At 34.5% G+C, this 144,179-nt stretch overlaps 2 protein-coding genes and 3 long non-coding RNA genes across 8 annotated transcripts; 1 reads left to right on the plus strand and 4 right to left on the minus strand.

The window, feature by feature from the left end:
• Positions 1-369: 369 nt before the first annotated feature.
• On the minus strand, positions 370-4,944 carry LOC111511415 (uncharacterized). 2 transcript variants are annotated; one of them, XM_074180189.1, is made up of 3 exons: positions 4,547-4,944; positions 3,805-4,002; positions 370-1,754 (listed from the first exon to the last, which is right to left on the minus strand). In XM_074180189.1, the coding sequence occupies exons 2-3, from the start codon at positions 3,979-3,981 to the stop codon at positions 549-551; spliced, it is 1,383 nt and encodes a 460-aa protein (XP_074036290.1). In that variant the 5' UTR covers positions 3,982-4,002; positions 4,547-4,944; the 3' UTR covers positions 370-548. The 2 variants fall into 2 exon arrangements, with proteins under 2 accessions (XP_074036290.1, XP_074036291.1); XM_074180190.1 differs by lacking the exon at positions 4,547-4,944 and adding an exon at positions 4,277-4,418.
• Positions 4,945-15,437: 10,493 nt separating this feature from the next.
• Positions 15,438-17,240, plus strand: LOC141484796 (uncharacterized). Its single transcript, XR_012466801.1, has 2 exons — positions 15,438-15,862; positions 15,942-17,240. It is a non-coding gene; the product is annotated as an uncharacterized lncRNA (long non-coding RNA).
• Positions 17,241-36,479: 19,239 nt separating this feature from the next.
• Positions 36,480-96,522, minus strand: LOC141484797 (uncharacterized). The gene is made up of 3 exons (XR_012466802.1): positions 96,174-96,522; positions 95,416-95,569; positions 36,480-36,687 (listed from the first exon to the last, which is right to left on the minus strand). It is a non-coding gene; the product is annotated as an uncharacterized lncRNA (long non-coding RNA).
• Positions 96,523-123,886: 27,364 nt separating this feature from the next.
• Positions 123,887-125,641, minus strand: LOC141484798 (uncharacterized). The gene is made up of 2 exons (XM_074180191.1): positions 124,849-125,641; positions 123,887-124,400 (listed from the first exon to the last, which is right to left on the minus strand). The coding sequence occupies exons 1-2, from the start codon at positions 125,348-125,350 to the stop codon at positions 124,393-124,395; spliced, it is 510 nt and encodes a 169-aa protein (XP_074036292.1). The 5' UTR covers positions 125,351-125,641; the 3' UTR covers positions 123,887-124,392.
• A 10,668-nt stretch (positions 125,642-136,309) lies between these two features.
• LOC141484799 (uncharacterized) lies at positions 136,310-139,760 on the minus strand. 3 transcript variants are annotated; one of them, XR_012466805.1, is made up of 3 exons: positions 138,390-139,760; positions 137,921-138,330; positions 136,310-136,443 (listed from the first exon to the last, which is right to left on the minus strand). It is a non-coding gene; the product is annotated as an uncharacterized lncRNA (long non-coding RNA). The 3 variants fall into 3 exon arrangements; XR_012466804.1 differs by having other exon boundaries at positions 137,921-138,073; positions 138,172-139,760; XR_012466803.1 differs by having other exon boundaries at positions 137,921-139,760.
• Positions 139,761-144,179: the final 4,419 nt, after the last annotated feature.

Consider the following 144,179-nt stretch of genomic DNA (forward strand, 5'->3'; position numbering starts at 1 on the left):
TACTCTTTTCCTTTCCAATCATTTTACTTCAAAAATTTCAAAAAAATTTTCAAAATTTCAACATATTATCCTTGAGTTTCCTTTCTTTCCTTACATTTCAATTAAAATGCAAATATATTATTTGGATGATTTATCTTTTCAATTGTGTTCTAGTTATTCTTTTTTTTCTAGCCCTATAAATGATTCAAATATAATTTTATTCGTTTTGTTCTTGCAGATTGGTTGTAATAGGAAAGCAGTTATTCCCAACTTGGTTATCATGAGATAACAAGTAAAATTTCAAATTCACTTTCGGTGAAACATACATCTTAAATGGAATATTCAACACTATTTTATATGTCATTTTTTACTCAAATGAAAACCAACAAACATTATAAAAATGTATATATTTCGAAAAACTTCATAAAGTTCAGTCAATCTCAACACTACCATTCAGGAACTTAACATTTATTCACCTTTCAAGCACGTTTGTACTATATTACATTAAAGCTTGAACTTGAGCATGTAAACTTAATTCTAAAAACATCACAGTAGTTAATAAACAAATATCACCAAGGCCTCCACATATCATTATTACCATCAAAATTATTGTCTCTTGAGCCACATGGCTTATCAGGATTACTTGACGATTCAGTTCTATGAGAGCTCTCAGCTCTAATATTTGTCTTGAAATCCGATCTGGAATCTGAAGATGAGTCGCTATCATACGTAATGCCTGTAGTTGGAGTAACGAGTTGTGTCTTTATTATTTTTGGTGGAGGTGGAAAACTGAAATCATGTTGAGTAACTGTCAGAAGACCTTGAGTTTCTGAAAACTTTCGTTTGACACCATGCTTCACATTTTCTTCATAATAAGCAGAGTCTTCTTTCATTTGAGCTTGTTTGTATCTTTCTGCTTGATTGGTAATTATACAGAGAGGTTCTACAATTTTTTTAGACGAGTCGACTTTTCTGTCCTTATCACAAAATTTGTTGATGGGAAACTTCACGGTTTTCACTTCTGAAGGTTGAGAAAACTGTTGTTTATCTCCGGATACTGTGGAAGATATTTGCGGCACTTGGTGATCTTCTGAGTAATTCCTAACTTTATTAGCTGGAATAACTGGTCTAAAGCCATGTGGTGAAGGATTTCTGAATCTCAGTTCGTCTTGACTGATCGGACTCACAGGGGGACTGAGAGGTTTAGGAATTTGTTGATCTGCTACAGTAGATTGTGGTATCACTGTTGCAAACGCACTCGAACGTTGTGAACTAGTATTAACAGCTGTCGGAAAATAAGGCATATTGCTAGAGTTCGGAACTAACAGCGCTAACTCGCCACTAGGAAGCCTACTGGGAATGAGCTGGATACCTTGTGGTATTTGAATTCTAGGATTGTTATTCTGATCATCACGGGCGTCCATATTACTTGCTGTTTCTGCTTGATTGGGAGTAGTGGTTATTATAGTATTACCGCCGATGAAGGGAAAGTTATTGAATCCTGGAAAATTGAATTGGGCAACCTGCTCGATTCCTCCTATACATTTTTGAAGGTGGCTGGATACTCTTTGTTTAATTGTGCTGTCAGTCCCGTCTACTTGTCCCATGTACTTGTCTATTTCTGAGGCACATTCGTTGAAACCATTCTTGAATTTTCTCAGCACAGAAGAATCGTTAGCCATGGCAAGAGCTAGGTGTTGACGTTGGACATTCTGGAGAAACTTGACCGCCATTTCCAATATATCAGCTTTCTCTAATTTCGAATGACGGGAAGGCTAGAAAAAAATTACTTCGTCAAATTTTGAGAAAATATTTGGTATAATCTACGAAATATATGTTCAAACTAAAAAAGTCTCTTTGATATAGATACTTATATATCATAGGTAGTAATTGCATACTACCGTATGCCAAATAGATTATAAATTATTTTATCATCTTAAAATACGTTCACGATAAATGACAAAACAAATTGTCGAAGGCCTTAATGGGAAACTGAAAATTCTTTCGTGTTCATATAAAGAGCATAAGGCAAAAGTAGTACATACTATGAGCATCAGGCTACTAATGTACATCTGCGGAAGTAAAATCGGGTATAGCACTCATAAAGTAGAAGAAAGTTCACTGTTCAAGCTTTTGTGGTTTTTATTGTCCTATCACTATGAACTAGAAAGCTAACAATAAATACAAGATGAAAGATTCCCATATCAAACTGTAGGTGAAGAAAAATTATGATGAAGGATAATGTCATAATATATATACTTAAAATGGATCATTAATAGATTATTGAGGATGAAATAGAATTTCAATTGTGTGATATTGTTCGTCAATAGTGTGAAAATATATAATCATTCACAATAATGTACTGTTATGCTGTGACTTGGCACACACACTTGGCAAGCACACTTGAATTTCTACTGTTTCCGATGAACATCAATGCCCTTAATAATCTATATTGTGTGAAATACATCATCTGCATATAATCTTGAAAATAACAAAACGAATGCAATTCACAGGACATCCTAGGTATGAAAATATAAATCTTAAAATGGAAAATACACCTACAGTTCTCGAACAAAATATTGTGATATTAGGCTCAAAAACATTTCATGAAATGGGTAGAAATTATTAAGTGATTATTTCAGATGAAACAAAATAATATCAGTATTCACAACTAACATCAGATCTCGATGATAGAGAGATAATTCTGATGACACCATCCATTTATCTTTGTACTGATAGGTATAAAGTTAATTGAAAAAATACTGAATAAAGGACATACGCAACAACATTGAGCAAGTTCAAGATAAATAAACCACTGAGAATATCTCATGCATTTCATTATAAAAAACTGAAAATAATTGTAGAATTGAAAAATTTGTGAATGTGGATTTTCAATTGATATGAAAATACTTTCAATATATCGTGCATTCACGATAGCCGGTTGGGTTGGCATGAGTGGTTTGTTCTACTCATTCTATCGACCCTTAGGTGAAACGGTGATTTGAGCCTACAAGCTGGACGATCGATTTTCACTGCCTATATCCGTCCCGTGCCGGGAATCGCACATCAAAAGGTTAGGCCTTGTTAATCCTTAGCTCGCACAATTTTAGACTTTTATACAAAGTCAACGAAGATTATTGATATACCGATTTCATAAATTACATTTGCACATGCAGTTCATGAAATAAATTAAAATTGCTGATATTAGTGAAGGAAACTGTTGTTTTGTATTATAAATATAATTGACGAAAAAAATTATTTATATCTTCAATAAATAATAAGGCGAAAATCCATTCGGAGTATTATTATTCCATAAAATATTACGGAAATTCTATAAAATCTTTCAAATTTCAATAACCAACGTAGGTAATTTTTAATGAATTTTCCTGAAATGTTAGTGAAATGTAACTTTCTAGAAAAGTTTTTTTTGTGAACCTTCGAAAGATAGATGGAAAAAAAATTTTTCAATTGCACTTGTTGAATATTGAAACTGTTACTTTGCGATTCAATCGACTATTTAATATAATTCTAGATATATCCAAATAGAAGGAAATATAATGATGACATGATTTTAGCACCTCCTTTAGATCAATTGAAGGGGTATAGACACAACATCTACGTAGGGAAAAATTGTTGATACTATTAAACTTTGATCTAAAAATCTTTTTTATTTTATTTTTTCATTCATGTGATTGCATGCCGATAAAAAGAAGTTACATATCATAATATTTAAATTATCTTCGATTTCCAAATCAGAACGTGAAAAAAAGTATATGATATTCCTAATAATAATAATAATAATGATATTTTCTTAAGTAAACTCACATCTTTATTCATTGCCTCTAGGAGAAGAGTCTTTATCTCGCTGAGACAGTTGTTGATTCTTGCTCTCCTTCTTTTTTCCATTATTGGTTTGTGTGTTTTTCTCAACTCTGCTTTCGACATGGTTGACTGGGGCTCCTGCGATCTATTGTAGTCAAATTCGTCCTCACTAATAGGCATATTCGGGAAGATCTTCCCAAGCTGAAAAAAAAAGATTAAATTACAAAATTATTAAATGAATAAAATATAATTTTCATTTTAATTTTCCTGAGTTCACTTAGAGTGTTCCTGAAGATATTATTAAATAACAAATACCTAATGATACTTCACATAGCCTACCATACAAACCTCAACTACAATTTCAATAATTGAACTTTTAGTGATAAATAATAACAATAATTCATATTTTCTTCCTTCAGAAAAATGGATGTCAATTTCATAGTACTGTTAACTCTTTTATACAAAATGTATTTACCAATGACTAGTTATTTCAAACAATTAATTCGGTAGGTATATGATTATTATTTCTATGTGAGTTTTTTGAACTCATTTTCCATCAAGAATTTTCATGTAAATTATTTGTCAAATTACTCTTGTTAATGAATTGCCAACAAAATATTATGATTTTGTGTGATTGTATGCCGAATAGTGCAGCATAATACAGCAATAAAACCAAAGGTTTATTGATTCTAGGTATTTTTCGGTATTTCAAGAATCTATAAAGATAAAAAAATGATGTCCTTACCTTGTGCTGAAAGAAACGGCTGTATTATTTCAATCCAACACTGTTAAAAAAATCACTTTTTGTCCACTTGTTTCTAATCACAAAGAAATGGTTATTTTTTGTAATTTTTTTCAAAACGTCACTTCACAATTTCATAAATATTTTACAAATTCCACTTCAATATCCTGAAATGTTTGGTTCATTCAAACTTTTCATAGTCTTTGCACTTCACAAACTCAAGACACTGACCTTAGACCCGAAGACCTTCTACTGGATCAATTGACATCCAGCGAATGATTGTTGTTGTTAAAAACCAGGAGAAGACATTCCTTCACATCGTGGGAATACGCATCCCCACCACTACGCTGGTCAGAGGGTGTCCTTTTCTTTTCTGGTCAGTGCATTGTACAGGGTAAACTCAGACATGCGCTGTTGTCAGATATTGCATTTTTCTTGACAATTAAGATTAGATGGTTTGTCATATGAATTTGTATTTCAGGAGTTTTACACTCTATAAAAAAATATTTACTGACATGAATTTTACAAGTATAAATCTATCTTGATTTCGAACAGAAAAAAATTTGACATTTTGCATTTTCTTGACAATAAAGATTGGGTGATTTCCCATGAGAATTTCTATTTCACGAGTTTTACACTCCATAAAAAATTATTTACTAACATATGCACTCTTTAAGTACGGAATAAATCTATCTTGATTTCGAACAGAAAAAATGTTCATGAACTCAGTCCAACATTTTTGAAACGCAGAAATTTTTATTACTGACCAAACAAATATTCTTATAAAAAATAACAAATAATATATATGTCTAATAAATATCAAATTGTTGAATCTTTCACTGGTTCAAGTTATACAAAGCAATACAGTAATAGAAGATCAGAGCTGATACACCTCCTTGAAAAATATTTTGTCAATTATTGTTAAATAGAAAACTAATGATGAATATTTTAATCTATGCATATAAAAGCAAATTTCTTGCAAGGTAATAAATCCTAATGGCACTCACTGGTAATTTAAACATAATAGACTTTCATGGGAGTGAATCTGGCAACATTGCAAAGGGTAAATCGAGCCATGTGAAATATCTGTAGAGGCATGCCAAGTTCCCACGGATCGAGGTGAATATAGTGAGACATGGGAAATAACTGTTAATATGTAAGTTCTTCAGGTTGAAAAGCATGGGCGGTACATACTATGATAGAAGGTGAACTTGATCTAGTTATAATTGCTCCAGTCGCCAGCATTTTCATTATTAAATTTCGATGCGAAATGATTCTTGCTGATAATGGGAATTCATGCAATTTCAAATATGAGTCAACGGAAAGTTTTAATAAATATTTTCTGTACTGATGAAAAATCCATCGTGATTATTTTCGAACTATATTGAAAGTGTAATTTTCGAATAAACAGTATAGTTTATCTAAATCACTCCTCGCTCCTTAAATAAATGACACATTGTCATTATAGTAACTTTCACTCATCGATAATTTAAATTAATTAATCAGTGATTTTTAATTGATTATGTGCCTAAATTATATCTTTATTAGTGGAAAATAGATTCTATGCAAGAATATTTTTTCATTCCAACTGGTTATTGTTGTATTTTATTTATGAACTCATTGAATTATAATCATTCTGAAAAAATATTTATATCTTTCTGTACTCAGTCTAGATTGAGGTCATACCTGTCTGCAAAAAAAATGGGTTGCATTTATTGAATTACTCTTCTTGTTCATATAAGTACAGGAAGTATGACCAGATGTCCAAGTAAACTTGAATATTTCAGATACATCCAACACTATCTTCACTTATACATTTATTGAGTATTTCGCGATCATGGGTAAGTATATTGTTATTTCTTATCATTGTTGACAGTTGTCCGTTTGAGTATTTCTCAACGTGTTGCCAACAGATAAGGTAGCTTCAAATTTTATTGTTTTCAAGAAATTAGCCTGATTAATCTGAATCATTACTTTCTATGGAGCTACAAACCCCTAGCTTATTTGAATCTTCAAGAAACAAGGGAAGCGTTAGGGAATTTTGTTCTACATTGGTAAACTTGCCAAAAAATTATTCAAGAAATAATCAGACTCAGCTTGTACAGTCAATGGTAGTCCAAGTAAATTTTTTAGAAAAAATAAATTACAGAATTTCTATCAAATTAGAAAGACGGGCAAAAATAAGAAACTCTTCTTTTTCTTATATTCTTTCTAGTTTCTTCTTATCTAATCTGTAGCCCATAGATCCACTTTGGTATCTATTGTCGATCCGGTCTATATCAACTTCTCTCTCTTTATGGTTTCAGGTGCTCTCATCTTCTTTCGAAGGTCGGTGATCAATACCTTCTTATAGCTTGGCAATTATGAAATATGTTCATTTCAGAAGCAACTTTCAGGAGCTCTAGCGAAAGTTGCAATCAATACAGCCTGTATCTTTATGAAACTTGAAGCTTGTTGTCCTTTAACTTATCGATGGACTCCAATCTGCTCATTTTGTTGGAATCGGTTCCTGAGTTGGGTCTGGTATACCTGTTCCTAGTATTCGTTGTAAATAACTTCGCAGAGAAATCAGTGCCATGGCCTTTCTATTTTAGTTACATCTGTTGGTGTTGGCTGCTGAATCGAAAATTGGAGAATTCAAGTTATCACCTAGCCACCAATGGTAAATCTGTATGCGTTAATATGTGTGTACTTAGCTCAAAGGGGATGAAATGTGGATTTCTTTGGATTAGTTTTTGAGTTCGCCTAAATCCGTCCCTCCTTTTTTTATGATTCGTCTAATTTCATTTTCATATCTTCGATAATATGTGTGTCCTATCAAAAACACTTTTCTCACATCAGAAAGAAATACCTTATCTTGACGCGCGTTTTGCTAATCAAGTAAGGAGATGACTATACCTCATCTGGTGATGATGCTAACTCACTTAGCGAAAAGCGCAACAAGAGATTGTATTTTGTTCTGGTGTGGGAGGAGTGTCTTTAATAGATTCATTTTACCAGATATTCCAATTCTACTCATCGAGATATGTTTGTTGATTTTATCTCACTCTTTATGTTCCGCTTGTTAGTCAATTTCTATGATATTTTTGGAAGATAATTTCTCTGAGATGTCATTTTACCAAAAAATGGAGCACTCTCAATTCGTGACTTACATTTCTTTTGGTTTCATATCTGGTTCCTCCTTTCAGTTTTTCCTTTTCATTTCCTATTACTCTGTTCCACAAATATTTCTTGGTCTTTTTTCATTTCAAATTTTTTTTTCTATCCTGTTCTTATTTTCCCTTCCTTCTTTCTCTTTGTTTTGTGTTTTATTCTTTGAACTTCTCTCTCATTTTTATTCCTTGCAGTCCTAATTGCTGCATCAACATACCTTGTTTTCAGTGTTACTATCTTCCTTCGGGTTTAAAGGCCGTCGTAGTTTGGAACTGCATCCTAACGTGTCGCCAAAACGAGTGGCTGGCTTCTTCAGAGGTTAACTCATCTTGATGACGGGTGATTTCTTGTTCGTAGATTGTATTTATGTTGACTCAGGTAGTCTCTTGTTGATACTTTGCTATTGATCAAAGTGTTATTATCTGTTAATGACGTACCATTGCATTGCACTATTGCCACTTTAGCATCTTTAAGTGTGGGCTAAGCCTTAGTTTTCCATATGTTTATGAATTTCTATGGCTTCCCATACAACCCGACTGTGGTGGATGATCGGGGGCGAGTAGTTTCATATCTTCAAACAGTATCGTGTGATCTCCTGCACTAAGCGCGTGTTCCGCTATTGGCGATTTATCTATTCGACCTAATCTACAGTTTATCCGATGTTCACTTAGCCTTGTACCCATGGATATTTTGGTGGTACCGATATAAACTTTTTCGCAGGTGCATGGTATTTTATATACCCCCGCAGCTGATAGTGGATATATGTTTTCCTGGTGGGCTTGAACATTGGTTTTATTTTATGCTTCCTCAACCTTAACCAATTTACCATACCTTGTTTTCTTTACTGAAATTGATTTAATGACAGTCATCTCGTCGCAGTTATTTGCTCGTGTATTCACCCTTCACTATCAAACTTCCTTCTTTTCTTCATTTCTTTCGAAGGACTTATGCCGCCGCTATCAGCAATGTGGTCTATGCGGCTTTCCATTGTCAATGTTATGTTTGATCAGATTTGAGAGATTTATTCAATAATTCAAAAATTATTTCATTATCTCACTTTTTACTATTGTTTTCAACCTCGTCGCTTCTCCTACTCTTGGAACTAGTCTTCGAACTAATCTTTGAATGCTGCCATTCGATGCGCTCATATTTGAATTCATAATGAACATTCCAGTACATTCGTCAGTGTTTTTCTACACCTTGGATTATTTTTGTGTGTTTGTTATGCATTACTATGATGACGATGCGAAGACTTTTGAAAATATACTCGTAGACCATCGGTGCGAAGAAATAAAAATCTTTTGAATTCGTCTTCTATCAAAATAAATATTATTTAGTTTTCATTTATTCAGTTCAATAATATTAATCGATGATAATCTTTTAAAATTAATGTCAGCTGCTCCCTTACGATCAACCCGCAGTAGTCGTCAAGAGACTTGTGAGAACTGTAAATATAATATAAATTTCTACAAGGAAAATCCTTTTTATACGCCACTGTTTCTCATCATCGAGTCGTGTGGCCCGTACGGATGTGAAATCCACTATTGCCACCTTTTAAGTATGCCAGACAGAGACAGAACAACAATCTTGAGAACAAGTGGGTGGTGGGTGATGTTTGTCAAAAGATTATAAGTAGATTGTTAACCAATTTCTTTTACCAAGTTTTTCTTTGGGGTTGAATGGGAGAATACGATGGGATGAGATTGCTACAGTTTGCTTTAGAATGAATGAAATAGAGTATTTACATTGTTTGTTTTTGAGAATGAGTTGAAGTGTTTGTGGGAAATTGTGAGCTTTGTTTAGATGTAATTATTTGCTCTTCATATTGAAAGCACGACATGGTGGAGTTGATTCGATAATTTGTTTAAAAAAAAATTAGTCACCGTCATCAAGTTTTTGAGTAATGTTTGAAGTTTCTTTGACGTAGAACGTTGTATTGAAATTTGCTGGAAATATTTAATTCAGCTATTCGGAAACTTTCATTTCGGGATGAATGTTTGATAATTTTAGATTATATAATAATAATAATAATACTGGCGCGCCCTCCTGAATCGAGGCTTCGGGGGATATGGCCTGACCAGCGCAAACTTAGGTTAGGTTAGGTAATAATAATGTTTATTTGTATAAATAAATAAATATTACAAACAATATGACACATACAAGAGAACAAATAAACAGAAAAATCACAGAAGCAGTTCAAAACTGCTTGTACGTGATATAGTGACAGATCAATGTAAGGACATATTTGGGTTTTTCAATAAGGACACATGTAGGTAAATTTTCAAAGAGTCACATGTAGGGTAAATTTCACAATTCTGTAAGAGTACATAATCAGGAGGCAGATTGGTCTCTTTTTTATATTTTTTCTAAACTCATTTGGGAATTTATAATTTTGCTAAACATATCACACCTCATTTTAAGAATTCAGCCAGTTGAACTATTTTTGTTTCATGAGGTACGTACTTATATCCGATCTCGATCGTTTTCTCACATCGGGATAGAAATGTAACACCGTTTTTTCGCGGATTGTGACCATGTTCGTGAACTCGTAATTTTTCCATTTTTATTGAATAATAATATTTTCATACAGAATACCTAGTTGTCTGATATCCATGATTGGGGCTTCTTTATATAAAAGATGGCTACAAGAATCACGCGTCTTGCCAAATATTAGTTTCATGATCGATTTTTGAACTACATTAACATTTTCTACAAAACAATCACTAACACCCTCCATCCCAAAATTCCGTATGGAAGTTGTGACTGTATTAGCGAGAAATGAATTATTTTTAATTGTGTGATGTCCATAAAGTCTTCAACACCTTAATTTTCTGAGAAGCCCTTCAATGTGTAGGTCCTATCTCATATTTCGATGTATCGTTACACCAAGTTATTTCATCGATATTGCTGAAATGATTTCTTCGTTCGAACATACCTTGTAGGGGCCGAGACTTGGTAATCGGCTAACATAATGAAGGTAAGTACCAGTCAATTTACTGAATTGAGACTATTCTGAAATTTCAGGAAAATCATGTTCAACGGTTTATTTCATGTTTTGCCAAGTTGAAGAAGTATATAAAATGAGAATATCATCAGCGATACTGATTGTTTGCCAGATGTATTTAGGAAAAACAAACTATTCATGTAGATAGTAAAGAGATGTGGACCCAGTATAGTACCTACATTGAGGAACAACATTGGTCACAGTTCTGGGCATGAACTGTAACCAAAATGTCTCATAACTTGTTGTGGAATTGGCCGCGATTCCCGCCTCGACCAGATATTTTTCTCGAGAGAATTTATCTGGTTGCAGCTGGAATGATTTTGCAACCGTGTTAGGAATCACACGTTAAACGGTAAGACCTCGTTAGTCCTTAGCTCGCACAAGTTTCCCAACTTCTGAGAGTTGTCGTTCGTATGGAACGGACAGCTGATTAACGGAAAAACAGATTTTTTTTTACTCACATCTTCGAAGCAATCACAATTGACCATATGAGCATATTCATAACTTTACAGTAGTGTTTTAATTGTTTCCAACGATAAATAATTCCTGAAACTTTTCTACTTCGAAATAATATGTTCTCAAATCACAAACTTGTTAATTGAACAGACATTTCATTTGGTACTCGGCAAGTGAAAACAAGTGTATCCCACCAAAAATATATAATGTGATGAAAAAAATTGATAATTGTCAAAAAAAAGCCTTACCTATTTAACAACAAAATGAGAGTAATTGAAAACTTTGTCACAGTTATATGTTAGTTTTTTCTTGGAGTAGTTGTGGTTTTTTTTCAATCTCGGGGACCCAACTAAAATTATTATTTTTATTTTTCAACACAATGTTCCGTAGATTAATTCATGTTATAAAATTCAATGGTTTTACTCCGATTCAGGATATCCTTTACTAATAAATCTCATTTCTGAATATTCTTGTTATAAGTTATAGAAAAAGTATAGTTTTCTTCTCGCTGAAGGCGAGATTCGACAAACCTAATTTTCATGAATGATGGACACATTTCCGGCTCGTTGAATACTATATTATTAATCGTGTCTTTGATATCATTAATATAAATCTTAAACTGTGTGATTTGAAGGCCGACCATTTGAGAAGTGAATTTTGGTTTGGTTTCATGAGTATAACATTTCTCCGGGAATTTTTGTTACTTTCGGCCAGTTGTATAATTCACTTGTAATCGAACCTCTCAAATAAATTTCAGATAAACAAATAGATATACACAACAATTATTTCATTGAAAATTGTTATTTACATAAATAACTGACCTTTTTCTGTGCAACTAGATGAAGTATCAAAATCTTATCTCAAACTAACCAATTACAACACTCCAATAACTGTCGGAGATAAAAAACTCTCATTCTTTGATAATATATCAAGTCGAGTGCAAAACGATAAAGGAAAAGTTTATAAACAGTTTTTGTGTATAAATAAAAAAGCGATAAAAGTACAAGCCTGATAAAAGCGTGGGAACAGTTTTGTAGTTAAAAAGGCATGACGATGATCAGACAAAGAAGGAACTGAAAACTGAAAAGTATTGTGCAGGTAGTGAGTAGATACCGCATAGGACGCGTTGCCATATTGTATTAAAATTGGATAAATTCGATACACGTTGCAACTTTTCGTGATTGATTTCGAATTTGAATTTACTTCATAACGTAATGACATTAATGTAATGACAATGTTAGGAATGATATATCTATAATTTTATACTTAGGATGGAAAATGACACAATACCTTTTAGTGAGAGTGCAAAGAATTTGAGTTTGATACTACATAAAAAACTGAGATTCAAGTAACAGGTTAATATTATGTTGAAAAGAAGTTACACTAGCTCGCAGATGATTTACCCATATAGCACTATTTAGGCCAAGATGTAAAAAAATGTTGTGTGATTCATTAGTGCTTTCCCAATTCAACTATTGCGATATTGTTCATGGGCTATGTTTAGATGGCATGGAAATTTAGCGTATTCAGAAAATCCAGAACTGCTGTTTGAGACTTATTTTTGGCAGGCAGAGAATTTTCCATGAAATTAAAGAAATGAATGGCTCAATATGTCCAACAGGCGTAAAATACACATCCTTTGCTACTTCTACAAACTTTTGAAATACAAGCAACCCAACTATCTCCATGATAAAGTAATATATAGAAAAGACATACATGATAGAAATACTCGACAAACTTTTTTATCACCATTTCTCGACATAGAAAGGACATTTACAATCGTAGTTTTTCATGTAATACTGCTAGTAACATGAATACTTACAAGATAACCGACTACAGTAGGTCGTGTTTCTCTTTCATCTTTTTTTTCTCTTGCTTTTCTCTCGTCTTCTCGTTCACTATTACTAGTCAGTAAGTATATTTTAGTTTTAAGTTTAGTTTGTAGTAAGTTTCTCTCTTCCTGGTGTTGAAAGAAAACTGAACTCTCACCTTTTTTTTACCAAGCTTTTTTTTTAATTGAAACTTGATATTGTGGTAAGTAATAAAGGTAATTTTTTAACCGTAGTTTGCGGTGGTCAGGCCCTATCCCCCGAAGCCCCGATACATTCGCGAGGGCGCTCCAGTATTATCAACCAACGACCACTCCCCACACTGTGGGGTAAGACATCATTGGGTCCGAGAATCATGTGCCCAGAGCAAGCACAGCGAGCCAAGAATAACAGCCTTCTGCATCTGTCCGGCTAAGATTTCTGGCAAGAACTCCAATAATCAGAACAACCATCTTGACAGAGTGGTCTGGATATGGTCTGCGGAGTTCAAAGAGAAAATCTCGATATTTTATCTGTTTTTCCTCCTCTTTTTTGATGATATTCGTCTCGCCAGGAGCTGAAAACTCCACGACAAATATCGTTTTGGTCTTGTGGTCGAGAAGGACTACATCAGGCTTATTAGCTTGCATGAGTCTGATGGTGGGGAACGAATAGTTTCAATGAATTCGGCACTTCTCGTTCCCCACAACGGATTCAATATCCCCCGGAGCGTAGGGCGACACCGGTGTCTCGTCAATACCGTAAGAGTGCCGTAGATGGTAATATAGCACTCTTAGGGCCGCGTTAGGTCGATGGACGTAGGCCAAGACCCATATGCTGGACATGCTGATAGCAAGAGCATTAGGGTTTCGGGCGCCTCGCGGCAGGCCCTGCACCTTGTGTCAGGAACCTCTATAACCATCACGCGACTGCGGTAGACTGAGTTGTTGAAGACACCATTCTGGCAAGCCAGTTTACGACTTCAGCCCACTCGACTTGAGAAAATCGAACGTCAGGCGTTTTGATAAGCCAAGGTCTCCAATGTTATTGAAGAAGACCCCATGCATTGGCTTATCCTTGAGTCTCCGCAGAAGTAAAGTGATCTCTGCGGCTTTTATCTGAGCTTTTTGCTGAACGGATTCCAACTCGTTGACGGAGTTGTGGTCATCTCGTTCAGAGTCGAAAACTATACCGAGTTCATCAGCTGCTGGGGGAGCTGCCCTAAGGAGAAATGCTCCAATTCCTGCTCTTTCATGGTCACGGACCATGCAGAGAAGAGGATCCGAATTCCTGACGACTTTACAGGCTGCATCCAGTACCATTCTGTCATGTAGACACTCCAAACTCAAAAGTCCACGGCCTCCCTGTTGTCGGGGGAAGTACAACCGTGGAACGGACGATTTGAGATGCAAACTCCTATAGAGATGCATCATTTTTCGGGTTTTCACGTCGAGTTGATGCAGCTTCTCCCGAGTCCACTTCACTACTCCAAACGAGTAGAGTAAGATTGGAACGGCCATCATATTTGTTGCAGCAACTTTGTTCTTCCCCGACAGTTTCGATGACCAGATCTGTCGAAGTTTGTGCTGATACTTGCCGCGGAGAGAGTTTTTCACTACTGTTGCCTCTTGTTAGTGGCGTTGTTCCACCCCGAGGTAAGTATACGTCTCTCTGGCATATTATTATTATTATAATCATTATTATTATTGATTGTTCAGATTTTTCAGTTGTTTGTCCAAATATGGATATATTTTATCATTCATATGTCCTGCGTTGAATATGTTATCACTTTCCCAACAGGTTATCATAGCAAAACCAATATTTAAGTAATTGTCTCAAACTCCATTCCACACTCTTCAAGGTTTACTGGTTGTGATGGTGCAATAGAAAATTATTTTGCAATCAGCAACAATCTCGAATGTAAAAACCTTTCAAAGTGTGTATGATTAATAATAATAATTTATTTAGTAATTATGAATCCCAATAATTGAAAAAAATTTACTGACATAAGTATTTCAAACAAAATTCCCTACACCAGCAAAGTTAGGGATGAATTGGAAGGAGAATCATATACTGAAAGTGGAGAAGTGAAGAATAATAACCCCAGTACTGTTAAGTGCCAAACATTTTATGAAACCGATCAATAACGCCATGTAATTTTATTGTCTATGATCAAACATGTACTTTTTCTGTGAAGATATTACTGATATTTCTACTATACCTACCAATCATATTTCCCCTAATTTTTTTGGTATCAAAATTACCGGATGAAAATAACTGAGTAAACGCAAGTGAGACATAATTCGAACCACCTATTGGTGTGACACCCAAGTCAACTTGCCAAGTGTTTTTGTCAGTGTTGGTGATTTAACCAATCAACCGACAACTGCGGCAGCAGAAATTTGGGAAGCTATCCTGGAATGCCATCAGAAAACGAATTCAAATCTTTCTAGAAATGATATAAAATCTGTAACGTGTTTTAATGAATTATAAAAGGTTTTAAAATACTAGGGTACCGCCGCGAAACAACACTCGGTATGTATAGTGAATTTCCTCACACATGCGAATTCATTTATTTCGTTCGCCGGTCAAAATGAGCGATTTCAATTGGGAATGCGAATTTTATGGGAAAAAAAAGTAGGTACGGAAAAAAAAAACCGTATCGGATGTTTCGGTCGACCGAACAGTGACTGTGTGTATTTTGGATAGATTGGATGAATAGTGCATATTATGTATCGTTATTAACGGATTTTTCACTATTGCATTCCAAATTGGCGAAGTTCGTTTTGGATTATAGTATTTTCTGGATATCGCCGAATTTTCTTTAGTAATAGAGGATAAGTCTATAGAATATTAATATTCAACGTCTCAGGGTTGCGTCGGGTTTTTGCACATGAGGTGAGTTGTGGAAAATTATATTCCTTTTTATACCGCGTTCTGTTTAGATCAGACCGTAACACTTTCCATGACTTTTTAGGCGTTTTATGATACTGTTTCAACTTGTATTTCCAATTCTCCCGAGGAATAGGATTTTGTGGTAGTCTTCGAGGTGATAAAAGGATTGGATAATTTTTCCTTTGTCTGGGATCAAACATCAGACAGCTGATACGGGAACGGAGGAAGTCTCACCCTATCTCGTGGAACGTCCCGATAGAATTCGCTTAAGGATCCATTGATAAGTACCACCCAGTGGATGTTTCTTTATTTTTTGTCTATTCGCGCACATAAGGAAAACACTTGCTGTGTGGGAACAAGCCGAGTATTTTTTTCTTAAAGCCTCCTAGAATTTATATATATATGTATATATACCTATATTTGGTTACCTTGATTTAGTTTTACGAATAAGTAGTTGCGTTCTGAAATAAAGGTTGATTTTTATCGACTTTATTCTGGAACCTTTCTCTCGAGAGTTTTTTTTGGCCTTTAACCTCTAAATTTTGTATAATTTGTGTTACAAAATATTTACTGTGCTATTATAGAGACATATTTATACCATTCACATATTTTTATTTCAACTAACATATAGGTTGGCAAGTAAGCCAATTGGATTTAGTGATTTCAACTCTAAGAGAGGTGTATGTTATATTTTTTCAAATCACTTGGCGCCCTCTCATACCATTTTTTGTGTCTAATACTAATAATAAGACCCACACCCGACTCCACTGAGATATTAGTCGGTGCATACACCTAAACTGTTTTATCGCTTACTAAGAAAAGCCAAAAATCACGTAACAGTTTTATTGGCGCCCAACGTGGGGCCCGATTTTTGAGTTCTGTATTGAATTAATTTCTAGTGAATTTTATGTTAGTTGAATTTTTGGAATATTTCATGAATTGTATTTGAAATCATTTTTTATTTTTTTCGAAACTGTATATGATATATCGACTGTATTTTGTAGGTTGGGAAAAAAAAACTTGGCACATTTTCAATTTTTTTCCGAGTTTCTATCAGCCTTCAGCTTGTTTTTGTCCACAAAGCATTTTTATTTATCGAGAATCGGGATAATAGTAATAATATTTAGTAAAATTTAAGGACACTCACATTTTATATTGTTTTACGGTTATAGTTATAGTCATTTTGTTCAATATTTAGTTCACATAATGGATCCTTATCGTTTGGCTAGGGATGAGTTGATTTACGAACTCAAGGTTAGGGGTTTGGTGAATACTCAGGCTCTCACGGTTGAGGTTATGAGGAAAAAACTAAAAGAGAACCTGAACAATGAAACTTGGGGAGACTTGGTCACTGATGAGAATTTGACTTTAGATCCTGTTTCTGAAGTAGATTGTTGTAATAGAAAGGTTGTCAATTTATTGGAATATTTTGAGGAAAAAAATATTTCAGTTGGGAGCACAGAACAGAAATATGTCAATACTAAGTTACTTCACTTGTACGGCAGGTTAACGAGATTAACAAATGTAGGAGGAACCAATGATACAATTAGAAGTTCTATTACTAATTTGTTCGAACAATTAAATGAGTTGGAAACAAAATTAGATGATAAAATTTTTATTAGCAAACCTCAGGGTGATAGTACTAGTAGACAGAATAATGATAATAACTTAGTGATTACGCCATCTTCATCCACTAGTTTAAGTAATAATCAAACTACTCACAGAGCATATGTTCCGGTACACAAATGGGGGATTCAGTTTAGTGGAAATTCAAAAGATAAATTAGGTTTGGGAGTGAATGCTTTTCTTGAGAGGGTGGAAGAATACAAGATATCACGAGGAGTGTCGGAGGAGGAACTGAAATACTCTATTACAGATTTACTCTTTGGGGATGCATTAATTTGGTATCGTTTAGTGAAAGATAATGTTAATTCTTGGTCTGATTTTGTTAAACTTTTGAAAGAAGAATTTTTGCCATTTTCATTCGAAAGAGATCTCAAAGAGGAGATTCGTACTAGTGTACAGGGAGCTATCGAAGGGGTTGGTACTTATTTTGCTCGAATGATGAATTTATTCAAGAGACTGCCACATTCTCCAACTGAATCGGAAAAATTGGAAATTTTGCGTCAAAATATAGATTTTTATTATATTCACGGTTTAGGTTCACGTCTACACGATATCAATTCGGTTGATTCTTTATTACAAGAATGTAAAAAATTAGAGAAAACTAAACACTTAGCCGAAAGTCGTCCTGTACCCAATCGAAGGTTATGTGTCCTTGAAACCGATTTGGCCGGTCCTAGTTCAAGACCATTGCTTTCAATAAATAATATTTCCAGTACTAATGTTGCCAACTTGACGTGTTGGAATTGCAAAGAGGTAGGACATAGTTTTTCTAAATGTTCAAAATCTCGTTCGCGAAAATTTTGCTTTCGCTGCGGAAAACCGAATGTAACTAAGTTTCAATGTACTTGTAATCCTCGGGGAAACGGCTCAGGAGGTCATTAAGTATCCGGTCTTCTAGGACCTCCTCATTGAATAAACCGGAAAACGATTCTTGGGGGGCATGGTTAAATTTTATAAGTGTTCAATATCGGAAAAGTAAAATAGATGCAATATTTTGTACATCTAAAGATGATCCCCGTCCATATATTAATGTGAAGATCCATGGAATCAATTTTTATGGACTTTTAGATACAGGGGCAGCGCAAACGATTATAGGTAATAAAGGCTGGCCTAAATTATTGAAGTTAGGCAATCTTGTTAGGTTAGAAAAAAATAATTTTAAAGTCAGGGTTGCGAATGGAGACGAATGTAAAGTTTTGGGGTCTATCCTACTTCCAATAGACTTAGAAGGTAAAGTAAGAATTATTAGAGCTTTAGTCGTAGAAGATATTGAGGTTGATATCATTTTAGGAATAGATTTTTGTAAACAGATGGACATTGTCGGTTCTTTTTCAAATAATTCGTGGGAATTTGGGGATAATGGAAATCTGTTAGGTTTATGTCTGGTTGGAGTGGAGGACAGGTCTAAGTTAAATGAGCTAGTTACCGATTTTTTCAGTAAAATGAAAAGCGATTTAGGTTGTGCCAAGGGAGTTTGTCATGTGATCGATACAGGGGATGCTCTACCTATAAAGCAGCGATATTATCCAGTTTCTCCGTATATTCAGGAATTGATAAATAAGGAGGTTGATAAATTGTTACAGCTTGGGGTTATTGAGCCTTCAAAGTCTGCTTGGTCCAGTCCAGTGGTGATGGTGAAAAAACCGAACAATGAATATCGTTTTTGTATAGATTTCAGGAAGGTCAATCAGGTATCAAAAAAAGATGCTTATCCACTTCCGTACATCAATAGTATACTCGATAAATTACGAGATGCTAGGGTTTTGAGTTCAATTGATCTGAACAGTGCATATCATCAAATTTTGTTGGATCCTTCCAGTAAAGAAAAAACCGCGTTCACAGTTCCAGGAAAGGGTTTATTTCATTTCAATAGAATGCCTTTCGGGCTTCATAATGCTCCTGCAACTATGCAACGTTTTGTAGATACTATTTTTGGGGCCGAATTGGAAAACTCAGTTTTTGTTTATATGGATGATATCATTGTAGCTACCAAGGATTTCTCTTCACATCTTGAAGTTTTACGAAAAGTTTTTGATAAACTTTTACAAGCGGGGTTGACAGTTAACAGAAACAAATGTGAGTTTGTGAAGAGTCAGTTGAGATTTTTGGGATATCTTGTCGACGAACATGGTCTCCGAACAGATCCGCAGAAAGTTGAGTCGATGCTGAACTATCCAACTCCGAAGACAGTCAAAGAGGTTCGTCGTTTTATTGGAATGGTCAGTTGGTACAGGCGGTTTATTCCAAATTTCGCTTCTCTAGTTTCGCCCATCAGTCAACTAACTCGCAAACACCAAAAATTTGTCTGGTCTGAGGAAGCCGATTCTGCTTTCTTGAGAATTAAGGAGTTGCTGATTTCTACGCCCATACTCAGTTGTCCGGATTTTTCGAAGGAATTCATTTTGCAGTGTGACGCTTCACAGGTGGGAATAGGTTGCGTGTTGACACAGAATTTGGAGGACGGTGAACACGTGATTGCTTATGCCAGCAGAGCCTTGACTTCTCAGGAATCCAAATTTTCAACCACGGAACTGGAATGTTTAGCAGTCTTATGGGGAATTCAGAAGCACCGTTGTTACGTTGAAGGAGTTAAATTCAAGGTCATTACGGATCACTTTTCACTTCTATGGCTTCATAAACTCAAAATCCCTCAGGTCGCTTAGCTAGGTGGTCTCTCCAATTACAGAATTTTGATTTTGAAATAATTCATCGTAAGGGTAAATTGAACGTGGTACCCGATGCCTTATCAAGAGCGGTAGCGTATATTGACGTTACTCAAGATGATTATGATCCATGGTATGAAAAACTTCTATACAAAATCCGTTCCGTGCCAGAAAAATATGTTAAGTGGTGTGAACGGGAGGGAAAACTTTACAAGCTGGTGAAGTCGACTTCATCTTCTGATCCTGACCATGATTGGAAATTACTGGTACCCAAATCTCTTCGGAAGAAAGTTTTCATGGAATGTCATGATGCTCCAACTTCAGGACACCTAGGGTATTTCAAAACAAAAAATCGAGTTGCATCATTATATTACTGGCCTAAACTGAACGTTGATATAGCAAAATATATAAAGAATTGTCAAGTCTGCAAGTCTCAGAAGCCTGATCAAAAACTACCATTTGGTCAAATGAGTGCCCGAGTAGTATCTCGTCCATGGGAAGTAATCTGCTCTGATCTTATAGGTCCACTTCCACTCAGTAAGAAGAAAAATCGTTTCATTTTTGTTGTGGCAGATTTATTTACCAAATATGTTTTACTTTTTCCTATCAAGTCCGCTACTAGTCAAGCCATAGTAAATCATATGGAAAAAGATATTTTCATGATATATGGTGTACCTGAGCGAATAATTTGCGATAACGGTCGCCAATACGTAAGTAATCATTTTAAAAAGCTAGTTTCCTCTTACGACTCTCACATACAGTTCAATGCTCATTACCATCCGCAAGCAAATCCAACTGAAAGAGTTAACCGTGTTGTGAAAACCATGATCAGGTCATTTATAAAGGATAATCATCGCACTTGGGATGAAGATCTTCACAAATTCGGATTTGCTTTACGAACCGCAGTGCACGAAGTCACGAAATATAGTCCTGCTTACTTAAATTTTGGACGTGAGTTATATCTTTCGGGAAAAGTTCATAATAAATTGGGTCCAAATATCGAAAATACCGAATTTGAATTTGCAGATAGGCAATGTTTAGCTGACCATGTCAAAGGTTTAAGGGAAATTAATGATTTAGTCAAGTCCCGGTTAACTAGTGCCTACGAAAAGAGTGCGAATCGTTATAATTTCAGGAGACGACCACTCAATTTGGAAATTGGTCAAATAGTTTGGAAGAAAAACTATCAATTGTCCGATAAGGCGGCTTATTTTGCGTCAAAATTAGCGCCTAAGTTTATAAAGTGCAAGGTAGCCCGGAAAGTTTCTCCTAATGTATATTCACTGACTGATTTTGTATCGGGTGCTTTTTTAGGTAATTGGCATATTAAAGATATCAAGTTAGATTAAAAAAAAAAAAAAAAAAAAAAAAAAAAAAAAGAGTATATATGTAAATATATTTTTTTTTTTTTGGGGAAGTAAAAGGGGAGTTTGTAACGTGTTTCAATGAATTATAAAAGGTTTTAAAATACTAGGGTACCGCCGCGAAACAACACTCGGTATGTATAGTGAAATTCCTCACACATGCGAATTCATTTATTTCGTTCGCCGGTCAAAATGAGCGATTTCAATTGGGAATGCGAATTTTATGGGAAAAAAAAGTAGGTACGGAAAAAAAAACCGTATCGGATGTTTCGGTCGACCGAACAGTGACTGTGTGTATTTTGGATAGATTGGATGAATAGTGCATATTATGTATCGTTATTAACGGATTTTTCACTATTGCATTCCAAATTGGCGAAGTTCGTTTTGGATTATAGTATTTTCTGGATATCGCCGAATTTTCTTTAGTAATAGAGGATAAGTCTATAGAATATTAATATTCAACGTCTCAGGGTTGCGTCGGGTTTTTGCACATGAGGTGAGTTGTGGAAAATTATATTCCTTTTTATACCGCGTTCTGTTTAGATCAGACCGTAACACTTTCCATGACTTTTTAGGCGTTTTATGATACTGTTTCAACTTGTATTTCCAATTCTCCCGAGGAATAGGATTTTGTGGTAGTCTTCGAGGTGATAAAAGGATTGGATAATTTTTCCTTTGTCTGGGATCAAACATCAGACAGCTGATACGGGAACGGAGGAAGTCTCACCCTATCTCGTGGAGCGTCCCGATAGAATTCGCTTAAGGATCCATTGATAAGTACCACCCAGTGGATGTTTCTTTATTTTTTGTCTATTCGCGCACATAAGGAAAACACTTGCTGTGTGGGAACAAGCCGAGTATTTTTTTCTTAAAGCCTCCTAGAATTTATATATATATGTATATATACCTATATTTGGTTACCTTGATTTAGTTTTACGAATAAGTAGTTGCGTTCTGAAATAAAGGTTGATTTTTATCGACTTTATTCTGGAACCTTTCTCTCGAGAGTTTTTTTTGGCCTTTAACCTCTAAATTTTGTATAATTTGTGTTACAAAATATTTACTGTGCTATTATAGAGACATATTTATACCATTCACATATTTTTATTTCAACTAACATATAGGTTGGCAAGTAAGCCAATTGGATTTAGTGATTTCAACTCTAAGAGAGGTGTATGTTATATTTTTTCAAATCACTTGGCGCCCTCTCATACCATTTTTTGTGTCTAATACTAATAATAAGACCCACACCCGACTCCACTGAGATATTAGTCGGTGCATACACCTAAACTGTTTTATCGCTTACTAAGAAAAGCCAAAAATCACGTAACAAATCGAGAAAGGCCATGAAAATTAAAAGATAAATAGATAAGTACTATTCTGATCATTTCCTAACCACGTGTGGATGAGATCCTCATTAAATAATTTTAAACTGTGACGTATGTGCCCAATATTTTACATAACTTTGCATGAAACATCCTAAACAAAGTTGTAAAGTGGTAAATTTCCGAAACTTGGACAAACTTCAAAGAGTACTATTTTATTTGTTGCAAAGCCCCACTATTTACTATTTAAATTTATCCTTTGCTTTTCGTGTAATATTATATAATGTGGTAGGTCACAACTGAAATCTAAACAAATACCACTCAAGAATCAACCCAACCTGAAACTCTCGACCTATATTCCGAATCCTTTAAAGATTATCTTATTTATTCCACCGCTTCCATTGCCGGGGAAACTAGATATTTTCTAGAAGGCATCTGGATTGAATTTCTAAAAAGTATAATTGATTGAAGCATAAGTTAGTGCGTTTAGTGTTGATTTTAGCCAATTGCCTCTCTTCTACTGAAAAAAAATGTTAATTTATGAACACTCAACGTGTTGCACAGCATAATTTTCATTTTGCACATAATTTCCATTGAAGATTTGTTCAAATGAAAGTTTTTATTCGAATGACAAAATGAAGATGAGGAAGTAAAAAGTCAAAACCTTTCCCAGAAATTATATCCTAAAAATATAACCCTTTCAATTTAAAGCAGATTCCTATGGCTGGGATCAAATCAAATAAGCGAATGAATGTCATTACGTACTGTTATCGATGACGTGAGTTTTTTTTTTCAAGAAAACACAAGCACTACAGGAAAATCCTTAGGGCGCTTAAGAACGGTGCCTATGCGAAAGCAGTCATTCACATTGGACTTGAATCGCAGAAGATTAAATCCATTTGAAAAAACGTTCTCTGGAACAAAAACGCAGTTCTTCAAATAAAAGAGTTCTTGAATAGTGAAGTTGGAGGTGTACTGGATTGAACCTCAAAACATTCCATCGCGTGTTTCTGAAATGTACCGCTCTTGGTGGAATCAAATGTGCCAAGTCATTGAACACTTTCCGTGAAATTATCTATAGAAGAAAGACAAATCTCCAACCTTTCTTCGATGTTCCAGAATATCAAGGTTGCAAGTGATGTTCGCGTCTCCAATCAGACAGATGGCTCTTCTCTGGATGGAATCCAGCAACTTCAGGGTATGCTTCCCATACATGGGAACAATACTCCAAAGAAGGTCTGATTTAAGCTTCATAAAGCATAAAAATTTGCTGAGTGGTCTACAGTTTTCTGGTTTGGAACAGTGTTCCAAGCTTTTGAGAAGCAGCATTTGCAATTCCAGCGACATGATTGTGCCAAGACATATTGGTGTTCATTTATCCCCCAACATACTTATCGAAGCAGAAAGTGGAATTGCCTGACCTAACATTATTACATCCGGTTCGGAGACATTTATCTTTTTGGAGAAACCCGATGCCTGGGTTTTTTCCATGTCGTTGATATACAATAAAAAGAGGGTTGGAGACAATATGGATCCATAGGAATCTCTCTGGGAATCCCCAGGGATCCATATTGTCTCCAACAGATATCCCTCGATGCCTGGGTTTTTGTGGCATTGAAGTGAACCTGGTTACTTTCGCTTCAATTCGAAATTACTTCAAGATCCTCAGTAAGATATGCAAGCTCCTGCTGCCGGTGAAGATGTGCATCCGCAGTCCTGGAATCCAAATGGAATGACGAGACAAGTGTGCTGTCATCAGCAAAGCAATATATTGGATTCTTGGTTTTTTCCATGTCGTTGATATACAATAAAAAGAGGGTTGGAGACAATATGGATCCCTAGGGATCTCCCTGGGGATCCCCAGGTATGGATCCCTAGGGATCTCCCTGGGGATCCATATTGTCTCCAACAGATATCCATCGACGGCCACTTGAAGAGAACGTTTATGATCCGACAATCCATAGCATCGAAGTAACAGCTATTGACTCTACATGTTTCTTTCCATGTTCTGTCCATGTTCTGTCAAAGTTTCCAGATTGGTGCTGAAGAGGCAATGAGGCAAGTGTCTTATTCCGAAACATAAGATGTCCACTATTGAGGATGACAGTATTCCATGTATGTGAAATTTACTTTCTTCATAAACAATATTATGTAGCAATCCTGTGAATAATATCTGATGATGTTTGGAGTAAAAATGAACATGAAAAGGAAAAAGTGTTTTTGTAAAATTAAATTTTCATAAAAAAAGTAGTTGTTTCGAAAGTACTTTTTCTTTCGTGTAATTCAATATGAAAGTAGTTGTTTCGAGACGACTTTTTCTTCCAGCTTGTGTCTGAAAAGTACTTCTTTGCATGATTTACACATTTTTGTAGTTCATTTTGAAATCAATCGCTTTTTTCTGAAAGTTTTCCATATTTTTTTATGAAGACGGAGAAGTAAAAAGCCAAAACCTTTTTTCCCATAAAATAATAGTTAATTGTTGAAGCGTTCTACCAAATTCAGTGAAAATTCTGTACAAAAATTTCAATTCAGTCCTTTTCAGGTCATTGAGAAATTTCCAGGAACTCACTACGAAGCTCATTATCATTTGAAAAAAAATATATGAATCATCATTAAATTTGTACAGTGCATTTCCCTAATGTCCACCCCCCTTTTATTTTTTGAACGGGTCAAATCAAAAAATTGAAATTTCGGATAAGAAACTAATGAATGAATAGGTAATTTTGAAGTGGAATTGACAGATGAAACTTTTGACATGACGACTGGGCACCATCTATGAAAAAAAATTAAAAGGAAAGGGGGTCTTGGGTCCAATATTGAAGCAGGTTCAGCTTTGTACACCTCTTGCTTTAAATAGCCCCATGTCAAATCTGGCGAGCGGGCTGGCCATTCTATAGGACATCAACGGGTGATACAACGATCGGGAAAAGTAGTATTCAAATAGTTTCTTACTTGTCTGGAGTAATATGGTGGTGCTTCATCTTGTTGAAATACAATATCCATATCGAATTCATTAGGATTCGCTTCGACAATTTCAGAGGGTCAACAGTAGTTTTCAGCATATTCAAATACAGTTCCCCTGTTGAATTTTGATTAATAAATAGAGGTCCTACAATATGGTTTCCCAATATTCCTGCCCAAACCTTAATTTTTTCTGGATATTGGGTATGTGTTTTCCGGAAAACGTGAGGGTTGGTGTCACTCTAATAACGGGAATTTTGTCTGTGAACATTGTCGTTTTGAAAAAATGTACATTCATCACTAAAACATATATTGTGGAGGTAGATAGGATGCCTTGCAATGGTTTCCGTCATGATTTCGGAGAATTCCATTTTAATTTTGTATGTATGATACGTATTACTCTTCAACAGTTTCCACACAGTAGAATGTGACACCTCACAAACATTCGCGACGGAATAAGTAGACTGTTCAGGATTTACTACCGTCTCACCAATTATCTGCACTTGCTGTTCTTCCGGAATGGACGGATGACCTGTGGGCTTTTTGTTATGTACAATACCAGTAGTTGTGAATTTGGATACAAGTTCCCTCAAATATTTTCTACAGATAGGACGATTCGGAAAACGTTCATTGAAAATCCTTTCGGTCTCGTGAAAGTTACGCGTCGCACCGTAAATAAAAATCGCTTCTATTTTTTTTCCAATGGACGGGAATGGACCATTTTAAAGATTGTTGACGTTGTGAATTTTTACTAGTAAAATGGAAAACTAAATGAGAATATTTTAACTGAACAATGATGTTCATTGTCGTACTGACATTTTTTGTCGTTTTTATAAATAGAATAAAATAACTAAACAAACCTTGTCGGGTTGTTGGAATTGCCATATGGCAGATAATATCAAAATAATCGATATTTTTGTGTTTGGCTTCAGGAAATTATGAAATGTTCCGCCATTTTGTAGTAGGTGAAGATATTGACTTCATATTCTATGATTGTGAAGTATTCGCCAAGAGCTTCAAAATGATGTATCACAAGACTCCCTTTCCTTTAATTTTTTTTGATAGATGGCGCCTAGTCGCCATGTCGCAGTTTTATCTGTCAATTCCATTTCAAAATAAAGTATTCATGCATTAGTTTCATAGGACATTAAAGAAATACACTGTATGTAAATGAACTTAGCCGACGAATTAGTTATAATCACTGTCTGATACACATAAAAAAATTACATCTCTAATGCGATCATGTATATCAATAATCATCATCAGTCGATGAATGGAAAATTTAAAATAAGTTTACTTGAACTTTTTCATACCTTCTGGAAGGCCGTCGCCGAGGGGGATTTGGGTCAGCATTCCCTCACCAGAAACTTCGATGAAAAAATTATGAAACTTGCTTGTATTCTATTCAAAAATCATAATTAGATTGGTCACTATTAAAATTGGATTTGCGTTGGTATATTTGTTTGAATATATTGGAAGATTTTTGGAAAACCATTTTTCACAACCCCTTGACGTCCAGACACATATTTCAATTTCGTCGTGACTGAAAAAATTCTTCACTTCCAAAGTCAATTTTTGATATATTTCCATATCTATCAAGGAAATATTTTTTGGCATTTGTTTCCGTTGATAACATGACCGAAAGTGATTTGACGAATCTTATATTTTCAACTCTGCAGTCCTTAAGTATTATATGACAGACCAAGACTATGATGGCACTATTGCAATCAAAGGTTCCTTCAAGGAAGTCAAGCATTTGACCTGAAGTTATTTCATCTAGCTTTGCATGTTTACTGAAGCATCCATTCTTTGAATTTAGCCAAAACACATTCATGCGTTGTTCAACAAATCAGAAACTGTTCGTATATTGTTGAGTCTGTGGGCGATTTATTCAACAATTTTGGCCTGAAAAACAATATGAATAAAATTTTCCTGAGAATAGTTGGTGATTCTAGTCCCCACGTGTGACACAAGATGGATGGAAAATAATGATGGGCCATTGGGATTCATCTTTATAGTCAATCACGTCCACCCAAATTTTATGGTTGCCCATCTTTTTTATTGTCGCTCACCATAGCTATATGTAAAACCATCGTTTCGAGGTTCAACTCAATACTCCTCGAACTTCACTGTTTGAGAACTGCGTGTATGTCGAATAAACCACCCGAGAACGTTTTTATGAATGGATTAAATCACCAGCGATTCAAATCCAATGTGAATCGTTACTTTCACACAGGCACCGCTTTGAGAGCGTGTTAAGGATTCTCCTGTAGTGCTTGTGTTTTTTCCTTGAAAAAAATATCAATCTCCTTCATGTGAGCTATTATCAGCAACAGAAAAAAAATTCCTGTATTTTGTAAAATTTTCAAATCTGCGAGAGATTCACTTACATGAATGTGAACTAGAAGAATCCGGAGAAATATTTCCTCATTTCGGTAATTTTATTGAGTGATCGCATTTGAGATTCAAAGATTGGCAGGTCATAGTGTCTACAACAAATTAGGGCTTTTTCCCTAGAAGTCACCATGTTGAAATAATTTATATTTGATTCTTGAATATTCTCTATGGATATCATCAAGAGGTTACAATAAAATGTATGTAAAGTAGAACGTTTTTTCATTTTGTCGTGCCCGACAGGCCTAATCCATATTAGATCGAAAATAAGTTGTTTTTGAGTTGAAGGGAAGAGATACAGCCTACTATTTTTAAATATTTGCACCTATTTCAAGCTAGCGTAGAGATACGCAACAAATGGAAACCTATAATCAAGCGGAACACGATCAACTCCCGCCAAACGGTCAGCACCCGCTAAAACCGATGAAGCAGACAGAGGGACCAGCTGATAGGTGAAAGCACTCGAATGACCTATAAATAGTCTGATTTCGGAGGAATAAGTCCAGTCATCACCCGAAGACGATTGTGGATACTAAAAATCGAAATGTCGTGAAGTAACTTGGCTTGGAATCTTTCAATTTTTAATTTTCTTTTCTCGTTAATAAATTTTATTTTCAATTTCTTGTTATAAGTTCAATTTTTTATTGTTACTTGTATTTTATTTCGTTATAATTTCAATTTTTTTAATAAAATAATTGTTATTTTTAGCTAATCTTTTTAATTTTTATAGATTCTTTCAGGGACTTCAAATCATTTTATTTCATATTAGACAATGGCAGTCCGAACTAATGAAATACAACACTTTCCTATCATGAAGAATTTAATTTCGTGCTAATTGTTCAGTTCATTGCTACGCCTCTGGCTAACTTATACCAAGACATTCACAACCCCCAAGAAGGCAGGTTTCTTTTCGATGTGTGGCTTTTAGAGGGATAGAAGGCGATTCCTTTGAGGGTTTACCGTTACACGCCCTAATGAACCCTTAAACAAGTCCTTGAAACTGAATACTGAAGTGATTAATAATCTTTTTTATAGACGACGAGATTTGGAACAGGTGCCTTTTGAACTAAATTTTACAATGCTTTTTTATGGTTCGTATCAGAATTCTGGGAAAGATGGTCTTAAATTTTCTATGGGATAATAATTGTTAATTTTTTATCATGGTTGAAAAATATTCCCATGGAAATGGTGTACACTCATCTAATTATGGTGAAAGTTAATAAATGAGGTGGCTGGAAATGAGGGGATGTGAATTTAAGAAATACATATTTGAAAGGGTAGAAGAGCTTATATGCGTATCTGTTTAAACAGCTTTCCAATTATCACATTATATGTGACCATTATTTTCAATATTCAAAAGGGTGTAGTAAGCTTTCCTTGAAAGATAGTCGTTTGCTATTGCTATTTGTTATACCTATAAAAGGAATACGATATGATGTGAATTGTGAATTGATGTGAATCAGGAAGTCGCTCCGATGAACATTCCCTTGCGGATAGTACGTCCCGACCAATGACCACAATAAATTAATGAATTATACTCATGAACCTTACTCTGGAATCACTTTGTTCATTGGTGAGATACATATGAGAACCTATTCGAAGTTTTTGAGTTGGCCGCGTTCAGACAGCCAGACAGAGGCGGCGTTGTAGTAAGGAATCAAGTTATATCGCAATATTTCCATACCTTGTTAAATATCTCTCGAATGTATAATAGGGGAATAGGAAAAATATCATTAAAAAGAGGACACTCCTCCCGAAACTCTTATATCCATTATTTACAATTTTAAATGTTAACATGTTAGGAATCACACGTTAAAAGGTTAGACCTCGTTAGTCCTTAGGTCGCACAAGTTTTGACTTCTGAGGAATGTCGTTCGTAGGGGTGCGACAGCTGGTTAACGCAAAAACATATTTTAAATAGATTTTTTTAAACAGAACAGAAATACACGCCGAAAATAGGCATCCGCAGGTGAATTGGGGGATGCATACGTGGCATCTAAAGCGAGTAGGTACCTCAAAAAATATTATTTTTAACTATTTAATATTAATTTATGAATTTAAAAAAATTAAGGTGTATTCTGAATTCAATGAAAAGTTGATTCTCGTTGGGAAAAATTTCGAACTGAATTATTTTTAACAGTATTTTACTTGAGTTGCGTCTTCATTGAAGGCCACAGAAATATTTTCCAAAAAATGTTTCGCTTCGAGGAGCTCTTTCTATCAGTGTATCAATACATCATGAAAGTTTGAAAATGTTTTTTTTTATTTTTTATATCATGATTATCTCATAGTACCTACCTAACAAAAAATGAATATTCCACCTATTGTTATAAATTTTGTAATATCTATTATCATATCAAACATTTTTAGCATCATTTATTCATTAAATTGTTTATAAACTGATAAATCATGTGATTATTATTTAATTTTTTTTAAATTCCTTGCCTTCATAATATAATATAGTTATTAAAATAAAAAAAAAAAATCCCTAACAATAATTTTGAATTCTTTATATTCGTTTTCATATATCTCAAATTTTTAAATAAATAATTGAGAAATATTTTCTATTAACATTAACATGATTGACATTCCTCTACGATTTACCAAAGAAACTATTTTTTATTTTTGATTTTATTGTTTATCAACTAAAAAACTAAACAAATTTCCATCCGCGATATATTTTTTTTCAAACTGCTTAAAATTCCTAAAATTTTTGAAAATATTTCATTTTGATTTTTTAATGTACTTAAAAATTATATGCTAAAAATGTTACACGAACCACTCTCTTTGTAAACTGAAAAATTAATATTATTTATCATGCTACAATTAAAAAAAAATAGCGAAAAACGTCAAACTGCATATTATTTTTATGAACAAATGCAAATTACAATTGATTAATGATAGATCTATCAATTCTCTATAAAAATGTATTCGATGTTTATTTTCATATCTTGAATAGTTTGAAAGTTATATTAATAAAAAAAAAAATACATTCCTTGAAAGTTTGAAATATGATTGTTTTCACAATTTTCAGTAGTTTGAGAAAAGGATTATTGGCGGTTGAGAATTTGTTTATAACAAGTTGTTTAGTTAACAAACAATGCAATTTTTAACCGACTTTTTCTCCGTTAATTTGTTGAAGAATGTTAATCATGATTTTTTAAATAGAAAACATTTCTTTACTTATTATTTGAACGTTTGAAATATAAAAAAATATAAACAATTGAAATTTGTTAGGAAAATATTTTCTTCTAAAAATCATTGTATTATGAGGACAAGCCACAATCAACCCTTGCGAGTTGCGGTGGAGGGTCGAATAGACCCACTCACTCTAGACCTACCATTATGAGGACAAAAAAAAATATGAAAGAAACATTATTGAAAATTCTCACATAATCTGTTTGTTTACAAACAATTTATAAAGAAATGGCGCTGAAAGTATTTTGTTCAACTCACCGAATGTCTTTATTCAATACAGAAACGGGAATATGATGAAAAATATAAGAAAATAAAATTCATAACAATACGTCGATGATTCATTTTTTGTTACTATAAAAAATATAATAAACTCTAAGATTCTTTCCAACGAGAACAATTTTTTATAGTATTCAGAATATATCTTGATTTTTATCAATTTATGAATTAGTATTCAATACTTAAAAATAATGATTTCTTGTGACGTACCTACTTGCTTCATATGCCGCGTCAGCGTCCCCAAATTCACCCGCGGAGGTCTATTTTCAGCGTTAAATTAAAAATTATAAATTATAGAGATAGAGTTTCGGGAGATGGGACATTTTTCCACATCCTATTTTGATTACAACTTTTGCAACTTTGTATGTGCTAAAAACTGTTTAACCACATCGCACTATGGCACGTATTGTTCTGACCACTATCTCTATTTTTCACCATTTTTAACTGGTGAACTAGATGATAAATGAAGAAAAAAATGCATTCAAAAGTTAATGAAAATCAAATGGATTGGTGAAAACATTTAACAAATGGATTGGTGAAAACATTTAATTTTCATTCAAAAACTGAGCAACATCAAGATAACATCTGACAACATCAAGCTGTTTGACAATATTTCCATAGGTGACGTCACAATGGCGTCATTTTGAAAGGAAATAGTCGATTGGAAAGACAATGTTATATTCTATCGACTAAAAAAAATATACGGTGTTTTATTTAGAATTTTTAACTTAGTGCATTTCCGGTTGAGCTGAAATATGTTTTAATTGTTTTTTCATTAGAACTATCAGCTTCAAGGAACTATACGTACGTTCCAAATTTCAGATTTCTCACTTCAAAAACAACTTGAAGGCGTCGTGTCCTATTCAGTAATTTCGTTTTCAAAAAGCCTACCGAAAAACGACCCTCTTATGAACCAATCCACTCCAGATTCACGGTGGATACACTGTTGTTTTGTCTATAATTATTGTGATCTGGTGATCAAAACATTCGTACCCACGATTCATCAGGTCATTTAGAAAACTAGCGAAAGAGAAAGGACGATCGGCGTCAGGCAAGTCAGTTTTATTAGATTTGAAGGGCCACAATTCTATATACCTCCAAAATACTTTCACCCTTCTTCGGCCCAACAGTTATCGTCCCTACAGCACGATATTTTAAGGGATAGTTTCAAGAAATATAATGTCAGGCGTACTGATATGAGTCTCGTGAAATTGTATTTTCGTTGGACCTTGAGTTTTTATTATTTTCGTGCCCTTTCAGGTAAAGTCGGACGAATGGCACACGAATGGGATTATTATGACCCCTATTATGATTTGAAAAATATTTTGGAATTATATTAGTGCCCATTCTTGTGAAATGTTATTTGACTTAGCCGATGTCTTGGCTGGTTTTAGAATTTCGGCCAATAATAGTACTTTATTGGAGCTGTTCTTCTTTTATTATAGGAATTAGTGTTAAACTGTAATAAAAACATAATTTCCGAGAAAGTAAATTGACAGCATAAGTTTGTCAATAGAACGTACTTTGGGATCGAAGGGTAAAATGGTATTTTCACTTCAGAAACATTTTGGAGATGGGTATAAAACACTATAAATAATAAATTGAAAAGAATAAAGTTTTAGGAGAGATTCATTTTTTTGAAATCAATTGCTTTCTTCCTTTTTTTACATATATAGTCCGTTCATAATTTGTTGATAGCTCACTGCAAGTTTGACCCTCATTAGAGAACTGAAATACAGAGAGGACAGCTAATATGATATAATAACAAAAACCAAACTAAAACTGGCAGTTTAAGATGTTTTCGACTAACCCACCTTGTATCTGAAGAAATACAATACAGCTATAAACCTTTTAATCCTATTATGTAGGTATTTTGAGTGGAAATGAGTGACCAGTGTTGTAGAGTATATGATTAAAACATTAGTTACTTTAAATAAATAAATATATTAATATTCTTAAACTGTAGGTACTGTAAACTGTATTTTTATTTTAAAAAAATTTCTTTATTTTATTCAAAAATAATAAGTTACTTGCAATTTGTAAAAGATGCATTTATTTAATTAATACCTATTTTTAAATGATATAAACTACGATTACTTACAAAACTATTCAAATTCAAAATAAACAGGATCATCTTCGGAATCCGAGTCGTCTTGCAGGTTAATAATTAGCGGTTGATTCTCTACAGTCGCATCAATTATATTGTCAAGATCCCACATTTTTTGTTCTTCTTCTATTGCATGTCTTACTGCATCTCGCCAATTTTGTTCTGTAATATGTTGTAAAGACTCATATAACAATTCACGTACAGCTTGTATTTTATATGACGTATTTTTTCTAGCCACATAGCTTTTCATTTGTGCCCAAATGAGTTCAATTGGATTTAATTCGCAGTGGTAGGGTGGAAGTCTAAGGACTGTGATGTTTCGTCTTTCCGCCATTTTGTCAACTACGTATTTCTTGAACTTAGATTTGTGTTGCCGGGCAATTTTTAAAAGTTCTGCTTTAACCATTCCATCTTCGTAAGGCAGGGACTTATTCCGCAGCCAGTCAATGATATCCTGTTTCTTCCACGCAGTCGTTGGAAGTCTTTCAACTAGTCGTGAATGATAAGTTGCATTATCTAATACTATAATTGAGTTTATGGTGGTATATGTTCAATCATCTGCTCAAAATACTCTTCGAAAACATCAGCTGTCATCTCCTCGTGATAGTCTTTTGTGCTTTTGGATTCAAATTCCAACAAACCATGCTTAGCAAATCCTTTTTCACTGCCAATGTGAGGAACTATTAATCTACTGCCTTTACCAGAGGGTGGGGAAATACCAGTAGACCAACCTTCCATAAAGGCTTGCCTGGAGCTTGATATATTTTTATCTGTCCAAATTTTTGTGAGAGTATGACCTGCGTTTACCCACATTTCGTCCTGATAGTAAATTGGCCTTCCTTCAGCCCGAAATTTTCGTATAGATCTTAGATACTTTCTTCTCCAACATATTATCTCTTCCCGGTCAATCAAAAGTGATTTTCGGACTGATTTCTCCCACCGGAAATTTAATTCTTTTAAAACTTGCCACAATTTGGTTCGTCCGACATGAGGCAAATCCGGGTCGTCTCTAACTTCTTGTAAAATTTTGTTTAAGTTGGGTATTTCTTTTTTGTAAAAAAATTCGTGAATTTTCCTTCGAATACCATTTTTGGCAAATTCATCAATTTCAATAGGTTTTCTCCCCCTCTTTAAGTATTCGTTTGTATTTGGGTTAGCTATACCTTTTTTTTTTTCTTTCTGATAGGAACCTATATATTGTTGACTCCCCTACGCCCGTCATGTTGGCACAACTCTTGATTATGTTCTGAACAGTGTTTGTGGGATTCTGAGAAACCAGAGCATCGTGAACGTTCAAAACAATAGTCTTCTCTCTTGGTGAATAGACAGACTTACTGACTGTACGCAACAGTACCGGTGTAAAACTTAAAACTTGATGATGTTGTTGATGATGATGAAGCCATCGCAAGCAATCAAACAAAACAAGCAGGAACGAAAGGTACGTATATGTTTGTAGGAATATGAAAAAAAGTTACTCACGCACTGCACAAAATTCGCAAAATAAATATTAGAGACGTTAATTACTGCCGTAGACGCCGAAACACCAACGAGCCGTAAATTAAATGCGATTAAAAAATGTACTAAACCAAAAATTATTTTCGTTCGTAACAACTTCACATTTCCAAGGCAAGTTTCGAATATAAACTGAAGCTTTATATTTAATGAATAAACACCTCAGGAACCTCCGCCTATGATTTTACGAGTTTTACGACCGTTTTATGACTTGGGCCCTCATTTTGTGCTATCGACAAATTATGAACGGACTATAGATGGAGAATTACTTCCGAAAAACAGTAAATAATGTCTTTTATTGAAATTAATGTTGCAATACAACTGGGTGACTATGTCTATGATAATAATTATAACCACGATTACAACCACGATTTCAATATGAACTACGACATATCACAAGAAAAGTTATTTACTCACCGTTATTAAACTTGTTTTCACAAAATGTCAATAATCAACATACTGATGAATTGCCTGTTTTCCTAAACGTAATATCAATAATAATAATATTTTTCTATCAAAATACATACAATGAGAGGTTTTATATACCGGTTTTCATTTTTCGTTGTGAACATATTTGTTATTTTGTTGAGTTCACTCTTTTCTTTGTATTGTTTGAGTAGCAGAGATCTATAATAAGTTGTCTAGAATATTCGATTGTTTATATAGTGCTTCGGTTGCATATTAGGTTGCATTTTAGGTGAGTTAAAGACTTATTTTTGCAGTTGGTTGTGGATTGTCAAGGAATTGCATTCTGGGAGGGAAGACTGGTAGCCGATATTAAAGGTTACTTTTCTGCAGTCACTCCAATATTTCATCACCTCTAGATCTTTTCCCGCCTTTTCTTTAGCTTCTTGCCAATATTTTCCCGTATAAAATATCGCAGTATCATCTGCGAAACTGATAATTTTGCCTGAGATATTTATCTAGAAAAGTCCATTAACGTATATACAAAACAAAATCGGGCTTAGTATTGCCCCTTGAGGCAGTTTGCACTCCATTGTTTTTTTTCTGCCGGATGTATTTTTTTTAACAGCTTGAGTTCTCTGCTTTAGGTATGTTGTAAAATAACTTTACATCATTCCCTCTTATGCTACTGTTTTCTAAGGTGGATAACAAAATATTGTGACTTACCGTATCAAATGCCTTTGATAGGTCAATGAATACTCCTATAGATGGTGTGCTTTTATCCATTGCATTGTAGATGTATTCAGTTGGTCGATCGGTAGCCGGTCGGTTTGACGTGGATGCTTTTTTCACTCACTCGAATTGACCGCCGTGTTGGTCGGTGGTTCAAGCCCCAGGCTGAACGATCCATTTTCACTTGCTATCGTCCAACCTGTGTAGGAATCACACGTTAAAAGGTAAGACCTCCTTATTCCTTAGCTCGCACAAGTTTTTACTTCTGAGGGTTGTTATGGTTAACGAAAAAACAGATTTTAATACAGATTTTTTTTAAACTGAACTAAAGCATCCAGCGTACATTCCCCATCCTGATATCCAAACTGTGAACCTGATAGCGTATTATTTTTATTGAAGGAGTTTAACCTAATTTTCAGTAATTTTTCAAAAATTTTACTGAAATTAGTAATTAGGGATATTGGTCGGTAGATTACTGGTTCACTCAAATTACCCTTCTTATATATTGGAAAAAGTATAGATGATTTAAGACAAGATGGGGAATGTCCAACTTCTACAATCTTATTAAATATAAATGTAGTGGGTTCAGCAATAAATAATAATAATAATGTTTATTCATAAATAGCGAAAAAATACAGACCTTCTATTGTTACAAAAACAAATGGTTCAAAAAAACTTAGTAATATAAGGCTTAGAATAAACAAAAAATCCACCGAAGCTGATATTATCAGCTTGTGTGTGGTGACATATTATTAAGGTGTGATGTTGATGAATCAAATGTAACACAGTCAAATTAATGGAAAAGAAAACAAGGGTAAAAATGAGATTATAGGTTAACCAGAAGAATGTGTTTTCAAATAGTTCGAGAGTTTCAGATATAGCTTAATTATAAAAAGAGCAGTAGACGAAAGTTGGAACAAAAATATAACAATATAATTTTTTTCCAAGGTTATAATACTAAATAATAATACCAAAAATTTCATAAAAATAAAATTATTATTCACGTCATCTTAACGATAAGATTGAGAGTATTCTGCAGAATATACAAATTGTAACTATAATTTGGTGTGAAGTAAGGATAATTAGTACAAAAGAATCGTTTCAAACCTTATATTTACGTCATAAATTAATCATGAAATATGGGCCAAGCGCGATCATCCTCATTTATTTTATTATGCTTATTTCTTCTAAGTGGGAGGAAGAAATCTTGTTTTTTTTTATATTTTCACTGAATTTTTGTTTCGCTGTTCTTGTTATTTTATTTGATAGTTCTTTACCTTTTCTGATATAATGAAGAAAAGAGAATTGAGATTTTCTATGTTTTTATCACTTTTATTTGTAACTAACGTTGCTGCAGAGTTTAATGTATAAGCTTGAAAATGTCCTCATAAGACGAAACTGCAGTAACGTTAGTTACAAATGAAAGTGGCTGAAAACATTGAAAGTCGCAATTCTTTTTTCTTCGTTACGATTTCCTACCACGTAGTAACGGCTACATCCATAAATTTATTGTTCTGATATAAGTTTTGTTGAATATATCAACTATTATTTTTAAGTCATACACCATTGTTCCATCATCATTTTTTATACGAAGTATTTGTAGTTATCTCGCTATCATCATATAGTTCTTTAATTACTTGCATTATTTGTGCTTTTATTTATTCTATTTTAATAATATTTATTTTTTTTGTTATGATTATACCCAGCATTTTTTTAAAGATTTCGTATTCAGGTTTGAGTTGACAATTGCAAATACATATTATTTTTTTCCTTAACTGACCTACCTATTGAGCTGGTAATCCATTTTGTACGTTTTCTTTTGTCTTTTTTTATCATTATGTAATACGTGCATTTTTCAAGAAGATTTAGGTATGAACTTAAAAAATTTCCATACATGTATCGATATCATTGATTCTATGTATATATTTTGCCAACCAACATTTTTCAGACGTTCAATAAATCCATTTTCTTTTAATTTTTGCATTCTTTTCGTATCCTTATTTTGTTTAATACGATTTTTATCTGTGAATGGTTGAACAAGTACGGTAGAGTGATTAGTTATATCTGTCGGTATTATGATGAGAATCATATTTTCAGTATTGTGACAGGAGGTTTTTATGAATATACGTTCCAAACATGTAACATCCCGTATTGGTTCAATTTCACATTTACTCGCCTTAGCTTGAATTTTACACGTAACGCGATGAAATCATTCTCATAACATGTTCATGTACTTACCTATTCGAGATACCAGCTTAATTTCTATGTAAGTTTCATATTCTTTTTATTGAAATTGCAAGGACACCACTCCATTTATTTTAAAATGTATCCGACATCTGACAGAAATTCTTAGATGATATTGCGTCAATGCAAAAAAGCCGTTATACCTAGCTGTGCACCCATCATTTTAATACCTATAAAGGTGTGCGTATTCTTCTCACCCCTTATAATTCTCCCCACAATCGTAATGATGTATAGGAACGCGTGTGGAAGTGTGTGTGACAGTTCAAATCGGAAATTCCCATACGTCCCCTTTGAATATACCACACTAACAGGTGGATACGACCCCTCTCTATTTCCATTCACCCATTGTATACCCACGTTCCCAATGCTTTTTATTTAAATTTTCAATTGGGCATATAAACCTCAGAAATATTGGTTTTGTCGAACCTAACACAATGTATTGTCATGTTTCAAGATTTATTTCCATTTGTTTTATTTTTCAAGAAAGTGGCTGAACTTCTAATAATTTGTTATACAGAAAAAATATGTACATCTAGGAGAGATGAGAACTGAAATGAATTATTTCAACAATATTCATTAGTTTGTTTATGTTTCAATGAATCAATTTTTAACTATAATATTTCAGTGAATACGTATTCAATTTGATCGAAATAAGCGTCATTTCATTCAATTGATATTTGCCAATGGAACACAAGTTCATTAATTATGTCAGCATAATATTTGTGTGCTCGGGATTCGATGAAGTCTATGAAGGCTTAATCCTGATTGGCGAAGGTTCTACTGATGAGAAAGTTATCAAAGTGATTGGAAAGATGGTAGTCGGTTGGCAAGAGATCTGGGAAGTATGGTGAGTCAGGCAGAACTTCGATACTCAATTCATTCAATTTTTGGACGGTGATTTGTGAAATGTGGCGACCTCTTCTGTGGCGACCAGTGCCGGCTACTGCTGACGCAATTTTCGGTACATATCGTCGATTTCCTCACTATCGGACTCTACTGTGATGGTTTGACCCGATTGCAGAAACTTATAGTGAATCACACTATAGTTCGTTCAGTATTGTCTGATAGTAAAAGAATTTCAAGAATGCAAACATGTCGCTACATCAAAGAAAGCAACATGGTCGTCTCAAACAAATAGCACTGCAATTCACCCACAAAATCATTGAGATATGTTTACCCTCTATATCCCTTGAGGACGTCGCTAACGAGCCATTAAAATAGGGATATGCGACACATAACGCGAAAACACCGACAAAGAATGCGAAAATACCGCCAAAAGATATACTGATATACGTTTAAGAAAATATTAATAGGCGTTGGACTGGGGTATTAATATAAATTTTCCATTGATATATTTTGTATGATGAGAAGATAATTTAAATATGGTGAAAACTAATTTTGTTTAAATATTTTATTTTGAGAAGGACAATTTATATTTGAAATATTTTTTTATTATTTAGAATTGCTACCCTCTACAGATCTATGAAAGAATCAGAATATTAAATTTAAAAATGAATACAAATGTAGAAAGGGCAAAAAGTTACTGCATTTGAGAAAGTAGCGTAAGACTCTGTCCATTATCTTTATCCAACCTATTTAAATCAATACATTACGTCTTTTGATGTAAATAAATTTGATATTATCATTACCATTGACAATGACAATATCAAATTGATCGTCAGTATGATAATGAAGATGGATAAAGTATTCGAAACATCACCAGATAAGTATAAAAATAGAATAAATTTTCGCGGTTAGAAATTTGAACATCTGACTTCGAGTTGAACCGCGTTCAAAATTTTGCATTTTTCGACGTTTCGGCTTCGACTTTGACATTTTCAGGAATTAGAAAAGTGTGGCTGCACTGAGAGATAGGTACACTTTATATATTCTTGTTGGTTTGGAAATGAAGATTCATATTCCTTATTGGATTTTATAGTTGATTCAGAAACAATTTTATAGATTTAATGGGAATACCTACTTCGAATAAGACATTACGATAATTTTAGTCGGAAAAAAGTCTACAGGGATTCGTTGAGTGATTCTTCACACTGGATGATCCAGTTTCATTGGGATTGATGACAACTGAAATGAGTTTTTCTGATGAGTCTATGCAATCATCCAGATCCCACATCTTTGCTTCGATTCTGATTATTTTGTGGATATATTTTTCCCAAGCTTTTTGGTCGATTGTTTCCATTGGTATTTCTTTACTTCACACAGCTTGAAGGTCTTATTATTCCTGGCTTTCTTTATCTCTCTTAAATAGTTTCTTCTCCATTCTACAATCTCTGATTTTTCTATGAAAAGTTCTTCTTATATCAGGAAAAAAACTGTCTTCTCGAATAACTGACAAAACTTTATTTAATGTTTTATATATGTATACATACATAAGCAATTGTTATGAATGTACACTGAAAAAACTCCTATACATATTATCAATAAACCCCATTCATCACTATTTTTTACGTTAATTCAATAAAATATTCTTTAGTATCACGAATAGTTAGTCATCATTCGATATACACGTTCATATCATCAATAAAATCATTTTCATTGAAAAGCTAAGAACAATTTCCATAATTCAATTAACGTATTCACCCTTCAGATGAAAATATTTTATTAATTTGATTATTGTTCCATTGTTTCAAGGAATATTTACTTCAGCTCACGAAAATGCAGTTGAGGAATACTGCACATTATTTCAATGTTCATTAGTATTCAATCAATAAATAAGTACACTAAATCCATGTATGGTTTTTTCGATTGAACGAAAGAATTTATGAATCGTTAACCCAGGTCAATAAATCAATGAACTGATACATACGATAGATAACCATATGTATACTTTGTTTCAACGAAAGGTCTTCGTTATTATTATTATTAATACGTACGAAATTACATCAAAGCATGCCCGAAATCATGAACCCTTACGTTTGTTTAATGTATAATATTCGTAGCATGATGAAACAATACATGGTTTCCACGTACGTATTCAGCAATTCAGTCATAAAACAATGATCATCCCTAGCATCGATGCACAAAGTTCGTTACAGCGCAAATTCCTACGTTGAAATTCCATAATCTCATTGGCTAAAAGGACATTATTGATATCATAAAGATCTCAATAACTAAAACAAGACGCGAAGGTGCTATTGCAGTTCGTGATTTCGTAGGTACTTATTGATACAGTGTGCAGTTATCAGAAATATTCACATAACTTCCTTCAAGAGAAACGAGATCGGCACACAAGTTGAATAAGTACCTAGGTATTTGAATCTACAGTTTATTGAAGGTACGTATTAGATATGCTCATTTTGTTTTATTCATCATTACTTATTTTCATTTTCATTTATGTAAGACCATGAAGTGTTTATCTGCAGTCAAAATATCGGTGCCTTTTCGTTATTAATTAAACATTTCAAACGAAGACACTATTTGGAGACAAATTCCGTCATTAGAGATGTTGTGAGAATTATTGTAGTCAAGTTTTTCAAAATATCAGTAGTTTCAAAAAACACATGAATAGAAAACACATTTTGAATATAGATCTCGAAATGAGCGAAGTTGTAATGCATGCAACTTCTATTATTGATTCTGCAAGCTTATTACCATCGGAGGAAATTTTGCCAACTCAAGACATTTTTAACATCAAGCTGAGCAAGTTCATGAGAACGATACTTCTACCGAGACTGGGATATTTATTCTGCATAAATGTAAAGAAGATTTGAATCAAAGTGCTGCAGAATTTGTTCTTTCTTTGCACAATAATAACAATTTTTTACGAAAAGATGTTTTTAATATCCAGGAGTCTATTGAAAAACTTTTTTTGAAACCTTTACTGAAAACTTTTAAATGCTTCGCTGAATGTTACTTGGAGAAACATACTTTCATAAATAATGAATTCAATAGCTTAATATCGAGTTGTGATGATTATTTATTGAATGTTGACATGTTGAATGCATATATGTTATAATAGAGCCATGAAGATGATAGCAGGGTCTGCTATTGAAAGCGCTCGCATATAATAATAAGTTATTTGAGTTTCATTTTTGTTACCACGTGTTAATGATGAAATATTGAAAACATTTGTTCACAGAAAACTTTCGACAGCATATAGTGCTATTATCTTCAAGGCTGTTAGAGTCGTCCGTCTGAGTAAGCATTCTCAGTCTTCCAAATTCCAGAAAAATAATTGAAAGAATATGAGATTCTGTGAGGAAATAAGGTTGACTGACCCTGCATGGGTCTGTGTCACACGGCATGGCTTATGGATCCATTCATCAAGCACCATACTAACTTTATATTTTGTTAATTGATTTTAGATGGTCGCTATGCTGTAGTATTTTGGGCTCTCCATGGATATTTCTTCCCTACCAATGAAATAGTCACCAAGGATAGTTCTGGAAAATCCAGTGTGACTAAATTCACCATCAAGGATTCCCAAGAATCTTTTTTGTATATTGGAAATTGTCAACAACAAGTAGAAGAGCACATACGGTTTTTGAAATCGAAGAAGAAATCGATTCAACTGTGTATCTCATGTACTGGAGATGACATAAAGTACCCAACAGACATATCTGTTTATTTTGATTATATCAGATACCAATTTTCACATATACTCCAGGCTGTAGATATATGTTATGAAATCATTTATTTATTTGATCTTGATTTTCCTTTAGAATCAGAAATGTTTTGGAATTTTATAGAAATCTTTTTTTTTAAACAAAGGACCGTCATTTTTTTCCAAAAGTTCATATATTATCAGAATATCTAAAGGAAAATCAGGAAATTGATAAAGAGTAATCAGGCTTAAGTATTTTGTATGAACATCAATAATTATCAAAATCATAGTATTGTTACCAACAATAATGAATTATCAATAAATTCGTACTTCTTTGATTTTTACAGTTTCACTTTGAATATCACATTGCCTCACCTTAGTATAATGGTTTATTTATTACGTATTGAGGAGGAAACTGTTTCATTGTCAGCAAGAAAAATGATGATTGATGAGGGCGAAGCGCCGAAGACAACCAAACCCTAAGCCCATTATAGAAAAAAATCAACGAAAAATGTATATTATTTTATTTTCAACTAAAAATATTAAAATTGAGTGGACAACGAACGATCGTCGGTTACGGCGCTTCAATACTGACAGCAACAATTAAATTGATCAGGATCGGAAGAGACAGATCTTATGTCACCTTCCAATTTTTTGCAGAAAGCTTAAGCAATCCTTCTAACAAGTCAGAAATGTCTATATTACATAGTGGTATTGAATAAAGGTTCCAGTGGAACTAATTAAGAAAATAATATGCGAAAGTATATAGATCCACTGAACACAATTCTTGATTTAATGAATACTTTCATCAGTACAATATACTAGGTATAACGTTAAGACATAGTTCAAAGTTCATCCATTCAGTGAACACGTTAATTACTTTATAAACACATTCATCAGTTTTATGAACAAAGTACACTGATATTACGTACGAAATGTTCATTCATTCAATCAATATATTCATCACTACGACGAATCCAGTCCATGGATTTTTCATCAAATCATAATGAATCAACGCATTCATGTTCGTTAAAACGATGTACTGTTCCATTGATGCAATGAAATAGACTAGCAGATTTGTGAAAAATGTTCAGTGCTTCCATGAACAAGATCAATGAGTCAATGTAATCATGTTCGTTGAGCCAAAGATTCTTGTTTGTTAGTATAATAATCGATTATTATTCAATGAACTGAGACATGAAGTAATAAAAAAAGTAACATTATATTAATGAAACCTTTCATCGGATGAAAATCAATGTTCAGCAGTCATGAATACAATGTTTTTTTCATTTTTATTACGTACCTATTTGGTTCAGTGTATATAATTCTTTAAGAATACAATATCTGCCCGCAATGAAAAGTAAAGAGGAAGTAGTGCAAAAATGCGCGAGTATGACCGGTGTCAATAGATCGACAATTTTTAGAATTCTCAAGGAACTCAAGGAAAACAACAACTTTTTTGAGCTGCACTGCACTGAGAGCACTGCTAAAAAGTGTTTGTTTCCCGATGAAGAAGTGAATAATTCTATTAGAAGAACAGTACACCCTTTTTACATAAAAAACGAAATACCTACATTAAATAAAGTTTTATCAGTTATCCGTGAAGACAGTTTTCGACCTGATATAAGAACTAGATTATGGAAGATATTACAAGAGCTGAATTTCACTTTTGGAAGGAAAGATAGAAAAACATGTTAATAGGAAAATCAGAGATTGTAGAATGGAGAAGAAACTATTTAAGAGAAATAGAGAAAGCCATAGCACTAGGTGAATCAATTTTTTATTTGGATGAAACATGGGTCAATGAAGGTCATACCGTCTCGAAGGTTTTGGCAAGATCAGAACATGAAAAGTGGAAGACAAGCCTTTATGGAAGGTTGCTCCACTGGTTTGAAAATTCCAGTTAGAAAACGTCGTCGTCTTATCATCACTCACATAGACAGCAGTGAAGGATTCGTGAAAGATGGATTGATGGTGTTTGAATCGAAAAAAAATGGGGATTATCAACAAGAAATGGATGCCAGAGTATTCGAAGAATGGATTAAAAACATACTTGTAAAACTTCTGCAGGGATCCATTATAGTAATGGATAACGCAAGTTATATACCACAGTAGACGAGTCGAGAAGCTGCCGACGTCGTGTTGGAAGAAAGCAGATATTACTGAGTGGGTAAAAATGAAAGCTATTCCTTTTGAATCGATCATGTTAAAAGCGGAGCTTCAAAACTTGGCTAAACGTCATAAGTCCAAATTCGTCAGGTATGTCACTGATGAGATGGCGAAGACTAAAGGAATGTCGGTTCTTCGGTTGCCGCCTTATCACTGTGAATTGAATCCAATAGAGTTGGTTTGGGCTCAAGTTAAAGGATTCATCGCAAGGAATAATAAGACCTTCAAGCTGTGTGAAGTAAAGAAATACCTATACAGTGCTCTGGAAACAGTCGACCAAAAAGCTTGGGAAAAATGTATCCACAAAACAATCAGAATAGAAGCAGAGTTATGGGATCTGGGTGATCGCATAGACTCATTATCAGCTGTCATCAATCCTAATGAAACTGATTCATCTAGTGAAGAATCACTAAACGAATAAGTGTAGACTTTTTTCAGATTGAAATTATCGCAATGTCTCATTCGAAGTAAGTATTCCCATTAAATCTATAAAATTGTTTCTGAATCAACTATAAAATCCAATAAGGAATATGAATCTTCATTTCCAAACCAACAAGAATATATAAAGTGTATCTCTCAGTGCAGCCACACATTTCTACTTCCTGAAAATGTCAAAGTCGAAGCCGAAACGTCGAACAAAGCAAAATTTTGAACGCGATTCAACTCGAAATCAGATGTTCAAATTTCTAGCCGCAAAAATCTATTCTATTTGTATACTTATCTGGTGATGTTTCGAAAACTTTATCCATCTTCATTATCATACCGACGATCAATTTGATATTATCAGTGTCAATGATAATAATAATATCAAATTCATTTACATCAAAAGACGAATCATAACTACAAATTATAACGTTTTGATTTAAATAGGTTGGATAAAGAAAATGAAGAGAGTCTTTAAAACCAGATGATACATATTTCTTTTAATATGCAATTTTTTTAAAATTTAAGTTGATGACAAATTTGATTTTTATTTCCAAAAAGCTAATATATAAAATGCATTCCCTTTTTTTTCTTGTATTGTATTTATTCGTAAATTTAATATTCTCATTGTTTTATAGATCTGTGGAAGGTAACAATTCTAAATAATAGAAAACTATTTCAAATATAAACTGTCCTTCCCAAAATAAAATAATTGAACAAAATTAGTTTTCACCATATTTTAATTATCTTCTCATCATACCGAATATATCAATGGAAAATTTATATTAATACCCCCAGTCCGACGCCTATTAATATTATCTTAAACGTAATATCAGAAAAAACATCGAGCAGTTCTTTTGGCAGTATTTTCGCATTCTTTGTCGATGTTTTCGCATTCTTTGTCGCATATTCCTATTTTAATGGCTCGTTGGCGGCGTCCTCAAGGGATATAGACATATCTCAGTGATTTTGTGCTATTTGCTTGAGAGGACTATGTTGCTTTCTTTGATGTAGCGACATGTTTGCATTCTTGAAATTCTTTTACTCTCAGACTAAACGAACTATAAGGAGATAAATTAATGTACGGTTGTAATTCATTTGGTCATGTCTTGCAAACTTTTTTACCGCATGACGAAATGAATGACCCATTTTGGTATAAAAAAAACAAATTTTACAAAAGCACTTTTGCAATTTATCGCCTCAGTTACATATAGAGGTCATTTTTCCAAAATTGAAATTACTTAGGTAACACTTTTTCAAGTATTTCTTCCAATTCACTTAATCAAGAATACAAAAAGAGTGTATTGGAGAAATTTCTCAAGTCATTTTTTTCATTTCATTCAATAAAATAACAGTAAATCTCTCACTATGTTTCCGTTCAATCGATCAATGTGTTACCTGTTAAATTCAAATCGTTTTTCTATAGTCTGGTTGTTATTCTTCATATTTAAGCACTCTTCACATCCCATCCTCATAAATATTGACACAGATCAGCAGATGAAATCTACTTCCTCTGTGTCCTTCGCCCAAAAAATTATATTATATACCTGAGCGGCGTTAATATGAAGCTGTGTTGCCAGTTTTTCAAAATTAGCAGTAGATATTTTACTAGACATTGAAAGTCATTAATCTTTGAGAAATTGATTATACGAACATTAAAAACTGAAAAAAATCTGTTGTGAGAAAGGATAATGCAGTCATGCTGCTGAAAAATAATTAAATGAATATCAAAAGATAAATACATAAGCACTATTCTGATCATTCCCAACTTCATTTCATTTTAAGAGCCACCGCCACTAGCAGTCAGCACTGATCAACAGAAGAGGCACGATCCTACTCTACGACGTCGCCCGTCCGCACATTTCACAAGTCACTGTCCGAAAATTGAACGAATCAAGCGTTGAAGTTCTGCCTCACCCACCATATTCTCAAGACCTTTCGCTAATCGACTACCATCTTTTCAAGCACTTCGATAACTTTCCCATCGATAGAACCTTCGCCAATCCAATATAAAAACGGCCAAAACTTTTGAAACAAGCTGATATATTTTCAAATCAATTCAGAAATTGTAGAATCATATCTGATGTGAAACCGAGGTCATAAGTATCAATAAAATATGGATGAAACGAGAGAGCTCTGTGAGCTAATCGAAATTGAATATGTGTGATTAGACCGTTCCCTTAATATTTCTATTATTTAAATCTAGAATCATATATGCCGTGAAACCGATATGCTTCCAGATAATTTGACAAAAACATGTTAGCTCTGACATGTCACTGCCATACCCATTTCTTAATTTATGCTGTACATAGTAGAACAATGAATTTAATAAGACAATATGATTGGGAAAAATCGATATATCAATTTAACCGTCAGTATGAAAATATAAAAATTCATCCCTAAATAATAATCACAACAAAATTTTTTAAAAATTTGGAATTAATAAAATTTCAAAATCTCTTATAGTGACCGAAGCTTAATGAAGACCTAAAATTGGCAACAAGGCATTCTGTTCGTGTGGCGTTTTTGGATCGTGTGTGTATTGGATCCTGGAAGGGGTAAACCTCTCTGTCCTGAGAACAAATATCCTTAAAAGTTCTCACAACAAAACGGACTAACCGATCGGAAGCGCTGGTATCTAGATTAGAAGTGTTGTAGCCGGCATATGTCACAAAACAACATCCGGTCGCCTCCCTTTTATTAGCTTATTAATTATGTTGTGTACCTGTTGCAGTGAAGTTTCCATAGTATATCTGTCCTTCTCGAGGAATGTGAATAAAGTACCGCATAGGGGTCTTCAAACGTTTGTCTTCATTTTTTTAACGGAGGTAATTGAAAGAAGTTTTAATTTTTTTCAAGTTTTCACGAAAATTCATTATTATAGATTACGATTTCTAAAAATGTATATAGAAGAATTTTTCTTAGTGCTATTTTATTCTGAAGGCGATGAGTTTTCCACCTGATTATTTTGGGCGGTTCATTGTTTAACTTTCCTCATAGTCTTAGCAACAAGTTCAATGTCAACGATTTTCCATCCATTTCATCGAAAATAAAGATTGAGGTGTCAATTCAGAATAATAACTACCTACAAACTTTTTTTGAAAAAGTTTGAAGTTCAACACAAAAAAATGCAAAAGTTATGAAAAAATAAGGAAAAATTAAAAAGGGGTTTTGTTTTTTGTGAATATTTCGAGAAGCACTGCAAATGTCCGAAATACAGAAAAAATGTTTAAAGAGGAAGGATGATTGAACAAAATAATTCGTTGTCAGTTATACTGTTGTTAAGTACTGGATTTTACAATTTGAAAATTTATTCAAAACCATGAAATTTTTAAACTACAGATAATCAATTTTCACCTACCTAGTCTATTGCTGGAAGGATTTAGAACAGATCCTGCTGAAAAAATTACAATAGCACTTTGTCCGTTACTTCATCGCCTTTGATAATGTCTATCGCAGTAGTAGAAGAAACGTCAGGCGTCAAAACTGTAGACTATTTTTCATCAGTGATGACTTCCAACATCTGTGCCCACTTTGGAAGTGATGACTTCAGTGGAATCCACCAGTTCCCTTATTGATCAGATCGAGGCAGAAGAATTCAGATGGGAAATCGGAGAACAGCTAGATCGAGAACCAGTTCCAACGTCTAACATCAGCAATGAAGAAAGAAGAGCCCTGAAAGGGCTACGTAGAGGCAACAACATCAAGATCTTACCTGCAGATAAGAGAAACGCTACTGTTGTGATAGATACTGATCTCTACGAACAGAAGATCGAAGAGGTGCTTCAGAAAGGAAAATACACGAAGATCGTTAAGTTCAATTGCAAGGAAGTTGTACCAGTCTTTGAAAAAACACAAAGTCTATTTTTCGGAAAAAGAGAGATAATCGCTAACACCGTGCCACAGTAAGCCCCCTCACTTGTATGAACTACCAAAAATCCACAAAAAGGATGTTCCGCTCAGACCGATCATTAGCTCCAGAGATTCAGCCACTCAGAACTTGTCTAGATTCTTACTACCAATAATTGAACCACTGCCAGGTAAAACATCATCTTTTGTGAAAAATTCAAGGCATTTTGTTGAACTACTAGGGGAAATCGAAGTCAAAGAGCAGGATCAACTGATCAGTTTCGACGTGGAAAGCCTCTACACCAATGTTCCTATCGAAGGGGAACTTCAAATCATACAGAAGAAGCTATCCAAACAAGGGAACCTGAAAGATAGAAAAAAATTACCGATACAAGTAATCATGGAATTACTAGGATGTTGTGTATGAAACTGCTGCTTCCAACTGAATTTTTTACGCAAAATGAGGGACTGCCAATGGAATCGCCACTTCCACCGGTGATAACCAATATATACATGGAGTGGTTTGTAACTATGGCCATTAAAGAAGCTCACAAGAAGCCCCTAGTCTGGTTGAGGTACGTTGACGACACTTACATAATATGGAACCATGGGAATGCAGAACTAGACACTTTCCTGAAGCACATCAACAACGTAAGTCTTTCTATCACTTTCACAATGAAGAAGGAAGTCCACAACGAATTGCCTTTCTTAGACGTATTGGTGAAGAGGACCGACACTATATGGGAAACATCTGTATATCGAAAACATCAAGACTCTACTAAACCGTGCTTTCGGGATCTGTAAGGTAAGGTCTCGAAAAGGAACTAGGCATCATCAAAAATGACCAACGGAATGATTACTTCAGAGTGATGATAGAACAGGCTTTAGTTAGAGGACTGCAAGAGCTCCACAAGGAAGAGAAGCCGCCACAACCAGTACTTGTACTTCCCTACATCAGAGGATTATCGGAAAGGATAAGAAGGAATAGGTCCAAGTATAACATCAGGACCTGTTTCAGATCTGGGAACACTATCCGTAGCAGCCTCATGAAAACCAGGCCACCAAACGCGGACTACGATTCCAAGAATTGCATTTCCCGGATACCCTGCGTGTGCGGAGAATTAAACATCGGTGGAACTAAAAGGCCATTGAAAGTTCGCATTGCTGAGCACAAGAAACACACACAGCGAGGAGAAACCAGCAAATCCGGAATAGCAGAGCATGTTTGGACTCATCAACATAAAATCAAGTGGGTTCAAGCTCATCCACGAAGAGGAACACTGATTTAAGAGAAAATTTAAAGAAGCCTCGTATATGTTGTCCACCAAGGCATTTAGCCAAGCTAGTGTAGAGATACGTAACATATGGAAACCTTCAATTGAGTGGAAAACGACTAACTCCCGCCAAACAGTCATCTCTCGCTAAAACCAATGAAGCGGAGAGAGGGAAGAGGGAATAGGTGAAAGCACTTGAATGACCTATGAAAAATAAGTGAGTGAATAAGTCCAGTCATCACCTGAAGACGATTGTGGATACTAACTATCGAAACGTCGTGACATTACTTGGTTTGGAATCTTTCAATTTTCAACTTTTCATTTGTTTTTGATAATATTTTTGAATTGTTTAATTTCAGCTTGTATTATTATTTCAATTTTTTTATTTTTTTTGTTGTTGCTTGTGTGTTATTTCTTTGTAACTTCAGTTTTTTGTTCAATGAAATTGTTATTTTTCGGTTAATCTTTTTAATTTTTCACAGATTCTTTCAGGGATTTCAAATCAATTTATATCATATTAGACAACGGAAGTCCGAACTGATGAAGTACACCACGAAACATTATCCACCACCTTCAAACAAACACTGTAGACTATGGTCAACAATCCCCGAAAACAGCTTCGACATATTTTCATCCGATTGTGATAATTTACAACTCAATTATTGATAAAAATAATGATTTTAAAGAAAACAATTGTAAAAAAAATTATTGCTCAATTTTTTTTTATTTAATTAATAGTGAGTATTGAGGAATGATGTTTGAAAAATCATAAATGATATTTTTTTTCCTTTATTTCTCATTATTTTCACCAATGACTGAATTCCCAGAAAAAGTAATTTTGTATACCTATCTTGTGAACAATGCAATATTTATTTATATACATTTTTCATATAATGGAATATTTTGTTCAACTAAATTTCAATTGTGAAATTTTTACTGAACAGTTTACCAAACCGCAACACGTGTTTTACATACAATAGCTTCTTCAGGTGTGTTCTTACTCAATAAATTCTACCTCATTAAAGTTAACAATTTGAACCCTATGATCTTCTGGGTACCTTATAACTAATAAGTTCACCTGGGTTCAGGTATAAACAATTTTTAAATAGTTATAGTCAAATTACTGCTACTTCTACTTCAACATGTATTAGACCTGGGTTTAAAAAACAATAACAATAAAGAAGGTATTTTTGAAACAGTATTTACTTCACTTACTTACATAAACTATGCGCTCTGCACTCATATTACATTACTTCAAGAGAAAACATGTTGATATATAATAAGAAATAATAGCCTACAACAGTTTTGATTTAAAATTTAAATTAGTAATCAATCTAATTTTGTTGAATTAAGCAACTATTTTTTATAACTACTAAAATTTCATTTTGCGTGCTTTAATTGTTGTAATTTCATTTATAGTACCCTAAAAGTTAGGTTTTGAAGCTGTTTTGTATTCAATTGATAAGATATAAGTTTGCCAAATTGGTCAGGCGTGTTTGGCCAGTTCTCGAACGTAAATAGTTCTTAATAATTTTAGGTTTAACAAATGAAAGATTTTGATTATGCTTGTAGCCCCAAAAACAGTTTCTTTATTCCATTCATGATTGGTGGTCATCTTCTTCAGAGCAGTGTATAATATCTTAATGTTAGCCTGTCTTTTTGAAGACCATCGTGTGTCACTGTGATCCTTCAGAGTGCTACCCAGATACTTGTTAAAACATTCCCATCCTATCGTTGAATCACTTTCAAAAAAGAATATACTCTGTACAATACCAAAAAAAGTGATCATCATTGGGGATATTTCTGCTGCATGCAGATTTATTATTATTATTATAGCAACCAAATTCATGCTGTGCGCGGCACATGGCATAAATCTAGCTAAGTCATTGATGTTGCCAATGTGAGCTTGTACGCCGTTTGATCTTACGTATTCAATGTGTTGTTTCAGTTGGAGATGGTAATGACTTAAAAGATCCAAAGTGGTCAAAATTACCCGACAGTTTTTATCAGATATTGAATCTGATAACCCCAAGAGGAAAATGTTTTTTGCACAGTGCAAAATCATATCCACAACAACTTTTTTTAACAAAAGTATGAAAATATAGTTTATAAAATTGAAAACTTGGATTTTCAAATAGTTTTTCTTCCCCTAATTTTGCGCCCCCTCAACCTTGCGCCCTTGGCGGGGCCTATTTCGCAAACCCCTAGATACGTCGCTGGTTAAACGGATACGTCATGAATTATTCACCAATTCTCACATCAGAAAACATATTTGTTAAAGGGAAAGTGTTCTATTCTATTTGGTTATTCATTAAATTTTCAGAACTCGTAAATATATTAATTCTTAACAACAATTCTTTTCCTCCATTTCAGACGGGAAATTTACGTAAACTTTGAAAAAAGCCCCAGTATCGTCATTTCTTTGAAAATTATTTGAATTCTTATTAGTTTGCAAACGCGCGAGACATCTTGTGGGGATTCTCAAAAGTTCCACATACGGACTAATAATAAGTTCGGCCTTCGAGTCACAGATGGCAACATTACATAAAATTGGAAAGTTTCGATGAGAATTAATGTCAACTAACTGTATTATATAGCTTATAGTACGATGTATTAGGTCAATGGTATTAGCTTGTTTCGAAAGTTTTGTCAGTTTTTATACGTCTACTTCAAATTGTAATATATCAGTGAATTGAATAACTTTTTTCGAGATCAATTGCCCTTACACCAAACTGATATTTTTGCACTCGACGCGCGTTTCGCCAACAAAGTTAGCATCCTCAGGAAAAGAAAATTGGTTTTCTTCTCCTCTCAGTGGCTGACTTTTTTTTGGTAAAACCTTTACAATCGCCTTTCTCCATGCATTTGGAAATACATTTTCGGTTATACAAAAATTTATTACATGCGTTATGTAGAGAATAATGTGTGAACAACATATTTTTACCATCCATCAAAACCCTTAGCTCTAGTCTTTATACTACAAATTGCTTCGTAGGTGAATAAGTCATTGATTTCATGAAAAGTAAACACAGAGTCAGTAAGCATGTTGAATTTATAAAAATTTATTATTTCATCAGACTCGTTCACTAGATGTCACTGTTTAGTGTTTAGTTCGCTGCGCGTCGTGTGTAAGAGAGTACGGCAAAACATTTGGCGAAAAAAAAAAGAAAAAGTAGGTTAATCCTCTGTAATTATTTCTTGATGTCAATTATTTTTCACATTATGGTGTCAGTTTGTTGAAATAATGGTGATATTTGTATTTATTGCAAAGTATACGAACAATGCTACGTTTGAACCTCAAAATTATTTGTTTCGTGTCATGCCTTGTTTTAGTTTTTGTTGTGGTCGTCTCTCCCGGAAAAAAGGAGAGATGGCCAATTGCAGTCGGTATATGATGCCCATGATGCCATTGTACAGAAATGGTGTTTTATGCAAATAATTGATTACTTTTTGTATTTGTTTAAGATGCCTAGTAAATACAAGAGGAAGGCAGTTGCTGTGAGAGGAAACTGGTTGGAAGAATCACTGAAAACAGCTATCAAAGCTGTAAAAAATGATGGAGTATTCGTACGCGCGACCGGTCTTCAGTACCAAATACCTAGAAAAACATTAGAAAGAAGAATAAAGAAAAATAATGACAAGAAAGGACCTATGGGACCACCTACTTCAGTTGGAGAAGAGAACGAGAAGGAATTGGTTACCTATATTAAAACACTGCAAGTTAGAGGCTTTCCTTTAACGATGAATGACTTTAGAAAAATAGCTTACGAATTAGCCGAACAGTTGAAAAAAAGGTTCAACGAAGAAAATCAGAAAGCAGGATATGACTGGTTGCAGATGTTCTTAAGCAAAAATATTGATATTACACTAAGCGAGTCTGAAGGAGTTTCTCTGACTAGATTCAATGCCATGAATAAATTAGAAGTTAATACATATTTTCAACTGCTTCCCCACTGAACATCTGCTGGAACATCAAAACTAGGAAAACGTAGGAAAATGTATCAAAATGAAGAAGGAAAACGAAGAGACAATAAAAGATACTGTTCGATATGTGAAAAAAAAGCTATTGGAAGACAATCTGATAATATAAGTGACGATACTCCATTGAAAATTTCGTCAGATAAGAGTAAGAAAAAAGGTCAGACGAAGAGGACAACTGGCGTGCGTGTGGTGAAAACTAGTACGAAATACTTCTCATCGAATACTGGCTTCAATGTACAGTGTGCCAGTTTAGGCTTACGAACACTGCCCTGCATTTGAAACGATGGCCAAATTATAGCCATCTTACCTCTAATGCCGTGGCCATCACGCCCGACCAATTGTGATTAAAAAAAACTCAAATAATGAGGTGATCTCATTGGAAATTTTCACTTTTATATTCATAATATCATGGTTAATTCTTCAAAGTTGTATAAAAAAAACTTATAAAATTATTAAAACATAAGTGTTTGATTTGTGAAAGAGCTTAGAAAAAACTATGGCCTCATGACCAGAATGAGTTTCAGGTGATTTTTATTTGCCTATATTATAATTTGCTGCGAGTAATATCTGAAAGAGTTGCGGAGTCTTTCTCTGTGATAAGAAAATTTGTATCATGCTAATATATTACCACGTGGGCTGATGAAAATTGTTGAAAATTATAAAAAAGAGCGGTCCGAGAGTAGATCTTTGAGATACACCTTGCTCTACTTCATGGATCAATAAGTCCCGAGACTAACCCAGAGATGGCGCTCTTAGTAAACCAGTAACCACGTCTTTCTAGAGTACTAACCTTTGCTTGAAATGTGTCGAAATTTTAAGTCGATCGGACCAGAAACAGCTGAGTTATCGAGGTTAGAGTAAAGTCGTTTTGTAGTTTGTTTAAAAAATGGAAAAAACCGAGTTTCGTGTTCTGATAAAACATTGTTTTTTAATGGGTAAAAACACCGTGCAAGCGAAAGAATGGATTGAAAAATGTTACCCGGACTCTTGTCCATCAAAAGCAACGATTTGTCGGTGGTTTGCCGAGTTTAAACGTGGTCGTACCGACACAAATGACGCAGAACGCTCGGGTAGACCTGTGGAAGCTGTTACACCGGAAAATGTGAGTGAAGTGACAAAAATTGTAATGAAAGATCGTAAAGTGAAGCTCCGTGAGATTGCTGAGATGACACAGATTTCATATGGAAGTGTATTTACTATCCTTCATGAAAAATTGAGCATGAAAAAGGTTTTTTCTAAGTGGGTGCCGCGATTGCTTTCGATGGAACAAAAACAGCAACGAGTCGATGATTCAGAAAGCTGTTTATCGCTATTTACTCGCAACAAAAAAGATTTCTTGCGTCGTTACGTGACCATGGACGAAACATGGATACATCACAACACTCTAGAGTCAAAGCGGCAGTCATCTGAGTGGTGCACAGCTGGCGAAAGCCGTCCGAAACGTCCGAAAACGCAGCAGTCAGCTGGCAAAGTGATGGCGTCAGTTTTTTGGGATGCGCATGGCGTGATTTTGATTGACTACCTCGAAAAAGGTAAATCGATCAACAGTGATTATTATATTGACTTACTGGTACGTTTGAAGGAGGAAATCGCAAAAAAACGACCGCACATGCAGAGAAAAAAAATCCTTTTTCACCAAGACAATGCACCTTGCCACAGGTCGATGAAAACAATGGCAAAATTAAACGAATTGGGCTTTGATCTGCTTCCCCACCCCCCATACTCACCAGATTTAGCCCCCAGTGACTACTGGCTCTTTGCTGATCTTAAAAAAATGCTCCAGGGAAAAAGATTTGGCTCAAATGAGGAGGTCATCGCTGAAACTGAAACTTATTTTGAAGCGAAAGATACATTTTTTTATAAACATGGTATTGAAAAATTGGAAAAGCGTTGGAACCATTGTATCACCCTAAAAGGAGATTATGTTGATGAATAAAAAAAAAAATGTAAAAAAAATGTTGTTTTCATTGTTAGTCTCGGGACTTATTGATCCATGTGTTATTTTACGTGATTCACTGACTGTGTCCCCAATAACAACTCATGAGTATTTAGAAAAGTGGTGATGAGGTGATGAGACAAATGTCTTGTCCTGATACTTCTAAGTACATTATCGAAGATGACAGTGTCAAATGTACGGGGCATTTTATAAATATCACATTTCATATAACTCAATAAGAATAATTCAAGTGATTTTGTCTCTCATCTTTCATTTCACATTTTTGACGAATATCAACAGTGCACTTCAATGAAATTTCTCTATTAATTTGTCATACCGTATATCATTTCATTAAATCGAATTCCTTCCTGCAACTCTAATATCTAGTATATATCTAATGAACAAATATCAATTAATACATTTCTAATTCAATATCCGAGCTTCCATTTGTCGACATCACGAAACTTCAAACTCAATCAGTTCCATGTACACAATAAGAACAGAATTGATTCAGAACTACAAGCAGAGTATCTTCAACAGCTTGTAATTGAATACTGGATATCGGCTAAGCCTATAGTACTTGACAACTAATCGGTTTGCATACTTCAAAGTTTGATTTGATCCATTTGTTCATTATGATATTACGAACATCATAAGCTGTATATTCATTAAATCGGGGATTTGCTTTGTTTCATGAAAAACGTTCCACGAAAATGAATATTTCAGAAACTCATGAATAGAAGACACAGAAAGAAAAATCGATTGAGAATCAATAAATTTCACGGAACATTTCAGTGTAACAGAGAAGTTTTGAAGAAAGTAGTTGTTGTTCTAGTTTTTATACAACTAAGTACCGAATGATGATGGTGATGATGGAAATTGATCATACGAAAATCCTTCTAGATTATTCTAAGATCCTTCGCGTTTCTAAATAATCCGACGATCCCTTCTTGAAGGATATTTATGAACATTGATAGCTACTCAACTTAGCCAGTGTTTGTCGCCTCTGTTTGGAAAATTATGCAACAGCAGAGCACATACTTTGTGGCTGCCCCGCTGGGGACCGAATCAGGTTTTTAGAGTTCCGCAGAGCCGTACTCTTACCATCTGACCTGAAAGACCACTCACCATACAAACTAACCGGATTCGTTGAAAAGCTGGGTTTATTTGGTCATTGTGAGCCACAATGAAATTTCGCGGGTTGTGGTGGAGGGTCGAATAGACCCACTCACTTTGAACCTAACTAAGACTCCAGCCCTTGTGCAGTTCGAATCTTTCTGTGGTAGATTCGACAGCTTAAGCTCAATGAGCTGCGCATCCCGATAACCTCGCTGCGTTGTTTAGTATTTGTTTGGCTGCGAACGTGTTTGGCGAATTTGTGAAAATGGAGAAAATTAGTCATCGTTATGTGGTACAACACTTTTATGTTCAAATCAATATCTCTGTACGTACGTGTTGTTTATTTAGACTTTCAAAAAGCCTTCGATCAAATAGACCATTATGTTCTTCTCAGCAAATTGACAAAATTGGGACTCTCTAACCAACTGCCTACTCTAACCTAATCATATCTAGTTAACAGAAAACAATTCGTCGAATATGAATCTTTCAAATCGGCTCAGTACATAGTTACATCTGGGTTACCACAAGGTTCTAATCTTGGACCTCTTTCAATTTTAATTTTTATTAATAATTTGGCAACCTCTTTGAATATTCCTAGCCAACTATTTGCAGACCACCTGAAAACATATTATAAAATCGACGACATTAGTGACTACCAACATGTACAACATGAATTAGATGTAATCAAACTTTGGTGTAATAATAATCATCTACAACTGAACGTATCCAAATGTAAAATAATATCATTTACAACAAAAAAGCGAACTTTAATGTACGAGTATTCAATCAACAATACCTACTACAATCAACCGCGTACATGAGATAAAAGATCTTGGTATAACATACGATAGTAAACTAACATTTACAACACATATAAGGAATATGACTGCTGATGCAAATAGGGTGCTTGGATTCATTTACAGAAATGACAAAAACTTCAAAAGTATTTCCACCTTAAAATTGCTATATTTTGCGTATGCCAGATCTAAGTTACAGTATGGCTATGTATTATGGAATCCAAGTTTACGACTACCAAAAAACATCAATTGAGAGCGTGCAAAGGAAGTGTAAAAGGTGATGGACAATACCCCACGAGAGGCATCGATCATAAAATTCTGTTTACACGATTTGATATGACATCTTTGGAAAATGGGAGAGTTATCCTTGGTATGAAATTCCTGCATGAATTACTAAACAACAATATTGACAGTACGGCTCTTTTACCCGAGATCAATTTCTCAGAACCAAGAAGTGAATGTAGACACAATCTGAAATTCTATTGGGAAGCATCACGCACAAATGTTACAATAAAAAATAAAAAAATAAAAAATAAACGGACACATATATGAATAAATAAAATCTTTCAATTCGTACATATGAATTGGAGGGTCAGTATATATAAAAAACAAACAATCAATATCGTTCACCATTTAAAAACTTAACAGTCATGTAAAATCTGTGTCTATCAAATTATCATTTATAAACTCTTGGTAACTATAATAGCACTTTTTAAGTAAAAAATTTTTAATTTTGTTTTGAAATACCTTATTATTGTCAATTTGTTTCTGCTGATTTGGTAACTTATTGTAAGAACTGATTACATTGTACCGTGGGGAGTTCTCATATAATGAGGTTCTGTACTGTGGAATTCTTAAAGAAGCTCCATGCCGTGTATTATGTTCGTGCTCAGATCCATTTGTCGCAAGAACCGATAAGTTATGTCTTGCGAACAAAACACATTTTAAAATATAAATGGATATGAGGGTTAAAATCTTTTTTTCTATAAAAATGGGCTGACAACTATCCCTGAAATTCAAATTAAATATAAGTCTATGGATTCTTTTCTGAGCTACAAAAACTCTATTTAAGTCTCTTGCTCTTCCCCAAGCCATGATATTTAAACTAAGTTGAGAGTGAACCATTGCGTAGTAGATATTTAGTAAGCCTGCTTTATCTAAACTGGGCTTCATCTGCCGTATAGCATAAAAAGCTTTGTTCAGATTTGCACATACATGATTGATTTGTTGAATTTTTTGTGCAGTAAGTAGCTTCAATAAAATCTGTGAACATTGTGATATTCATTTTGACTCTCTAAACGCCTTGGTATCATGTATTCACAATCACTTTTGATAATACTCTAAATTTGTGTCAGTACTGCTACATTGCATGATTTGTAACTTTTTGTGTTTTATACTCAATTTTTCATTCCTCTTTAAAAATTCTACGTATACGAATATTTTATATATACTTTGTTTCAGCATTTACTTTTATACATTTCTATATTCCATTTTTTTAATATTAATTCATATATACTCTGTAATAATAGCATTTCCTGTAACTGCGTACTCCTATTGGAAATAAATCGCTTTTTTTTATTTGAAAGGCTTGGAGCCTAACCAACATAAAAACTGAATTGGATTCTACTCTGGGTGAGTCTGCTTCGACGTTTATAAAATATTGGGTAGCAGAGTTTAAACGAGGCCATACGAGCTGCCAAGACGAGTATCAAAGTGTTCCACCACATGAGGTGACGACTCCAGAAACGGTGAAGAAAATCCACAAAGCGGTACTGAATGATCGTTGACTGAAAGTGCGCGAGCTAGCAGATTTAGTTGGCATTTCAAAATGTGCGGTACATCGTTTTTTATCTCAAAATTGTAAATAAGAAAGCTGTGTGCAAGATGAGTGCCGCGTTTGCTCACAGTTCAGCAGAAACAATGTCGTGAATACATTCCACTGAGTCATTACATTCGGTGACTCATTACATTGAGTCACCGAAGTTTCATGGCAACAAAAAAGAATTCCTGAGTGGTTTCATGACACTAGATAAAACATGGGCCGTCATTTCACACCCAAAACAAAAAAAAGAACAATCAAAACAGTGGACTCAAAAGGTAGAACCAGCTCCAAAGAAGGCGAAGACCATTTCATCGGCAGGCAAGGTTATGGCATCGGTTTTTTGGGATGCTCGCGGGATAATTTTAATTGACTATTTCAAAAAATGTAAAACTATCAACGGCGAGTATTATGCGGAATTATTACAACGTTTTTGTGAAGAAATCAAGCAGAAACGGTCGCATTTGGCTAAGAAAAACGTGTTGTTTCATCAAGACAATGCACCAGCTCACAAATCCATCATCACAGTGACTAAAATTGAGAAATTAAAGTTTGAATTGCTACCTCATGCACCCTATTCGCCACAATCAGCCCCTGAGATTATTTTCTGTTCGTAAACTTGAAAAAATGGCCCAGTGGTCAAAGATTTTCCAACGATGAAGAAGTGATGTCAGCAATTAATGGTCATTTTGAGGAGAAAGACAGTTCTTATTATAATAACGGTATCGAACTTATTGAACGTCGCTGGGAAAAGTGTATACAACAGTGCTTTTCTTTAATGCCCTCATCCCCTTTTATTTCAACTCAAAAATTTGAAATTTGAGATAATGAAATTAATGCATGAATACTTTCTTTTGAAGTGAAATTGACAGATTAAACTTTCAAGATGGCGACTGGGCGCCATCTGGAAAAATTTGAATGTAAAAGGTGGTCTTGTGATAAGTCTTTTTAAAGCCCCTGATAAATGCTTCATAACCGTAGAAAATAATGGCGAAACTTTAAATGATTGCCTGAATATATTAATATTCAACTACATAATATGAGGTAATAAACTTGAGGTCAATTCACAAAATGCTCGAAATGGTTGGCTTGAATTTCTTGACATATGAACAGCCTATCTGATATTTCACGCCGAACATTTTCGAACACAGTAACGTCAATATCCCTACAATATTCCTACAAACTCTGTCATATATCCAATATTGAAGCAGGTTCAGTTTCGTACACCTTTTGCTTTAAATAGCCTCATAAAAAAAGTCCGAAGGTGTCAAATCTGGCGAGCGGGCTGGCCATTCTGTAGGATCTCGACGGCCAATCCAACGACCGGGAAAATTAGTATACAGATAGTTTCTTACTTGTCTGGAGTAATGTAGTGGTGCTCCATCTTGTTGTAATACAATATAAATATTGAATTCATTAGGATTCGGTTCGACGATTTCAGTGATGAGAGCACCGGGAAAAATGATTGAAATTTACCTCGGAATTTTCATTTCGAACGAAGAAAATTACTTCAGTTTTATTGAAAATATACTTTCTCTATTGAATAATTCACATCCCCGAGCGTAATTTCAGTAGGCAATGTACTTTTCATTGAGAATTAAATATTCGTCTAATATATGTGTGAAATCATAACGTATTATTTCATGTGAAGAGAAGAACTAACTGGACGATGGGTATTCCCCCTTAGTGAAATGTAAATTTTCGCCATCTCTTTATCGAATGTAAAATTACGCTTGTATTTGTGAGTAATTATTGTATTGTTCATTCTTGTCTACAGAAGCGCATCGGTTTGTCTGACGTGTGCATTAGAATATTTTTGTTGTTGGTGAAAATAAGTAAAGAAGGTGAGTACATTTCTTGTAAAATTTCAATAACTAGTCCAATAAACAGATGAATTCATTGAGTTTTCTCGTTATGCATTATAGAGTGTTTTTTATTACAAGTATATCCTAACCTCACATCGCGAATGTATGGAATAGTACAACATATTTTAACTGATTTTCAAATAATAACAGAACATATATTTGAAAATGTTTGTGATAATTACTGAATGGTATTGAGAAAAAGAGATATACTCAATAGCAGTGGCGTAAATCATCAGTGACGCCGTATGCACTATTCATTTTAAAAATGAATTTCGATGAGGAATAAAGTTTCGTATTGGTGGTTGCAAATATCGGACAATGTTAAATCGTAATTTCATTAACCTAAAAAATATCTGAACGTTTTATTCGTATCTCTCATAATTTTGGATAAATTTGAGGATTTGTGATTCTTATTATTGAACTTGAAAACATTTTTGCGATGGAAGGCAGTTGAAATTGAAGGAATCGAGAAACACTTTAGAACCTTTTTGTTTCTGTTGAAGAGGTGAACAAAACACTTCATCACCACTTCATACAATTTCATTATAGCTATATTTCAGAAAATGTTGGAAAACATTTGGAAAAATCAAATTTTTTATTTAAACGGTTGAATATGTATCAAAAATTTTTGAGAAATAATAATATTGAATTCAAACTAGTAGTAGTTTTTCTCTAGAAATGTGTGTTCGTCAACTTACTGTGTTTTTAGATTTCCAAACCTATTCATTTGATGATATTTCATTTCTCTTTTAGGATAATACCACCATGAGCAAGAAAGAAAATGTGTTAATTTGAAGAATGGTTTTTTTATTTTGTACTGTTATTTGACTTTTTTGAAAATGAAAAAAAAAATGTTTTGCAGAATTTCATTTCAAGAATGTATATGAACTTATTTTGTATATACATATTTTTTTTAATATATCAATGTGTAATATGTCTTGTGCATTCAATTATCTAAATTATGAGGAAAAATGGTCACTTAAGAGTCAAGAGTCAACATCCGATTGAGGTATATATAGGTATATATAGTGTATTCAAAACTACTCTGAATACGGACTTTCTTACAACGGAATATCCCAAGGTAATATAACCCGTAAATGAAAAATTACAACGTAAAATTTTATCAGACTATAGAATTCCACTGTGAAATTATATAAAAGTGTAAAATTCTACTGTAAAATTCTGTGAAGAGTGTAATATCTCGATATAAATTTATATCGCAAATTTACCCTATAAAGTTTTATTTCAACACAAAAGTACACTCAAAATGAAAAATTACACTGAAAAATTCCACACTTGTCTTCGGGGTAGAATTACAAAATAATATTCCGCATGGAATGTGAGATCACACACGAAAGTAATTTCTCGCTAATATGGGCGGTAATTAAATTGCCACCGGTACCGGTGGAAATCTTTTTACCAGTGAGGGTCAAAAGTAGTTTCCAGCATATTCAAATACAGTTCCCCTGTTAAATTGTGATCAATAAATAGAGGTCCTACAATATGGTTTACCAATATTCCTGCCCAAACGTTTTTTGTCTGTGTTGTACCATTTTAATTTTGTATGGATGATACCTATTTTTCTTCAAAAGTCTCAACACAGTGGAAGGAGACACGTCACAAATATTCGCGATGGAATAAGTAGACTGTTCAGGATTTACTACCATCTCACCAATTATTTGCACTTGCTGTTCTTCCGGAATGGACGGATGACCTGGGGGCTTTTTGTTATGTACACTACCGGTAGTTGTGAATTTGGATACAAGTTCTATCAAATATTTTCTATAGACAGGACGATACGGAAAACGTTCATTGGAAATTTTTTCGGTGTCGTGAAAGTTACGCGTTGCATCTTAAATGAAAATCGCTTCAATTTTTTCTTCCAATGGACGAGAATTGACCATTTAGAGATTGTTTCTACTAGTAAAACGAAAACCAAATGAAAATATTCTAACTGAACAATGATGTTCATTGTCGTTTTTATAATCAAAAAATAACTTAGCAAACCTTATCGGGTGATTGGAATTGCCATATGGCATATAAAAAGGAATATTTCTGGAAATATCGATATTGATGTGTTTGTCTTCAGAAAATTATTAAATGTTCTGCCATTTTGTAAGAGGTGAAGATATTGACTTCGTATTCTAGGATTGTGAAGTATTCGTAAGGAGCTTCAAAATGATGTATCACAAGACCCCCCTTTCCATATGATTTTTTTTCCAGATGGCGCCCAGTCGTCATATTGAAAGTTTCATTTGTCAATTTCACTTCAAAATAAAGTATTCATGCATAAATTTCATTTTCCCAAATTTCAATTTTTTGAGTTGACCTGTTCAAAAAATAAAAGGGGTGGACGACATTAAAGAAATGTACTGTAGAACTGCAATGAGATTATGTTGAAAAATTAATACATTATTTTTCGAAATTTTTGTGTTTTATCTGTTGAGCCAGGTACTTTTGGGACCACCCGCATATGTATAAAAAATATACTCACTGAATACACTTTTGTCATTACTCTCACCACAATTCGAAGTATGCGAAAAATTAGGTATTCGAACTCGATATATCGGCAGCTAGAGGTTGCATATCTTAATGAGGAGCTAGAAGTTACTTCGAATTGGTGTGGAAGTAACTAGGTTCAATTCCATGCCACTAAAACCCAGGCATCGATTTTTTTCAAAATGATAAATGTCCCGAACGGGATGCAATGATGTCAGGACAGAAAATTCCGCTTTTTGCTTCGATAAGTTTATTGGGGGTTAAAATAGACTCTAATATGTCTTAGCACAATCACTGGAATTGGGTAGGTTGCTTCTCAAAAGCTTGGAACACTGTTCCGAACCAGAAAATTGTACACACCTCAGCAACTTTTGATGCTTTATAAAGCTCAGAAGACCTTCTTTGGAGTTGTTCTCATGTATAGAGCTCCGCACTTGAGTATACCCTGAAGCTGCTGGATTCCCTCCAGAAAAGAGCCATCCGCCTGATTGAAGACACAAACATCACTTGGAACCTTGATAGTCTGGAACATCGAATAAAGGTTGAGGATTTGTCTCTCCTTTATATATTCTTTCACGGAAAGTGTTCAAGTGACTTGGCACATTTGATTCCATCAAGAGCGGTACATATCAGAAATACACGACGGCTGTGGCTGTTCATCGTTTTGAAGTTAAATTCAGTACACCTCGAACTTCACTGTTTGAGAACTCTTTCATTTGGAGAACTGCATTAATGTGAAATAAACTTTTTGGAAAAGTTTTTCCAAATACCTAATGGATCTCCAGAGATTCAAATCTAATGTGAATCGCTATTTTTAGAGAGACACGCTCCTAGAGCGCCTTAAAAATTTTTCCTGAGGTGCTTGTGTTTTGTCCTGAAATTTAAAAGATGATCTATTCGATTTTTTGACAAAAGAAGTTAAAATGAATAAAGAATATCTCTTATATAAAGTTTTCATGGTAATCAAAAATTACCGAGTACATCTATTTGTACACCAACTGCATGTGTTTTATGAAACAGTGGAAATGAATGACTAATTGTTTCACTGATTCCGATAATAATGATGAGATAATAACATTTCCTCTAAAAAAAACGTAAAATATGTGAAGGTATAGTATATCCAATACCAATTGGAACTGCACAGAGAAGGAATTCCCGCCTCGGCATAGGCGTCGGCATATTACTTTTCAGTGGTAGTTTTTCAGTTACTTATTGTTACCCACCATGGGTAATTATGAAAAACTTCGAAATTTAAGGTACTTGATTTCCGAGTCGAAAACTCTAAAATACAATGAAAACACAAATAACAACAACGAATTCTCGTCAAACATATATTTACAAAATAATAGAGGCCAACAAAATTGCTAGAAAAATCAAAATTCTTCTTCGCTATATTCGGATGAGGTGAAATCATCATCGGGTTGAATAACGATCGGATTTATGGAACTTTGCACATAATATTTGTTCTCTTCTTTTATAATGTGGGCCCACACAGTTCTTCCACACATCACCATTACCTACTTCATTCACCACTCGCCTTATATTGTCAAGCACTACAGCATTCAAAGTCGGTGACTGATTACATTTCCGCAAGCTTTCTTTCGTTGTGGCCCAAACCATTTCAGGTGGATTAAACACACAATAGTATGGGGGCAAATAAAAGAGAATATGACCACGTGTTTCACACATCGAATCAATAAAATACTCTTTTGAAATTACGTTGTTTTATGGTCGCCAGTAATACCTTTTTCATTAAAATCTTTTCGGGTATTTCCATGTCATGATTTCGCATGAAATCAACAACAATATTTGGGAGAAGCTGCTCACTCAACCAGGTTTCGAATAAAGCCGCAGTCATATCTTCGTGGTAATCAGCAGACGAATCTTTTATATTTTTGGCCGACAGAAGCAAAGCGTTAGGTACGAAACCACTTTCATTCCCGGCATGCAAAATTATAACACGTTTTCCCCTTGAAGAAGTTGTGTTCACAATACTTGATTTCATCTACCCAGCCATATTTGACATCATGGGTGTCAAACAAAGTTTCGTCGAGGTAGATTATATGTCTGCGGGATTCTCGGTAGCTTTTCATTCGCCTCAAATATTCTTGTCGGAGTTAAACAATGCGCGTCTATTCCATTATGACCATCCGATTGTTCAATCTTTTATATTTGAAACCACAAGACAATAAGACACCTCGTAGAGTTTCTAAAGATTTGTAATTGTAATCGGGATAGTCGAGTAATTTATACCAAATCATTTCCATTTTTTTGGTATATACCATAGATTGTTCGCCGAATCACATCTTTTGTAGCACCATCAACGTTTGCGAATTTTTGATTCCTTTGTTTTCGTTTCATTGCATGGTCAATGACATCCCCTATTTTAATGACTCGAAGAACTGTCGAACGAGATAGTTTCGTCAACTCGCATATTCTATTCACAATATCATTCTGTGAAGTGTGACAGTTTTCCTTCTTCGAACATTCATGAATATTTGAAATTACTCGCTCAACTTGAACATGTAAGTCCTAATTTTCAAATTCCGGATCCCTGTCGATTGACACAGATTCCTCACACGTAATGTTATCATTTATTTCAAAAGGTCTCCAGAAAGCCATATTGATGAAAGTACCCAAAAACACTACGATTTTCACAAAAAATTGGTTTAAACGATGAAATGGGAACCTTTGGTGTGAAAGTTGAAAACTTTTTCCAGAAATCAATTACCCTAACACCAAACTGATATTTTTGCACTTGTCCGCTTTTCAATGTATTGTTGACAAATTAATTTGCAGGTAGTGGTTCCACTAGTTAATTACCGAAAAATCAGTTAGGATAATCATCATTTAATAAACAAAGTCCATATCGGACCAAAAAGCTTTAGGTAAATGAACAGCTAACTCTTGTCTTTAGATTCAGTATCAATTTGCTTCTCCTGAAGATGCTAACCTTGTTAGCGAAAAGCGCGTCGAGTGTAAAAATATCAGTTCAGTGTTAGGGTAATTGATCTCGAGAAAAAGTTTTCAAAATCGATGTGCAAATCCACTCACTACCTCACCTAACCCCACGAACACACGGCACTGATAAAGAAATATTGTGAAACGGACAAAAAAATTAGTATTCAGCCAGTCCAGCTAGCCGAGCCTTTACTCCTCAACTACATTTGATAGCACGTTTACTAACTATATGGGCGACTAGGAGCCACAGGTAAGAAATGTTTATGACTGTACTCTTATTTTTATTGCTGTTCCAATTGGGAATGGATAGACTATAAGTGTGTTATCTTAGTGTGCGATAAAATTAGCGGAACTTCATTCAATTCTTCGCTCAATGGTGTATTTTTTCAAACTATAGTTGTCAGAATTTTTCAAAACTGATGATTTACTTTTTTGTCAGATCCATCAGAGCCAGAGTGAAGAATAAGTAATTCAAAAATCAACTTCGAGGTTGTTCGAATCATTTCCCTGGCATTTTCCTGGCAGGTTTTGTGAATTTTGATCATCACATCAAATGAACATATCAAAATTCTGCTGAAATACAGTCAACAACCAAAATACATGAATGTTCTTTTTATTATTTTTACCACAAATATTTCATTCATGACACTACAGTGTATTTCAAAACGTAAAAAAATGCAGCTGAAGTTATCATAAAACTTCAATAAATGCGAAAATGTTGCGAATATGTTTGTTTCCCTATAATGTTATCGTGATAACTTTTAAACGATTCATCCAAATTACTTAGGGTAGAAGACAGAGTTTATCTATAATAAATGTCTACTTAAAACGACAATTGTATCAATTTTCATAAGAATTAATAGATATTCTAAAATATGCATTGTAAATAAAATATCAAATTTAATTGTAAGTATTTATGGATCAGTATTTTGCATATAGTGGCTATCACATAACATGAAGTTCATCACAATTTTTTTTGTGTGTATACATCAGTATCAGCCATCTTTTTCGTACCGTTTTTTGTAAACAACATTGTTAAAGAGCCCGCAACTCATGTTTTAATAATTATAATATCAATTGAAGTTTATTGATTGTAAAAAAAGTTAAAAAAAATGTAGTAAGTCAAAATAATCAAAAAAAAAATTTTACACCCCGTTATAATTATGTTATCTGTACGAAAAGGAACAACAAAACGGTGTTGCTATGGAGTATGTAAAAATGATACACGATACAAATCATTCAAAACCAACACATACTATTTTATAAATTTTCCAAAGCCTTGTCTTGAATATCGCAAAAAAAATAACTAAATCATCAAGCAAATTATATATTGAAGCATGTGCAGAATGTGCAAAATGTGAATTATGGGTGGAAAAATATGGCAGGAGTGACGATGATGTTACCAAGGATACTTATATTTGCTCACTACATTTCTTTGGAGAAAGTGGTCCAACTGAACAAAACCCTGATCATTTAAGCTATCAGGAATTTCAATATACGTACATTATTCCACTGTAAATTTCATATATATTATGTTGTATTAAATATTTCCCTCTAATAAAAATTACTAAACATATTCAATTCAATATTTACATATTTGTCTAATTGATAATGTCATATGTACAGCTTCAAAATATTAATGGCTTGATTTATTTATTAGTTCCATAAATAATACTCATGTCAACTGAAATATATGTTCAATTACATCAAATTAATTGACATTATTAATAAGAATAAAACTGTAAATACTTTTTTTTATATGTTTTCAGATAGTAAACAAATGCTGATACCTAACCTCTCAATCAGCTCACTTTTTTTCCCTTTTGCGGACGTTCATGACGTTTTAACCACCTTTTTGATTGTTCACAATTATGAGCCCCAATTTTTCACACTTACTCAATATTTAACGTTATATTATGACCACAATTATGTAAAACCTTTTAAAATTTTAGCCTATATGTTATTCGTATGTATAAACTGTATATATGTAAAGTTTTATTTGAATCCGTCCAGTCGTTTAGGAGTGAAAGATACATAAACATACATTCTTACATGGCCGCGGTAGTAGTGCGCCCGACTCACGGTCGGAAGTCTGTGTTCGATTCCTGCCTCGACCAGATATTTTTCTCGAGAAAATTTATCTGGTTGAAGCTTGGATGATTCTGCAACCGTGTTAGGAATCACACGTTAAAAGGTAAGACCTCGTTAGTCCTTAGCTCGCACAAGTTTCTCAACTTTTGAGAGTTGTCGTTCGTATGGGGGCGACAGCTGATTAACGGAAAAACAGATTTGGAAGGCAATTTATCCATTCTCACAAACTTTCTCATTTATAATATTGGTATATATATATATATAGATAGAAATACATTTTTTCAAATATTTGGTGTAAAAATGAATTTTAATATTGTTGTCTCTACTACAAAAATAATACTCGTATCTCCATAATAGTTTTTCTTATCTTTGAGTAATTATACTATATCAATGGAATCGAGATTTACCAAGAAACGGATTTCCGAAAATTATATTTAAATCATTCCGTAATTATCAGTTGTCCTTGAAAATTATAATTAACCAATAATAATTTACTGAGAAACAATTCAGAAATTGTTCTTTCCTCCGCCAATGTTTCAGTATACCGAATTAGCATAGGAAATAGGAAAGGTGATTTACATTCTGGAGGAACAGCATTGCTCCATTCGACTGGTTATTCAATATGTATGGACATGCTTGGAGGTTATGGCTGTTATGCCTTTTAAAGCTATACTTGTACCTTCCAGGCTTGTACATCGCAATCACAATGAAGGAAACCGGGATTCATGCCAACAACCATAAAAAAAGAAAACGCAATAGTGGGTTATTTGTGAAAGAAATTATGAAGAACGAGAATTGGGAATAAGGTGCTTCAGTGAGGTTGATTGAAATCCATTTTTCATGTGACGAAAAGATAATGATTGTACTGCATAGAATAACTGAAACCACTTCTTTTTAAGGAGTCTTAACCTTTTCTCTTTAATCTCGAAAACAATCAATGAAGATGTCTGAATTCACAAAAAGTATGTTGAAAATTTACTATTGATAAAAAAACTTTATCGTCATTCCATTTGATGCAAAAAATTGTACTGAGTTGTAAATCTCTCGTGAGGACATCTTTGAAACATGGTATGACATTTCTAGTACCCTCAGCACTTCATGCTTCATGCTATCTCATGTTGTTTGGCATTCACAGTTTTGAATTTTCGAATATGATGCAGTGCTGATGATAAGTGAAAATTACCAGCAGTAGTTCACCACGGCAGTATTACTTTATTAAAACTAGTGCGTTCTCAAATCATTATTTATCGCATTTGAACATGATTGCTTCTTTGATTATGTTTTCATTTTCTGCATCTACACTCATCGAATAGGTCCTTTTCCTGAATTTTTAATCTTTCGGAACCATTTTTTTTTCATAACTGATGTAACTGATTCATAACTGGTTTCATTGCAAATTGTAAAGAAACTGTCAGATAACTTCAATATTCTTAACAGATTCGCAATAAATATATCTACTTATTATTTGTTTAAACGTTTAGGTTATATATCTGAAAAAGTTTTCTTCCTATTTTTTTCTAGGAACTTTGCCCGTATCGTTTCGCGATATCAAATGTTTGCATGATGTGGGTGGTTGTACGTAAGGGTTATAGGTGAAAAGAAAAAAAAAATTAAGCGTCAGATTTTCTAAGGGGGTGTTAATAATCTGACGATTTCTATCTGACGCAAACTCGCGGCTATTATTATAATGTGCAAAAAAAAATTCACCATTTTGAAATACTCAAGCGCGTCAGATTAAGATATATATGGTTCATATTTATGTTTGAGACGTGCTGTCTCATAATCTGACGATTACCCAGAGGGATTCGCTGAATCTGACAAAAACAATATTTTTTCATTTTTTTTTAATTCATTGAACTTAATTAATTGAAAAAAGCTCAGTGTATGTTTTTTAAGTACAATACTTGTATTTATAATGAAATAATTAAAAAAAATTATAAAAAAAATTAAATTTTTCATAATCAATTGATTAATTGATGAAGAAAAGAGAAATGAAACTTTCTATGTTTCTTACCATTTTTATTTGTAACTAACGTTACTGCAGTTTCGTCCTATAAGGACATATTCAAACTTATATATTGTATAAGTTTGTTATTGCAGTTTCATCCTATGCAAATATGAAAAATAATCACCAAATCACCACATTGACATGAAAATCACCGAATCTGGTGATAAATCACCAACATTGGCAACATTGGTACTAAGTTACTTCTAAATTACATCTATTTTATACTCTAACATACTACCTACTTGTTTGGCTAATTTCTTAATGAATTAATCTACCCGGAAATGTCAGGTATAAATTCATTAACTATACGAATAAATTGAATTTCCGAAAATACCGTGATTATATATAGTTAATTTTTTCTCACCTGGAAATAAACAGATTAACTGAGGGCAAATTATTCAGATCAGTTTGATCGCTCATAAGATATTAGAAGCTTTAATATTTGTCTTCTGGAAATGGAGGAGCTTGAATTCATGATTGAACTCATGTCCTTCTGTAATTAAATGAATGTAATATCTGGAGTTTATTTTTCCATTCTGGAAACTATTTCTGTGTTCCTTTATGTGGGCTTTGAACGGTCTTCCAGTTTGACCAATATATAACATCGGACATTACCCACATCAAACAGTATACACTGCTGATTTTTATGGAACTGAACTTTTCTCTTTGTTATTCTTGATGTGCCTGCCTAAGTTGTTGTTGGTTTTGAAAGTATTATTAACACCATCTTTGTGCAGAAAATTTGAAATATTCGTAGTGGGTTGGCCTAAGTAGGTTGAGGTTCGATAACTTTTATCCTCATCTCTTTGAATTGGATAAACTTCATTCAAAGCTTGGCTGTATAACTTTCTTTATAATAGAGATTGTATAGACTGCTTTCGTAATTATTGTTGACGGCTATTTGTTTTATTAAGTTCAGTTCTTAATTGAAATTTGCATCTGACAAAAAAACATTCATCCGTCTGTGAATAATTCTGTTCAAAGCTTCTACTTTGTGCTGATATGGGTGGGTGGACGAATTATGAATGATGATATCTGTAAATGCTGGTTTACGATAAATTTAAAAATCATGTTTATTGTTGAATTTCGTTATTGTAAATTCCAAAAAAATTATAGAGTTGTCCTTGTTCATTTTTCACAATTGCGAGCAAACTGCATGCGGAAAGAGGTTTTGTCTTCAAGTGATTCTATAGGCGCCTTTCAAGAAATATTAATGAGACTTTTTGAAGAATGTTTTCCTAAACGGAAAATAAAGATTGAAAAGATAAATAAATCGTGGAAAACACAGGGCATCAAAATTTCTGCGACCAACTTGAGATCGCTACTTTCAATACGAAAATATTTTTCCGATAAATTTTCATAACATTTTTCAGCAAATATCGTCAAATTTACAGACGGGTGATTAAACATGAAAAACAAATTCATTACAAAAGTAGAATAAAAAAGCTGATAATAAAATCAAAGAAAACTGGGCCATAGTGAATAGTCTAAGAAATGAATCAAATTCAATTCCAGAACACGTCAATATAGATCCGGAAACACTCAATGATGTTTACTGCACAATTGCTCAATAACTAACTTCGTCGCTTGTTACTACTTCAAATCCTATGGATTATTTGAATAATGTAAATATGCCCAACAACTTTAACTATGAAGACACACATTTATTAGAGCTGAAAGAAATCTTGTAAGAAAATAGAAACAAAAATACAACGAGCATTGATGAAATTTCAGTAAAAATTTTAAATAACCTGCCCGATTCCGATTTGAATACACTAGTGATGGCTATAAATGAATCCTTTCCCTCCTTTCCCTCCGTGTCTAAAAATAGCTCTTGTAATTCCTATTTTCAAAGGTGGTAATGCAGAAGATCCAAATAACTTCAGACCTATCTCCATGCTCTCAACAATCTCAAAATTCATAGAAAAAATGGTGAAAAAAAGGGTATTAGCTTTCCTTTATAAATACAATATATTAACCGGCTGTCAATTTAGCTTTCTGAAGGCAAAAGACACAAATGATGCAATCATTTCCTTTCTTGAATACTTCTACACACATCTCAACAATGGTGAGGTCGTAGCTGCAGTATTCTGCGATTTCGCCAAAGCTTTTGACTGTGTAAATTATGAACTTCTTTTGCAAAAGTTGAACTACTATGGCTTTAGAGGAGTGTGTAATGACTGGTTCAGGTCTTACTTAAGTGATAGAAAATAATTAGTAAGATCAAACGAAAAACTATCACACACTAAGGATATCTTATGGGGCCTTCCATGAGGATCAGTACTGGGCCCGATTCTTTTCCTCATTTATGTAAATGACCTGATGACTCTCTCAATTCTAGGAATTTACACCATCTTTACAGATGAAACCACGCTCCTTTGGCATGGAAAAATACTTTTAATATGATAGAAACTATCGCTAGTGATTTAGAAGTTGTGAAAAAATTATGTAACGCTAACTACTTGTGTTTTAATACTAAAAAAATAAACCAACCTCACTTTCAGCTGTGATATTAACAATTTATACTTGAATGGACAAATTCTTGAGAATAAAAAGCAATTCAAATTCATGGGAATCTTCATGGATAATAAATTAAAATTTGATCAACATATTTCAGCTGTGAATAAACACTTGGCATCAGGATGTTATGTACTTCAAATGAACTGAGTTCATCCACAACAAAAATGGTATATCATTCCCTGATTGAGTCCCACCTGAGATATGGTGTTGCCTTGTGGGGATTTTGCAGTCAACAACTTTTTCATTCAGTGTGTTTTGCAAAAACGAGCGGTTAGATACGTATGCAAGGTGGGAGTGCGTGAGTCATGCAGACCATTATTTTTGAGAGAAAAAATTCTCTTTGTTACTTGTATTTTCATACTTGAAACTGTTTGCCTGATTTACAAAAAACATAATATGCTTGGAACTCCGGAACATACAAATTACATAACCGGCAAGTAACTAAAAATTTATCTTCCTGTTCCGAAAACAAGCCAGACAAAGTATTTTTCAATTTGTGAAAGTAAAAATCTGTATAATCATATACCTTAAAGAAATAGGAAGGAAAAAAGCTATAAAAAGTTCAGAAATCTTGTTAAAAATGCCCTTGCAACTGAAGCGTACTACAATCTTGATGAATATTACAATGGAACTTTGCTGTGATTTAATATAGGTGTTTTTTTGTTGTTTATATTGACACCTATACTTCAGATTATATTTTATACTGGGATGTATGTTATTTTATTGCCATGACATGTGAACTTATGTTCAAATTATGTATATTTGTTATTTACATCTTTTGAAAAAGACTATACAAACTATTCTGTCTACAATTTGTTAAATTTTATTTTCTATTGTTATATTTTATCTATTAGATATGTGAACTTAATTTGGCTCAAATTGTGTTTCTATGTATTTGAGTTTTTGAATTGTTTCTTTTCTTTTATTCTTTGAAGTGCTATATATACCTGATTTTTTAATAAGCTTTGTCAATGAGATTGTATTTTCTTGGATAATAAAGTATATGTCTATCTATCTCCATGTTGAATGTGACGGAAGGGTGGAGAGAATTAAAGAAATTTAAGAACTCAGTCGATTGTCTGTTCGTTTCTGTGGAACATACCAGGATATTTACTACTCATTCTGCAAAAGTCTCAAAACGGGAAACCCTTGTCCACGTGTCCGCGGTTTGCCATCAATTTTTCTTAAGTGCTGTTCCAAATAATCTTCCCCTTTTGAATTTAATCAGAGACACTCAATATATTATACGGTATACCTTAAAAAAAGTCAAATTTTCCTATCAGGTGAGTTATTTATGTGAGCGGTATCATATTCACGTTAACCTCATATCGGCAGTGTGGCCAAAATTCTGTTTCTATGTTTCCCAATTTTTCATGCGCTCGGTTGCCTGACCCACAATCTGACATGCATGTCTCCCTGCCGGCCTTTCCAATCGCTCAGTTCTATATATTGCGAACGCAGGTGGAATAGTTCCCGAGTGTTTAATGCGATACCCGCTTTCACGAAAGTAGACACTTATATAAGGTGTGATAATGAAAACGAAACATGACGCATTGGTAATAGTTTGCATTTAGAAAATGAATCGTTCGGATATGTCTGTTTTTGTAATGAACATTTTTTAAAAAACAACACAAATGCATGCGGAATAGACCAATTATCAAATTGGTTGATTAAATGTTGCTCATCTGAACTGTGTACTGTACTCACCTTTCTAATAAATCTATCTGAGGCATGTACATATGTATTCTGCAATAAAAACAAATTGGCTCCCAACAGACCCTCACATACCCACTTGACACGAAATGGCCACTTACTTCTTCCCAGCCTACATCGAACTGCTCTCTACCAAAAAAGTTTCGACTATCAGGGATGCAAACTGTATAACAAACTTCCCGACGACATTGAAGTTTCAGGAAATGTCCATATTTTCAAGAGAAAGGCGAACTTCGTTCCGCCTTAGAGGCAATAAAAAAGCACATTTTTGATTTTAATAATTTAATTTTTTTAATAATCAAGTATTTCAATTATGCTTCATTAGGCTGTACTCTTCAGTTAAGCACCTTGTGATACACGACATTTTTTATTTTATTATCAGGCTCAAGTATAAACAACGCAGATGGTCTTCCGACCCGTGAACATGCCACATATAATTGACCATGTAAAAAACATTGATTTTCCAGATACAGACCACAAACTTTCAAGGATTGGCCTTGTGATTTGTTAATGGTCATGGCGAATGCAAGACGAATTGGAAATTGAAGTCTTTTAAACTCAAACGGCATATCGGTTGGGATAATCGGGATCCTCGGAATGAGAACTTTGTTCACATTTACATTGTTCATCAATTTATTTACCACCAAACGTGTACCGTTGCAAAGTTTAGGTGGGTTTATATTTCGAAGCATGATTACTACGTAGCCAACCTTCAGGCGTAAACTGTGCGGTGGTAAGCCAGACACATCCAAGGAGTTTAAAAATTCAATTGGATAGTTGGTGGTAAATATAATTCCTCGTGATCGTATTCACGTCCCCGTTCCAATTCTCGATTAAATGCGTCATTCATTTCACGATTTGACGCTGGCATTCCTAACCTGACTAATAAACTACCGCACGTAAGGTAACACATGTCTTCGATCAAGAGTAAAGCCCGACTATGTATCTCCTCATTCATCTCAAGATCTGGATTTCTCGAACTGATACGAATTTGATGTATAATATCTTCTTCTGTATTTATACCACAGGTTAGATGGGTTCGATGGAAAGTATGTCGGAATGATGATAGCAAATAATGTGCGTATCTGACTTGGAGATGCAGAGATAATATCTTCAACGATTGTCGTATCCTAATAGGTATTGTTTTCTAGTAAATTGGGTTCTTCACATGCAGCACAATATGTTGGGAATATTGTACCATTGACAGCCCGTAGTAACTCAAATGACGTTGTCCCACCCACATTCACCACCGACAATCGCAAATAAAAGCATTCATCATTCTCTGGATGAACTGTATACACACGACCAACATCCGGATAACCAGGAACCGTATTGCCTTGCTTCCGTCGTTGAAAATTCTTTGATGAAGCATTCCAAGTGCAATAATGTGGCATTTCCGAGTATAGCAAAGTTCGTGCAAACGGATCTCTTTGGCAGATCGCAAAGAAACTGCTCAGTGTTGTCGCTGGATGTGTTTTACCACGTTGAACAACATTCGAAGTCGTGAAATATACTCGTTGACCATTCTCCAGATGTCGTTTTTATAATTGTCAATTTTTTTACCATACCCAACCATTGACAAAATTACGTTTAGTTGTCATTAACCTTTTTTTGCTATTCCAAGTCAGATGCGTTTTTGCTATACCACGTTTTATAATGACTTCTTGGTGACTTCACGGAAACGCGGTCGAACGGGATAAAAAGTATCCTATGTCCCTCTCCTTGATCTAAGCTACCTCTCCACCAATTTTCAGCCAAATCGGTTCATCCGTTCTTGAGTTATAAATAGTGTAACTAACACCACTTTCTTTTATATATATATATAGATACATCCTGATAATATGTTCTGAAAGTAGCTAGAACTGTGGTTTGGTGTTTCAAAAAGTACCGTTATTCAAATTGACGGGGTGTATTTTTTTGGAGTTATTGATTTTTGGGAAAGAAAGTTTTAGGCTTTCTACTACTCCATATTGATACAAAAAATATGGGAATCTTTCAAAGAAAGGAAGGAAGCAATTAATTGAAAGAAGGTAACTCTATAAATGGATGTCTAGATCATGCAAAGAAATAACACACAAACTGGAAGAAAAAGCCCACGTGAAACAGCTACTACCATATAAACATTTAATTACACGACAGAAAAATACTTTCGAAACAAATACTTTTATATGCACACTCAATTATACAAAAAACACCTTCCTCTAATCAGTTTGTCTTTCAAAAATTCGTTATGGAGTTGAATCAGATATCATTCACAGAATTCCTACACAATAGATTAAATGAAAGAGTAATATTTCACTTACGTGGAAAACTGTCATCCTCACTGGTAGACATACGATGTTTTGCCATAAGACACTTGCCTTAGGGCTCTTCAGTACAAATCTGGATAACATAAGAAAAAACACACAATTTATTCATAAAATTACGATATTATGTCAAGGAATGGGTTTGTCATCGATTACATCGTAATGTCATCGATTACATCGTAATGACATTCATTCGCTCATTTGATTGAATCCCAGCCAAAGGAATCTTGTTAAAATTGAAAGGCTTCTACTTTTAGGAGTGATTAATTTTTGGGAAAGAAAGTTTCTGGCTTTCTACGACTCCATCTTGATACTAAAAATACATAGATGTGTAGATCCTGCAAGAAAAAGCCCTCCTGAAACAATTTTCGAAACAAATACTGTAATTCAATGTTTATATAAAAGTTGCTGTTTCAGGAGGGTTTTTTCTCCAGTTTGTGTCTGAAAGTTACTTCTTCGCATGATCTACACATCTATGTATAGAGTTATTTCTTTCGAAGTTGATCACGGCTATTGTGGTTCTACTGAAAAACAACGGTTTCCTGAAAACTGGTGAACGTCACGTCAAAATACTAACGTTGATTTTGTTGTTGTGAGAGTGTTGTGTGGTTCTACTGATAAACCACGGTTTCCTGAAAAATGGTGAACGTCACGTCAAAATACTAACCGTTGATTTTGTTGTTGTGAGAGTGACAATCGGCAGATGATGAGTTTGGATTTGGAATATTTGAGTGGGTGATTGTCAAAACGTACCTCGGTTACTTTTGTGTTGTTTTGAAAAAACACCCAACCTTCCTGAACCAAATAGTTTTTCTAATTAGACAGTACAAAAATTATGGTATATTCTTCATACCTAGAGAGAATCATATGATTTACAGAGCATGCCATCATTACTGTTTGTTCCCAAAAAAATATCAAAATTCAATTGACTCAGGAACGTTTTAACACTGAACAGTAGTTCCAATTATTAACTAGTGTCTTATTTTTTCAAAGACGAAAGACAAGCATTGTAGGGAAATGCTTAGGACGGTCTCAGAGCGGTGCCTGTGCGAAAGTAGCGATTCACATTGGATTTGAATCGCTGGACATTAAACCTATATGGAAAAAAGTTCTCAGGAAGTTCATTTCACATGAACGTAGATCTCCAGATGGGAGAGTTCTCAAACAGTGAAGTTCGAGGTGTATGGAGTTGAACCTCATTACGATGAGCAGCCACAGTCCGTCGCATATTTCTGATATGTACCGCACTCGTTGGAATCAGATGTGCCAAGTCATTTGAACACCTCCCGTAGAAGTATTTATAGAAGAGAGACAAATCCCTAACCTTTCTTCGATGTTCCAGGCTATCAAGGTTGCACGTAAAGTTCGCCTCTCCAATCAGGCGGATGGCTTTTTTCTGGATGGAATCCAGCAACTTCAGGGTATGTTTGGGGGCAGTGCTCCATACATGAGAACAATACTCCAAAGAAGGTCTGATCTGAGCTTTATAAAGCATCAAAAGTTGCTGAGGTGTGTACAGTTTTCTGCTTCGGAACAGTATTCCAAGTTTTTGAGAAGCAGCCTATGCAATTCCAGCGACATGATTGTTGCAAGACATACTGGTGTCCATTTTAATCTCACAAACTTATCGAAGCAGAAAGCGCAATTGTCTGACTTGACATTATTTTATCCGGTTCGGATACATTTATCTGCTTGGAAAAAACCGATGCCTAGGTTTCTGTGGCATTGAATTGTACCTGGTTACTAACGCCATAATTGGAAATCACTTCTAGATCTTCATTAAGATATGCAACCTCCTGCTGCCTGTGAGATGTGCCAATGTAGCCAATGTCCTGGAATCCAATATATTTTATTCTTGGTTTTATCCAAAAAGTGGTTGATAGCACGTGCACGTGACTAAAAAAAAACACAGTATTGGTACTTCTTGATTTTAGTAGAGCGTTCGATACTATTAACTTCGATTTAATGTTATTAATTCTTAGCTATATGGGACTCTCTAAAAATGCTATATCACTAATCAGATCGTATCTCATCAACCGTCAACAAAAGGTTACCATAGAAGGAAACATCTCACAATATTTAAAGCTGATATGTGGAGTGCCACAGGGCTCTATTTTGGGACCCCTTTTGTTTGCTATCTACACATCTCAACTTGCAAAATATTTAAAATTTCGTACCTAATATACATTTGTATGCAGACGATACCCAGTTGTATTATAGCTTCTCACCTGAAATGATAGATAATGCGTGTGCTCAAATCAATAGTGACTTAAAATTATTTGCGAAAAATGCTTCTGATCACTGCTTAAATATGAATTGTATTAAATCCAATGTTATTGTTTTCGGATCAAAAGGCCCTAGAAATGATATTTGCAAATCTGTGAAAATGGTAGTAAATGATCATGTACTTGGGGTTGTCCCAGAAGTCAAAAGCCCGGGCATCATTTTAGATAAGGACTTGAAATTCGAAAGTTAGGTTAATCACTTCATTAGGCGTGCATATTATTCGCTTAAAATTATATATGGACACCGAAATTTCTTACCTATGGAGGTGAAGGCGAATTTGTGCGAATCATTAGTTTTATCTATATTCAATTATGCTGATGTGTTGAATGGTCCATGTTTAACCAACCAATTCAAGAAAAAGATACAAAAAGTTAAGAATTCCTGCCTACGGTTAATTTTTGGTATTAGAAGAAGAGAAAAAATATCACATAAACTGAAGGATACCGGCTGGTTAAATATGAACAACAGGAGACTGTTACATGCTGCAACTTTGTTTTACAAAATAATTAATAGTACTTTGTAGTAGTGCCGTCTTACTTACACCAGGAAATTACTTTTAGAACTTATGTGCATAATATTGATGTAAGGTATAAAGGCCGACTAACTCCGCCATCCTTTCGCACAGAGTTCTTTAGGAGGAGTTTCAGCTACCACATATGTGCAATTCATAATGACATTCCCGAGCCCATGAAACGAGATGACTTCAATCATTTTAATATCAATTTCAAACGATTCTTATTATCTTCAAACTATTAATGACCCAATAGCTACCTACCTATTACAAATCTATAAATAGTCATAATATTTCAAGATATTTAAAAATTCTTTTTGCTTATTCCTTTGCGTACTAGGCGACATTTTGAGGTTAATTGGAAGAGCGATTGAATGATGACTTGTCATCATGTAAATTGAACTTCGCCTTTTATCTTCTTATGATAAATGAACTGTACATGAGTAATTTGCTTTAAATGTATTAGAAGATAATAAAGACGATATTATTATTATTATTATTATATATAATAAAAGGAGGGTTGAAGAAAATGAAGACAATATTTATATCTGAGAAACACCAGCGTTGATGGTGAAAGTATTCGAGAGATATCCATCGACGGCCACTAGCGGAAACCTTCTTTTAGGAAACTGAAGAGCCATACACAGAAATGATCCAACAAGCCATAGCATCGAAGTGTGGCCAGCAAACCCTCATGCCACACACTGTGAAAGGCCAAAAAAATATCAAGCGCAACAAAATGTTGAATCTTTCCAAATATTCAAGGATATGGTGATTGACGGCTTTCTCCATGATTTTTAATGTCACTGACATTAGCGACTGGTCTATAGTTATTCGGAAGATTTTTCTTGCCCTTTTATATCTGTTCAAAATCTGTTTTTTCGTTAATCAGCTGTCGTCCCCATACGAACGACAACTCTCAGAAGTTGAGAAATTTGTGCGAGCTAAGGACTAACGAGGTCTCACATTTCAACGTGTGATTCCTAACACGGCGGAATCTATGGATAATAGAATATCTTCCGTGACTTCAGAAGCACAAGTTGATGGATGTTTAGAGCTGAAACAAACATCTAGCCAGAGGAAACTTCGGAAATTGTCTTGAAGATCTGTAATGCCAAACTTTGCGTTGCTCAAATTGTTCCCCAACATTCATCTGTAATTCACTCGTCACTGAAATGAATCCGCTGCTTACTGCAAAAGCCTCAGCTTCGCGACATTGTTCGTGGTTGATATTTGAAAATTTGAGTCATTCGCATTGTGGACATTGATGTTACCGAATATGGAAATATGAGAATAGATAAACAAGTGTTTTATTTCGGGGTTATCAAAAAGACATATTGAAGCCTAATGATCCTAGTATTAACCAAGTTAACTTCTGAACTAACAATATTAGGAGACTACTTATTTCTCTTCACTAAATTCAATTATTTCGACATCTTCAACTACAGATTCATCTTTTTGTGACCAGCGGAACCAGAGGTCCCTTTTTCAACTCATTTGAAAACTTTCATTCAAGGACTAAGCCCCCTTTTTACATCAAAATGTGCATCTATCTTCATAGAACACTAAACTGTGTTCAACTCAAACAATCGACTCAAGTCATCATTCACAACCATCCCACAACCAGACAATCATTATTTTCATTGAATGCGAATGATAACAGGAGGTACGAATAGTAAAGTAATTTGGATCGTCAGCTCATGAAGTTTTTCAATGATAGAGGCTCTCTGTGACTTTCATATTCCTCCAACGATCCTTCAGCACATGAAAGTAACTCTTGAAATGAACCGGCTAACTTCAATATTAAGTTTGAATATTGTAGGAACATCAATTCACATGAGATTGACCAAACTTTGTACACATGTTGATAGATGGTGCAAGAATCGATATCTGTCGCTCGTATTCTATTCAGTTCTTTGATATATGGACCATAATTGAAAAAACATTTCCCTAATATCAATTTATTTCCATATGTAAACGACATTGAGAATTGAAGTGCCAACTTGACATTGTGAGCACATTTACTGCTTTCTTGTTCTAGATCAGGGGTCTCCAAACTTTGAAGCCTTCGGACCATAATGATTTTTTCAGTTTGTTCCAAGGGCCAATTTCTGCCCTTAACTATATTTCTAGACTAGGATAGTCGTAAACTTAAGCTTTTTTTGCATTTCAATTATTATTGTGTATTGTGACACTTAACGACATCTAGTGGCGAGTAGTGGTACTATGTACTATCTTTTTCAGCTACCCGCTAGGTGGCATTAGGCGTAATTAAATATTTGGAATTACCGCGTTGGTTCGAGAAAGTTCTGATTCTAGCCAGTATATTCCGATCACCTCGAGATGGCAGTAATAATTGCATATAAAAAGGCTAGCGGCGCAACTGCGAGTTAGTCTGCGCAGGAAAGGCGAAGGAAGCGAAACTGTTTATTGTGAAATAAAGTAACACCCGTAAATAAAAGTATTTTGATTTGACTCATTGTTTTTATGTGTGATTTGTTAGTATGGAAAAGAAGCGAAAAATCGACAGTGAATGCAGAACGTTCCAAGAAAAATGAAACTTTCAGTATTTTGCGATTGAGTCCAGTAATAAGGCCCTATGTTCAATGTGTAATGAAACCATAGCTGTTCTCAAAGACTATAACATTAAACGACACTATGAATCGAAACATCTTCAAAGTTACTCCAAGTATACAGGAAGTTTGCGGAAGGAAAAATTTGAAGCTTTGAAACGCGGACACGAATCGCAGCAATCTTTGTTTACCGAAGCGAATACTGAACAAGAGTCTGCAACTCGCGCCAGCTTTCGTGTGGCTCTTGAAATCGGAAAACGTGGCAAACTATTTCGCGATAGAGAAATGATAAAAGAATGCTTGATTGCAGTAGCCGAAGAAATATATATAATTTATTTAAAAGTGTCAGTTTGTCAGCAAACACCGTGGCTCGGAGGGTGCAAGACATCGCAGAAAATATATCATCTCAACTGTCTGACATCATGAGTGGTTTTCTCTAGCATTGGATGAGTCAACGGATGTGTCAGATACTGCTCAGGTGTTGATTTTTATTCGCGGAGTAGATAAAAGCTATGAAGTGTATGAAGAACTTCTTGATATTGATAATATTCACGGCACGACAACTGGGGCAGATATTTTTAAGGGAGTTGAAAATGCCATTGGTAAAAAGAACCTTCGATGGAGAAATTTGAATTCTATAACAACTGATGGAGGCAAAAATATGTATGGTAGAAATAAAGGAGTGGTTGCACTTGTGTCAAAGGCTGTACAAAATGATTGTGGTTCAAAACCATTAGTCTTACATTGTATCATTCATCAACAGTCCTTGTGCGGAAAATGTTTGGATATGTCTGAAGTTCTAAAACCAGTCATATCAGTTGTTAACTTCATCAGATCCACTGGGTTGAATCACGGACTATTCCGCGAATTTATTCAACAGATTGGAGAAAATGATTTACCATATCATACTGCCGTACGCTGCCTTAGTTGCGGAAAAGTCCTTAAGCGCTTTTTTGAACTTCGAGCAGAGATCGAAATTTTTTTAAATGAGAAACAGCGCCCTTTTGTCGATTTAGAAAATAGTGAATGGATATGAACGAACTGAATTTGAGATTGCAAAGAGAAAATCAGCTTCTCCCTGATTTATACACCAATATCAAATCCTTCAGGCAGAAAATAATACTATTTCAATCGCAATTACGTAAATAATGTTTCACACATTTCGAAACATGTGAAATATTTAGCCACACTACAGAGACTGCATTTCTCGTCAATTTTGCAATGGAAACTTTGTGTGCTTTGAAGATGAATTTTGATACTCGTTTTTCAGATTTGATGTCATTGCGAATGAAATTGAGCTTTTTCAAAATCCTTTTGATTCTGACATTGAAACCCTGGCTCCGGAAGTCCAAACGAAAATTATTGATTTACGGTGCAGTGATCTGTTTAAGAACAAATATCAAAATTCATCTTTGTTGGAATTTTATAAGAGTCTTTCACTGGAACAATTTGATAATTTGCATAAATTTGCTCGTGGGTTGTTTTCTGTTTTTGGTACTACTTACTTGTGTGAAAAAACATTTTCCAAGATGAAGTACACAAAGTATGTTTACAGATCTCAATTGACCGATGAGAATCTTAAATTTCTTTTGTACAAGTAAAATTGATCCACGACTACAAAGTATTGTCGGTGGAAAATCACAATTACATAAATCTCATTAGTGTTTTTGTTTTACTGTGATTCATTTCAATTACTTGTTAGTTATTAATATGCTTAAAGTTAGATATTAAGTTAAGTTTTCTTTGTAATCATTTCTGTCGTTAAGTTTTACCTTGAAAGTAAATAAAACCGAGTAATTATCATTCTGTGTTTTCTTCTTCAACTTATCACAGTCAATAGTAACAACAATTAGGTAATCATTGGCTGTCGCGGGCCGGATTGATGACACTGGCGGGCCGGATTTGGCCCGCGGGCCGTAGTTTGGAGACCCCTGCTCTAGATCAAGAAATTAGTAAGGAAACGGCACACGTTGGGTGCCAAATTCTTGTGACGTTCCCTTAGTCTCTATTTGATTTGAAACATGAAAGTGATATTTGTGCCCAGTTGGAATAAGTAGCTTTCGATAGCCGAAGGCAAGAGTGCAGGTCATTTCTTTATTTTTCATAAAAATTCATTTTATAAGTGCTGAATAGCATTATCAAATTGAAAGCTTTAATTCGGACGCCATCTTCAAAATTTACCAGAAATACTGTACCCCTTTTCAACAGTGTAGACGAATTTAGTTACACCGGGATAGGAAACACTTCAAGAATACTAACAAAGCCAGGAATACGGTTACTTGAGAGTTGTAAGAGTGTTTTGCATTCCTACCCTTGAAATTATTGAATGAAAATATTGAATCATTACTATCGAATATAAATTATCACTGGATGAAGAAATCGGAGCGTCTTTCTTTCCAATGGTTGCTTTAATAGAAAATATATTAGTAGTATAGATTATTACCCTAAAATTTGATTCACCAAACCTTACAATTTCTAATCGAAATTCTATTTCTAGAAACCATCAAAAAAACTTAAGGTTATTGTTTTATACTTCTACAAATAGACTCCTCTGATTCTTGTTTATATGCTAATAATGGTTTTTATACTTTGATATTTTTGTGCTTGTATGCTTTTCAAGCTTATACGCTTTTTATGATTTTGTGCTCTTATGATTTTGCCTGTTGTGAAAAAATCCTGCTTAACAATTTCCAAATATGATTTCATACAATCTACTTTTGTGTCGATATCTATAAAAACCTCAAAATATGGAATTCATTTTTATGGATGACTCTCAGAAATTTTACTTAAATCACCACTACGGGATCTCTTTCTGAAGTCAAGCACAGAAAAGACCCTTTCAAAGTTCCATCCTTCACATATCGTCATCAGTTCAAAGTTCAGGCAATGCTACCACCTGTTCCATCAGTTTCCTCAGCCATACACATCGATTCTGAGTATGACATTACCAAAAGTATATATACCTCTCACTTCTCACTCTATGTTAGTCACCATGAGAAACAACTCTATGACAGAACAAAAGAAGAAGAGCACTTGAGGAGAGCACGGATCTGAGAAAATGAAAAATAGAATTTTTGAATAATTGGTATGTTACAATCTACAATTTAAAATTGCCAAAAAGGGGTTTTCTTTGTGTTCATATTGTTTCGCAAAAAATATAAAATGAAAACTGGACAAATGGAATGTTGCAGGAGGATAATTGGAAAACCTACGGTGAACATTAAACCATTTGAAGTTTCCTGAAAATTCACCATGTATTAGAAATTTCAGTGTTGCGCATAAAACTTCATCTTTGCTGTATATACTCAAGTTTTCCTGATTGTGTTATATAACCAATTCAATATTAACAACACAACCACATTATGCAGATGTTAGCTCTTCTATATGATTTCCTTCATACCCTAAATTTACACTGTCTGACAAATATTCGTAAGATATAAATTGCTGTATTTTGCGAAGACAAATAGTAATTACGATCAGGTTTGAAGTGGGTTATTGTGAATACAGTGTATTACTCTATTTGGATATCTCATTGTTTCCATACAGTCGTCTTATTAAATGTGTCCAGTTCGATGACGGAGGAAATCCAGAACTCACCAACTGGTCTTCGATTTGCGCATTCGCAACATCTATTCGCGAGGAAAATGTGTCTTCACTCATTTGTTAGCTTATTTACAGATGAATGTTCATATGAAGTGAAGTTACCCCTTAGTTATTTTGTACTATTTTATCTTTTTTTTAGAAACATCATCAGTCACCAAATATTTCAAAAATAAACGCGATTAAAGTGTATTTACTGTTTGTTGTTGGTTTGTTGCAACTTATAAGAGTTTTTAACTGAATATAAAATAATTTCATGACTGAATTATATTATTATTGGGTATTGTAGTTAATAAGCGTGTTGGGCTATATAAGATACACTATTTTTTTGTCACCCAGTGAACAAAGAAGCTTTATCTGTTTCGTAGATTGAAATAAACTCCTGTCTTCATACTTGTACACGGGGGGTTTCATGTAGACATTTATAGACAGTATGGACTTTCCGCTGTTTCTCAACTCAAAGAATGGGCATATGAGCAAACATCACCATGGATACTAAAAAACACTTGTATCTCATATAGCCCAACACGCTCATTGACAATAATACCAATAAACGAAGATGATCTATCAGTTAGTGAAAAGCAAAAAAAGTCCATGGACAAAGCATTTGTGCAGATTCTGCAAACAAATGTTTCATAACCTTGCATTTGGCTATACCGTACTGATGATAACTAATGAGCCAGAAACGTGTCTTCGGTTTGAATATTTTCGAATTTCATATCATTTGTAGAAACATGTGGATTCATTGTACAGCAAAATCAAAAATATTACATGCTCATGTATATATTACATGTTCATGAGTACTCATAGAGAAGAATTGTAGTCCTTCTATCACTTGTCAGTAGTCACTTTGTCATATTTCAAAGTTCTAACCTCAAACTCGATCTTTTTATTCTTGCACAAACGAGGTCTACGACGGTCTGACAGAAAAATATATTTAAAAAAAAAATCAATTATTCAGAATTGTATATCTATTTTCATCTTCACCAATGTCTCATTATTTCTTCTTCAACATCAATGTAACCTTCCTCACATAAGATGTAAGTCATGAGCATGTTATATTTTTGATTTTACTGTACAACTTATATTATTGTAGTTTTCCTGATGATGGAAATAAAATTTTCCGACAGCTTGGACTAACTTAAAAGAGAACTCAATTACTTGTAGTAATACCCCACTATCCAACAGTTTTTATTCTTAACTAGTCAGCAACGACTAACCTTCTTTTATATAGTACTTTTCATTATGTAGAAAAGTGACACACATTAAATTTTTATGGTTTTAAGAAAAAATATATATAAAACTTATTCAGAAGTAACATTTAAAGGATTTGAAATTTTAAATTTATATATATATATATATATATATATATATATATATATATATATATATATATATATATATATATATATATTGATTGAAGACAAAATGGGAAAAACCAAGAAAGTTGTATATATATATATATATATATATATATATATATATATATATATATATATATATATATATATATGTATATATATGTATAACACGCCTAATTTTTCCCGGGGTCATAACGTTGCAAGCATCTGGAGGCGTCATATCAGGTGATCTAGTAGGCTCTTCTGAAGGATTACGTTTGCCTGTCTATCAGTTTGGAAAATTGTCAAACTCGAATGAGTTTTCATCATTCAGCAAGATGAGGTACCTCCTCATCATGACGAGCTGGTTTGGAAGTGGTTAGATTGCAAACATCCAAACCAGTGGATAGGTAAACTTGGTCACTTAGAATGATTTGCTGCATCAGCTAATGGTATAGCATTCTTAGATTTTCGTGAGGCATGGTAAAATCTAAAGCTTACTTCACACAACCGCAGTCTACTTTGGAGCTGATGGTTGGAATAAGAGCTGCTACTAAGGAAATCACCGCAGAAATATTCCATGATGAATTTTGGAGCAAACTTTATTATCGTCGGGAACTTAATGGTGGCTAACTTGAACATTTACTAGAATGAACTCAGGAACAGCTGACTCCATTGATAAAAAATTGAACCCTCTTTCTGTATATTTAAGAAAAAAAGTTGAAAGCATTTTCTTGGCGACGAGTGAGACAACACAATTGTTTATTCAATCGAAAAGTACTAAAAATTATACTTTCACAACTAAATTTTATCCGATTTTGATATCCTGTTCAGTTCAAAAGTTTTTGCAATGTAGTGATTTTTTTTTACTTTCTGCTTTTAAGATTGAAGGGAAGATTCTAAGTGGCAAGGTTCGTAACTCACAACGAAGGAATCACAAAAATGTAATTCGAAAAATTCAAAATATAATGAGTTCAAATCATTTTTTTTTTCATTAGCAAAAATTGTTTTGAGGGGCATCAAGATTCTTCTGGATGATGTTTTAGAAAGTTATTCCAGTATGAATTATAATAATGAGCGTCACTGAAAGAAAGCTATAATCTCGATGGATCTAGTTATATCTTTCAGAACCAGAGCAGTTTACGTGTGACCAACGGCAATCTAAAGGTATCCGAAGGGACGCGAAAGCTGTAGAGAAGGGCACGTCAAAAGGGAAATCCAGGCGCGATTATGGACTTTATATGTGATATGGTATATTAGATAAGTGTCAGCGCATATCAGGCAAGGAAGGAGAGAACTTATACGTGAGAAGAAAATGAATCCAATGAATTTGTACGAAACCGAGCAGGATCTGGATACCAATGTGAAATGAAGAAATGAAAAAGCAACCGTTATTTATTCCACATACAGTGGTCTGTTAAAAAAATAAGGTAAATTCGATTAGCGACTATTTTATGTTGGTACACTCATTTCGTACGTATGTTCACAATTTCAACGGTTCAGCATATTCAGTTTGTTGGCGAGAGGCATGAAATTTTGAATTTTTTCTGCTATCGAAAAAAAATGGATCAATGAATATCTATCAAATTTGGTGTGAAAAATGGAATGAAGTGCTCAGAAGCACTTGAAATATCGACAGTGGTATGTTTACAAGTGGTTCAAGCTTTTCACAAAAAGTCGAGAAGATGTGAATGAAGACGCTCGGCCTGGATGCCTTAGCACATCAACAAACGATTAACATGTTGAGATAGTGAAAAAAATTGTGGAAAAGAAAGTTTTTGGCTTTCTACTTCTCCATCTTGATACAAAAAAAGAGATGTGGGAATCTATCAAAAAAAGGGATGAAGTAATCAATTTGAAAATAAGTAACTCTATACATGGATGTGTAGAATATGCAAAGAAGTAACTTTCAGACACAAACTGGAAGAAAGTCCTCCTGAAACAGCTACTTTCATATAAACATTAAATTACACGAACGAAAAAATTCTTTCGAAACAAATACTCTTATATGAACACTGAATTATACAGAAGATACTTTTCTCTACTCAGTTTGTATGTCAAATGTCAAATATGTCAAACGTTCTTCACCCCTGATATCGATCCATTCGCAACAGAACTCAACACAAAAGTGAATGTTTTGTATCTTGAAAACCTGATCCATCTTCTTGGGATGTGGACAGCTTAACAATATCTTGAAAAAACATTAACTTATATGCTTTTCCGCCATTCTCTCTTATAACCAGAGTTCTACGGAAAATAAAATCTGAAAAATCAGAGGGCATTGTGATCGTGCCTTTTTGGGTAACGCAACCATGGTACCCTCTTTTCCAACGAATGCTTACCTGTACCCTTGATATTACCACCAAACAAAAACATGCTTTCATCTCCTTTCAGGAAACCACATATCCTATGGAGAGACCTTACCCTGGTTGCAGTAGTTTTATCAGGGAAGCATTCTCAAAAAGAAACTTCCCTAGTAAAGCAGTACACGAAATAATGGCCTCTGTCACTCCCAGTACTTTGAAACAATATGATATCTGGTTCAGAAAATGGTGTTATTATTGTGCAGAACATCTACAAAACCCTATCACTAGTTCGCTAGAAAAAATCATAAATTTTCTCGACCTCCAATTCCAACAGAATAAGTCATTTTTTTCGATTAATATCTGCAAATCAGTTTTTTTTTGCCCATAAAACAAGAAGATGAAACTATCATCAGAAGATACATTACGGGAATTTATAATCACAACCCTCCTAAACCCAAGTATGAGGACACTTGGGATCCCCATAGTGTACTTAGCAAACTAAATCTCTGGCATCCTCCAAAAGATCAATCACTAGAAAAATTGACTCTCAAAATAGTTACTCTGTTAGCCTTAGTTACCACACATCGTGTTCAAACCCTAACAAAAATAAAATTGCAAAATATTAATGTAATAACGCAACTCATAAAATTTATTTCCAATGTAAATTTTTGTCTTATTATTTGTTTACCATTTGAAAATTTGTTTTCGAAAGCCTGTTTCATTTAAACAAAAAATGTATTTTTTGCCCAAAATAAACCAGTTCGCAGCAAAAAATTATTGTACGAACAACTACCGAGATACATCGTCATAAATGCGAACTGGATTTATTGTTATTTTGTAGTAAGTACCTGCATTGAACGATTGAAGGGTAATAAACAAAACTAATTTATCAATAACAAAACACACAACATGTAGAAATCATAGTAAATGTTCAATATGTCCACCTTCAGATATTACGCATGCGTCTAGACGTCGGCACGTTGAGCCACGTATCCGCTCAAATATTCCTGGAGTCTCTCTGATTACCCTGCACGCATCGATGATGCGGTTTCTTCAGTCCTCTACATCGCGAACAGGAGTACGATAAACCAAATGCTGTAAATGGCCCCAAATAGAGATATCGAGAGGATTGAGGTCCGGGGATCGAGCGGGCCTGTTCTGTGGTCCTCCTTGACCTATCCATTGATTTGCATATGTTTCAGTTGAATGCTGACGTGCTACTTGACTAAAATGGGCGGGATCCCCATCATGCATTCTGACGCCCAAAGGAACTTCCTCCAGCAGTACTGGATGCACTTCTCTTAAAACTTGAACGTATGCCTTACCATTCATTCGAAGATGTAGTAAATGAGGCACAATTAAATCATCCCCAATAACTCCGAGCCGCACGTTAAGAGAAAACTGTTTTTGATGGTTAGTTTCGACAATAGCATGAGGGTTTTCATCAGCCGATATGTGGTAATTATGAAAATCAATAATCTTGTCCCGAGAAAAACTACATTCCTCTGTGAATTCTATCGTCTTCAGAAAGTCACAATTTCTTCTAATCATTTCCAGCATCCAATTGCAAAATTCAAAACGGTTCGGAAAGTCTCGCGGTAACAGTGCCTGTACTCGTTGCAGATAGTAAGGGTATAAAAGTTGTTCCTTTGAAATTCGAAATACCGTCATATGATCAACATTTAGCTGGAAAGCAATCTTTCTAGTACTGGTACTAGGTTGTTCTTCAATCTAATCAAGTACTGCTTCATCAAGCTCTGGTGTTCGTACTTTTCGATGGCGACCACAAACCTGCGTTATTTTGTCGAGTGAACCGTATTCTCGTAATCGTTGATGAAGTCGAGCAAGTATTTTATGTGAAGAATGCTGCCGTTGAGGATACATTTCAGCATATCTTCTAGAAGCTTCTAATTCATTCCCCTGCGACAGACCATAAACGAAATGCATATCAGCCATTTAAGAACAGAACAACAACACACAATTGGTAATAATTCAATTTCGAAAATTCACAAACTGACAGCGTCATACCAATTTAATTGTCACTATCGCTAATAGCGACCTACTACATAGATTAGTTTCGTATTTTCGCATTTATGACGATGTATCTCTGTAGTTTTTCGTAAAATAATTTTTTGCTGGGAACTGGTTCATTTTGGACAAAAAACCCAGGAGACATTATTTGTTTAGAATGAAACAGGCTATCGGAAATAAATTGTTAAATGGTAAACAAATATTAGACAAAAAGTTGCATTGGAAATAAATTTTAGAGGTTGCGTTTTCCACCCCTCACAACCATGGGGTAAACCAAATACATTTCTAGCTAAGTGTCTTTTTGGTAGTACAAAACGTCAGGTTAATTTCAATATTGTAACTTTCTTAGTGCTTGTAAAAAAATTGTTATACAAATTTTATGTGCTACCTTTAAGGGGATTTACCTTAACAAGGGATGCTCCAATGAAATTTCTTTATACGAAAGATCCTATCTTTTTTTTCGATGAGGAATCACCTCCTTGAATGTTTTACACTTATTTAGTTACACCCTGTATATTACTGTCTACCTTAGTAGGTTTCAAACCTCAGTTGGAGAATTATGGCTAGAGGGAGGTAATAAGAAGAGAGAGAGGTAGAGAGAGAGAGAGAGAGAGAGAGAGAGAGAGAGAGAGAGAGAGAGAGAGAGAGAGAGAGAGAGAGATAGAGAGAGAGAGAGAGAGAGAAAATAATTCAGCTCAAACATTCTCAAAGATATCCTGCAATAGACCATAATGATTTCTTATGAACACTTTCAGTTCCTTCTTTAATTTACAGTAATTAGTAAAATTGATTAAAAATCGTAATTCATGAATGAATTGTGTGTATTTTCTATAATGTTATCCAATTTAGTACTGAAGAGCCTTGGGGCAAGTGTCTTAAGGCGAAACATCGGTGTATACCAGTGAGGGTGACAGTGTTCCATGTAAGTGCAATTTATTACCATTCATTCAAAGTAGAACTAATGTGAATGAGATCTGATTTTTATTTCACAACGAATGTTTGAAATACAAACTGAGTAGAGGAAAGTATCTTCTGTATAATTCAGTGTCCCTATAGAAGTATTTGTTTCGTGTAATTCAATGTTTATATGAAAGTAGCTGTTTCAGGAGGACTTTATTTCAGTTTGTGTCTGAAAGTTACTTCTTTGCATGATTTACACATCCATGTATAGAGGTACTTATTTTCAAATTGATTACTTTCATCCTTTCTTTGGAAGATTCCCTCATCCCTTTTTTTTGTATCAAGATGGAGTGGTAGAAATCCAAAAACTTTCTTTCCAAAAAAGTAATTAGTAATATTCTTTATATGGAGTGGCAGCTTATTGTATAATTTCGGGCCCAAATAAGCAACAAATTTCTGGTTATGACTCAATCTACAGCGTGGTATTGTAATTGGTTGGAGGTCATTCGCGTATTATAGTGAAAGTAAACTATTTTTTTTAAATGATCAAATGTCAGTACTGTAAAAGCAAATTATCTTGATTCATTCCAGGTGGTTTAGTGATAATTGCATTAATGATTTCCATTATTCAAAACATTTTCCTACTAAATATCCCCATATAAAGACCATTTTCAGTTCATATGGAATAAAATTGTAGTCATTTTTCTTCAACAAGGAGTTATTTGTTTGAATTTCTTTTCGTGACAAACAGTTCTTACCATGAAGTACATTAAGTTCTGCTCTTAAATAATATAGCAGTCCCCAGAAGTTTCATAAACAAGACAGAGTCAAAATTGTTTTACCGACCAGAAGTTTTCTGCTCACAATGGAAACTTCGAATTACGGATATTTGTTACGGTCACTTGGAGACAATGCAACATTCAAAGAGAAGAAGGCCATGTGCAAAATTGCGTTTTCCTTGGCGGACAAATATAACTCTTGCGGTATCTCTTTCAATTCAGAGTAATGCTGCTTTTTATGTCTTCTCATTCCGAGTCTGCCAGCAGCGGGGAACAGTAGAAAGTTGGTACATCAGATTGGAATACGTGAAACGAAAACTAGAAAGAAAAATAATAACAATTGTAAAGTTGTGTTATTAGTTGTAGCAGTAGTTGAATAATCACCAAATTACATGTATTTATAAAAGCATACAATAGAAAATATGGGCGCTTAATATAGTGTTATGATATAAGTATTGTTCATTGGAATTTTGACAAAACCTAATTAGCTCATAAGTTGTTCATTTGAAGTACAGATTAGATACCTTACCTTAAGTAGAAATTTCTTATCGTTTGTTTTCAGTATAATGGTTACGCACATATATTAACAACAAATAATCTTTCCTCAATCAGTTTGTTTCCACTGAAGCTCAAATGTCACAATCCATGATTAAAAATGATCAATCACCATTCATATATATTGCCTGAAACACAAAAACGAATTAATAAACCATTTAAATCAATATCAGCAAACAAAATAACATTACAAGTTCATTCAAAATTATCTAAATCAATATGTAGTAAGTACATCAAAGTGTAACTGAAAACAACACTCAGTATATAATAAAACCATGTAGTTAAAATATTGTCAAGCCTACTAAGTTATTGTTAATGGAAAGAGTTCATAAAATGTGCAAATTCCTGATTTCAAAAATAAATATTGTAAAATTGAAAATGTGAACTGTCATAAGACAATCAAAATTGTTAATATTAGATATTAGATTAAGTATGTTTATCCAAATGGTGAATAAACTAAGTTTAGTTTGTATAAAGTGCCAAAAAGTTACAAATTATAACAAGTTGACATGATCTAGAATTTTCAAGAATTGGTTGCCAAGGAAATGAGGAGTTTATTGATTGGGGAAGCGAAGGGAATCGATGAAGAACACTGGAAGTGGAAGCACGTTGAAATTTTGCTAAGTTTTTGAAAATTGAATTTAATTTGAAAATAGTAGGTGAAAATATTTAAAAATAAATAAAAATCCAGTAATGATAATTAGTGTGAACAAGCAGCTAATTGAAACTTACCAGGATATCCAGTTTTAGAAATTCCAACTAGACCAGTCACAGCTTCTAGATCATATTAAGGTAAAATAAAACCTATATACCATTCCAAAACATGTTGCTGATATAAGGAGGCAGGAGAGACTTTTTCATCATTCAGTGATCACAAACTCAATAAACATTATTTCACCATTTCGAACAATAACTTACAAATCATAACATTGTGAAAATTGTTTTTGTCGATAAATCAATATTTGTCACTTTCCAGTCATTCACTGTTTATTCACAAACAGAAAACTGTCATTCTATGATAAAGGTTAGAAATCATAGAACAAACATTACCATAGAGTGGTAATCTGTACTCATTTTAGATTAAGTTATGTTTTGCAGATTCTAGGTAGTGATAAGGTGATTAATATCTATGCTGTTTTTTTTTCAAATTTTACATTATATTTATTTAGCATTTTGAAATTTTATTTGGCACAATAAATTTTGATAAACATCAAAGACCTTTCCAAGAACTCTACTTGTGGAGAGAGAGGGCGCTGCATGCTGTTTAAATCCGACTGAGCTGAGCTAGACAAGGTAGGAAGTTTCCTTTAGGATAGGGTATCACCTGAAGTACAGGTTGTCAAAATTTTAGTAAACATATAATAATAATAAAAAATATAACAAGTAAATTCAGAACCCATTTATTAATATAAAAAATTAATTAAAACAATTCACTTCAAAATAAATCACAAATCACTATTATACCAGGATATAATAGTATAACAATAGATATAAGGAAAGGTTTGTCAAAACGAATATTGCATTTTTATCAGAGGAAACATAGGTATTGATGACTCAATTGAGATTTTGGAAAACTTGTCTGCGAAACATCAATATCGAAATTTTCATATATATAGTAATAACAATATTGTTATTATTTTTCTAACAGTAGCGATTAATATTCTCAGTATGTTCAAAAAAACGCACATTGAATTTAAAATTTGAAACTATAAAATCTCTAAATGTGTATATAATATAAAACGAAAAAAAATTAATGTGTAAACGGATGGAAATATGAATGTTATAATATGAAATACAAACCTGTTTTAAATTGAAAGTATTCAAAATGCTAGGTAGGGGTGAAAAATATATATGAAAATTGAGACATTAATTAAGTAGAATTTGTTCATAGTAATGTTGTATTTCCACTTTTGAGTTATTTGATCACTGAAATTTCGAATAACTTAAACATATGATCTGGAGCAAGATTGAATGATTTGGCTCCAATTTATGTAATTGATCTTTGTCCAATAGCTTTGTTCATTTTCGGTATATCTAGGTTACTTGCTTTGAGTCGGGTTTCATATCCATGTTGTTGATTTTTTGATCTCATTTCTGTGAAATATAAATATTTTTAATTGTTTCAAATAAAGATATCTTAAATTATAGACAAATTTGAGGAATCGTTTGTTTAGTACCATAAGCGGTTGTACAGTTATACTATAGACCCCACCCCATCCTAGATTTCCATACATTGAGAGTAACTGAGCAAACGAAAAATATATACTGCGCAAATCATTGATACTCAGTATATTATTAAGTCTTCGAAAACCATAAAAAAGGGCTCTGAGTCTTTTACAAAGATAGTCTATATGTATGTTACAATTGAGATTATGGTCAATGTGGTCCGAGATATTTCACTGAACTAGGTTTTTTCAAAGTTATGTTCTTATTTCTGTTAGTTAAATGAATATTGATGTTTTGTGCATTGGGAAAATCATAACTGTTACGACAAAATGAAATGTAAGATGCTGCATCAATATTTATTTTCAGTAAACTATCATGAAGCCAATTCACTATAGTGTCAATATCGTTTCTTGTATGAGATATAACATATTCCCAGGTTCGTTCATCAATTATAAGTACTGTATCATCAGCATATGAGACCATTTTTCCATATCATTCAACAATAATATTAACAGGATTGGCCTTAAAGCAGTGCCCTGGGGTACTCCGTATTTAATTTCTAATGAGTCGCTCAGTACACCGTCTATTTCAACCATTTGTACTCTTTCATTGTAGTAGTTTCTGATTAGATCATTTGCCAGACTTCTGATACCAAGATTATTTGATTTCGGAAATTATTTTTCATGACTAATGGTATAGAAGGCCTTGGCCAAATCGATAAATACTTCCAGGCATGGTCGTTTTTTTATCAAAGTGTTCGTATATTTTTGTGACTAAGTTAACTACGGTGTCGCGGCCCAAATGGCTCGCGATTTGGGGGTTAACTCAGATGGTAGGATTTATATAGAAATAATAATCATAGGTAGAAAATACTGAAGTTTATTAAAATGAAAGTACAACATAGCCCTCAACAATGCCACGCTTTTTCAAAAATGTGTTTCAACAAGCTAATAATACAAATAAACAAAAAACTTACCGAAGGTAAGTGTAAGGTAAGTAAGTATAAGGTAAATGAACTTTTATTGGATCGATAATTATAGTGCGATGCATCGAGGCTATAAATTTGGAAAATAAAATATTTTCAGAAATTAGTATTTTTGACAATTTGGCTTTTGACAATGCCATCAGAATTTGATCTTCCATTTTGAAAACCAAATAGAAAAATCTGAAATTATATGTCTCTCTGTGAAAGTCTTTAAACGTTTTTTTTAGTATTTTCTCGAATATTTTCGGCAGATTGGATATTATGCCTATTGAACGGTGATTGCTCACTTTGTTTTTCTCGCCCGACCTAAATACAGGTTTGCCAGTGGCAAAAATAGCGTTTATCAAAATACATAAAGGTTCCGGTATATATACTCAGATAATGTTTTGATAATTTTCACAGGTGCAGTGTTTGTATTTAGTTCTTTTATTATATTCAATATCTCAGTCTCATCACATGGTGTTAGGAAAGTAGTATCACGCACAGTATTCACATTTTGAGGTAGTACCTCCTGTGCTTCTTGCCGGAGTTCTTGAGCCACTTTTTCACCCATTTATTCAGCTATTATTTCTTGTTGTCACACTCTTTCAATACCGAAACGTAAATATTTGGAGTAACTGGGCCATGATTGTGAAAAAAAATTAAATATTATTACTGATTGATGATCTTCAAAACTTCTCACTTGAATTATCTTCATGGTTCCAAAGCGAAGCCATAATTTCAATAGAGGTTTTGTATAATGCGTTCCTCAATTTTTTGTGACATTCATCGACTTCGAGAGGGAATTCGACTCTATTGTTCATTCGAAATTGTGAAGCAAATTGTATAATAAGGGAGCGAGCTTGAATCTTATTTCTATTGTTCGTAACTCATATGACGTAGTATCAATTATTATCAAGTCTAACAACATTTTTTCGAAGTTCAATGTCTCGAAGTTTTACAGGAAGGCACTTGAAGTCCAACATCGTTTCACTATTTATACCAGATATTGATTATAAATTTTGCTGGCCTGCAGCTCGCAGCATTATTACCGATTCAACTCATATTTGCAGGTAATTTTGGGACTCTAATCCGCATTGTTTCAGATTGAACAAGTTTCCGTAATATGTTTTGAAAGTTGATTGAATGAGCAGAATACGTTTTTGTGAGTTACTGCTCCTGTAAATACACGTCATAAATATGACGTCTTGATTGGCATTCGTATCCGTCTCATTTATATCAGTGTTCTACATATCAACAAGTTATCTTGATACGTGATAATTATATGAATACAAATACAGATATGAACTCTGTTCAAAAAATGAAGTGAATTTTCATTTTTATCAAAAAATATTCATTTATTCGAAGTAGTTCCCCTCAGATGTTTTACACTTGTGGCAGCGTTTTTCTCCTCGATATGCCCTTTTTGGTATGACCTTGAGCTCTTCCAGCGATTCGGTTTTTATCTCTCCAATTGTCGAAAAACGCCGTCCTTTCATGAGTCTCTTCAATCAAGTGAACAAGGGAAAATCGCAGTGTGCCAAATCTGGTTCGTACGGTGGCTGAAGCATGATTACGGTGTTTTTTTTGGCCAAAAAATTACGAACAAGCAATGATAAGGGAGCAGGTGCATTATCGTGATGCAAAAGCCATAAATTGTTTGTCCACAATACCGGACGTTTTCTTCGTATTGCTTCTTTGAAGCGGCGCATAACTTCAAGATAATGCTGCTCATTGACCGTACGACCATGTGGTGAGGACTCCTGATTTACGGAAATTGAAGAAAAAAGTAAGCAAAACCTGGATATTGAATCGAATCCGGTGTGTTTCTTTGGTCTTAGATCTCCTGGGCTTTTTCATTGAGGAGACTGGAGTTCGTTACGTTATTACCCCTTCAAACTCTATTCAACAATTCCTGAGAGATTCTAATCCAATGTTTTGTTTGGTCAGAATTCAGGAATTTTTGGGTGAACTTCGCTGTCAACCACTTCATGCCGATAATTGGAAAATTTACAAAAAAATTACATGAGCCAACTGATATGCTTCAGCAACTTTCCTGATAGTGATTCGACGAATTTTCATAACAATATTCACTTTCTCAACGGTTTCATCGGTTGTTGATGTTCTGGGGCGTCCAGGGCGAGCGCCGTCATTGGCATCTTTTTGTCCATCTGTGAAGAGTTCGTACTACTTGCAAACATTTTTCTGACTCAGAGTCCAATCACCGTATGCCACTTTCAACATCTCAAGTGTTTTTGGCACTTTTGTACAAAAAATTTTATGCCCATTTTTTTATCCAGGTTTTTCGATAGCAGGAAATCGTCAAGCACGTAAAAAATTTTACCTTGTACATATGTCCCTCTCCAACAAACTGGACAAGCTAAATAGCTAAAACTGTGTGTTCGAGACTAGTGTAAGATAAGGTTAGGTTGGGTCCAGAGTGAGTGTGTCTATTCGACCCTCCAGCGCAACCCGCAAGGGTTTATTGTGGCTCACAACTATTCACACTCGACCATATACATGCAGCTTCTCAACGAAGCTGATTAGTTTGTATGGTGAGTGGTCTTTCAGGTCAGATGGTAAGAGTAGGACTCTGCCGAGTCGTATTCTCACAACTCTTGGAGTGAACGAATCCTGGAAGATTCTGTCAGAAGTCCATAAATCTTCTTGTCATCCAGGTGTTCAATATTTGTTTGACAAAGCCTAAAGCAATGCCAATGACAGGTTCTGGTTCGATGAAGCTGCTCGCAGCACTCTCCTTTGCAAGGGAGTCAGCAGCGTCATTGCCTTCCAGGCCAGTGTTTAGTTTTACCTGTAAATACGTAGTCAGTTATCCGGTCGAAAGGCCAGCTCAATGTTCAGCTTTTTTTCTCATGGAGAAATTGGGAAAAAATGATATTTTTAACTTTTTTTAAGGAACTTTTATTTTCGCTTGACACTTTCTTGTTATCAACAACTTATTTCCATGTGAAATAACAAAAAAACCCAAACTTGATATACATTTCACATAACAACATAATAATATCTAATACAGGGTATTTCAAAACTTAACATTCTCCCCCCATATTTATTCGAAAGGATGAGACATAAATACTCTATCTAATTTTCTTACATTTCTAATAAATTTAAAAGACATAATTTAGCTACAGGTCTGCGATAAATACTCCTCTGAACCTGTACGTTCACAACTCGTACTCTTCCGTCTCTTCCTGGATAAACTTCCACTATTTTACCTACAGGCCAGTTATTTCTCGGAAGCTTATTATCCATCACCACCACTATGTCATTTTTCTTCAGGTTGGCTGTCTCTTCAAACCAGTTGGACCTCTTGATGGGAGTTGGCAGATATTCTCGAACCCATCTGCTCCAAAAACATTCGGACAATTGCTGTGCAAAGTACCATTGCTTTCTCAAATTTTTGTTGGTAATATCAACAACGATAGGTGGCTTGGCAATGCTTGATGATCCTATCAGAAAATTATTAGGTGTGAGGCTTTCATTACCTTCTTGATTGGAGGAAACATATGTGAGAGGTCGACTATTGACTGTATCCTCAGTTTCGGATAGTAAAATTTGGAGTACTTCTTGTCGTAGTGCGTTTTTAACGGACCTTACCGTCCATTCCCAGGCTCCTCCAAAGTGAGGGCTTGCTGGAGAAATAAACTTCTAATTAATTTCTTGTGCTACTAAACTTTTGTTTATTAAATCTTCATGGGACCAAAATAATCCATGCCTACAAAACTAAATGGTCTTGGTGGTCTTGTTAATCTTATTTTTGGAATCTGTCCCATCTCCGGTATTTGCGGTTTTGCACGTTTAATTTCACACAAATTACATAATCTTAGAATTCTTGAGATTAATTTCCTACCTTGCAAAATCCAAAATTTCTGTCTTAATTCATTTAATGTAAATTGTAGTCCAGCATGACCATTTCTCCTATGATAATAGGCAACTAAAATTTGGTAAAAGATGGCAATTGCACAAAATTATTGGACGTTTTGTTTCATAAGAAAGTTCAGGTGAATAATCAATCCTACTCCTTAAGCAAATGACTTCATCTTCAATGCAAGATGATAATTTAAATAACTTACTACTTTTGAGTACCTCGTTTGTCTTTTTCAATGATTTCACTTCCTCTGAGAAGCAATTCTCCTGAACCTTCATGCACCAAACTCTCTCCGCTTTCTGAAGTTCTTGCCATGTGAGTTTCTGTTTCTTCAAACATCTTCCCTTTTTCTTCATGTTTTCGATAAATCGAAACATATAGGCTGTAACTCGAAGCAACTTGTTATAATATGAAAATTTAGTAATATCAGGTGAACAATCAATTTTAACAGTGCAATAAAATGAAATCTTGCTTTAACTCTGATTTCTCAATTTCTTCGGTAGAAATGCATGATACATTTTTGTCTGATTCTGGCCAGAGTTCTTCATTAAGATCTAAGAACTTTGAACCCTGAAACCAACTATCTTCTATATTCAAATTGGTTTTCTTGGTGCTTCTGGTGGCTTCGTCTGCTACATTCATACTAGAAGGTACCCAATGCCAATCAGAGATGTTAGAATTTTTCTGAATTTCTTCCATTCTATGTGCAATGAAAGTCTTAAAACGTTTGGTCTCTGATCTCAACCAACACAGAACTATTCTTGAATCTGACCAGAAAAATGTTTTATTGATTTCAAGTGAGTGTTCCTTCTTGATGTGTCTTGCTAAACGAGAACCCATCACCGCTGCTTGAAGTTCCAGACGTGAAACTTGTGTTCTCGACATTACCAAGGACACTTTTGTGATACTTGCAATGTGAATTCTGAAATATCCTACTGCACAAAATGCCTGCTCACTGGCATCACAAAATATATGTAACTGCAAAGAAGTATTTTGGATTATTTCAAAGCTATAACATCTTGGTATTTTCAATTGTTCAATTTGTTTCAAATCACTGATCCCTTCTAACCATTTTTCATTCAATTCAATAGGAATTTTTTCATCCCAATTCAAACCGCTTTTCCATACTTCTTGTATCAATATTTTTCCCTTAATTACGTAATGTCCCACTAAACCTAGAGGATCATAAAGTGACATCACTACTTTCAACATATCTATTTTTGTAGGATGAATCTAACCAGTCGAAATATCTTTATTATCTTTGTGGAAATTTAATGAAAAAAATAAACATCTTCTTTGGACATCCACTTCATTCCTAAAACTCTCTGTGAACCGTTGTCATTCAGTATTTTATCTTTTCCCCTAAGTGACTCTGGAATTTTTTCCAACACTTCTTTTGAATTGCAAATCCATCCTCTTAACTGAAAACTACCTGACTCATGTATTTTTATTACCTCTTCAATGAGTTTTGTTGCTTTGGCGCTTGTAGAAACACTATCTAGGTAATCATCCATATAGTGACGATTTATAATGCTATCAGCAGCTTCAGGGTATACTTCTTCAAATTCCAATGCATTTCTGTTCTTGATGTATTGTGCAGAGAATGGAGATGAAATGGCACCAAAAATCATCACTTGCATTTCAAACATAGTTACATCTTCATTTGGATGTTCCCTCCATAAAAATTTCTGAGCAGGTCTATCTTCTTTTCTTATAACCACCTGATGGAACATTTCTGCTGAAAATGCTATGGGTTCTTCTCTGAATTTCCATATTATCATGACGGCTGCGTCAAATACAAATCTCATTTTGTCTGGCTTATTTTCGTTAACAACCCCAAAATGTGGTAAATACCATATCTTCTCTGAAGGATATTCTTCTATTTTCTTCGCATATCCTTTTTCAACATACTCTTATATTTTCCTCCTATAAGCTTCTGCAAAACTGAAATCTTTTTCCATACGACGTTCAATATACTGTAACCTCTTGAAAGCCATACATTTACTGTCAGGTAATATTTTCACCTCTTCTTTCCAAAGTAATCCTGTTTCCCAACAGTTAGACCTGGAATTTTCCTTGTTACTTGCTTGATTATTTCTTCTGCTCTTGAATCTTCCTGGCTGAGTACTTTTCTATTGAAGACTTTCACACCAAAAGACTCTGTGGAAAAGAAATTTTGAACTTCTTCATGCAATTGCTTAACAAAACTCTCTTGATGACGAATATGTAATACTATAGTATCATCTACTCTGTTTCTAAATTGACATAGATTTCCATATACAACCCAACCCAATTTAGTCTCAGATAAAGCTGGAGAACTCTTAGGACCCCCAATTATTTCACGACTTGCAATTAATTCCCAGTTATCCTGACCAATAAGCAGTTTTTGGCTGTACATTATGCATATTTTCAAAATCTACCCTCCTGAGGTGAGCCCATTTGTTTTTCATTTTCCTACCATCAATTGTTTGTAGTGGCAAATCCATATTTTTTAAAGTATATACATTTTCTACATTGAAATACTTTTATCCTTGTCAGAAATTTCGAAACTAACTTTCCTACAATTTACTTTTTTGCATGATTCTATATATGTCCATTTTAAGCCTAAAGTTGTATCTTCACCCTGTATATTCAAATTATTTGCTAAATCCTCATCTATCAGAGTTAATGTAGAAACTTCATCAAATAAGGCATAAATTTTCATCTCTTTTTCTTGAGTCCTTATTATAACGGGAGCTTTTCTGAGCAAAATTTCAGAATTAAATGATTGAGAGGTATGAGCTACAATTTCCTGAGAAACGATATAACTTGATTCAACATTTTTCTCTAAAGATTCATTATGAAGTATTTTATGATGCAATTTTTCGCAATTGTTGATTCTACATTTCCTTTTGAATCGACAATTTTTGATTCTGTGGTTATTTTTCAAGCAAGAAAAGCATATATCATTTGTTTTAACAAAACTCCATTTTTCAGAAACTGGCAAGTTCAAAAATTTCGAACATTTTTCTAATGTATGTTCTTCTTTGCAAAATAAACACTTTACTGAGGAAATTCGAGAATTCTGAGAAGTTACTAAAGTGGATTTATTTCACTAGTTCGGACTTCCATTGTCTACTATATGAAATGATTTGAAATCCCTGAAACAAGTAAAAAAAGAATAATTAAAAAAGAATAGTTGAAAATAACAATTATATTAAGCAACAATAAACCTGAAATGAAATGATAGTGAAGTAACCTACAAGTAAAAATATAATAATTGAATAAATAAAAATTAAAGAAATGCAAAAAGAAAATAATAAAAAATAAGAAATAAAAAAGTGTAGAGATTCCAAGTCACGTTAGTTCACGACGTTTCGATTGTTGGTATCTACAATCGTCTTCGGGTGATGACTGGACTGATTCCTCCGAGAGATGACTATTTTATAGGTCGTTGAAATACTTTCACTTTCTCTACTTTCTATTTTCCGCTTCACTGATTCCGTGAGAGATGACCGATTTGGCGGGAGTTGGTCATTTTCCGTTTGATGATGGGTTTCCATATGTTTCGTATATCTACGCTGGCCTGGCTGAATACGTTGTTGGACAACATGTATGCGGCTTCCTTAAATTTTCTCCTGAACCAATGTTCCTCTCTGTGCAAGATCTCAGCTTGGGACCACTCGATGTTGTGTTAATGGGTCCAAACATGGTCTGCTATTCCTGATTTGCTGGTTTCTCCTCGCTGTGTGTGCTTCTTGTGCTCGGCAATGCGAACATTCAATGGCCTCTTAGTTTCACCAATATAGGATTTTCCGCACTCACAGGGTATCCGGTAAATGCAATTCTTGGAATCGCAGTCCGCGTTTGGGGGCCTGGTTTTCGTGAGGCTGCTACGGATAGTGTTACCGGATCTGAAACAGGTTCTAATGTTGTACTTGGACGTGGAAAGCCTTTACACCAACGTTCCGGTCGAAGAAGCACTCCAAATCATACAGAAAAAGCTATCCGGAGACGGGAACCTGAAAGAGAGAACGAATCTACCTATAGAAGTAATTATGGAATTACTAGGATGCTGTGTACGAAACTGTTATTTCCAACTGAAGAACGAATTCTTTACACAAGATGAGGGACTACCAATGGGATCGCCACTTTCACCAGTCATAGCCAACATATATATGGAATGGTTTGAAACTCTGGCCATTGAAGAAGCCCACCAGAAACCTCGAGTTTGGTTGAGATATGTTGACGACACCTTCATAATATGGAACCATGGGAATACTGAACTAGACGCCTTTCTGAAACACATCAACAGCGTGAGACCTTCCATCACTTTCACAATGGAGAAGGAAATCCACAATGAATTGCCATTCTAGACGTTTTGGTGAAGAGGACCGACACTAAGTGGGAAACATCTGTATACCGAAAACCCACTCATACGGGACAGTATCTGAACCACGAATCCAACCACCATCAATCGACAAAAAGAGGAATCATCAAGACTCTATTAGACCGTGCTTTTGGGCTCTGTAATGCAAAGGAAGGTCTCGAGAAGGAACTAGACATCATCAAAAACGATCTTCAGCGGAATGGATACTCCAAAGCGATGGTAGAAAAGACTTTGGCTGAAAGACAGCAGGAGCCTCGCAAGGAAGAGAAGCCGTCACAACCAGTGCTTGCACTTCCCTACATCAGAGGATTATCGGAGAGGATAAGAAGAATTGGTTCCAAGTACAACTTCAGAACCTGCTTCAGATCCGGTAACACTATCCGTAGCAGCCTCACGAAAACCAGGCCCCCAAACGCGGACTGCGATTCCAAGAATTGCATTTACCGGATACCCTGTGAGTGCGGAAAATCCTATATTGGTGAAACTAAGAGGCCATTGAATGTTCGCATTGCCGAGCACAAGAAGCACACACAGCGAGGAGAAACCAGCAAATCAGGAATAGCAGACCATGTTTGGACCCATCAACACAACATCGAGTGGTCCCAAGCTGAGATCTTGCACAGAGAGGAACATTGGTTCAGGAGAAAATTTAAGGAAGCCGCATACATGTTGTCCAACAACGTATTCAGCCAGGCCAGCGTAGATATACGAAACATATGGAAACCCATCATCAAACGGAAAATGACCAACTCCCGCCAAATCGGTCATCTCTCGCGGAATCAGTGAAGCGGAAAATAGAAAGTAGAGAAAGTGAAAGTATTTCAACGACCTATAAAATAGTCATCTCTTGGAGGAATCAGTCCAGTCATCACCCGAAGACGATTGTAGATACCAACAATCGAAACGTCGTGAACTAACGTGACTTGGAATCTCTACACTTTTTTATTTTTTATTTTTTATTATTTTCTTTTTGCATTTCTTTAATTTTTATTTATTCAATTATTATATTTTTACTTGTAGGTTACTTCACTATCATTTCATTTCAGGTTTATTGTTGCTTAATATAATTTACTTGTTTCAGGGATTTCAAATCATTTCATATAGTAGACAATGGAAGTCCGAACTAGTGAAATTCATCACGAAACATTGTCAATCACCTTCAAACAAAGTGGATTTATATCTATCTTTATTTAGGATTTGATTGGAAGTCTTACATTCACAATTGATTGAACATAGCTGGCAGCTTCTGCCTTTTCCCAAATCCAATTCATGAAGTGTTTTGACCTCTTGCCTTTGCTGTTTTTTCTTCCCAGGACATTTGCATTGAAAATGGTAACTTCTGTATCATTTCATCAAAAATCTGCGGACAGCTCAAATAATTCGTCATTTCCATGGCTTCAAGTGTAACAACCAAATTGGAAACCTCATCTGCAATATGATTCAAACTCTTATAGTCGTTTAATAACTGCCAAATTCTTCGCTTTATTGACTAAACTTCTAACTATTAGGTCTGCTCTACCAAATTCACTTATCAAAATGTCAATAACTGTACTCACCGAAGCACTCACCATCGTGCTTCGGAGGATATTGCAAGCTACCCTTCCCATGACCTTGTCAAAATGACGAGGTCATGGCCTATAAATAGTCGGATCTCGGAGGAATAAGTCCAGATATCACCCGAAGATTATTGTGGATACTAACAATCGAAACTTGGTTTGGAATCTTTCAATTTTAATTTTTCATTTTTTGTTAATAATAATTTTCAATTTTCATTTTTCACATATAGTCAGTGGGCATACTTGAAGTCTGACTATAAATCAAATTATCTAAGAACAGTTCGTTCAGGCCAGTCTCAACTCCCTACACAGTAGGTTCGGAAATCATCGACTTTATGTTGATGATATACACTACCTTGCACTGACGAGTGGCCATACAGCCCGAAACCGGTCTGCAAGTGAGCCCGATTCCTATAATTGAAAATCTATTGCGGCAGTTGTATCGCCAACAGCATATGCAGGAATAACTTCTGTGAAGAATCCTGCACTGACACCTGTCGTATATAATCCAACGACCTTCGTGGTATTAGCCAGGGGAGTGTCAGTCCATTAACCTACTGTGTAGGGAGTTGAGGCTGGCCTGAACGAATTGTTCTTAGATAATTTGATTTATAGCCAGTCTTCAAGTATACCCACCGACTATATGTGAAAGTTTTCTTTCCTTATACGAGGAATTGGGCAAATTTCGGATATGCAGTTGGTTACCTCATTCACAGGCAGATGGGGCGACGACAAACCTGTTGTTTGTTGTATGCTTCAGCTTAGTTCGAGGAATGATACTCTGAAGGAATTCGATTTTCAATTATCGGAAATCATCGACTTTATGTTGATGATATACACTACTTTGCACTGACGAGTGGCCAAACAGCCCGAAACCGGTCTGCAAGTGTGTTCCAATAATTGAAAATCTATTGCGGCAGTCGTATCGCCAACAGCATATGCAGGAATAACTTCAGTGAAGAATCCTGCACTGACACCTGTCGGATATAATCCAACGCCCTTCGTGGTATTAGCCAGCGGAGTAGGTGTTTTCTGAGAGGTGTCAGTCCACTAACCTACTGTGTAGCGAGTTGAGACTGGCTTGAACGAATTGTTCTTAGATAATTTGTATTAATTTTCAGCTTTTATTGATATTTAAATTTTTATTTTTTTGGTTGTTGTTTGGTTTTATGTTATTTCTTTGTAATTTCAGTTTTTTGTTCAAATAAAATTGTCATTTTCGGTTAATCTTTTTAATGATTTTTCAGCAATTTCAAATCAATTTATATAATATTAGACAACGGAAGTTCGAACTGATGAAATACACCACGAAACATTGTCAACCACCTTCAAACAAACGTCAGTAATAATGATCGTGTAAAGCGAGGGCATCATTATTTCGTCGTCACACAGTTCAAGAACATTACAGATGTCAAGGACAGCCGTACTTTTTGAAGCCGATTACATTGAAACTGAAAACTTCAAATCCTCCAAGATTCTTCCAGTGGATAGGTATCTCAGAGTTAAAGCCAATCTTTCATTAACTGGTAAACTGTTCCGCATAACTGTATTTTTTCGCGTAGGAATTGGTTGGACCATTCGCAAAAAAAGTGTTTTCGTTCATATAAAATTTTTTTTTATAATAACCCACTTCCTTCGTATCACTTATTTCCTTCAGTAACACTAAATGTTAATAATTTTCGCATTTTTTTAACATTCCTTCATCCAGTAACGACGTTCAACAGAACGGTTCATACTTAATGCTATAAATTATAGCTGTATATGCTTTTTTCATAAATCCATAATCGATAAAAACACAGTCTATGTGATTTCTACACCACTCGAGAAACATAATAATGATAAAAAAATAATATTATTACCTGTTTCTGATATTTTTTTATGATGATCGAATGAAAGTCCACGGCTAATAGATAATTTCAAAAAAAGGTAACAAGTTGCTAACGGCAGTCAATATATTGGGAGAGCAGTGGTCGTGGGTTTTTTATTTTGTGGAACAACCTTTTTTTGGATGGGGCGCCACTTGATTTGATTTTGCTAAAATCAAGAAATAAAAATATGCATAGTCAGAAAATTATTTAATAGTTACTGCAGACTAAACCAAAATATGGTAGACAAAAAAGCGGTTATTGTTTTCATTACAAAAAGGATGTGATCCAGTAACACAACAAATGAAATAATACGACGCGGCTGCAGCTGCAGGAGGATCTTACAAAACAACGTTATAAAGTAAATTCATATGACTTTCATTACGTCTACACAAAATAATTATTGAAATGTTGGAAATAATTTTTGAAACGTTACATGCATGTAGGCACATATAATTCAAAAAGAAAACACCAGGTATATAGTTGGTTTCCAAAAATAGGTTGTCTGTGTAGTGGAAATCAACTCCGATGTAAAAAATTGGAAATTCCTCACCAAATGAGTCCCTTCTTTTCTGGATGTTATCAGCAACAGGCTGTCTGAGAGGTCGAGTAGATTCTGGATGTAGTCTGGAGGGTTAGAAAACGAAACAGTTCAGTTGTCAGGCGATACTATAAATATCCTGGATTCGAAAGATATATGTCGAATTGGAGCAATTCGACTTTTCTTTTTTTTTCAAAACTGGTCGACAGCAAAAGACGGTATTTGGGGATCCAAAAGGTTCCAAACCAGAACAAAAACGTTCGAGATGGTTGGACGACCCACGCTTCTTAGAAAATACCAAAGGCTGTACTTGTCCGTAGCTTAATGGAAACCGGCAGATCTACAGAAAGTGATCTCGGTTGTGATATTGGTTCCAGAAATCAAATGGTTAAAAAACTCACCTCCTCTAAGGGAAAGGCTTCCACTAAAATAATGCCCAACACAAAAATGGTAACTTACGTGACACACTCTACTTTCATTTCTCAACCGTCACCCAAAATCCTTTCAGGTTGACCTCCGACCAGAAGTATTAACACAAACTCGTCCTTTGCGCCGTGACGTACACGTTGACGAAATTTGGTGTACTCCAATGGCAATACTTCTCCTTTGTATAAAGTATTCATTGAGCATTCCTTCTCTTTGAGAATTTTATTTCATTAATAATAATTCGTTTCTTTTTCTCTTCCCCAGACTACATCAACTATGCAATGAAATACAGAGTTATCAAGAGAATAAAATAGCTGATGTTTACTAGATTGGAACTCTGAAATTGTATACATGTATTTTATGATTTCCACAATTAAATGATACATTTCGTAACAAGTGCTTTGGATTATTGATAAAAGTCAACTTTTCACGTTACAATATCAGTAATAATGAACCTGTAAGGTGCGGAAAATAATAGTAAAATAATAATAATAATGATCTGCTGAAATGACATCATTACTGAACGTGTAATGGTCCCTAAATACATGCGTTGTTTCTACTGTTCCAGTTAGATGATACTTTGCTGATTGATTATGTGCTTGAGGCGGTGCCATGTTGCCAGCTGATTCGATATGCACTGCCGTTGTTATGAAGCATACACAGTTGTGTAATATGGGAGTGACCTCAAACCTCATTTCTATTGTTCGTAATTTATATGATATAATTGAAAGCAAGTCTAACAACGACAGATAAATATCTTGGACTTTCACAGGGAGAACCTGCGTTTCACTATTCATATCAGATATTGATTATCACTTTCGATGGCCGCATTGATTGAGACTGGAAAAGTTTCGGTGACATGTCTTTAGAGTTGATTGAATAAAAAAAATGGGTTTTTGAACGTTTTTACTCGCATATTTATGACGTTTCGATTGACATTCGTTACCTTGATTCATGAAAACTATATGAATACGAATATTTGACATATGTCAGATAAATTCTTCTTTAGAATAAATGAGCCGTACCACCATAATTGCTTTTTAATAACTGTGATGATGTTTCCTCATGGAAAACTGAATAAAAATAAGTTGCCATCTATATGTTTACAATTGTGTGGATTGGTCAGATCTCTAATTTATGATGTTCGATTGGCTCCAAACGTTTTCCACTGTGCTCAGACTCAATTAATGCCAAAACAATCGCGAAATCTCACCAGTGAAATTTTGAGAGTATACTCCTGTCTGAAGATTTTTCAATTTCATGAACTAATTTTTTTCAATAGAAAAAATGTGGGAAATTACAGGAAGTAAATATACTTTCGGAATAACTAGTTTCACATGAACATTTGAATATTCAAAAAAAAATTTTTCCTATTCAGTGTGTATTCCAAACATTCGTTCCGGAATTAAATCAGATATTGAGTCAGGTTTGCAACGCAATATAGTATATGCAAGAGACATAATAATCCTCACATGGAAAACTGTCTTCCTCAATGATGGACATACGATATTTCGGAATAAGACATTCGCTCTTCAGCCCCAACCTAGATAATATCTCGACTTTATGTAATGCATGAATTAAATCTACTCATATCATCGATGAAAAAATCAATCCTCCTGAAAATGTAACCCATTCAATAAAATTTTTTTATTGTGAGGTATTTGCACATAGTCAGAAACCCCAAGTGTTCTGGTCATCTATGCCTACATGAAATGAAAGCCCATGTATACTTAGAGAGAGAGAGAGATAGAGGGAGAGAAAATCAGTATCAGTATTTCATTCAAAGATAAACCTGAGCTGTTTCAATTATTCATTCTTTGACGATCGCGTTGTGTTTTGTTTGGTATTATTTGTCTATACATTATTTATATACCAACGATGAATACCACGTTGTGCTGTCAAAATTTAAGTAAAATAGAAAAGATTTCAGACTATAGTATCATGTTTGCCCTATATTTCTGACCAAAACTGTCTACATGGAAGCAAACGCCCTGTATACTCAGAAAGAAAGACACCTTATATGTTGTAAAGATAAACTTCAGTTTGTGGGACAAGACGCGTCAAAGACAACTCGAAGTTCTGTACTAAGACTATGTCCGTATTGATGCTACAAAGCTACAAATAACATTTCATTTCTGCAGAAGCTACGAAATTTATAGAGGTATATATGTTCGAGTTCCCTATATTCACTCATAAAAATTGCATATCGTTTTTTGAATTCTAAATCACATGCGAATCTTTTCTCCATGACAGAAAGTCGGTTGATTCTACATTGGGTATTATCTGAGAGTGAACTAATTTCAAGAATGCAAACATGCCGGTACACCAATAAAGGCAACATAGTCGTCTGAAGCAAGTGGCAATACAATTGATCCACAAAGTAACTGAGATATTTCTACCCGCTATGCCTCTTGAGGAGGCCACTAACGAGCCAGTAAAAAAGTGACAACATCAAAAGAGGCGGCCGACGGTTTTTCTCATATTGCGTTAAAGATAGTATTATTAGGCGTTGGCCTGGGGGTATCAATATGAATTTTCCAATGATATATTCTATATGATGCGAAGATATTTGAGATATCGTGAAAAATGATTTTGTTCAAATATTTTATTTTGAGATGGACAATTTATATGTCAAATAGTTTTTAATTAAGGAGTGTTACTTTCTACAGATCTATAAAATAATCACGATACGAGGGTTGCCTTTTATATTTCGGGATAAGGAAACAAAAACAAATATTATTCATCGAAAATCACTTTATTGTTTTGCAAAATATTCCCTATGAAGATCTTTACACTTTTGCATGTGTTTGAACCAATTGTCGAAGCACTTTTGCCCTTCTGATTGAGGTATCTCCAAAACATGCATTCTGAATGCAGGAACCACCTCTTCATGTGTCAAAAAACGTTGACCTCTCAGTTTGTTTTTAACGCGCGGGAATAAAAAGAAGTCATTCGGTGCCAAGTCAGGACTATACGGCGGATGACTCATTAAATCGATGTTTTGGGTGCTCAAAAATGCAGTTGCTTTAGCAGATGTATGAGAGCTCGCATTGTCGTGGTGACGAGTGATCCGTCTTCGGCGGTTGGTTTTCCTGATTTCTTGGAAGACAACTGGCAAACAAAAGGTTGTGTACCACTCAGAATTGACTGTTCTGCGTTGTTCTAGTGGTACGGTTGCTACATGTCCAGTTTTTCTGAAAAAACAGGTGACCATTTCCAACTTTTGTTGGATTTGGCTCATCTTGAAACACCCATACAGTCGAATGCTCTTTAATTTCGGGCTCATACGCGTAAATCCTCGATTCATCACCTGTCACGATGTCATAGATGTGTTTCGAAGCACCGCGATCGTACTTTTTGAACATTTCCTTCGACCAATCGACGCGAGCCTTTTTTTGAGCGATTGACAAATTGTGTGGGATCCAATGCGTACAAATTTTTTTGACAGTCAAATGTTTATGCAATATTGAATGTATGCTGGTCCCACTAATGCCTAACGCTAGTTGCACACACACCGATTTTGGACGGCCGACTTTGTACTGGTCGTCCAAATTCCAATAGTGAACCACATGTGGGAACGGGACCTTGCACACACGCCGACCGGTGATCGTCGCCGGTAAAATACCGGTGAGCAGCCGTCCACTGCCTCTGTATCGCCGGCAGTACCGGGAAATAGTGGCGTACATGACTAAATACACTCTTACATACTCACCGGTTTTTTACCGACCATTCCAGTCTCGAATGCTCGGTGAAATTGTAGTTACTACGCATTAACTTCGTTTTGGTAGTGCATGCTAATTACGACAACAAAGCAACTGATTGTTTGACCGATAAAAATCCAGTGAGTGTGCAAGCACCCGTCACCAATAAAATATTGGCCGATTGTATACTGGTCGTCCAAAATCGGTGTGTGTGCAACTAGCGTAAGGTTGTCTCAATCTCACGATAAGTCACATGACGATCTTACAATATCAGTTCGTGCACAGCATCAATGGTTTTCGGAAAAACAGCTGATTTTGGACGACCTTCACGAAATTCGTCTTGGAGTGAACTACGACCACGATTGAATTCACCATATCATCGATAAACACTGGTCCTCGATGGAGCTTCATCGCCAAAAATTGAATTAAGTTCATCCATGCACTGTTGCTGAGATAATCCACGTCGAAAGTTGTAAAAAATAATCGCACGAAAATGTTCAAGATTTAATTCCATTTTTGAGACGACATGAATCTTTTAAGTTACTGTAAACAACACAAATAGCGCGCGTATGTTAAAATGTTAAGTACGTATAAGCTCAAAAATGTCCAACTTTACGATAGAGCTGTCAGTTGCCAGATTGCAACATAAGGGTAGCCAAATCACGAAACATAAAAGGCAACCCTCGTATTAAATTTAGAAATAAATTGAAATGTAGGAAATGCGAAAAATTACTGCATTTGATAAATTAGCTTTTTGAAAAAAAAATTGTCAGTAACTTGAATTTATGGAATTTCACATATAGAAATAAATATGTATCATCTAGTGACGTTCTGACTACCTATTTTCTTTATCCAACCTACTTAAATCAAAACATTACAAATTGTAGTTATAATTCGTCTTTTGATGTAAATTAATTTGATATTATTATTACTGACCCTGATTATATCAAATTGATTGCAGATTCGATCATGAAGATAGATAAATTCTTTGAAACGTGACCAGATGAGTATACAGATAGGAAAGATTTCCGCGGTTAGAAATTTGGACATGTGAATTTCGGGTTGAACCGTGCTCAAAAGTTTGTATTGTTCGATGTTTCGACTTCAACTTTGAAGCCATTTTCAAGAAGTAGAAAAAGGTGGCTGTAATGAGAGACACACTTTAGTTCATTGATCGCACAAGTTTTGACTTCTGAGGGTTATCGTTCGTAGGGGGACGATACCTGGTTAACAGTAAAACACATGTTCAACATATATGTACGTGTGGAGGGTAACAATCCCAAATGAGAAACCATGTCAAAAATAAGTGAAAGCTAGTTGAACGATATCTGGTTTGTTTGGACATAAAGATTTATACTTTTTATTGGATTTTATAGTTGATTCGGAAACAATTTTATAGATACAATGGGAATACTTACATCGAGTTGAATGATTTTCATTCTGAAAAATATCTACAGGGATTCGTTGAGTGATTCTCCACTGGATGAATCAGTTTCATTAGAATTGATGACAATTCGAATTATTTCTTCTGATAATTAGTCTATGCAATCATTCAGATTCCACATCTCTGCTTCGATTTTGACTGTTATGTGGATATTTATATTTTGTGGATACATTACAAGCCTCTTGGTTGACTGTTTCCAGAGCACTATTTAGACATTTCTATACTTCAAACAGTTTGACGGTCTTATTATTCCTTGCGATGAATCCTTTAACTTGAACCCAAACCAACTCTATTGGATTCAATCTAAAGTGATGAAGAGGCAATCGAAAAACCCACATTCCTTTAGTATTCGTCATCTCATCGATGACATACCTGACGGATTTTGACTTATGATGTTAAGCCAAGTTGAGGAGATTCGGTTTTAACATGGTTGAACGAAATAGCTTTCATTTGTAACTACTCAGTAATATCTGCCTTCCTCCAATACGATTTCGGCAACTTCTCGACTCGTCTACTGTGGTAACTTGTATTATCCATACTACTACGGATCCCTGCGGAAGTTTAACAAGTATTCTTCTTGACCATTCTTTGAATACTGTGGCTGTGTGAGTGGTACCGTGTTAGGAATCACACGTTAAAAGGTAAGACCTCGTTAGTCCTTAGCTCGCACGGCGACCTCTTCCTACTGGAAATTTCAAAACAGTGGACCAACCTTTCATGAAGGCTTGTCTTCCACTTTCATTTCAGAACAGATTATAGTTAGACATTAACCCAAATAGAAATGATTTTCCATGATGGGTGAACTAACTTTCAATCTACCGATATTATCTCTTTTGAACTTTTTTATGAAATTATTTTTGCATTCACTTTTCTTCCAATGTATTCAGGTATTTCGGGTTCAACTTCCTTCATTTCCCAAAATTATTGAAGTTATTCGTGTTTGTGAAACTAGTTTTTGAGGCTCGTCAAGGCTCTACTCAAACTGAAAATTTTATTTTCTTGTTTTTTCTTTTATACGGTTAGAATGCTTTAGTTCAGGTATTTGTGTATTTGTTCCTTGATAATGGGATTATTACTTTTGAATTTATGGATGTTTGGGTTTTCCCAGAAGTCCATGCGGTTTCCTTTATTGAGTTGTTTGTTTGTTTCATTTGGCGTGTGTTGCGGGGTTTGATTTATATGTTATTGGGTTGATGTATGCTATTTTGTGCTCGAGGTACCTTTGAATCAGTTTTTTCATGGTTTGGCCAATTAAGAATTTGTTGCAGTCCAAGCATTGTATGATGTACATTCCGTTTAGGTTTTTGTGTTCTTCTTTTTCATAGCTGTTCATTTTTTATATTATTTTCGTGTTTGGCTTGTATGTGATGTTCAGGGGTTTGAAGATGTTTGTTCGTTTTTTGATTTGGTGATCTACGTACGTAAATGCTGTCCATCGTTGTGTTGTTTTATCTGTTGAAGTAGTTTGATGCTTGTTTTGTCTTTTGGGTGTATCCGTTCTCGTTTGCTATTTGGTATATGATTTCCTTGTTCTGGGATTCATTGCTTAGTGGTATCCTTAGCATTCAGTAACTCAAAGCAACCAAGGTGACTTCCTCTCCTGATGATGCAATATGATGATAAAATGCGTGTCGAGTACAGTATTCAGTTTTGATTGTGGTAAAAGTATTTTTGTTGAATTATTCCTATGTTAAAGGTTTAAATATTGCTTTTCAAGAAATGGTTTGATGATTTCTATAACCACGTCATTTATGTTATTGATGTTATAGTGTAGCTTGTAATATCCTCCAAAGCGCGTTGGACGATGTTGACAGTTGGTGCCTGAGGAAGCAGATGTCTGTCAATCCCAGCAAAACTGTGTTAATCCCCTTCACCAAGAGAAGGAAATTGGACGATCTAATGCCACTTCACCTCAATGGTGTGGTCATTCCATTAGGAATTGAAGTGAAATATTTTGGCATTATCTTCGATAAAAGATTCACCTGGAACGGTCACTTGGAAAAAGTTTTACAAAAAGCCAGACTGTCTCTATGGACATGTCGAAGGATTTGTGATAAAACTTGGGGTTTAGGTCCCAAACTAATTCATTGGATTTATGTGGTGATTGCCAGACCAATGATCACTTATGGTGCAATTGCCTGGTGGCCGAAGGCTTTACAGAAAATGGCCCAAACGAAGCTCTCTGGTATACAGAGACAGGCTTGTCTGGCTATTAGTGGTGCCATCAGTACCACACCGTCAGCGGCCATGGAGATCCTTCGAGATCTACCTCCTCTCCACATTTTTCTGGAAAGAGAGGCTAGATGGAGATGCATACAGACTTGTGCACATTGCCAATTGCACAAATCAATTCAATGCAGAGTGCAACAGACTATTGGTTGACATTGGAAGTCATAGCATTCTGGAAATGACCTCTGACTCAATGCCTCCAACTGTCAACTACGAACTGCCTTATAAAGTACTATTCCCGAGTAGATAGGACTGGATACTGCGGTTAAAGGAAATATTAAGAGCAGATAGTTGTTGGTTCAAAAATGGATCAAAAACACCTTTCGGTTCTGGTGCAGGTGTTTTCAGTCGCAGACCCAGGACAGAGTTATCTACCTGCCTAGAAACTTATGCGACTGTATTTTAAGCGGAAATTTACGCTATTGAAATTGTGTGCGGAGAGATTGGATAAATCCAACCTCACTCACGAGTCAATAAAGATATTCTCGGGCAGTCAAGCGGCGTTGGAAGCTCTTGGCTCCTACCGAGCAACGTCTAAAATGGTAGCAAACTGCCAAAAAAGACTCTCCTCGAAATTAAGACTAAACAGATTGTCTCTGGTCTGGATTCCTGGCCATACTGGCCAGGAGCAGCTGCATTGCCTCCCAATGCAGCTGCTCACTCTCTTGCAAAGGAAGGTGCTGCAAGCGGCTTCATTGGACCAGAACCTGTCATTGGCATCGCTTTGGGCTTTGCCAAACAAACACTGAACACCTGGATGGTAAGAGGAGTTATGGACTTCTGGCAGAATCTCCCAGGATTGGCTCACTCCAAGGCGTTTATTCACCCTTCGAAGCTTGATTCCGTTTGTTGGACTACAGTAGGGATGAACTACGATGTCCAACAGACCTTATTACAGGTCACTGTCATTCGAATCATCACATGCATAGTCTTGGACTGTCGGAAGACAGTGTGTCGCCTCTGGAAAATGATGAAACTGTAGTGTTTATATTTACCTAGAAATGTGCACTATTAGTATATCCGCTCGAAGACCGGCACAATGTTTATCGTTTCTGAATATACTGCTATAAATAAAACGCAAACTTTTTCTTTTTTCTTCAAAAGCGGTTTTTTATTCTTCTTGTTTACAAAAACTGTCATTCAACTATTTTTCAAAATGTCAAAACAAATACAAAGTGATTTTTATTCAAAATAAAACTCAACATTCTCCCCCCTGTATTCAAACAATGAACTAGTTTTGAATACTTCCTTCTAATAACTGAATTGGACACAGCTTGGCAACAGGGCGGCGATAAATATTGTCTTGAATCTTGATATCTACGACTCTTACTCTTCCATCTTTTCCGGGGTGTACGTCAACAATTTTTCCTAATGGCCAATTGTTTCTTGGTAGCTTATTATCCATGACAATCTATGACAATATCACCCTTTGCTACATTTTTCTTTTCTTGAAACCATTTGCATCTCTTTGTGAGTGTGGGTATGTATTCCCTTATCCAACGATTCCAGAAATGTTCTGCAAGTTGTTGTGAAAACTGCCAACGTTTTTTCAAATCGTAGTTGATTTCATTTGCATCAAAAGTTATAGGTGGCTTTGCTATGCTAGATGTACCTATGAGGAAATGATTTGGTGTAAGACTTTCGAAATCCTCTCCATCGGAAGATACATATGTCAGAGGTCTACTGTTCACTATATGTTCCACTTCTGCTAGCAAAGTTAAAAGAACTTCTTGCTTAGGTGCTTTTTCGTTCAGAATCTTTTTCAGTCCATCTTTCACCGATCGTACCATGCGCTCCCATATTCCACCCATATGTGGGCTTGCTGGTGGAATAAACTTCCAATCAATTTCCTGAGATACCATCTTCCTCTTGATCAAATCTTCGTCTAAATTTCTGATTATCTCCTTCAATTCTCGGTTTGCTGAAGTAAGATTTGAACCATTGTCGCTCCAAATTGATAAAGGCTGTCCCCTCCTAGAAATGAATCTCCTTATTGCTAAAATCGCTGAATCTGTGGTGAGAGATTCTGCGATCTCTATATGGATAGCTCTAATTGAAAGACATGTGAAGATTACTCCATATCTTTTGTCTTTTCTTCGTCCAATAGAAACTTCCATGGGTCCAAAATAATCCATTCCAGTATAGGTGAATGCTCTAGGTGGTTTCTGCAGTCGTTGCTCTGGAAGTTGTCCCATTTCAGGAACCTGAGGTTTTGTTCTTCTTATGCTACAGAAATTGCAAAACCTTATTGTTTTAGTTACCAGTTTTCTGGCCTGCAGTATCCAAAATCTTTGCCTTATTTCATTTAGAGTTTGTTGTAGACCTGCATGATTATTTTTTGAATGATAAAATTGAACAAGTAATCTAGTGAATGTGTGTTTATTGTCTAGTATGATTGGCCTCTTTGCTTGAGGAGAGAGCTCTGTAGAGTTATCTGTTCTTCCTCCCAAACAAATAATATCATCTTCCATATATGGTGACAATTGATAAAGTTTGCTTGATTTTTGTATAGGTCTATTTTTCATCAGAAGATGGTATTCTTGTGAAAAACAATCCTCTTGCACTTTCCTATTCCAAATTCTTTCTGCTCTCTTCAATTCTTCAATTGTCAATTCTTGTTTTTGGAGATTTTTGCCAAGTTGTTTGATATTATGTTGAAATCTGAAAACATAGGCTGTGCTTCTTATCAATTTCATGTAGTCAGAAAATCTTGTGATGTCTGGTAAATATTCAATTCTATGTGAAACTGTCAATAATATGAATTCATGTTTAAGTTCGAAGGTTTCTGGATTTTCTTGAATTTCTTCGTCCTTGTCTATTCTTTTATGTTCCATTGGCCAAAATTCTTGTTTATTGTATAAAAATTCCGGACCTTGAAACCACTGACTGTTTTCTTGTAGATTTATGTCTTTTGTATCTCGAGTAGCTTCATCTGCTATATTCAGATTGGAAGGAATCCAATGCCAGTCAGGAATTTTCGTGTTCTCCTGAATCTCGCCCACTCGATGCGTAATAAAAGTTTTGAACATTCTTGGTTCTGATCTCAACCAACACAAAACCGTTTTCGAGTCTGTCCAAAAGTGTGTTTGATTCACTTCGAATGAATGTTCTTTCCTTATTGTTATTGCCAATCTGGAACCCATTACAGCGGCTTGAAGTTCCAAACGTGGAATTGTTATTGGCTTTAGAGGTGCTACTTGCGTCCTTGCCATCACCAAAGAGACATGAATGTTTTCGTTCTTCTCAAATCTGAAATAACCTACTGCCGAAAACGCTTGCTCACTCGCGTCACAGAAGATGTGAAGCTGTAAATCAAAATCATAAATGAAGTTCAATGCATAACACCTAGGTATCTTGAGATCTTCAATTTTTGAAAATACATCAATCCATTTCTCCCATTTAATATTCTGATTATGAGTTATCTCATCATCCTATGCCACTTCTCCATATATCCTGTAAAAGAATTTTTGCTCTAATGACATAGTGTGCGAGGAGTCCTAGAGGATCATAAAGAGACATCACTATTTTGAGGATCTGCCTCTTTGTTGGATTTTTTCCTTTCGAAATTATTTTTTTCATTTTTGAAGAATTCAAAGAAAACGCCAAATGATCGGATGATGGAATCCATTTCAAACCGAGAATTCTCTGCGACAAATTGTTTCTCTCTTGCAGAAGTTTTTCATCACCCCTAAGTTCTTCTGGAATATGTCTATAAACTTCTTTCGAATTGCATACCCAACCTCTCAGTTCAAATCCTCCTTGTCTGTGGATGAAAATGACTTCCTTTATGAGGCGAATAGCTTCTTCCTCTGTGTACACACTGTCCAGATAATCATCCATATAATGCCTATTTATTACTCCATTTACAGCTTGAGGATACTTATTCTGGAACTCTAATGCATTTCGATTTTTAATATATTGTGCCGAAAAAGGCGAGCCCAAAGAACCAAAAATTAGCACCTTCATTTCATAGGTGCTAGGTTCTTCATTGGAATTATTTCTCCAGAGAAATCGTTGTCCAGCACGATCTTCTTTTCTGATAACTATTCTGTGGAACATATCTCGAATATCTGCTGAGAAAGCTACATCTTTCTCTCTGTATTTGAAAATAACTCCAACAAGAGAATTCAATAAATCAGGTCCTCTCAATAAAAAATCATTCAAACATTTTCCTTCCACCTTGGCAGCCGCATCAAAGACGAACCTCAATTTGCCGGGTTTATTTTCATTTACGACTCCAAAATGTGGCAAATACCATACCTTACTTGATTCTTCATTTCCTTCTATCACTTTCTCTGCATAGTCTTTCTCTAAATATTCTTCTATTTTCTGTTTGTAGGTCATAGCGAATTCCAAATCTCTAGTCATTCTTCTTTCAAGATACTGAAGTCTTTGAAGAGCTTTATACTTACTTTCTGGTAAAGTTGAACTATCATCTCTCCATAACAAACCAGTTTCCCAACGGTCTCCATCCCCTATTCTTCTTGAAACTGATTCTATTATTTGAACTGCTTCTTTGTCTTCTGAATTCATTGATCTATCTTCAGAAATTTTGACGCCAAATGACTCCGTGGAAAAATAATTCTTGATTTCTTCATGTAATTTTTCATCGTAGTTCATCTGATTATGGAAAATATGAAGAACAGTATTGCTATCTTGTCTACCTCTGAATTCTCTCAAATTTCCATATGCTATCCATCCCAATTTAATTTTTGATAACGCTGGCGAGTTCTTAGGACCTTCAATTACTTCTCGACTAGTGATTAGATCCCAGTTATCTTGTCCTATCAACAATTGCGGTTTTGCTTGAGCCATACTAGCAAAATCTATATATTCCAGATGGCTCCATTTTTCTTTCAGTCTTTTTCCATCAACCGTTTGCCTAGGAAGATCCATGTCTTTCACTGTATATGCATTTTCCATCTGATAAAATGTGGTCCTATTTTTGTCAGCTATTTCAAAACTTATTTTTTTTGAAAATAATCTCTTGCAAGTGTCTTCGTGGGTCCACTTCAAACCTAACTCTGTTTCTTCGCCAACGAGGTTCATCTTGTCTGCTAAATCTTGATCAAGAAGAGTTACCGTTGAAGCTTCGTCAAATAATGCATAAATTTCAAGTTCATTCTGAGAAGATCTTATTATAACCGGAGCGATTTTCAATAAAATTTCTGTACTGAATGATTTTGTGGTATGAGCAACTATTTCTAGACTAACAGTATCATTTTTCTCCTTATTTTTATCAAATGCGTCATTATGAAGACTTTTATGATGTATTTTTTCACAGTTGTTTACCCCGCATTTCTTTTTGTTACGACAAAATTTTATTCTGTGAGATGTTCCCAAACAAGAAAAACATATACCATTACTTTTTACGAAATCCCATTTTTTGTCTATCGAGAGATCCAAAAAAGTTTTGCATTTATCTATTATATGTTTCTCTTCACACATGATACATTTGCGAACTGAAGTACTCTTCTCTTGAGAAGTAACAAGAGTTGTTTTGAATCTCTCTTTATGAGGCTGATTTTGAGAGAACTTACCAGATACCTGATTTGTAGAAGGCTTACCCACATTCATAGATTGAGCGTAGCTTGCTGCTTCCGACTTTCTTCACAGCCACTTTTTAAATTCTTGTAAAGTGCTCTTACCATTCTTCTCAAGTACTTTTTCACCCCATGAAAGCTGCATGTTGTAGGGTAACTTTTGTAAAATTTCCTCCAGAATTTGAGGGCAATCCAAATAGTTCTGCATGTTCATGGTTTCTAGGGTAACCACCAGATTTGATACATCTTCCGCAAAATGTGTTAGAGACCTGAAATCATTATTTTTCATTATAGGAAAATTCTTGGCCTTATTGACCAGACTTTTCACAATCAAATCTGCTCGACCGTATCTACTGATCAAAATGTCGATAATCGGTTTGATTGATGAAATAGATAACAACAATCCCTCCACTGATCGTCTAGCATCCCCTTTCAAAGCTTTCCTCAACCGACACATATTTTCTTCATCTGTTAAACCCAATAAGTTAGTTGTTGAAAGGAATTGTTGATAAAAACTTGGCCATTCAATAGTTTCTCCAGAAAAAATTGGTAAATCTTTGTCAATTGATTGTCTCGCCAACAACTGCCTAATTTCTGCACCTGAAGCTTCTTCATTTTTTCTATAATGTGTATGTCTTGCCCCTGTATTATTTTCGAACGAAGCCCTTGTACTATTATGAGTATTGTCAATTTGACTTTTGTGGAACGACCTCTTACCTGTCATATTCTTGACGTCCGTATTTTGCAACCAATTACGCACTTTCACTTCAGAATCAACAGAAGAAATCTCGTCATCTTTTGAATGATGTGAATTTCTGAACGAAATGTTGTCACCTTCCGAACGGTATGTATTACTTACTCCCAAATCAAATTTCTCACTTAGTCTAGCTTTTTCTAATGCCAACCTATTTTCAATCATTTGCTTTTCCATTTCGAACTGCTTAGACAACAATATAGCCATTTTTTCGTCAGCTTTTACCTGGACTTCCATGAGTTTTCTCATATAAATACTTGCATTGGATCTCACAGATAAAGATACTGAAACCGATTTAGACTGTGCACCATCATTTCTACTGCTTCTACTGGACGAGACTACAGATAACTTGTCTTCTGTGGCATCGCGTTCAGCATTGTCAACTTTTCTAACTTCGCTAATGGTGGTGACATCCTTTTTATGACTCTCGCTTTTTGCTTTGGCAGTCTTGCTACGTGTTTCCATTTTGCCGTTCTCTAGGCTGAAGGACCAGCACAATGTTTATATTTACCTAGAAATGTGCACTATTAGTATATCCGCTCGAAGACCGGCACAATGTTTATATTTACCTAGAAATGTGCACTATTAGTATATCCGCTCGAAGACCGGCACAATGTTTATCGTTTCTGAATATACTGCTATAAATAAAACGCAAACTTTTTCTTTTTTCTTCAAAAGCGGTTTTTTATTCTTCTTGTTTACAAAAACTGTCATTCAACTATTTTTCAAAATGTCAAAACAAATACAAAGTGATTTTTATTCAAAATAAAACTCAACATGTAGAGCATATACTTTGTGCCTGCTCCGCTGGGGACCGAATCAGGTTCTTTGAGTTCGGCAGATCCTTACTCTCACCATCTGACCTGAAAGACCACTCACTATACAAACTAATCGGCTTCGTTAAGAAGCTGGGTTTATTTGGCCGAGTGTGAACTACAATAAACCCTTATGGGTTGCGGTAGAGGGTCGAATAGACCCACTCACTGTAGACATACCTATATTTGTACTACGAGTATATTTACAAAATTTATTCAATGTTCATGTTTTAGAAATATGGACAACAAAAAAAGTGTGTTCTTTTTTCGTTTTTTTTTGACAAGATAAACATCCATCATTGGAAACGCAAAAGATGGATTTAGTGTTAATCAACAAGTTATTTATAATTTTTCACCTCAAACATTGAAAATATTTTAAACTCATATTAGGGTGAAAGTGGTGGAGATTCAAAATAACTATAAGTAGGTATGTCAAAACATCAATTAATATAATAATAGTATTTTTTTGCCATTCAATTTGAAATACACAATAATCTTAGTTAACGACAAATAAATATAATTCCCACAGAAGGATAAACCAGTGCGTGGACTATATCATTTTAATATACAATAGATTATGTTGAATGAAATATATAAAATATAGTTTTTTTCGGTACGAGCAAAAAAGTACTAAAAAAATTGTATACAGCTATTACATTAAAATCATATACCTATAGCCAATATAAATAGAAACATTTAGCATGAACAAAAAACGCACTAGAAAAATTATATACAGATATCACATCAAAATCACATATAGTTAATATAAATAAAACATTTAGGTTATACCTATAATCAAAGAAACCATGGAGAAGTTGACCTACAGATTACATAACTCTAATCACATACATCTTCTACAGACATTTATACATTGTAGTAATATGTATTTTTCACATCAACATATTGGTGTATCTGTGCTCTAGGCAAACCTGAGATCCAAGCTTTAAGCTTATTTTTGAACATATTAATGCCAAAGATAGTTTTGATATGTGCTGGAATAAGATTATACAGCCGAAGAGCTAAGTAAGTATAACAGTTTTGAATGAGTAAAGATGCTTTATGTCTGAAGTCAATGTTTCCTTATATAGCGCTTCTGTGGGGGTAGGTTCTTTTTTCATTTGTGATTATTTTCAGAGATGATTTTTGAATTTGTTCTAAGATTTTCATATGAGAATTACTTGCTGTTCCCCAGGCAACTATCCCATAGAAGAGGTGAGTTTCAAACAGGGTGTAGTATAGTATGAGCATTTGAGCTCTATCTAGGTAGAATGTCACGTTTTTCAATCTATATGTAACACTCAACATGTCAAATGGGCATATATATATATATATATATATATATATATATATATATATATATATATATATATATATATATATATATATACCAAGATACTTTATTTTATTTACTGAAGAAATATTGAGATTCACATTATCATATTTTATAAGTAGTGATTTGGTAAATGGTTAGCATAAGATGTAAAGGTGATGTGAAATGTTTCAGCCATATTAATACTCAGTAGTTTACTTTCAAACCATTGAATTATGCTTTGAAATTTTCTTCAACTATTTCTTTCAGACATCTGCGAAGCTTATTATGTCCCCTTCCACATCTAGCATAAAAAGATCGTTTGAGTAGATATTGAAGAGAACTGATCCCAGAACTGTCCCTTGAGGTACACTATATTGTACTATTCGAGATTTACTGAGAGTGTCTTTGATTTTCACACATTGTTTCCTTTCATGGAGATAACTATAGAGGAGTTGGTGGGATGTTCCTCTGAATCCAATACTCTCAAGTACCTCTAGAAGTTGATCATGGCTGACTGTATCAAATGCTTTCTTCAATTCTACAAATATACATAGCGATGGTGATTTTTCGTCTATATATTTACTGATTTTGTTAGTAAGGAATGTTTCATTGAAATAAAAACTAGTCTCTCCACCTCTGAAATCTCCCGACATACACAGCCGCTGTGTATATTGCGAGACTTCTAAATTTCTTCACAAAACTTCACCCTTCTTTTCCTCGCTATTTATTCTGGATGAAACATAATGCCCCCAACTCGAGTGGCTTATAACTCTTCAACTTTAATACACAACATGAAACTTCGTGTCGTCCATAAGTCTTTGTCTCATTAATATTTACTGCTTTTGCCATTAAAGTAAGTAGGATACTCGATAGAATTCTATCGTTCCGTGAGAGAAAATCACTCACAATGACTAATTTTCCGAGTAACTTTTTATTGATGGGCATGAGGTGTGAGGTTGGTTATAGTACGATTTTTCAATACGGGATTGAATTTTACAGATATATCAGAGGTAGAAACGAATGATGATGAGTATAAATCAACTCAATTATTCAGACAGATTGATTGATGAATTGAATGTGATCCAACTGGGAAAGATTTCAAACCGAAATGAAAATTTATAGGTCATCATTTTTACAGTTTACAGTTTTTAAAGTTTATATATATAAATATATATATATATATATATATATATATATATATATATATATATATATATATATATATATGTATATATATTACCGTCAGTGTGAGGATGGATGTACCTAAGTAGCTTTCCATCTAACGCTCAGGGTTCATATTTATATGTCATTAACTGTCTTATATCTATATCTATATACATACATTTCGAATAATTAATTTACAGAATTGATGAACATTGGGAATGATGAAGAGCTTGCTGAACATCGTTTATGTTCAGCAGAATAAATCGAGAAGTTCGGTATTGAACATAATGAATGTTTTGATTGATTTTTTGAATGTATTGAGATTGGAATTGTTTCGTATGTTAACTGGCAGAAAATTGAATAATTTTGGATCGTGATAGAAAATACATCTCTGTGTGTGACTTTTATTGAATGTTGGTATGTTTATGGAAGAACTAGTAAAGAATCTTGTTTGTTTTTCTTTGTTTGTTGATTGAAGTGTAAGTTTGTTTGTGTACACCCAAGTTAAACATAGGTGGATATAGAGTTCTCCAGTTTTTAGTAACTGCGTTTCCTCATACAGACATTCGGCAGAGTATAGTTTAGGTTTTTTGGATAATATTTTCAAGAATGTATTTTGAGATATGTGGAGGGTATTGAGAGAATCGTTAAATGTACCACCACAGGCAGCAATACAGTATCTTATTACAGATTCTGCTAAAGACTGGCATATGGTGATCAAATTTTTGTATTCCAGAATATTTTTCAATTCATAGATTGTTTTTGTTAAAAGTCTGAGCCGTTTCACACCATTGTTTATGTGGTCATCCCATCTCATATGCCGATCCAGAATCACTCCAAGATACTTAATCATTTTCGTTCTTTCTATTACAGCACAATTGCAATTTGTTGTATTAGAACAGTCTCTGTCATGTATATGGATTATGATATTTCCAGGTTGATCGTTCAGTAATAGAGTGAATGTAATGAATTTCGTTTTTTTCACATGATCAAGCCATATCTGGATATCTTTCAGTTCCTTTTCTGATTTTTCAAATGCCTCCTTCCAATTACTACCTGTAAATATGAGTGCTGTATCATCCGCATATGATATTAGATGACCTACAAAATTTTTGATGGAACAGATACTATTGATGTAAACAAGAAATAGTAAGCGACCTAAGTTCCCTGTGGTACTCCTGTTTTAACTTTCATTGCTTCACTCAGGCTATTATCAACTTTGACCTTTTGTGTCCTATGTGATAGATAGTCTTTCAAAATATTATATGTTGGGCCACGTATACCATACCCATATAATTTTTCCAATAGCTTGTCGTGATCAACGTTGTCGAATGCCTTAGCTAGGTCGAAAATATAGCTAAACCTTTTTGTGATCTATCCAATGCTCCGGTTAGTTTTTGTACAAAATCTAGTACTGCTTTTTCGATATTGGAATTGCTAATGAAACCGAACTGTCTGTCTGTTAGTATTTTTCTGCATTGTAAATGACGTGAAAATCCATTTTGAGTAAATCTGTTGAACTGTTCATGACAAAAAAAATGTTAATGTGAAAGGCATGAGGGTTTGCTGGCCAAACTTCGATGCTATGGCTTGTCGGATCATTCTTGTGTATGGCTCTTCCACTTCCTGAGAGAACGTTCCCTGCAAGTGGCCGTCGATGAATATCTCTCGAATACTGGTGTTCCCCAGGGATCCATATTGCCTCCAACCATCTTTTATTGTATATAATAATGATAATAATAATAAATGCTTTTATTGAAAGGTTACTCAGTACAAGGGATACTAATCTAACCTAACAAATGGCAGAATTCAACGTCTGCGCATGACGAATCAAGGCAGAAATTGCTCTTCCATCCAACCAGTGAGAGATAACTCATAATAATACACATTGTTTGCTTAATTAAAACTAGAAAGAAGAAAAAAAAAAAAAGGAAAAAAGGGAGAGAAGCAGAAGAAAAGTAGAAAAGAGAGGCAATGAACGAATAAATGAAAATTATATGTTCTATGTGTGGAAAATCATGTTACAAATATGATGATAAATTTGATGATTTCTTCATATTTATTGTAAAAACATATGTATAGGTGTCAACTGATAACTGTTATAAAAGAAGAGAACCGGATTGTAGCATGAATCTCTTCAAATTTTTCTTGAAACTAAGTGGTGATAGGGATTTGAATTCAATGAAACCAATATATTATACCAAGAAACCAATATATTGCTTTGATGACGACAGCACACCTGTCTCGTCATTCCATTTGGATTCCAGGACATGCGCTACAGAGGCAGCAGGAGGTTGAATTTCTTTGAGAGGATCTAGAAGTAATGTCGAATTGGAGTGAAAGTAACCAGGTTCAATTCAATGCCACAAAACTCCAGGCATTGGTCAATAAAAGATAAATGTCTCCGTACCGGATATAATAATGTCAGGTCGAAAAATTCCGCTTTCTGCTTCGATAAGTTTGTTGGGGGCTAAAATTGACACCAATATGTCTTGGCACAATCATATCTCTGGAACTGCAAAGGCTGCTTCTCAAAAGCTTGGAACACTGTTTCGAACCAGAAAGCTGTACACACCTCAGCAACTTTTGATGCTTTATAAAGTTCAGGTCAGACCTTCTTTAGAGTATTGCTCTTATGTATGGAGCTCCGCATCCAAACATACCCTGAAGCTGCTGGATTCCATCCAGAACATCACTTGCAACCTTGATAGTCTGGAACACCGAAGAAAAATTGGTAATTTGTCTCTTTTTTATAGATACTTTCAGGGGAAGTGTTCAAGTGACTTGGCACATTTGATTACACCAAGAGCGGTATCAATCAGAAATACGCGACGGACTGTGGCTGCTCATCGTTTTTAAGTTCAACTCAGTTCACCTCGAACTTCACTGTTTAAGAATTCTTTCATTTGGAGAACGACGTTTATGTGGAATGAACTTCCCTGAAATGTTTTTCCAAATGGATTTTATCTCCAGCGATTCAAATCTTATGTGAATCACCACTTTTGCACAGGCACCGCTCTAAGAGCGCCTTGAGGATTTTCCTGTAGTGCTTGTGTTTTGTCCTTGAAAAAAAACGTCAAGTTGAGAATAAAAAATAAACGGTTTATTTTAGAATCAGTGTGGCTACAACTTTCCAGAAAATGACTATTATAGTAAGTCAATTTCCTTCCAGTTTAATTTTCACCAAAGTGACAAGAAAGTATGTTATCTCGCAATTTTTGAAGATCTTCGAGGATTGAAGATCTGCTATGAACCTTCCATTGAAGTTTTCCCCCGTAATATTTTTCGTTGTTCTCATAAATTATGCAATGCATTTGTTTAATGTCCACTCCTTTTCTTTTTCGAGCAAATCAACTCAAAAAATTGAAATTTGGGATAATGAAATTATTGCATGATTACTTTATTTAGAAGGGAAATGGACAGATGAAACTTTCAAGATGGCAACTGGGCGCCATCTGGGAAAAAAATTAAATGGAAAGGGGGGTCTTGTGTCATATGTTTTTGAAGCTCCTGACAAATGCTTTACAACCCTAGAATATAATGTCAATATCTTCAACTACTACAAAATGATGAAACTTTTATAATTGCCTGAATACATTGACTTTTAATAACAGGTTATGAGGTAATAAGCTTGAGGTCAGTTCTGAAGATGCTCGAAATGATTGCCTTGAACTTCATGATATATGAACAGCCTATCCGATATTTCACGCCGAACATTTTCGAATACAGGAACGTCAATGTCTCTACAAATATTTATTATTCTCTGCCGATTATCCAATATTGAAGCAGGTTGAGTTCCGTACACCTTTTGGTTCAAATAGCCCCATAAAAAAGTCCAAATGTGTCAAATTTGGCGAGCAGGCTGGCCATTCTATAGGACCTCAACGGCTAATTCAATGACCGGGAAAAGTAGTATCCAAATAGTTTCTCACTGATGGTGGTGCTCCATCTTGTTGGAATACAATATCCATATCGAATCTATTAGGATTCGCTTCGACGATTTCAGTGATGAGGGGGTCAACAGTAGTTTCCAGCATATTCAAATACAGTTCCCCTATTAAATTTTGATCAATAAATAGAGGTCCTACAATATGGTTTCCTAATATTCCTGCCCAAACGTGAATTTCTTTCAGGATATTGGGTATGTGTTTCCCGGAAAACGGCAATTTTGTCTGTGAACATTGCCGTTTGAAAAAATGTATATTCGTCACTAAAACATAGATTGTGGAAATAGGTAAGATAAATTACAATGGTTTCCGTCATGATTTCGGAGAATTCTGTTCTTCGATCAGGGTCATCTTCAGTAAATTGGTGTACCATTTTAATTTTGTATGAATGATACCTATTTCTCTTCAAAAGTCTCCACACAGTAGAAGGAGATACCTCACAAACATTCGCGACGGAATAAGTAGACTGTTTAGGGTTTACTACCATCTAATCACTTGCTGTTCTTTCGGAATGGACGGATGACCTGGGAGCTTTTTGTTATGTACACTACCAGTAGTTTTGAATTTGGATACAAGTTCCCTCAAATATTTTCTACAGATAGGACGACTCGGAAAACTTTGATTGAAAATCCTTTCGGTCTCGCGAAAGTTACGCGTCGTACCATAATTAAAAATCGGTTCATTTTTTTCTTCTAAAGGACGAGAATTGACCATTCGAAAGATTGTTGATGTGGTACCTTTCTACCTGTAAAATCGAAAACTAAATGAAAATATTCTAACTGAGCAATTATGCTCATTGTCGTACTGAAATTTTTTGTCGTTTTTATAAACAAAAACCCTTATCGGGTTGTTGGAATTACCATATGACAAATAAAAGTGAATATTTCTAGAAAAATCGATATTATTGTGTTTGTCTTCAGGAAATTATTAAATATTCCGCCATTTTGTAGTAGATGAAGGTACTGACTTCATATTCTAGGGTTGTGAAGTATTCGTCAGGAGCTTCAAAACGATTCATCACAAAACCCCTTTCCATTTTTTTACCCAGATGGCGCCCAGTCGCAATCTTCAAAATGTCATCTATCAATTTCATGCATTAATTTCATTATCCCAAATTTAAATTTTTTGAGTTGACCCATACAAAAAATAAAAGAGGAGGGACATTAAAGAAGTGCACTGTATACATTTCAATTCAACTGATATCAGTATCAGTTCAAAATGAAAGTAAGTGTCCTGAGATTGAAAGAAATTCTGAATTATCTGAATAATCAGCATTATTCTCGAAGTGCACAACTTACTTTAAATTCATAAACCAGTTTTATCAATAATCAAAAACAACCAGATCGAAAAAACACTCGACAATTTTCAATTTGTCGCAGAATAAAGGAATCAGAGGGTTTTCGGAAACGAAAGAATCTGGGTTTGAGGTGTTTCATTATAATTCATGGATTTCCACTTGCAATTTCAATTTGTGTAGACTCGCAAACAATCAGAGGCTAAAACCAAACTCCTGTACCTTTCATTCAGCCTGGAAATAAATAAGAACAGCGCTTCGTTTCTCCATCGGCGTCAATAAACTCTCATTTACTCTTGACGTTTCAAATTGTCCCATTACTGAAGATACCTGGTGGTTGCGATACGAAAGGAAATAAGATTTAAGTGTGTACTCTACAAACATACCGAATAAGGGCTTCAGTCTGCGTGTGGGGACTACCATAAAAAAATATGATTTTCAAAATATCACTGACAGGGTGTATACACTGTGCTCAATATAGGGAGAACTAGCATGGGAACATTCGAAAAAGTGAAAGATACAACATATTTTCGATTTGCTCAATTTTTTTTCGCAGTCATATCGATGAATAGTATCTTTAAAAAATATTTCCTCGCATACTGGATGATTCGGCCTAGTGGAGCCAACAAAAGTTATATTTTTTTAAATGAAAAACCCACTATGAGAATACGTCATTTGATTCCATATTTTTTTAACCTTCTAAAGAATTTTTGTTTTCAAAATTCCATTGGGGCATTACCAAGTTATTCTGGAAAAACCTATTTTGCAGACAATAATTTTTTAATTTTCAATCCGCATGTCTACAAAAATTAGGTGGATTTTTTTAGGATTCGTTAGTCAACATCACTATGATAATTTCGGGAATCTCAATATTCGAAAACAATATATAAGGTGTTCGATGAAACCGGTCAAGTTTCATTCATTTTCGAACATCTTAATTCATCTTTTTTAAAAAGGAACCCCCTGTATTTTTTTATTTGTATGAAATGTTTCAACATTTCACTATATTTTTTATCAGAGGTATACTATATGAAAAACAGATATTTTACGAATTATACTCAGAGCTGATTAACGGAAAAACATATTTTAAACATATATATATATATATATATATATATATATATATATATATATATATATATTACAATGTAGGTTTTCACGGATGGTAGAATATGATGTGTTGTTCTTCCGGGTGTTCATCCGTTGGGTACTATTCGATAGTCGACGTTTCGCCATCATCTCAGATGGCATTATCAAGACGAGTGACTGCTTCGCTTCGAAAGGTGTAACGAATGGTTTCGCTTGCGAAAGTTGTATGGATTTGTTACCTGTTTTCCTACCTGACGGTTGTTGATGGCTTTTGGTAGTTCTCCTACCTGTTTTTCTACCTAAGGGTAGAAAAACAGGTGCTGCAGGTGGAGATGTGCTGCAGAAATGCAGCACATCTCCTTTTCTTCAATCCTGCTGGGTGGCAGTATAATGTAAGTTTTTTGATTATTTTAATGTATTTTTTTATTAACATTGAGTGTGAGTTTATTTAAAGTATTTTTCCGTTTCTTTCACAATAAATATTTTATTAAGTTTTAAATGAGTTCTTTCATTATTTGGGATGAATAAATGAGCGGGTGAAACAGCAAATAAAAATCCTCTCGTTAATAGCCAAGCGAGAACTGAGTTGCGACACGTGGTGGAGGCGCCTCTCTCGTTCTCGGGGGCTTCATTCTTCATAATGGGCCTAATTTTCTGATACAAAAAGTTGAATTGTTCAAGTTTTGAAAATATGTTGTGATAATTAGCAGAAAAGTTTATTTTTCTTTCGTTTTCCAATAATGAGAGAATTTAATAGCTGTTTCATCCAGTAAAATTACAGTTTTTCCTTCTTTTTAATATACTTCAAATAAATGTTTTTTTTTGATAGTTTGATGATTAGTTTTGAATATGTTATAAGTTGGTTCTTGTGCTTCAAATTTTTTTTTTATATCCAAATACAACCTATTATTTCAGTCAAATTTTCATATGTTTCCCTTCTCAAATTATGAGTAATACACTTTCTAATAACTGTCCATCAGCTTAGAAAGAAAAGTATTACTGAAGTTGAGCAATCGTAAAGAATATCTGTTCATTCAGCTTCTTATGATTGCCAATAGAATAATTTGACAAATTTTTTCATAGGTATCTTGTCTGTAAATTTCGAGAGTATGAGCGGTACATTTTCCAATATCTGTTTCATCAGCTTGGAACTGTACTGTTGAGAATTGGCTAAACGTATGGAATATCTGTTCATCCAGCTCCGTACGATTACCCATTACATGATTTCGAAATTTTGCATACGTATCTGACTTTTTAAAAAATAAATGATACACCTACCAATATCTGTTTCATCAGCTTGGGAATGTGTATCATAGTATCAATTAGTTGGATTCATAATATTTTCCTTGTTCCCAATCATTCTCTAACATTTTATTGGTAATGACTCGAAAACAGATTATAGTAGTCATCAACATCAGCTATTAAGTAATCAATATATTTAATGTAATCAATTAGAATATTGACACAAGAAAAAGGTCCATTTTTGAGTTTTATTAACTTTTTGAAAACTGTTGAGATAAGGAACGCCATCATGATCGCTAACATGAAAAAATCCTCATTTTTGACATACAGTATAAATATGAACCCTTGTCGATTGGTTTGTAATGTTGTTTTCGATACAGCGCAACGTAAGATATTCAAAAAATCCCTCAGATTTACTATTTTTAGTAAATTCTGGAAATAGTTTCATTTTATTATAACCGCCAAATATTTAAACTTTTTCCTTTGAGTTTGAAACTCAACAATTCATTTGCTATAAATAGTTATTGCGATACTGATATCAAGAGGTAATAAAAGAAGATGGTCTTCAAAAATTTTATTAAAACATGTTTTACATGGCAGTGTTACACTTCAAGCATACTTACCTCTCTTTCACAAAAAGTTTTTTCCTCAAATACTATTGTTCACTATTTTTTGCATAATCTTAAGCGCCACGCCTAAAACAAAATGGAACTTGTCAAACTATGCTCTGTAAATGCATGTAATCCTTCATGAAAATTCGTAGGAAGAAATATCCAGAGTACATATAATATCAAACAAAAATTAATTCATCTAGTTTGGTATCTATTATACGCAAAAATTCTAGAGCTGTGAACTGTTTTATGAATGAATATTCTGACTCAAATTAAAAAGAATCCAGAATAATAAGGATATAAACATTAGAGAATAGTAGTTAAATAAAAATTCAGATACAAAATATTTTTTCAGTTGCAATTAGTTTTTTCAAATACAATTTTACATATAATTAATTAAGGAAAAATAAGCAGTAATTATATAAGAAAAGAAACATAATAATAATGAATGCATTATTGACACACCCCTTGCCAGAAGTAGTACAAACAATTCAATGTCACCACATAGTTTAATTTTTTTATTTTGTATGGAAAGTAATAGGAAATAGCATCTCAGACTGATGATCTACAAACAGTGAAGTTTGTAATATTATGAGAAATAAAAGAAGCATATAGATATATTGAAAATGTGAGAATTGATGATTATGTATTGAAGAAGAATCATTTATATAGGTAGACTATACACACGAGATGAAAAGGCAGACTGTGGAGGACGCTCCCAAAACTGCATGAAATTTTTCATTTTTGAAGGTGTGTAAAATATGTTAGATGTTCATGAGAAATAATGATGATAATAATATGAATTTTGTATGAGGCATGAAATGAAATGCGCATACATGAGGTCTTCGGAGGAAAGACAGGTACGATGTTGTAGAAAGTACGACACAGAAAGTTGTCTTAAGAAAAGACAAATATGATGTTTCAAGATGTAGAAAGTTACTACGTCATGGTAATTATGAAAAAAGGTGAAAAAGTATAAAGAGAATAATAATAATATATGCAAAATCTGAGAGATGCAATTTACATGTGGTTTCTAATATATATTTATCGATATAATTCAATATTCGTCGTTGGTACTAGCCAGGAAAGTAGTTGTTTTCGATAAATATTTCCAATAGCTGTTTATTTTCATTGAAAAGAAAATAAATTGCTATTGCTATTGCTATTTTCAATTTCCTATTATTCAGTGAAATGTATATCACATGAGGTGACAATTGAATAGGCAGGTGACAAAGACTGTAAGGAATCAGTAAAAAAATTGTACAAAAAGAAATTAATGTTGAAATGGGTGTGTCATAAAGAACCAATGAATTTTGAAAATATGCTCAAGCATAAATCAAAAAGTATGTTTCAAAGTTGAAAAAGAAAGTCTGTAAGCTATTTGCTATTTATCGTAAAATTAACTTTAATGTATATTATATGTACTCTAACCAATTAGATTAAACTGTCAAATGATTGTTAACTATATAATGCAGTGATTTCTGTTGATTTTTTTTATTATCGAATTTAATAGTAACATAACCTAGCTATAAGAATAAAAGTATATCATGAAAGACCTTACTGCCGAATTTCTCTCTTGTTTCATGCAATCGAGGCAACACCACACCCCAAGGCACTTCGAGGCAGTCACTACTCCACTACTCCATCACCCCTGTTACGGTTTTCCACTTCAGGACATTTAGCAGATCGTACCACAGACAGCACGATGGATGACCTAGGGAAACATGAAGTTGAATCATCATGGCTCAAATGAATGGACTATAGGAATATCGCAGTCACTAGTGCCATATTCAACCAGAAACAAATACTTACGTTGTTGCGTTACCAGTTGTTCTGAGTAGCTGATGAACAGTTCCTGTGTGGGCAGACATCATCCACAGACATAATATGTGAATAGAATTGTAATACTCAAAACAATCCAGAATCACCGTCATACCGTTGAGTACCAGGATAATCCAAATCCCAAGCAGCCTACAGAAAATATTTCGCAAGTAATTTATGAAAACAACGCTAGTTTCATAAATGTTGACACAACAGAACCACAGACAATGATGTTTGAAGTTTCCCAAAAGCTCTCGAAGGGGTAATTTCTATATTCCTGGGCAGCTAATAACTCGATCACACTATTACACGATGAACACACAGATATAAATATATTTCGAAGTGTAAAATCAAAATCACTTCACGCATAAATATTCACATATTCATCAAATTATATGTATGTCATATGTCATGTCAAATCGTAACTCTTCTTCTTCTTCTCTATACACAATTGAGAGAATAGGCATGGAACAGATTGACAGATACATTTCACAGAAACCAGAAAAACATGTTCTGGTAATACGAGAAAACGCAAAGCACAACGTAATACGTAATTATAGTCCAGTCCAATTCAGTCCACTGTTACGTTGCCAATGTTTCCATCCAGTTGAGTTGTGGTAGCCGAGCAGCCGTCAACCAAAACAGTATCAGAACCAAGACACGGAACGATGTGCGGACAGATTGGTGGAGTGACACAAAGACAGATAAAGTTCAGTGCCGGACTATGACAATATTAGTGTGGGAACTCATAGTTGCAGAATCAATTGGACAATATAGTTTTTTCCAACTTTTATAGGACATGTAGTTTGTAATTGATGTTTATAATCATATTTTAAACCCATTGTTTTTTTATTATTCAAAATATTTTTATTGAGTTGTGAGTTTTCATTTTTTTTTGTTTTTCATTACCACCCAGAAAGCTGGGGGCCAGCTTTAACGTGGAGGGGAGATGTGTCAAATATAGAAGATAATCATGAAATTATTCAGATTCATTTAAGTAAATACATGAATTGAAAGATGTTCCAACCTCACTTCAATATTTTAACACAAAAACACTCAGTATTCAGAATTCCATCTTTTGATATTTCAAGTTCATAGACATCGAAATTGATCCGATCACAGGATATGGAATATAAAACAATCTCCAAATATGCAAACTTGGCACAGATTGCATGCTGTGCATTTTACCTCAGTACAGTGACCGGATCAAAGTCGCAATGTCAGCGTATAATTCTTTATAAATATTGAGGGAGGTCAAGATCATTAAGAGTTAACAGTTAACAGTCAACAGACAGTATTCATTTACGTATCGATTGGGTCATCAGAAATGCAGCACATCTCCTTTTCTTCAATCCTGCTGGGTGGCAGTATAATGTAAGTTTTTTGATTATTTTAATGTATTTTTTTATTAACATTGAGTGTGAGTTTATTTAAAGTATTTTTCCGTTTCTTTCACAATAAATATTTTATTAAGTTTTAAATGAGTTCTTTCATTATTTGGGATGAATAAATGAGCGGGTGAAACAGCAAATAAAAATCCTCTCGTTAATAGCCAAGCGAGAACTGAGTTGCGACATTATTGTTTTCCAAATCCTTGGGATGTTTAGTGAGTCATCCCTTTTGTTGATGAGGCCTTGCTTTTCGATTTCGATAGCTTCCCTGATTTGTCGAATTCTTGGGTTTTGCACCTGTGCTATCTGTTTTGTGGACTCAAAATTAATCTTGTGACCTGTTTGTAGATGGTGTTGAAAGAGGGCAGAGGAGGTTTGTTTTGTTCTTATCGAGTTTTTGTGCTCCTGGGTTCTGGCAGATATACGTCTGTTGGTCTGACCGATATATTGTTGTCCACAGTCCTCGCATGTGATGCTATATACTCCTTGGTTTTCTAGGGAAATTCTCTCTTTCGGTCTGGGCAGCCAACTGGATATCGTTTTGTGTGGTTTGTAGGTTGTCCGAATGTTTTTACGTCTTAGTATTCTCCCGATTTTGTCGGTCACACCTTTGATATAAGGTAGTGTCACAGATTGTCTATCGTGTGGAGAGTCTTCTCTCGATCTAGGGTCGGTTTGAGGCTTGACAACGCCCGCCTCAAACCAACCCTGTGGAAAAGATATGTAGACGACATATCCATCATCTGGCCCCACGGAAAACAAGAACTAGACCGGTTTGTGACCTACCTGAACAACATCCATCCCCGCATCCATTTCACTACCGAAAGAGAGGAGAACAGGCAGCTACCTTTCCTAGACCTACTCGTAACACGAAAACCAACTGGCAACTTGGGTTATACAGTTTACCGAAAACCCACACACAACAACCGCTACCTACAAGCAGCATCACACCACCACCCTACCCAGCTACAATCCGTAGCCAACACGTTAATATCCCGCAGTTTCCGCCTAACAGAACCAACAAACAGGGCAACAGAATTGGGGGAGACAACAAAGGCTCTGCGACAAAATGGCTACGGACCAAAGATCATTCAAAAGGCCATCGACAGACAAAGAAGAACCAAAAAAACATCCCCTAGATCGAGAGAAGACTCTCCACACGACAGACAATCTGTGACACTACCCTATATCAAAGGTGTGACCGACAAAATCGGGAGAATACTAAGACGTAAAAACATCCGGACAAATTACAAACCACACAAAACGATATCCAGTTGGCTGCCCAGACCGAAAGAGAGAATTTCCCTAGAAAACCAAGGAGTATATAGCATCACATGCGAGGACTGTGGACAACAATATATCGGTCAGACCAACAGACGTATATCTGCCAGAACCCAGGAGCACAAAAACTCGATAAGAATAAAACAAACCTCCTCTGGCCTCTTTCAACACCATCTACAAACAGGTCACAAGATTAATTTTGAGTCCACAAAACAGATAGCACAGGTGCAAAACCCAAGAATTCGACAAATCAGGGAAGCTATCGAAATCGAAAAGCAAGGCCTCATCAACAAAAACATCCCAAGGATTTGGAAAACAATAATTAAAAACAACCACCAAAGACAACCACAAATTGATAATGAACCATCGCAGGTAGGAGAACCGCCAGAAGCCATTAACAACCCTCAGGTAGAAAAACAGGTAGGAGAACCGCCAAAAGCCATCAACAACCGTCAGGTAGGAAAACAGGTAACAAATCCATACAACTTACGCAAGCGAAACCATATAAAAGCACCACAAGAAGAACCTAACATCAGTTACACCTCTCGAAGCGAAGCAGTAACTCGTCTTGATAATGCCATCTGAGACGATGGCGAAACGTCGACTATCGAATAGTACACAACGGATGAACACCCGGAAGAACAACACATCATATATATATATATATATATATATATATATATATATATATATATATATATATATATATATATATATATATATATATATATATATATATATATATATATATATATTTATTAATTGCTGTAACCACAATAAATTAATTTATTCATAAAAATTGATGGATATAGTCGTTACTACGTGGTAGGAAATCATAATGAAGGAAAGAGAATTTTTGAAGTTAAATTTAAGTTTGCCGAAAAAATGTTACATATTTTTTTCCAGTGAGATGCCCATTCAAAAAATACGTATCGATAATTTTTTTTTCGAGAATTCCACCCCAAACATTCAGTAACCAACGCTGTTGATGGTTCAGACAATGAACAAAACGGGAGTTTTCCGTTGCATCATAATGGATAAAATTTGCTTGCTCGTATCATTCGAGACACGTTGGTTTGAGGAAATCCTAATTCCTCGGGTCTCGGGTACTTACATGGGGATTTTCAACAAGGTGAAGAGCAATTTGAAATGTATTCTCCTCATTTGTTACAGGACAGACATGTTCGAACTTCTCTTGGTTGACATTACCAGTTCTTTCATATTTGATTTTGGAGCCTGAAATGCCTTTCCATATGGTTGTCTCGGGGAACTTCTCTTTGTAAATTGTGGAATTGGCCGCGGTAGTAGTGCGCCCGGCTCACGATCGAAAGGCCGTGGGTTCGATTCCCGCCTCGACCAGATATTTTTTTCGAGAGAATTTATCTGGTTGCAGCTGGGATGATTCTGCAACCGTGTTAGAAATCACACGTTAAAAGGTAAGACCTCGTTAGTCCTTAACTCGCACAAGTTTCTCAACTTCTGTGAATTGTCGTTCGTATGGGGGCGACAGCTAATTAACGAGAAAAACAGATTTGAAACAGATTTCAAACAGATTTAAATCCTAAAGACAAGGAGGCAATTTCCGTCACTTTCCCCCAGAGCATAGACCATTTGCACCATATCTTCCTATACATAATTCATAATATTATTCATTCTACACGCGAAAGAAACTTCAACACATAGTGCTATTGACAAATTCTGACATAATTTTTTTATGTCAGTCATGGATATCTAGGTTTTCAAAGAATAAAGCGCTATGAATATTCTTCAGGTTTTTTACGCACTTCTTACCGTTGAAACCGCTTATAACTAACACCAGATGGTATGAAAAATGCTAATGTACTAGCGATTAGTTTGAATATTCGAAAAACAAATTAGAGTAAGTGAAAGCAGTAAATACATTTTTTTGTGGTTACAATTACTATAACTAGATATAATTTATAAAATATCAATTTTTCTGATAAAAAATGTAGTGAAATGTTCGAACATTTCATGCAAATGAAAAAATACCGGGTGTTCCATTTGAAAAAGTTGAATTATGTCTGTTTGAAAATGAATGAAACTTGACCGGTTCTACCGAGCACCCTATATATTATTTCCGAAAGTTGAGATTCCAGAAATTTTTATAGTGATGTTGACAAACTGTTACTAAAAAATTCCAATTTAATTGCTGTAGACATGCGGGTGATGGATTAAAAAATATTGTCTGCAAAATAGGATTTTCTGGAAATTTGAGAACAAAAAATCCATAGAGAGCTCAAAGATATGTAATCAAATGACATTTTCATATACTGGGTATTCTATTAAAAAAAAACTTTGGTTTTTAGTTTTTGAAACTATTTTTATTTTTTACTTTTTAATACGATTTATTGTCAAATTTTTTTTTAAGTTCTAGTCACTAGTATTATAAATCTTCAACAGACGGCGCACGAATGTAAAATTCCTCTCAAACAACATAATAAAGTTTGAGGTCTCAAATTCTATAATAATACTGAGATGCAGTAAGTCTCCAACAGAGGGCGGACAGTTGTAAAATTTGATTCGATGTAAAGAGAAAATTTGCAGTAATAATTTCAAAAAACAATTCACTCTTCATGTTTTGATTTGAAGTTTCATTCAAAATATTAATGGACTAAAAATATTTTCTCAGTGAATAATTTCATTTTTCAAATCAATCTTTTGATTTGATATGTATGTCAAGCATCTCAATTCTAATTTTTCGATTTTGAAATATTTGAGTTACTGAAGTTTTTAGGTGTACAATTTACGATAAAGTTTTCATTGTTGAAATCCATACTCTGGTTTGGTTTCAAATAATCGAATTAGATTTTAAAATGTATCTTCCGTTTCGTTCAAAAATTTTTTCTGTACTGAATCACGGGTAATTGTGAATATTTAAATATTTCATCTGTAGTACAAAATTTCGCAAACACTTATAATTCTTGAAATATGTTTTTTATTTTGATTTTCTTTTGAACAACCTATCAAGAAGGTTACGTATAGCGGCATCTGCCCGCGAATAGCTCAAGCAATTATTGATAGTTACGTACAGCGCCATCTGTCCGCAAACAGATCAAGCAATAATTGCTAGTTACGTACAGCGCCATCTGCACGCGAATAGATCAAGCAATAATGCCGATAATTCTTTCAATACAGATCCCGACCTTGAGAGTTACAAACAAACAAAAATACAAACACATACAAACATATAAACATACATACATACATCCATACATACAGGTGAAAAAAAAGATAATCTTTATGTAGATGATGTACTGAAAATTGAAAAATTATTCAAAAGGTCCCAGCTACCACTCTCCTCAGTGG

Source organism: Leptinotarsa decemlineata, unplaced genomic scaffold, assembly GCF_025532065.1.
Source record: "Leptinotarsa decemlineata unplaced genomic scaffold, Ldec_3_MD MMD2_tig00026294_RagTag_RagTag, whole genome shotgun sequence".
Classification (NCBI taxonomy): Eukaryota; Metazoa; Arthropoda; class Insecta; order Coleoptera; family Chrysomelidae; genus Leptinotarsa; species Leptinotarsa decemlineata.

What these genes read in the sequence shown, in the direction of transcription:
- LOC111511415 (XM_074180189.1), bottom strand. Translation starts at nt 3,981, where the DNA reads ATGCCTATTAGTGAGGACGAATTTGACTACAATAGATCGCAGGAGCCC. An exon ending in TAGAGGCAATGAATAAAGAT is followed by an intron (nt 1,755 to 3,804) that starts GTGAGTTTACTT and finishes ATTTTTTTCTAG; the next exon opens with CCTTCCCGTCATTCGAAATT.
- LOC141484798 (XM_074180191.1), bottom strand. Translation starts at nt 125,350, where the DNA reads ATGGAAACACGTAGCAAGACTGCCAAAGCAAAAAGCGAGAGTCATAAA.